We start from the raw sequence: 116,534 nt of genomic DNA on the forward strand, positions 1-116,534 counted from the left end.
AAAATATATTGTCAGTAAGAGTACTATGTGCCATGCTAGAATAGGACATAGATAAATTATTTTCAGTAAAATGTTATCATCAGTAATGGTGCTATATCATATAAATATGTTTATAATTTTAAACGGTCTCTTTCGTCTTTTAAGCACGCTGTAGATTTTAGATTACTATTTTCGCTTAATAGGCAAAACATACCAGTCAGTTGCATACTATCACGGTCATCGCAGAATCTCATATTTGGCGGGATTTGTCCGAGGGTTCAATAGTGATTTGATAATTATGATGATCGTAGAAAAGCGTTTTTTAAGAAATACTGTTGTTTCGGAATGGTCTATTTTGTTCTGTTAATCAAGATAGATTTTATTAAGCCACGATGTCGTAGTTTTTTTCAGTCTGTTTATGTAGTTTAAACGACCGGAATCCCGCCTAAGTACGAGCCTACAAGCGGTTTGAACGCACAGCAATAGTTCTTTTTCCTTCAAGTGACATTCACTTATTTATGCATTTACGGAAAATATTATTAACTGATAACAGGATTATAACCGTATAGCCTATAGCTGAAAACGCATACATATTGAATGACTGGTGCCTCAGCGTCAGTGTCAAGTTAAATAATGATTATACAAAAGAGTTAATCACTAAGTGGGTAAGTGTGTGTTAGTGCTTTCATCCGAACTGTATCTTTACCATGTAGAAAGTATCACCATGAAGCCCTTAGCGCATAAAACACTGATTTGTACGTCAAATGTCAAGGACACAATACAAGTTAAATATCAAAATGAGTATTGTTGATGGAACTTATTTTGACTGAACTTAGTCATGTATACTATGATTTTCAACAAAACGTAAGTACATCAATCCATCCTGAGCAAACATTGTCCTGGCTGTATCGATCATACATAGTAGGATTTTCAAAACGGTTTCACAATTATAAGGCGACGTAGCACACACATCGTCCAGGTCTTAAGATAACACTGAGAGGTCAACAGTTGAAATAGTTTTTAAATTTTCCAAGTTGATCGTTACAAAATTATATAACATACTAAATATAAATATTTTTCGTCTTACTGTTGAACTCCATGTAAGTCTGTGTTGCAATAACATAGAAAACATTCTGACTGTGTCTGAGGCTCATTTATCGGGCTTTACATGTCGCAACTTGGCGTCTATGATTGCCGTTGTTGAGTTTATAAAGGTCAGCCCGCACCATATAGAGGCTGCAATATGGCTTGACTCCCTCACAGCCACAAGTGTGACTGAAACATATTTTTGAGGCCAAGGGGTGGGTTAATCCCATTTGTTTGTGGGAAATTCGCCAAATGAGTAACCACGGGCTCTACGATGAATGAAACATGTGGTCCCACAGCTCTGAATTTTGGATATGTTTTTTTTTCATTGGTCTTGACTTGTTGTAATTTAAAAATTGGATAGCATGCGTGTCTTAAAAATCTAAAAGCTAGAGTACGGTAACTTTGATATTTTTAAAGGATGAGTAAGACTCGCGGACAGTTCCTAGGCAAGAGAGTGTTCTGAGAACAGGACGTCTCGTCCAATGTGCATACATATATAATAATGTGAACTGACCTCTTTAATGTTGAATTCCCAGTTGCCTCACTTCTGTCTGAATTCTAAAACTTCTTCAATACCATAGAATACGTTGACATGTTTTAATGATTTATTTTTCTGATTGTTTTTTTTTTCAAATGTTCATCTACATATGTATGTTGTTTTTTTGTTTTGTTTTTTTGTTTTTCAAACGGCCCGCGTTCGATTGTTTTCCAATTAAGTATTCAAGTACGAGATAATTATCACCCATACTGGACTATCTAGACATAAACATGTCGCCCCTGGTCCAGTGTATGCTCTTTTTCACTGGATATAATTTATTTTCTCTATTTGAATATTTTTTATTGAATGAATTAGGCGTGGGTCAAAAACCTACAATGTACTTGGACCCGAAGCTTTATCAAAATAACACCATCACCTTGCATAGCATATACCATGTATCGTTTTGGACTTCTATTATTACAATGGTTGTGTACAATCTTTAAATGAGAAGAATTGAAAAATGGTTGAGCCTTTATAATTTATACATTTTTTTTCCCGATATTTTCTTCCTTTATTGGTTCGTTCGTTTGACGTTATGTTTTTGTGGTGACATGTATTTAATAGTTTATGGTTAGACCGATATGTAAAATCATACTCTAAAATACCTCATCCTTTCATGTAAAAAGGAAAACAGAAAAGAAAAAGAAAAGTTTTGTCATCACAACGTTGATAATACATCATCAAAATAATTGTAATAATAAGTTTGTTTACCGGGCTCGGTAATGTTAAAAGTTAATTATTATATCGTTCTTTATGCCATGCATAAGTCCATGAAGTCCTTTTCGTTTTATTCCATAATTTCATACAGTAAGATATATGTGAAACACTGAATATTCTATAAGCTGTTTGATTTAGAAAAAAATGGCATCTAGTACACTATATGAATTTATTATAGACTTAAGGACAATATACCTGCCAGTGAATGAAGCGGTTGTGTCTTACAGAAAGCTTCACGTTCTTACGTCAAGATATGCGAAATCAAAGATTGAAGTAAAAACATAAAAGTTGATGATATGCTTGTCACAAGATTTTCAGGACATCCGTACTGAAGGACCAATGCAAATATGTATGTCCCAAAATATAGGGGAATAAAAATCACACTATTGGCGTTTCTCACTAATTTCTCATGTTTAAAGCAAGGTCAAAGTCTAATATGTTATAGAAGTGTGAATTGTTTTAAAATTTCAACCGATAATCTCTGCTCAGTGTAAGTCGTATGGTTAAGAACGTATAAAGATTATTAATAAAATTCAAACAAATGTTAATATTCCGTAAAATTATGTTAGTGTTATTGTTCCGTTCTTCCCTCTAATTTGTTGCCGGAAAAATGGCCTATGTAAGCTTCATGTAAATAACGATATGATCTTAAGCGATCCTTCCTGAAGAAGTAATAAAAATCAATGTATATTGTATGTCGCTTAAACGTATTTTAAATGAGAGCTCTTTTCCATGTAAATTAAATAAGGATTTCGTTTAAACCTTGATAATTATAAAACATACGTTTTTATTTCCGTCTCAGATTATTTATTCAACGTATTGATTCAGATATATCATTGGTGTATAATTGAGGAAAAAGTCATGTTAAGAAACACGAAGAAACCTTACATAAACACAACTGTTCATTTACTGCTAGGATGTGTTTGCAAAGTGTTTGTTATGGGTTAATTAGTCTTTAAATCATGCAGTAAATGCCTTTCAATAATATAACAGTGATACACCTCTTCGTCAGTCAAAATAAAACAAAATCTTATGTCAAATAGTCAATAGGTTTGTCAAGCATTGTGTTCTGTGTGTACCGAGGACTTTTCTAAAATTGTGATAAATCTTTTTCCGTTACAGGGATTTCAATAAAAAACATAGTCGAATCAATTTCAATTTAGGCCTCATTATCCCGTATAAAATTCCGCTCCTGTGACCTCATTCCTTTCGGTTTTTTATACTTCAATGGTTGTCTCGACTTTTATGGTGTAACCATAACCTTGTTTAAGTGAAAACGTCAACCCCCAGTTATTTGGTGTCCAAAAGTCCCCAGCGGATTTATGTGGCCCCTTGTTATTCGAATACAAAAAAATAACCAATTTTAAAGGTTTTACTGACTAAGATTTTTTTTCGGGAACAATATAATCCCACAAATAAGTAAAATGAGTTGAAACTAAACTAGGTGTCGTGCAACCAATGAACACATTCTTAATATCTGAACAATTAATATTTGCAGTCGGACTCCTCTGGGAGAGACATCGTGAAACGAATGAGTTTGTCTGTGAAACTGAAGTTCGATTTGTAATTGAAATAATTTCTATAAATTGATGGGAAAACTATATAAGAACCATTTTTGAATAAATTAAAATGTTCCTTAGATTTATTTTGATACATATTTAAATGAATCTTTGAATCTCAAACGTAATGTTCAAAATATCTTATATTTGTTATATATCGTCTACCCCCATTTACATGTGTTATGCCAATGTTTAAAATACAACAACAATGTTTAATACACCACGGTTTAATTTTCGGATTCTACTTAATTAATGTCTGGAGCCGTATAATAATTAAGTATGTAAACCCCTTCTAAGGGGCGTAGGTTAGAAATGGGAAAGAGGGGCAACCTATCACCTTTATTAACCACAAAGAGATCGACACAAGGAAAAAGTTGTTCGACCGCATACACGATGGAATCAAGAAAAAAACGGTTAGTGGCAATATCAATTTGATATTCAATCTAGGGAAGGTTCGTGTGTCGCTTTGTTTAAATGGGGTATAGATACGCGGAAAGATGATGTACAGACAGTCTTGACCTCGCGCCAGGACCTACCGCCTGGGGCGAGTGTTGTACCTTCTTATCTTATATTGTGCATTTTCTCGCCTGCTGTAACCGCTTTTATACCGTATCAAATATTCAAGTATAATTGTCAAGTGCACCTTTAAATCTATTTTGGAGAGATTAACTGCACTAAATTTATTAAAACAAATCATATTTCTTAGTGTAATTTTAATGTATGGTTTCTGGTGGTTGTTTCTCAAGTGAAATAATACGTTACTGATTTGATTTGCAATCATTATTTTCTTGGAAAAAAGCCTAACATAATTAATTCGAATGGTTAACAGAATCAAACAGATACGAGTGAAACTTAATCAAAATGAATATGTACATATATTCATAGCAATTTAAGCTTTTCAAATTGAAAACATAATAAATTTACAATGTATATAGATTTCTATTTGTTATTTAAAGTAAAGGAACAGTGGGTTTGCAACGACACGTCTGTTTAAGTCTGAGAAGAAAACGTATGAAATCACAAACGACATTACACCAGAGACATATATAAAATCCAATCGCCAATTCTTCCTCCAAGTATAGGGCCGTCGATGTCTGCCCCTCCATCAGACAATCTCGTTTTGGCATTGGCATAACAGGATGAGGACATTATACACAACAATTTCAACTTTCTTATAAAACTATTACTTAAATGAGTCATCCATGCTGCATTTTGCATATAGTCATAATAACTTGTAATTTTATACCCGTTTCATAATTAGTGATGTTCTTCCAGCTCACGAAAATGAAATAGGCTAGCTGCTTACTACGCTTTTGGATATCAGGGCACGTTTTTGGCATACATAATCCCGCCGGAGGATGTATTCCGACAACCATCGCATTGCTAACTGGTATCGCCATATATAGGGAGAAAATACCGAAATACACGGTTAATAGCTTGTCAACGTTTTTCGGGTGGTTCCGTGGTCTTGTGTCACACTAGTCAATCCAGGGACAGCAGTTTCGATTCCCAACGGCAACATTAATATACTAATCATTTTCCGGGATGGACGTTAATCAGGGTCCCGTGTGACAGTGCAAACTTTGCGGCACGTCAAAGAATTGGATTGGCTCAAACCAGGGTTTTATTGTGTCTGTGCACCATTCTCGAAATATTTTAGATAACTAACACTCTTACCAGAGCACTCGTCGAATGGGCAAGGCCCGAGTGCGAGTGTAAAGAAGCTTACACTCCAACGGGTAGGTTGAAGCAATTAAGCAACCCCGTCATAATTGCAAACAATGCTGCTTTTTTACAAGAGTAATGCAATGATGAAAACGGCAATAGAGCATGTCATTGGACAAACAGCATGTATGTGGTTTAATAATAATGGCATAGATTTTGTTGTTATTGTTTATTAAGGTTCATAAAACTTTGTCTTAGTGTGAGAGTAAAATCACAACCTAGCCCGACTTTGAATTAAAATTAGCTTCAAATATTGTCATGAACACAGCAAACAAAATGCAAGAAATAATAATTTGACAATATATTGAAAGGATTGAAGAGATGGCTATATAAATCATGGTTACCGAACTGGCATGTTAACGTTGTCAGTAGGACTGAAGTATTAGGTTAACCGATATTTACCGCTTTAATTCGAACAGGGTCTGTCGCGAGCCATTGAGACCACTCTACCGACTGAGTTAAGTAGTCATTACATTATATATTATATTGAACCATTTGGCGACATATACAGTACAACCTTTAGGGTACTTCTCCCAAAGGTTGTACTTTTTCATGAACATCCGGCGCTTTACCTTTAGGCGACAGTCAAAAATTGTATATTCTCGATGGCTAGTATTTTTGGAAAAAAAAACATCAGTAAAAATGCTTTACTACATTTATTTATGCATATTTTATGAAGGAATATGCAAAGGATATATTATTATAGGATATATAGCATGTAATGATAATGTCTTCCAAAGGTTGTTCAAATAGGCAAAATATCCCAAAGGTTGGATTTGTATATATATATATATATATATATATATATATATATATATATATATATATATATATATATATATATATATATATATATATATATATATATATTAGGGATGCAAACGAATAGCAATATTGATATTCGTATATTCGGTAATTCTTTCGATCGAATATTCGAATATTCGAATACCAAAATGATCCTTTAAGAATTGTAGTAAACTAATATTCACTAACGCAATAGCCAGGGCCCTGTTACCCTTCTTTGTCGTATTCGGTACACGCGACGGACACTTAATGTTCCACAAATTAGCATCTGATTTTCCCCATTTTCAGAATATATCCAAAGAAAAAGCGATATATTTTAAACAAAAAAAGAACTATATCAATTCCTCTGCGTTCACTTTTGTATACAATGAAAAAAAGATCGGGGAATAGATACGCGGAAAGATGATGTACAGACAGTCTTGACCTCGCGCCAGGACCTACCGCCTGGGGCGAGTGTTGTACCTTCTTATCTTATATTGTGCATTTTCTTGCCTGCTGTTACCGCTTTTATACCGTATCAAATATTCAAGTATAATTGCCAAGTGCACCTTTAAATCTATTTTGGAGAGATTAACTGCACTAAATTTATTAAAACAAATCATATTTCTTAGTGTAATTTTAATGTATGGTTTCTGGTGGTTGTTTCTCAAGTGAAATAATACGTTACTGATTTGATTTGCAATCATTATTTTCTTGGAAAAAAGCCTAACATAATTAATTCGAATCAAACAGAATCAAACAGATACGAGTGAAACTTAATCAAAATGAATATGTACATATATTCATAGCAATTAAGCTTTTCAAATTGAAAACATAATAAATTTACAATGTATATAGATTTCTATTTGTTATTTAAAGTAAAGGAACAGTGGGTTTGCAACGACACGTCTGTTTAAGTCTGAGAAGAAAACGTATGAAATCACAAACGACATTACACCAGAGACATATATAAAATCCAATCGCCAATTCTTCCTCCAAGTATAGGGCCGTCGATGTCTGCCCCTCCATCAGACAATCTCGTTTTGGCATTGGCATAACAGGATGAGGACATTATACACAACAATTTCAACTTATAAAACTATTACTTAAATGAGTCATCCATGCTGCATTTTGCATATAGTCATAATAACTTGTAATTTTATACCCGTTTCATAATTAGTGATGTTCTTCCAGCTCACGAAAATGAAATAGGCTAGCTGCTTACTAAGCTTTTGGATATCAGGGCACGTTTTGGGCATACATAATCCCGCCGGAGGATGTATTCCGACAACCATCGCATTGCTAACTGGTATCGCCATATATAGGGAGAAAATACCGAAATACACGGTTAATAGCTTGTCAACGTTTTTCGGGTGGTTCCGTGGTCTTGTGTCACACTAGTCAATCCAGTGACAGCAGTTTCGATTCCCAAAGGCAACATTAATACACTAATCATTTTCCGGGATGGACGTTAATCTGGGTCCCGTGTGACAGTGCAAACTTTGCGGCACGTCAAAGAATTGGATTGGCTCAAACCAGGGTTTTATTGTGTCTGTGCACCATTCTCGAAATATTTTAGATAACTAACACTCTTACCAGAGCACTCGTCGAATGGCAAGGCCCGAGTGCGAGTGTAAAGAAGCTTACACTCCAACGGGTAGTTGAAGCAATTAAGCAACCCCGTCATAATTGCAAACAATGCTGCCTTTTTACAAGAGTAATGCAATGATGAAAACGGCAATAGAGCATGTCATTGGACAAACAGCATGTATGTGGTTTAATAATAATGGCATAGATTTTGTTGTTATTGTTTATTAAGGTTCATAAAACTTTGTCTTAGTGTGAGAGTAAAATCACAACCTAGCCCGACTTTGAATTAAAATTAGCTTCAAATATTGTCATGAACACAGCAAACAAAATGCAAGAAATAATAATTTGACAATATATTGAAAGGATTGAAGAGATGGCTATATAAATCATGGTTACCGAACTGGCATGTTAACGTTGTCAGTAGGACTGAAGTATTAGGTTAACCGATATTTACCGCTTTAATTCGAACAGGGTCTGTCGCGAGCCATTGAGACCACTCTCCCGACTGAGTTAAGTAGTTATTACATTATATATTATATTGAACCATTTGGCGACATATACAGTACAACCTTTAGGGTACTTCTCCCAAAGGTTGTACTTTTTCATGAACATCCGGCGCTTTACCTTAAGGCGACAGTCAAAAATTGTATATTCTCGATGGCTAGTATTTTTGAAAAAAAAAACATCAGTAAAAATGCTTTACTACATTTATTTATGGATATTTTATGAAGGAATATGCAAAGAATATATTATTATAGGATATATAGCATGTAATGATAATGTCTTCCAAAGGTTGTTCAAATAGGCAAAATATCACAAAGGTTGGATTTGTATATATATATATATATATATATATATATATATATATATATATATATATATATATATATATATATATATATATATATATATATATATTAGGGATGCAAACGAATAGCAATATTGATATTCGTATATTCGGTAATTCTTTCGATCGAATATTCGAATATTCGAATACCAAAATGATCCTTTAAGAATTGTAGTAAACTAATATTCACTAACGCAATAGCCAGGGCCCTGTTACCCTTCTTTGTCGTATTCGGTACACGCGACGGACACTTAATGTTCCACAAATTAGCATCTGATTTTCCCCATTTTCAGAATATATCCAAAGAAAAAGCGATATATTTTAAACAAAAAAAGAACTATACCAATTCCTCTGCGTTCACTTTTGTATACAATGAAAAAAAGATCGGGGAATTTCATTTTTTTCCGGTTAAATGACGATATGCGCCAACGTGGTAGTTGCAGCCTCGTTCTGGGATTGATGTTTACGAAATATATTTATAGAAAACGACACCAACAATGGCCAAACGTCGATTTTGACTGATGTATTGTACAACAATTCAGGACATATATCCTTAAACGTTAAACCATACAATTACTTGTCAACGCAAGAGCGTTGTATCGAAACATGGAAAACAGTTTAAAGCACATAACTAGCACATGTCCTTCGAATCATCAAGGAGATTTGCGCAATATCGCCAAGCTTGTTAAGCAGAGAAGATAACACATTGGTATAAAGGCCGATCTTAAATGTGCCCAAAAAATTGGAATGTGTTTGATGTCACTTGTATAACAGCCAGTAAATGCAAAATTACGGGGACTGTTTATAGTTTCCGACGATATATCCGATATGGCGCGTGTATAGTGTCATCAAGTTCACACCTCTGGCATTACAGGTCCATCGTTGTAAAAACAAGACAGACGAAGATGACAGTTGTAGGCAAAAAGTTAATTAATTTATTAATTTAACAAAAACATCGAATATTCGAATACCGATTTTGACATTCGAATACCAAACGTTCGATCGAATATTCGAATATTCGTTTGCATCCCTAATATATATATATATATATATATATATATATATATATATATATATATATATATATATATATATATATATATATATATATATATACACAAATATACGTCTTTTCAATGCCTCATTCATTTTATGCACCAGTCAATTGTAACCACGCCCCCCCCAGGTCCGGGGAATTGTGGGGACTTTGACTTTCGGTCTAGCCAACCCCGGGTAAAATCCCCGCACTGCAGGGACGAACTGATGGTAAAATCCCCGCTAAATGACCCCGCAACCCAGGGAGCCTAGGTCAGGCCCGCTATATTTTGCACGAAGACAAAACCACTACATTCACCAGGCACTGCGGGGCCATCTGAAAGGTAAACACACGGCCCATTTCACCGGCTATCCCCGGTATACCCCCGACCTGTGGGAGGCCATTATTACAATTGACTGGTGCATTGTACAAAATTGAACCGCACGAGGCCATTTCTTCAAAGCGTTTCTAACAATGCTAGTTGAATAATCAGGACAAAAAGGCGCCAACTCTGGATAAAGCGAAAACACACTGATAAGACAGTTAGCTTTTCACATTGTTAAAGATATTTATTTTGAAAAAGACGTACATTTGTGAAACCATACTAAAGACGCCATAGTTTTTTTTTTTCATTTTTGATTTACTTAACCGTTAAACATGCGTTATAACTGTCTAAGTGTTGGCGCGAAATGTCTCTATGCTAACAAGCGCGCATGCGTGATTCTCTGAAAACACACCTGTTATATGCTTAACAACTGATAATAAACTTTGGCCGTCGTTTTCATGCGAAACCTTTTAAAATATTAGCGGAGGCATGGACGTAAACACCACTATTGCTTTAGCTTCTTCAGTTAACCACAATGAAAGTACTCCCCTTTAATGTTTTTATTCCCCACCCACATCGTATTGGAACTTGAAAAGACAGGTCAATATATTTGAAGAAAAAAACAACAACATATAATGCACCAGTCAATTGTAACCACGCCCCCACCCCAGGTCCGGGGGTATACCGGGGATAGCCGGGGAAATGGGTCATGTTTTTATCTTTCAGGTGGCCCCGCAGTGCCGGGTGAGTGCGGTGGAATGGGTCCCGGGGTGCGGGGGCATTTGGCGGGGATTTTAATTTTACCATCTGTTCGTCCCCGCAGGGCTGGGATTTTAGCCGGGGTTGGCTGGACCGAAAGTCAAAGTCCCCGCTATTCCACGGACCTGGGGGGGGGCGTGGTTACAATTGACTGGTGCATAAACATTCTTTGCATTTAATGTATTTAAATACAAAAGAGCTGCAACTAATATATTGTGTATGACCTTTATCTCTCCAAACAGGATCACAATAATGACCCCATATTTCATCAATATATACATGTATGTACAACATACGTCGACACAGGTCAAACAGTGTGTGTAGACCACGTGATAAATTACATCATAATTAAATGCCTCGTCGGAAAGCAACATTTTGCTCAAAATGAAGACTTGAAACAAAGATATCTTTCCATTTTCTAACCATTTTAAATGTAACAAAGGGAAGCAAATGCCGCTTAAAGGGTCCTGACTTCGTTTAATTACCGAAGTTTGATTGGGTGATTAGTTTCCTCAAACACTTCGAATAACCTGTTTCAAAATAGTTTTGACAGTGCTCCATTTGGCGGCGGTTGTTTGTCGAAGTGATTTAAGAAACTAAACTTTCAATCAAGCTCTGGTTTAAAACCGAAGGCGGGGCTTTGTTAGCGGCGTAGACTGCGCAATGTTTCATTTCAGATGGTGAAGAAATAGTAAAGTTATCTTTGTTTAAAGGGATTGTGTCACAGACTGGCACCAAAAAAGTTTTTTTTTTCTGTAACGAATTTCTGGACAATTATCTAAATTGTGTCGGAGACCGGGTTCGAACCCGCGTCGCCAAAATTGTAGTACAGCGTCTTACTCACTGCGTTACAAAGGCTTATTCTAATAGGGTGACATAATCAAGCTATACACCTACCTCGGTATTATCGCGTGATAACACCGACTAGCCAATCTCGCATAAGGAATGAATTCTACCTGGTAGACATACCCAGTACTCTTTTTTAATTGAAAAATACGAAATAACTGTTAAACTTAAATAAATTGTAAACTATGTGGTACTTCAGTTAGTGAGTTTCAATGGATTGTACACATCGATGCCAAGTTCATGTCAGTTTTCGCCAATTTTCTTTTTTTTTCGCTCTTTTATCATACATGAGACAGCCCCTTCATTCAAAGCAAACTATTGGCTTATGATGAAGCATTTATAACGCCTTTTATATTACGTGGTATAAACACATTGTCAAATACAGGACAATATGATAAGATTACAGTCGCTTCCATACATTTGTTTTGTTATTGCCTGTAGAGATGCAAACTAATGTATATTTATCTTGCGGTAATATGCTTATCTTTTAAAAAAAAAAAAAAAAGACGAACCATAGGTAAAGGAATACGGACGCCAGGGTCGTGATTGAAGTGGTCTTTGATGTCGCTGACTAACGAATGGGGAAAGGTAGTTGTTTCGGAGGTCAAAACTGCACCTATGCATGGTAGTACTTCACCCGCACGTACACATAAGCCCTTTGTTTGTTTACCATGGCACGAGTAATTAACTCATTTATAATACAGTGATGCAAGCCAATGTACGAGTGTTCAAATTAAGTATTTATTATAAGAGTATATATCTAAGAATCATCACTGACAACCATTGTAGTTGTATTTTGTTTTGTTACACGTTGTCAAATGTTTCAGGTCATGGCTATATAATGCTTTTTTTTATATTTCAACTTAAAGTGACTCTTATTCAAAATCAATACATACACATGTAAAACAAACATACATTTTGATTGTTTAACCTTTAACTACTTACAAAATAATGCATTCATGGAAATTATTAATTACTGATACTAAGATTGTAACCGTGTATGTAATATCAGAAAGCGCAAAAATACTAAATGATGGTTAATGCTAAAAGATATACTGTGGTCTACTATAGTCTCATAAGGTATAAGTGACGTGTTTAATGTTTATTTCTTCCAAATCAAACTCGAAATCCTTCATTAGAACCATTGTTTTCGACATTTATTCATCCCTTTTGGAATATTATGGAGTAAGAATGCATCTTTAATTAACGGTATAACTTCATGCGCACATCCACATTTTAGGTTTTTGATTTCTAACAACGCTATGTGTAACGAACTGAATTATACACTATTATGCAAACTAATACACACTTGACATGTAGCTCATGGTATTTAACATGTATTACAAAAAAATATTTGAAAAACCTGTCATCTCTTTCAGGAGATATTGTCCTGACACCTTAGATTTGGAAAGTGTAAGTTGAAAGGGACCACAACTCTGTCAAATGCAGGTGGTTTGTACCCTACAACCCCTGTACCAATAGTTCATAGTGTTCAACTGTGCATTAAAATATCATTTAATTCCGTTAACCTCATGGAGTTATTGTCCAGACACCGTTACTTTTTTTGGAAAATTCTTAGTTGAAAAGGGACCAAAACTCTGTCGATAAATAGTGGTTTGTAGCCTAGATGAACTTGGCCTATATTACATGCTGCTAAACGTGTATAAAATCATTTAAACATTTTAACCTTTCTATGAGTGACTGTTCGGACACCGTATTTTTGGCAAAATCTTAGTTGATAAGGGACCAAAACTCTCTCAAAACATGGTGGGTTGTAACCAACATCAAACTTGACTTACATAATGGTGTTTATCATTCGTACATAAAGATATTAAAATCCGTCAACCCTTTCGTCTGGACACCGTGTTTTTTTGGTAAACTCTGTCAAAAATCAGTTGGTTGTAATCAAAGTCGTCCTGTAATCCGTCAATTCGTTCATGGGTTATTATCAGGACAATTGTTTTGAGCAAGAATGTGCACCAAGAATTGTTTAAATCATTTTTCATAGGTTATTGTACGGCCACCATTTTATGGCAAATTTTAATTTGAAAAGAGGCCAAAATAGTCGTTTGTAATCAAAGTCGAAACTACCTTAACATTATGGTATTACGCATGTGTCCCAAAATTTATTTAAATATGCCAACCCTTTTATGAGTCATGGTCCGTACACTAATACTCATTCTGAGTTTCAACTGTTTTTCCATTTCTAGTAACAGTGACGTTGACCTTGACCCTAGAGGCCCCAAATGCAACCACGTGAAAGTCACCAATAAACTCTTCCTAACATACCACGTTTGGTCACAACATGTCAACATTAACTAAAGGTATTTAGTTTCAGCCGGGTTTTTTTCTTCTACTTTTTTAAGTAATTCTGACCTTGCCCTTGATCCTAGAGGCGCAAAACCCAATCCTATGAAACATCTCCATAAACTCTTCCTGACGTACCACGTTTATTCACAATATGTCAACCCTGACTATTCAGTTATTCAGTACCAACCGTTTTTTTTTTTCTATTTTTAGTAACAGTGATCTCCAAACGCAGTTCCATAAAATTTTCCTTTATACCAAGTATTGGCGCAATATGTCAAACCTAACTTTCTATTGTTAGTAACGGTGACCTTAAAGCTGACCCCAGGGGTCTCAAACTCAATCCCATGAAAGATTACCATAAACTCTTCCTATACACTAAGTTGAAAATGTCAAATCCAAGTAAAATTATTTGATACCACAGGTTGGTTTGACGTCATCTGCCAAAGCTGTATTTGTGTTATGAAAACATGAAATGATCATCAATGCTACGAAGGTGTCATAAGTTTCACATTAATTTGATACATTTTATATTTTTAAACAGATAATTATAAAAAGCTATTTCAATCCTTTTCTTCTTCATGTTTTCTTGTTGAGTATTGACAGTTCACATGTGCTAGTCAAATCATTCAGATGCTTGCATCTATCTGATTATGTATTATTATACTTAAATCAGACCGCTTATGTTTCATGTGTCAAACAGATTTGGTGATTGATATTAAAACATTATAACATAAATAAAACTAGTCCCTGAACGCACATTAGGATACGAAAAAGGTATCATATTTAGCAAGAAAAGATGAAAAACTGTTGTTGTTTTTTTATTTTATTTTTTTTGGCATATTTGAACCGACCCTAAAGCTTTTTGAACCGTCCATTTCTGCCAGACGCTAGTTCTAATGAACGCCCAGAATCACTTCGTCACCGCCTTAGCCCTTATTCGGAGCACCTCGGCCATTTTTATCGAAAACAACCTCGGATGTATGCCGGTACACAGGCATCTGAATCATTGTTTGTCACTAAAATGTTGTTTAAAGCCATTTTGGGTACATACAATGAGATAAACAACACATCTGAAGATATTTAGTGTCTTTGATATACAAAAAAGAAACAAGGTATGTAACTAAAACTTACCCGATTTCACGGTAGAGTCAAGTTTTATGCAAATTTCTCAACCAACATATAAACAATCCATTTTTAAATAAGTGACATGGAAAGAAGAGTCAGTTACCTTTAAAATGGTGTGCGATATGTTAGTATAACTATATTGTCTTTAGCCAAACAAGCATAATTCAATGTCCAATTCTCGTGTTTTTCTTTAGTCGGAAAGAGTACAGCAAATTCAAATCTTCAATTTTCCCCGTGTAAACAGTACTAATCACAGACCTATTGAAGTTATTTTATGTTTCAATGTACAGATAAATTAATTCCATTCCTTAATATCACAATAAGACTAACACCACAGTTTAAGAAATAATTTTCTTTCATGCTTTACGATGAAATATGGGGTTTTAACAGTGGAATAACAACAGTGAAAATATCAATTTGATATTTTCACTGCAAAATAAGGAGTGAAAATATCATATTTTCAGAACTACTTTTAAAATCCTTTGTTGTTACATGTACTTGCCTTGGTCAAAACAGAACACTGGACTTCAGTAAATTATGTCAAAAAATGTTTAAAAAAATAAAGAAATATTTTATAAATTTAAATAAATATATAATTGGAAATTAACAACTTACCGTTTATTACCGGTTATCCCGTTTATCAAACATTTTACTGATCTTTGAAGCTGAATGTTCGAACATTTGCTTTCATTCCAAACAAATTACAGACAAAAACAACTGTTCGAACATAAATAAAATTTTATAGCATCGTTCAAATGTATTTTGAACTGTTAACCGTTGTAGTACGTAAAATGAGCTTCCTGGAGAATTCACACAACAATTTACAGATAGATCCGATATTTTTACCCCACCCACATCCCAAAATGTGTCAACAAACTAGCGTGGCATTTACTCTTCTGGAAAACAAACATTTTAAAGCGAAACAGACTGGTCTCTGACAGTAAGATGACTGTATATTAACTTACTATAAAAACACGCGTATATGCAGTCTCAAACTAAGAAGAATGGTTAAAATCCAATGAGTATCCACATTTGTTTTGCTAACACATTTGACCTTCCAAATTTTCATTCTATAAATAGCGGCGTAGTAATTTGGTTAAAATAAAAAGTGTTTTCATTATTTTTTGGAACATTTGTGCACAAATAATACTTCATTTTTTACTGTTCATAAAGCTTTGCAATAAAAAAAACGAGCGAATATTAAGCTATAAGAATGAATAGCAGAGAACTATTTCTCAGCAAACCGAAAGTAAAAAAGTTGACAGCTATAATTACGCATGAGGGGCGCCCCGCGGGTAGCGGCGTAAAGCCCACCCTTTTTAAAAAAGGGGGTAATTCAGAAATAAATAAAAAAACAAATAAAACTCCGAAAATAAGCATAAAAGAAACAGAATTTTTTTTTTTTTTCAGTGTAAGATCGTATTTAATTTCACTCGTGATCATAAAAAAACTACATTTTCACTCGTGGCTTCGCCACTCGTGAAAATATGTTTTTTCTATGACACTCGTGAAATAAAATACGATCTTACACTGAAATAAACAAATATCCTCTATGTATCAGTCTTCAAATTAAATCCACTTTAAAATTTTGTTTGAGGTGGACATTTTCCTGACAGCGCTCAGATGTTTCTGATCAACCTCCAAAGAAGAGTATTCGACCCATCCAAGCTTGTGTGGCTCACATTCAAGCCGGTACAAAGATGTTAAATGTACATGTCAATGACATCATCTGGGCGCTTGTCGGTAAAATGGCCAGCTGCCTGCGAAATTTAAAGAGGATTTAGTTTAAGACTGATACAGTTGTTTCTAACATTGTGATGTTAGGGTTTTCGTGATATTATGGAATAGAAATAATTTAACTGTACACTGAAGCATAAAATAACTTCAATAGGTCTGTGTTTAGTACTGTTTACACGGGGAAAATTGAAGATTTGAATTTGCTGTACTCTTTCCGACTAAAGAAAAACACGAGAATTGGACATTGAATTGTGCTTGTTTATCTAAAGACAATATAGTTATACCAACATATCGCACACCATTTTAAAAATAATTGACTCTTCTTTCCATGTCACTTATTTAAAAATGGATTGTTTATAAGTTGGTTGAGAAATTTGCATAAAACTGGACTCTACCGTGAAATCGGGTAAGTTTTAGTTACATACCTTGTTTCTTTTTTGTATATCAAAGACACTAAATATCTTCAGATGTGTTGTTCATCTCATTGTATGTACCCAAAATGGTTTTAAACAACATTTTAGTGACAAACAATGATTCAGATGCCTGTGTGCCGGTACATCTGTTGAAGTAGTTCGTAAATTTTTGAATTATATAATCTATGAAATGTAGTGTTTTAGAATTGTATTTATTGATCTAAGTTCAAATTGATTGCCAGTGAAGTGTATTATTGCAAACATAATTAAGATTTCCAAGAGTAAAGTCATAAAGTTTAACTGCTAAATAAAATTACTACGCGATCTACATGCAGCGTACCTCTTTTTGGGTATGTAAACCGTCCAAAAACATTCGAGCTTGTTTTCAATAAAAATGGCCGAGGAGTTCCGAATAATGAACACCCTGAATCACTTCGTCACCGCCTTAGCCGTATCTTTGATTTGGTTAAAACGGTTGTCCCGAAACAGTCGTAAATTGATCGTACGAGTAGTAACGGTTCTACCTTATATTAATTTGTCTTCATACCAAAACAAACAGATATATAAATATCATAATTTTAGCACTTATCTATACCTCCGAGTGTGCAACATAACACATTGTAACGTTTACAAGGACAAAGTTATGAAGATAGGCATGATGGTCATAGTAAAAAAAACATTTTGAACAGAAATTAAAAATTTGAATGAATGCAAAGTTCTGGTATTTCGAAATCATGGTTATTCTGTTAATAAAATCCATTTTGTTAACATTCCGCCATTCACCCATATTAGTTACATCCCTCACCATATGATGAGAAGTTCCTTTTTTCTTTTCCTTTAAAAAGAATAATAAATCTCACCTCTATTTATGGGAATACCCTGTGCTGCAAAATGTGTAATCTAATTGTGGAGCATCAAACAAACACACCGTAAGTCTTTTTTCTTTAAGAATAAATATGAAATACCTTGGACCTTTAAACCTACCAGTACACGGTTTATGTGGAAATACATACAAGTATATAAGTGTAAGCGATGCTTGAAAACATCAAAATACAAAAATAACCATGTCATAAACTTATTTTGTCTTACTTCAAAGCAAACATAATGAAGCATTGCAAAGAAATATTGTTTAAATAAATTCAGTACATACCGTGGATTGCTTAAATAGCAACCAAAAAGTTGATGTAAATAATATAGTTATATTCTGCTGCCATGATTCACAATAGTCCACTATGGTGCGAGTGTGTTAATAAAAACACAATCCACACCGTTAACCACTTGATAACTGACGTTGAAGTTAATGTCCAATGTTCAGACTCCCACCTTTGAAAATTGCAATGATAGTAAAGTTTGTATGATGTGTCCTTTATCATTGGATACACTCCTAACAAGTGCAACTGTCAATCTCAAACCTTACATATTTTTGGACACATATTTCCCACCAAAACACAGACAATGTTTACATGCATGTGATATATTTATAAACACCTGGCATATTTCAGTGTGTGTATGACAATATTTTGATTTGAAAAAGACTTTAAACAAAAACTTTCTTCGCTATTTCTTCACCATTTTAAATGAAACATAGTGCAGTCTACGCCGCTTACGGAGCCCCACCTTCGGTCTTTTACCAGAGTTTGATTGAGAGTTTAGTTTCTTAAAACACCTCGACAAACCTTTTCACAATACGGCCGTCTGACGGAGCACTGTCAAAACATTATTTTGGAAACAGGTTTGTCGAAGTGTTTGATGAAACTAATGATCTTATCAAATTTCGGTAGTAAAACAAATGCGGGGCTCTTTAAGCGGCATAGACTGCCCTTTGTTTTATTTAAAATGGTGTTGTAAAAGAAAAGTTATCTTTGATTTAAGTCTTCATTTTAAGCAAAATGTTGCCTTCCGACGTAGCATTTATGACATATTTTATCACTTGGTATACAGACACTGATATTTTCTCAGACTCATAGGCAAGCGCATTGCTTTAATTGAATGCATGCTTCCTCTGTGATGTGATTATGGCGACTTCGATTCATATTATGTAAGATAATATTTATACTGACCATAATCACTTCATTGAGCTGCATTTGACAAGTGGAGGGGAAAAGCGCGTGCTAAGTTTGCAGACGACATCTCGCGAGAATGTGTGTGAAAACACGGGATTCAATATGTCTGCGCCCATGATCCATGGTTGACAGGTGATTGCATTACAATTTGGCCTTCATTATAACGAAACTTTAAATTCAAAGCGAGCTCTCCGCATGTTCTTAATATACTCTTAAGTTTGCTGTCCATATGTTGAACGAAACTGTATTTTTTCGCTTGAAACAAAACTTCTATATTTAATAATGATGACCTTGGCCTTTAACGAGAAGGAGCCCGAAGCAATCCCATGCGAGCTCCCCACATGTTATATATATATAATATATAGCAAGTTTGGTGTCGATGTGATTAACAAAACTTAAGTTATTAACTGGAAACGATTTTTTTCTATATTTAGTAACAGTGACCTTGACCTTTGACAAAACGGAGCTCGAAACCATATCAATCCACCGAGGCTGGTCCCCATATGATGAGCAAGTCTGTAGTTATTTCCTTGAAACGAAATTTCATATTTAGTAATGGTGACCTTGACATTTGACGGAACGGACCCGAAAGAAATTCCAGCCTAGCACTCTACTTGTTCTTACTTTACAAGAGGTTTGGTGGCCATATGGTGAAAGAAACTGTAGTTATTCCCCGGAAACAAATTTTCTATATTTTGTATCGGTGACCTTCACCTCTAATAGAACGGGCCAAAAAGCAATCCATAGCGAGCTCTTCACATGTTCTCACTACGCAGTAAACACCAAGTTTAGTGTCCATATGATGACCAAAACTCAAATTAATCGCCGGAAACCAAATTTCTATTTTTAGTAATGGTGACCTTGACCTTTGACGAAAGACCCAAAAGCAATCCCAAGCCATTTCCCTTCAAATTCTTTCTATGTTAAGTTTGGTGATCAGTTGATGAACAGGATCAAATTAATTGCCGGAAACCAAAATTTTGTATTTGGTTACAGTGGCATTGACCTTTGACGGAACAGACGCAAAAGCAATCTAACAAGCTCTCCACATGTTCTTACTATACAGCAACGCTGGTGTGCACACCAACTTTTTAGTAATGGTGACCTTGACCTTTGAGTGAACGGTCCCAAAAGCAAACCCAAGCAAGCTCTCCACATGTTCTTACTTTGTAACAACTTTGGTGTCAATATTTAGAACGGAGCGTAAGTTATTCGCTGGAAAGCCTCAGTTTGAAGACGGATCAACCCCCGACCTACCACAAGCACTATTCCAACAACCCCGTTTTCTTTGAAAATTTGGTAAAATTGTTAAGGATGAAAGGATAGGCAATGGATCGCATTTCTGCATTCCTCTCCCTAAATAAATGCAGATCAATAGAGCTATTCTTTTAAGGGATTCATAATTCTACACTAGATCAGGTATACTGTTTTTATTCAGATAAGAAAATGTACAGAATAATCATAAGCAATATGAAAAGGGGATTTGTATGTACAAAGTATCCTTGGGATTAAATATATAGTCACTCTCTAAGTACATCATATTTCAAACGGTTATCATTAGTTCTGGCAAACGATCATGAAAACCATAAATATTAAAATTTATTTGCCTAAAATTGGTACATTTATACGTGTTATTTGTTAAAGAAACGTTTTATAAAAAAAATACCATTTAACTGTTGGGCTTTATGAAAATTGAGAAATTTGTTCAAGAAACACAATCTCTAATTATCCATCACGCTTGAAGAATTTTGTGAAAATCAAATCAACATGAATTCCTCAGGCAGACAATAATAAACATGGAAACTTTCTTGAGAATATATGTATAAATAACACAAGTTCATTTTTGCCTAACCCAAAAAAAAATTGAGAACAAAATTTAACAAGCTCTGGGTTTTTTTTAAATTCATGAATTATTGGCTGATTACGATGACATTCTTAAAAGGGAGATGAATATTCTACTCTATATATTAAATGATGTACATTATACATATCACTCAAGTGATAACAATTTTTAACACATACACATCAAACTAATAAATGATGAAAACAAGCTAGTACAATCTGTGAATATTTTTGTAACTTTTTTTGCTAAGCAATCTTTTTGCAGGCCAATGTCAAAAATATTTTGACAAAACATTAACAGTACAAAAAAATGATGTGAATGAATTGAAGCAAAGCTTAATGTTAATTTGCATTCAACTTCAAGCGGTGTTTACATTGAACTTATATAACCCATGTATCAGGTGTCTGTCTGGCTTAATGTAATTACAAACATTCAACAAATATCGAGTGTCAACTAAACATCCTCAGACAAAGAACGAAAAAAGTAAATAAATACTCGAAAAACTGTAATTTCTTGTTGAACATTGAGGATCTTAGTTAAACCAATATTTGGTAACAGTATCATCTTATTGAAATATATTGAAAAAAAAATCATTTGAACTTCAACATGGGTTACAAGCTACAATTTAATTAAATCTTTAAATTCACCGCAAATACATGTTTTTTGAAACACAAATGATGTCCCAATCATGAAATATCATTTTCATATATATGTAATACATAGCTAGTGTAATAACTTTTGATGATATATGTATGTCATAACTGAATAGCTGTGAAAAAATTGCGCGATAAAGCGACATTTGATATAAACAGATCTAAACAGATTATCACATTTATTGTCATTCAGTAAGAAATTAATTACACTTAGTCTTGCTTTCGAAAAATTCTTAATAAATTCCATATTGTATGACCGACTGATTCATGTAACATTCTATATATATCAAAAAGATGATTTAATGTTAGGAACTAATACAGAAATTCTTTTGCAAATTTTATGCACTTAGCTTGCCTAGGCAACATTTATTTCAATGATATAATTTGTTAAAATGATGAATGAATAATATCAAATACACATTGACATGTACATTTAATAACATGGCGTTTATATTCCATGAATAAACTGAACAATTCAAATGTTACCTTTTAGAGTGATTCAGATCAAACTCACATACAAATGTATGAGGAAGCAAAACCCATACAACACTCAGACAAATGTATGAGGAAGCAGAAATCGTACAACACATACAAATGTATGAGAAAGCACAACTCATACAATTTACATGCAAATGTATGAGGAAGCAAAACTCATACAACACACATACAAATGTATGAAGAAGCACCAATTGTACAACCAAATACAAATGTATGAGGAAGCACAAATCATACAACACAACATACAAATGTATGAGGAAGCACAAATCATACAACCAAATACAAATGTATGAGGAGGCACAACTCATACAACCAAATACAAATGTATGAGGAAGCACAAATCATACAACACACATACAAATGTATGAGGAAGCACAACTCATACAACACACATACAAATGTATGAGGAAGCACAACTTATACAGCCCATGTACACCTGTATGAGGAAGCACAACTCATACAACCAAATACAAATTTATGAGGAAGCACACATCATATATAATATTAATGCTTAAAGAAAATGTTCTAATAAAATAATACTTATATACAGCGTGCTAAGACATTTATACAATAAATTTACATTCATACAAATAATCTGCATGATTTAATATTTAATCACTATGGTAACAAAAAAAACATAAACATGTAATTATACACTGACTACACCAGGGTCAGAAATAATAAACAAGAGCACCGCGGAGTGGGTGCCAACGCTCGTCTGATGAAATTCCAAGTCGAAAAGGGGGGATAACTCAATATTAATTAAAGGCAAAATTATATGACCTGCTATAAACATGCATAGTGTTAATAGGAACACGTGTAGCAAGTTTAATGTGAAAATGTTGAACGGTTTTTGAGTTATGAGGTAAGGTTAAAGTTTTTGGACGACGACGACGACGCAGACGCAGACGCAGACGACGCCGACGACGCCAAGGCTATCACAATAACTCGACTTTTTTTCTTCGAAAAACAGACGAGCTAAAAATGCAGTACGGAAACAGTATACAAACACAAACCCAATGATTTTTTAAAATTTAGATGATTCAGTCATTTTCATGCAATTTCTATGAACGATTATTCATTGTTATAGGTATTTCTTACTTAAAAACATAAAAGGAAAATTGTACTTTATTCTTACATAGTGTTTTAATAAAGAAACGAACATTAAAGTAAATGTAGCTTTAATAGCCTAATTTTATTACAATGTTAAGTACTTTCTTGACTATAATATCATGTACATATTTAGATTACTATTTTAAGGCCAAACTCTAAGCCTTTATCTCAAGTCTTTTTAATCTGTATTATGTTCTTTTAATCAGTTCCATTTACAATTTTAAATATATTCGATTATAATCTCATGTGAAAAAGCAGATCAAATTCTGTTTAAGAATGTGTAAGGCAGGATTTAATTAAGGCAATTAAAATAACAATATAATCCACAAGAGACTGTGAAAAATATTTATTTATAGGACTAACATAAGCCATACATTGTAGTGGTTCAGGTTGCGAGAACATACAATTATAATTTTTTTTATAAGGTCCTTGAAAATGATAATAATTGTCCGACTCTTAAGTCACTTATAAATGTAATCCAATTTTTATTGATGGCAACATAAACAATACTGATGAAAGCGGAAAATTATTATTGAACAATAAAAAACAATTACAAATGTAACATGAACATTATACAATCAGCTGCTTACAAAGTACTTCAGAGCTTCCGATTAATCATAATTATTTAATGTTAGATTAGCTTTACTTATCTGGAGATCAATGAATAGATTATAATACTTTGAATAATTCGAATTCCAGATAGTTATAATTTAAATGTACAATGATGGATAGCTTTATGTATACTCCGTTAAAGTCTTATTCTTTAGAATTTTTGAGTTTTATATGATGATGATTTGAATTATAAAAGGTTAATGTATATTTTACATAAATTCTCATTCATGAATCCGGCAAAAATGATTAAAGAGTGGAAATCAAGCAGAGCCAGTAGTGAAGAACATTCTTACGGAAGTCCTTAATGGTGATTCCCCTATCAACAACTTCAAAGATAATACTCAAGCCAGTGTCCTTACAAACCATGCTTCTGGGTTATATCAATGAAAATGAACATATTTGTAAGTTTGAAATGATAAAAAAAAGTTTCTATAAGTATAATGTTTTTTTTTTTTATCTCCATCAAATGTTGTCACATATATCAACATGTAACACACCACAAAGACTCAACATAAAAACTAAATAACCTCAAACGTAAGTCCCATAACAAATAATCCAGTTTTGCACTGACTTCCAAAACTGTCAAAATAAGTTACTTAGTTTGAAAGTTAGTACGACAAGAACGAGACGAAAATGCAGCCAAGAAAAAGGATAGACATTATATGCAGTAGATGGTCTAGCAGAAGCAGTTAATTATAGAAGTCTGCATCGTTTCTTCTTCTGGGGCTCTGGCGGTTCCAACGCGGCTAGGATAGCTTCATCAAACACGTTCTTAAGTCCTTTCTGTAAGTCAGAAAAATAATATAACATGCATGAAGAATAGTGGAGGATATTATACATTACGAGAGACATTCATTTTTCTCTGCATTCCGGATTCTTCACTCAACGTTTTTCCCCTGTGAATACGTAATTGATCAACTTGTTTTTAAAAAATGTGTTTACAAAAGTATGCTTGCGACCCCTCCGTATTTTGTTATGGAGCAATGCTTCTAAATATGTGATTCCTAGCATCACAGTCAAGCAAATTTGAAAATAAAAATTTACCGTAAGATAAGATAAAGTTTTTAATTGGAAACAGAACATAACATTCTGATGCCAGCCATCCTTCCTCAATTAATATCCATACATTTTAAAAAAGCATCAACACCAGGCTCCAATTTCGTGAAATATCTGAAATTCTTAAAAAAGGATTAAGTTAAGCTTACGATGTTTGTTAGTTGTTTGCGTATACCTTATGTAATGTATACTTTTGAAGGTAATAATGCAATGTTTACGCCAAAAAAAACTTTCCTTAATGATTATTACGGTAAATGTATTATTCGGTAAACTCAAAATTAAGTAAGAAATTTTGCATAATGAAATAAGCTACTTAAGAGTGTTACATTTAAGAACTTTCGACAAATTAAGCCCAGATGAGCTTGTACCAAGAATGGTAATCCAGTTGTATTGTAAAGTTCACAAGTGGCCCTATTCAATATTTGTTTCAATAATAAATTAAAATTATCTGAAGCTATTTACCAGAACATGTTTATTATTTTGCTGTTTATATTTAAAAACTGAACTTAAGCCAAGAGTTAAGTTAAAAAGACAGTTAAGGAAGCACTTTTAAGTTTTCAATTGGGACTTTCCAACATATTTAAAAAAATTCAAGTAACAACAACAATTCTTTATTGAGACAGCGCCGACATTATAAGTGTAGTAATATTATCATTTTTTTCTAGATCAATTCAGGTTTCAGAGCCAAATAAATTTAGAAAACAGAATAAGTATATTTCAAGCATCTACTTCCAGAATTAAACGGAAAGAAAAGAAGACATATTAACATGACCAAACCAAAGTAGAGTATTTCAGAGCAAAAGACATGGCTTGTTACATTCCATGTTAAGAAATTAATAACATTAACTGATCGATTATATCTTATTGTATATTTTAAGCATGGTTATGTGCACTGTATTGACATATCTACCATTAGGGCTGTAACGATTCATCGGTGCATCGTGAAATCGTGATTCATCGGTGCATCGTGAAATCGCGATTCAATACCCGACGATATACTGTATCGTATCGCATTGTAAAAAATCGTGTGTATTGCCTATCGTTAGATTCGTTACCTTGACTTAAGATATGTATGCTTAAAACACTTTCCAAACATCTTTGCACGGTCCGGTCAATTTGTTAACTTTCATTATTTTTAAATGTCGAAACAGCGAAAGCCACTTCAGCCGCATTTTCGCAAACAGCAGGTAGAGCTAGCAAAATACGTTACAACTAGTTATCTTACTTATCAACACCGTGTTTATTTTTCAAACTAAAATAAAACATGAAAATCAAATTATTAAAAAAAATTCAATTTAATTTTCTTTTTTAAATTTCATTAACAAAAGTCCAACATGAAAAAAAATCTATATAAGCGTATCGTGATATATCATGAATCGCGTACTCCGTATCTTGATACGTATCGTATCGTGAGTTGAGTGACGATACACAGCCCTATCTACCATACACCTGTTGAACATCAGGCCCAAATTTCTCGAACGTTCTCAAGCCTCATATTTATAACAGGAATAGCTCAAAAAAGGGCTTTTACATTATTTTATCACAATATCTATCACGATTTATCTATTTGATTGGTAAAAATATGATAAATCTATTGTACTACATTAGTAATAAGATGTTGAATTTGATAGACCATACAATTATTCTATAAAAAAAAGGTGGTTATAATGATTATTAATGACTCAATCTCAGGTCATTCATACATATAAACCTACTTTATTGATTAAGCAATTAAGTAACATTTTCTCCATTCTTATAAAAGTACAAAAATATTTCATGCCAATTTAAATTTTAATACATCAATCTAAGACTTTGTGCCATGGGCTGAGTGTAATACAGACAGAACTCCATATAAAAAGAAAAGTTACATCTGTTTAGCTCTAAGCCTTTGAAGTACACATATATTTATATATATAAAGCCTGCCTTAAAATTAACAAACATATACAGTCAATGTTCCCAAAACATTTGCCACCAAAGTTTACCCGAATTGAAACATGGCACAAAATGTCCCCACTCATTTGCCAGCATTCCCCACCCAAATTAAAGCATGGCACAAAATTTCTTCTTTTCTTTCTCCGGGGGTTCCAAGGCAGCCAGGATTGCCTCGTCAAAGACATTCTTCAGACCTTTCTACATGTAAAAACCAAACAAACATTCTAAATATAACTGAGCAAATTAACAAGAGCACCACCGATGGATGCAAACGCTTGTCTATTTTTCTTATTTGGTCAGTCTTTGGTCAAGGAGCATAAGCCGACAATTAACAAAAAAATCTTTTCCCACATATTAAGGTCTGGGTAGGTTACAATTTAGGTGGGTATTTCAAGTAATTCCCCACCCTCTTTATCCCATAATAAAAAAGGAAAAACAGAAAACATGACCATTGGAGCGGATAAACAAAATTGAGGATGCAGCCTTTTATTTGTGGGCCAACCCAATACAAGCTATTGTGACATCACTCAAGAAATATTAAGCCAGTTATTTAGATTAATGAGAAATGCACAAGTTAAAGTCTTTTTTTAAATAATTCCAAGTTTAAATTTCCTTGCTTTTCCATCAAGTCATTGAGAAAAACAACAGACAGCCATATAAATGAGGGAATATCAAACAAGCTGTTTATATATTTCAAGAGTATGAAACAGGAATATTTACTTTAAATTTTTAATCGCCTTTAATTAAGCAGTATTATGAAAACAGTTGAAAGTTGATTTGAATAACTCTGGTGGCTGTTCCCGGGGTAGAAACCACTAGAACCCTTTGATGTAACGTAAAAGCACAATCTCTTTGTTTAAAAGTTAAAATTAACAATTCCTGTTAGGGTTTTAGCCAGGTTATAAAAGTACAGGTGTTGCAGAAATGGGACAGGGTACTGACAGACAAAAGGGCACATTGCATTTGGTAATGAACAATTAAAACATTATGATTTTCATAGAAAATGTTAGAAATGATGCTAATTTGCAGTAATATTAGGTGTCATCTACCAAATATTTAATGTTTGTTTGAATTCATAATCATATTTCAAGTATTAATCAAACCAAAAGAAATGTATCATTATCTATTTAAAGCATTTCATTCTTTAAAGGCAGGAGGGTTTCCATTTTGGTCTCAATGAGGGCAGAACGGTGATTCAAAAAGAGGACAGGGTGCAGCAACCTCCCATAGCTCTATGGCTAAAACTGTACTCATATATCACTAGAGTATAACAACATCACCGTACAGCATTTAAGCCACATAATGCCTCAAAACAAAAAGCATTCCTACCATTCATCGTTAAACATTAACCCCAGTAATAAAACGTGCCGTCATACTAAGGTTGTACCTCATGACTAAGATATGTTATAAAATTATATGTTATCGTAATTTCTTGACGAGCCAATATATTGACGAATGCAAAGAAAAAAAATACAAACCTGTGTTAGAGCAGAGCACTCAACATATTTCACCGCCCGAAGTTCTCGTGCGAGCCTCTCTCCCTGGTCTCCAGAGACGGGCTTCTGTCGATTCTTTGCCAACTTCTCTATCGTTGATGCGTCGTCTCGCAAGTCAATCTGTGTTCCGACTAGCAAGAATGGTGTCTTTTGACAGTGATGGGTGATCTCTGGGACCCACTGAAAAATGTTAAGAATGTTAAACATTGCCTCTCAGATGAACAAGCCTGAATTTTTACTATTGCTTGGCATCAACTCTTTGAACAAACCCTGCAATATAAAATTAAAAATTTGAGCAAGTCTGTAAGACATTTTACCAGTTTAGGACTTGAGGACTTGTGTTTATTTCTACCATTGTCCATAGCTACGAAAAATTATGCAATTGAATTTTTTTATTGGTAAATCTAAATCAATGTCAATGTACTTTCAGTGTTATTTTTTTTCACTCGGTGGAACTCGGCCAAATTTCCTTCCAGAAAAAGAATATATTTCCCCCCTACCCACATCAAAAGATCCCCTTTAATAAAAAAATAAAATTAATAAATATATATATATATATATAATAAATAGGAGGAACCCCTAAACAATAAGCAAACGTAACAATTACGTGCCTTTCATGAATTTGTCAATTGGTTTGTTGAATAAAAATTTAAAAACAAGTTGAACATTAAATGAATCATGTCATAGTATTTTCCTCCTTTTTTCCCAAATAGAAGCTATTTTCCCATATCAAAAAGCCCTGTCAACTTAAAAGTGGTAAAAAAACACTGACACTTAAGCTCCGGCAACTCTCGATCGAATACAACACTATCTTCATTAAAAAGTAATGCAGACATGGATCCTATATTTTCTTAATTAAAAGGCAATATACATGTATTGCTCTAAAATCTCTAAAATTAGATTTAAAACTTAAGTTGTTAATGCTTAATTAACTTAATTTAATACTTTGGAAAAAGAGCAAGTAACTCTTTGAAAATGCGAGCCCTGCAAGTAGGTTGGATGGTTGAGTATGGTTGTATAAAGTCTCAATGCAACACATCATGTAGTTGCTGAGAAGTTGCGACGTGTCTAAGTCTAATAATAAAGGGAAATTACTTGCAAATTGTATGCAAATGCAAAATAGAGTTATCTTACTTGATTAATGAAGTAGGTTGGATAGTTGGGAACACATGCAGTGATTTTTTTCACTTTTTTTGTGAAACAGACCATGCCTTTTCTTTTGTGAAATTTTAGCGCGTTAAAGTTCAAAATTGTGAAAAATTAACAAAACATTAAAATCTTAATTCTGAAATACAATAGTGTTATACTCAAACATACAGCCTTATTTAGTGTAAGTATTAACATTAGAAGGATAAAAGACGACAATGAAACTTTGATAGTTGCATATTTATTAAATGCAAAGAGTTACAGGTAACAGCATTGTAGATTTTTGATTTTCAACTTCCTATTCCTGTATCTTTTGAAACTGTCAACAAGACGTTCTAAGGTTTCGTCATCTAGATCATGTTGAATGTGAGTTACACACATGATATGAGGAACACGAAAGTGAATTGATGACAGATTGAGAATCACCACGGTCATTTGTAAATGCCATCTGTTAAAAGGCGGAAAATATTGTTGGTGTACTGGCAGCTTGAATCTTTTTTTATTCTTTCTAATAATACTTGGCATTTCTTGACATTTTGCCGATAAATATCAATTTGTTTACAAATTTTGCTATGTCATTTTGCTCCGCGTGACCGAGCGCTTTACTTACTTGATCGGGTATCGATAAAAGCCGTCATACGTTATTCTATATGTATTGCCGATCGGTAAATATTTTGACTAAAATCTTCAAGGTTTTACACAACTTTTATGAGTTTGTATGCTGATTTAATAGAAGAACACTTTGTTCACAAGTAGCTCTTGGGAATTGTGAATTTTTCTTCATATTTTTGTGAATTTTTAGCGTTTTTGGCGATTGTGAATAGGCCGATATTCGGCGTCAAATTGTTAGTAAAAAATCACTGACATGTCTCAATAGTGATTTAGCTAACGCGGAATGGAAGGCCTTGCCCTTATTTGACTTATTTAGATTTTAAATGTTACTTGGTTTTAAAATGTCAGCATATTAAACAAGAGGGCCATGATGGCCCTAAATCGCTCACTTGAGTAAAAGAGTTTAACCTTTGTTATTAATATAGCTTGTTTCTCAAAGAATATTGAACAAGAGCTGTCAAAGTATGTGACAAATGCCCCCCAATGTGACATTGATCTATGAACAAGTACATAAAAAGTTGATCTTGCCTTTATGTGTCAAATACATATTGCAAGTTATATTAAATTGCCTCTGAGCATAGAAAAAACCCCAATCATACTAAACAGCCAACACTCTTTATGTCCTGATATTCAGCATTCCATTGTGAATAAACACTTAGTGTATCTTTCACCTTAGAGGTAGGGACATGGGTCTTGCACACGACACGTTGTCTTGGTATGTCGAAAACATATGGCAAGTCATTTTAAAATCTGTCCATATAAGAGTAAGTCACAGCGCGGACACGACAGCCTATATTTTCCTTCAGGTTGCCATGGCAACCAGAGTTCTGCATGGATTTAATTTTTTTGAACAATTTTGAAAAAGCACCAACCAAGGATCATTCCTATGAAGTTTCATCAAAATTGTCCAAGCGGTTTAGGAGAAGAAGATGATTGTAACCAATTGTTGACACTTTTCCTTTAGGTTGCCATGTCAACCAGAGTTCTACATGGAATTAATTTCTTTGAACAATTTTGAAAAAGCACCAACCAAGGATCATTCCTATGAAGTTTCATCAAAATTGTCAAAGCGGTTTAGGAGAAGAAGATGATTATAACCAATTGTTGACATTTTCCTTTAGGTTGCCATGGCAACCGGGCCAAACAAAATTATGTGAACAAATTTAAGAGGGGTCCATGCAAGGACACTTCAAACCAAATTTGCTGAAGATCTATCAAGGGGTTCATGCGAAGAAAATGTTAAGTTTTTTTTACTAATTTTAGCTCTGGTGGCCCTTAAAAGGGGCCAAACAAAATAATTTGAAAAGACCTGACAGAGGCCCATGCTAGGATGCTTCAGACTTGAAGATCCATCAAGCAGTTAATAAGATCAAGTTGTTTAAAGGTTTTTCTATTTTTTGCTCTGGTGACCCCTAAAAGGGGCCAAACAAAACCATTTGAACAAAGTTGAGAGAGGACCCTGTAAGGATGCTACATATCAAGTATGGAGTCATTCTGACCTTTACTTTCATGGGAAAAGATGTTTAAGTGACAAGACAATGTAAAAACAAATGACCCCTGAGCAAGGCCAATTTGACCCCGGGACAATAATTTGAATACCTTTGGTGTAGGTCCACTAGGTAACACTATATACCAAATATGAAAGCTCTAGGTCTTATATTTTGGAGAAGAGGATTTTTAAAGTTTTATTATATAAGACTATATAAAAATATTGAAAACCTAAGCCTATGAACACGGGGCGTGGCCAATTTTGACCCCAGGGCTAAAGTTTGAACAATCTTAATAGTGGTCCGATAAACAATGCTTCATACCAAATATCTAAGGCCTTCGCCTTTTGGTTTCGGAGAAGAAGATTTTATAAGTTTTCATCATATACATATATAAGGAAACCCATGACCGCCCGGGTGGGGCCATTTTTTGACCCCAGGGCCAAAGATTGAACAATATTGGTACAAGTCAACTAGATGATATATCATGCCAAATATCTAAGCTCTTGTCACTACTTGATTTTACGTGTGTATCTATATATGTATAATTGTTATTATGAAATTATTATATTGAAAACTGGTATGTGTACTAAATATGTTATCCAGTTTAAATTAAGACGTTACTTGTCTTTGTGAGTTCGGAGAAGATTTTTTAAGTTTTCACTATAACACATATAGAGAAAACCCATCAGCCCCGGGGTGTGGCCAATTTTGACCCCAGGGCCATAATTTGAACAAACTTTGTAGAGGTCCACTAGACGATGAATCATGCCAAATATCTAAGCTCTAAGCCACGTAAGTTTAGAGAAGATGATTTTTGAAGTTTTCACTATAAACATATAGAGAAAACCCATGACCCCCAGGAGGGGTGGGGCCAATTTTGACCCCAAGGCCATACTTTGAACAATCTTTGTAGAGGTCCACTAGACGATGAATCATGCCAAATATCTAAGATCTAGTCCAAGTAAGTTAAGAGGAGAAGATTTTTGAAGTTCTAACTATAAACATATAGAGAATACCCTAACCCCCCGGGGCGGGGCCAATTTTGACCCCAAGGCCATAATTTGAACAATCTTTGTAGAGGTCCACTAGACGATGAATCAAGCCAAATATCTAAGCTCTAAGCAACGTAAGTTCAGAGGAGATTTTTGATTTTTTTTAATATAAACATATAGAGAAAACCCATGACCACCCAGGGGCGGGGCCAATTTTGACCCCAGGGCCATAATTTGAACAATCTTTGTAGAGGTCCACTTGACGATGAATCATGCCAAATATCTAAGCTCTAGTCCAAGTAAGTTAAGAGGAGAAGATTTTTGAAGTTTTAACTATAAACATATCAAGTATACCCATGACCCCCCGGGGCGGGGCCAATTTTGACCCCAAGGCCATAATTTGAACAATCTTTGTAGAGGTCCACTTGACGATGAATCATGCCAAATATCTAAGCTCTAGTCCAAGTAAGTTCAAAGGAGAAGATTTTTGAAGTTTTCACTATAAACATATAGAGAAAACCCATGACCCCCCGGGGCCATAATTTGAACAATCTTGGTAGAGGACCATTTGGTGATCCTACCTACCATATATCAACGGCCTAAGCCTTGTGGTTTGGGAGAAGAAGATTTTTAAAGTTTTTCCTTTCCATTGCCATGGCAACCAGAGTTCTGCATGGAATTCAATTCTTTGAACAATTTTCAAAGGGGACCACCCAAGGAACATTCCTGTGAAGTTTGGATGAAATTGGCTAAGCGGTTTATGAGGAGATGTCGTTTAAAGTAAAAGTTTACGGACGGACGACGGACGGACGGACGCCGGACAAATTGTGATCACAAAAGCTCACCTTGTCACTATGTGACAGGTGAGCTAAAAATATTAAACAAATGAAGAGTAAATAACAGCAAATCTGAATGTGACATTCGTACCCTATCCTGATCGTACCAAAATAAGATTCGCTCCCCACTCCCTGCACTTAAATGTTTTAACAGCTCATTTATAACTTAAGGTCATTCTGATTGTCTCAAATGTCTTTTGTTTTGTTTTCATTTTAGATGCTTTTTGGAGATAGTGCACATTTTTTTCACTTTTGAGAAAGCACCCTGCCCCTTTTCAGGCCCACGCTGCCCTTTTTCATTTCTGGTTAAAACACTTCTCAAGTTTCAATGAAAAACATGTTATATTTGATTAGATATTGATTTAAATATCATTTTTAACTTTTAAGCAAAACTTACATCAGAACGTCTAAGTTGAATAAAGGGCCATGTTTTGAATTTTATGTATGTTACTTAGTAGTTTAAATACGCTGGATGGTTGAGTACCATTGTATAAAGTTTCAAAGCAATACATCAAGTAGTTGCTGAGATATTAACATATGTGTCCATATATGCAAAACCTTATAGATTATATATGACGCTATGGTGAATTGTATGGCTCTCCTTATTCCTCTAACAGTTGAGCTAAAAAATGCATCTAGTTCGGTAAAATTCCACAAAACATATTCTAACAATTCATTTTAATTCAAGACTTATTGAAAATGTGGCCAAAAAAGTAACATTGACACCAGGCTTTGGTATTTTGTACTCTTTAATCTTTAAAAGTAAAACCAAAAATTATCAAGATATCTGTACTTTTGCAAATTTTATTCTGGAAGTTTCAGCCTATTTTTAGGGAGAAATATACTTGAAAACTTTCTTAAATGGAAACCCTGACTGCATAATAATAATTAATAATTATTGTTACTGCAGTTTTATATCAATTGTATTCTGCCAAAAAAATCTTCTTTTTCAGTATTCAAAATTAGACTATGAATGAACAAGCCCATATTCTTGGCATCATTTTTTTTAACGAGCCCTGCTATATAAAACTTGAGCAAGCCCAGAAAACATTTTAATAGTGCAGGGCTTGGTTTAATTTTGACCACTGATCATTTCTATCAGGGCGCATGAGAGATTTTGATTACCTTTTCTTTAACATTTTCAAATGATGAAGGGGAGACGACTGAGAAACAGACTAGGAAAACATCTGTTTGTGGATAGCTGAGCGGCCGAAGTCTGTCGTAATCTTCCTGTCCGGCTGTGTCGAACAGTCCGAGTGTGTACGGCTCTCCGCCAATCATCACTGTCACAGCATAGTTGTCAAACACCTATGGCGGGAAAACAAAGTAAATACAATAAATTCATTTTAATATACATACAATTACAAAATAGTTTATACCACATGTTATTCCATCCCCGGCACCCCAGCGTATCATAACCTGTATGATACGCTGGGCAAATTGGCTAGCGAAATTGTGTAAATCTTGAATATTCATAAGCATTTTCAGACCAATGAAATAGCCAATAATAAAAAAATAGCCAATAATAAAAAGGAAAGAATCTCCTTTGTGAAGAGCTATCGGCATATTTCACAAAATCCTGCCTATTATAGAAACGATTTGTAAGCCATGATCTCACTGGATTGTTTCGAACCAAGATAACATCCGTAACTTCTGGGCCATTTCCGCACCGCATGACGCGTGTCTCATGTGACCAATCAAGCGTCTGGATTGCACCTTATTAATTATTCATGAGTACGAGATTTTTACAGCTGATTTACCCAGGGTATTGTATAGGTTATGATACGCTCGGGTGCCAAGGATGATATTATACTTCATGCCAAATTTAGCATTCGAAATAAAAAACAAACATTATTTACCAAAATATAAATCAAGCAAACAAAAAAGATGTTCTAGAACATCAATGACCTGAGTCAAGAAATATATTGTTTACAGGAATGAGTTCAATTTTCATAATAATAAATAATAATTGCGATAGCCAATCATGCATCAGAAAAATCCAATATGGCTACGCCCATGTAAACTTATGTGGAAATTTCTTGACAGTGTTACGAAGCTTGCAAGGCCAAATAACAAAAGCATTTTGAAGAATATGAAAAAAATAAACGGCCAATGTTAAATACTCGCTTAAATGGGGGAACTAACGCCCATGGCCGTCCAATACGATCATGGTTTGGTTAGTTTTGAGTACGTCTGCCGGTTTTGCAAAATATTTTTGTCATTTCTTTGAATTGTATAAACTTAACAGTACTGTATTTTCTCGACTATAAGACGGGGAAATTGGGTCCCGATTTTTACCCCCAAAGTTTTATTTATATAAGCGAGTCGATAAAATATTAAAAAAAGATTCAAGTCAAAATCAGTTAAATTTTACATAGGGTATTCCTCTATCCAGTCTATCGTCTGCTGATATAAGTATGGGGCAATTAAGTAAACAACAACACGAAATCTCTTCACCGCGCTCTGACGTCACACAGTGTACCGTTATATCTGCATTTTTTCTCATGGCGCGTGTCAGTATAATTAGTTTGACAGATATATCATATCAATAAATTGGAATCTTGATATGATGTAGGTACCTAACTGTCAATTTGATTAAGCAAACAAATGACAATGCGAATATGAATCCTTTATGTTCGTCGCCAATCAAGGGACAATATTGCCTAAAGCAATATTGCTAAACAAACACCTATTCATGCCTCGGCTTTTCGCAGTTATGTTATTGAAGCCATTTATTTTGCCGAAGAACTTCATTGGTGTCTTCAATAAAAAAATAAACTAAAACAAACATATGTTGTTATTGATTAATTATTACAATTTCGATAAGTAACGACCTGTCCTGCAAACTTATGTACTCATTTTTAACCTACCTCCAAATAGAGAGCTCACAGTTGACCACCATTTTCTTTGAGTAAAATAAAAACAGTTACCGCGAAAGTCGATAATTGTCCGTTGAGCTTGAACATTTTTACACATTAGGAAGAATTTTAGCATTTTAGATTTGCTTAAAAATTGACCCCGTCTTATAAGCGAGTCGAAACAAAAAGCACCAGATTTCATGGGCAAAGTTAGGGGGCCGTCTTATAAGCGAATCGCCTTATAGTCGAGAAAATACGGTACTAAAACCTGAAACTAGTGATACACACAAAAGGTCCCTTGCTATTCCAAAAGGTAAAGAAAAGCTTTTTAAAAATTGTGAGGCAGCAAACATTTGAGAACCTTAACAAAGCTGCATATGACAACTTATTTGTAATGTTTTGAACCTGTCATTCCCTTGAATAAACAAAGGGTGAGTCTGTGATTTTAATTGGACGTAAAAAATGTGTAAACAAAATGTTGGGCTCGTGGGTTTGATGTTGGGCTCGTTAATTGAAAAAGCTACGACCCAGCTGGCTAGTGGTCCAGAAAAGTTAAGTTATATCTCTGGTTAGGAGAATTAATAAGATTTTTTTTCTGCGAATGGAGGAGTTAGCTGAACTTTTACTATAGTCTAGTCTGTGATTTGTTATTATCACAAATTGCTTAAATTCACTTTAGATCCATCTTTCATCTGACAGCATGCATGCACAGCTCAGCTTTTTATTTCAATTGAATTGAGTTACACAATTTACTTACTGTAGGCACATATTCTGAGGGGAATTTGTTTGTTGTATAAGAGATGAGCAGGCAGGTTTTACCCACAGCTCCATCACCGACCACCACACACTTGATTGTCTGCATTCTGTATTATTGGCAGCTTCTGTAATTGTTAAAAAAATATTGAAATTTCAATAGCATTGCTACAATGGGGGACGCAGGCCTCGATACTGGCAAACCATACTTCAATAATGTTTCTAATGGCAGTATACGGATGTTTAATAACTTATCTGACAAATGCTTAAGCTGAGGCTTAATTAGACATAGGCCAATGTTGTATGATTGAAGTTTGCCAATTGTAATGGAAACCAAGACACCTTGTATTGTGAAAGTATACAGAAGATACAGCCCATGCCTGCAATTGCCAAAATTGGAGGACTGTCCAGCCCAGATTGTTTGACATTAAGGATGACATCTGACTATTTGATGCCGCCTTAATCTGCGGACCAGGACATGTTCCCAGATAGACAAAAATTTAAGTATGGTCTGCTTATATCAAACTTTCTGTATTGTATCATCTACCAATCTGGGCTGTTTAGTCTTTTAAACTGGTTCATATTGGGAATGGGCTGTATCCTTCTTTATCTTCTGTTCACTTGACACAATCACTTTAAATGTTTACCAGATTTGACAAAGACAGTTATGATTACTATTACTATTAGCAGTGGTCGAAATTAGCACAAGCCCGCAAGCCCTGCTCTGGTAAAATGTCTTCCGGGTTTGCTCAAATTCTGAATTTTATATAGCAGGGCTTGTTCATAAATATGATTCCATGCAATAAAATAAGAGTTCAGACTTGTTCATCCAAAAGTCTAAGTTCGATGACTGCATTAGTAGTAAACAATAATATTTTGAGTTCCAAATCACATCAAGCCTTGATTATAAAGTAATCCTGGTAGGAAAAGTGTGTAGGTGTTGGGCTCAAACCCACGACCGCTGAAACACTGCACTTTAATCACTTGAGCTGACCGGGTTGCTGGTTCTTACCCACACACTAGTCCACCTAAATGGCCGTCAACGAGTCTTTTGACGATTTTTTTTAATATGGCAGACTCGTGACGTCCACCATCCCAGCAAAAAGTAGCAAGCGGTCCTTGCGCAGAGAATCCTCGCGGCCACAATTTTGAAATTATCTCCGTTATAAATTCAAATTTATACAAAAATATTATTGCCTACTATTAAACACATATTAAGTTATGTCAGTATGCCAAAAAACATGTTAAGTTATCATAAAACACTTACAAGTGTCGACTGTTTATCAAGTATCCCGATATCGGTAAATCTGGGACAAATCTGACTGGTTGTGTACATGTATAACGGTATTTGTGACCCATAATATATTAATGTGAAAATAACAACTCTAATGATAAATTTAATCCAGTTCAGATCACAGTCGGATAAAAATTGAACAACTTTGTCATTATTTTTCAACATCAATGCATATTATTTCAGTATATCATTTCGCCCGTTGTTAAATGGTAGAGAGTTGTAGCGTAACAGGGATACATAAGAAATGTCAAAATAATAAAAAAAGTATCCCTGATCGCTCATTATTGTAGCTAACCCACACACACTACACTCCTCCACCATTAACCCTTTAAAGGCAGACAGCGGCATTCCTTCCAATTTTCCGCTGCCAATACTTAAGTTAACCTGTGTCGTGCTCGAACCCATGACTGTCAAAACACTAGCATGGCACTCTTACCAACTTAGCTAACCAGGCACCTGGTTCTTAACAACACACACTTTAATTAAAGGTGTGTCTACTGACAACAATAGACAATACAAACAAGTTCAACTGTTAGCAGAATATGTTTATAAATTTGAAGAGTAACAAGAACAAGTAATTAAATTTCATACGCTCCGAGTGTATAAATCTCCCAACAAATTAGTATACATTTTCATCACTTAACTGCAAGAAACAGCTGGAAAATCATGCAAAATTTTAAACCGGAAGAGAAAACTTATCCGCCATTTTAGTAAGTTGGCAAGATGAAAAACTTAATTTTACCGGTTGGTACGTAACCATTAATCAAGGCCAGGTGGGTACCTTTTGTTTGAGACTAATGGATGCCGTTTTAAATCAAATATACGTTTAAAATTCACCTCAAAATCATATAATTCACAACTTTACTATCCGAGTAACAGGATTTCTCATCAGTACTTCCGGATGTATCAAAGCGCATGCGTCCGATTTTTAACACAGAAATATTATTTTTAGATTTCTATTTTTAGAAGCACTTCTCTGCAGAGTCATAGTTAAAATGAATTCTTTTTTTTTAAGATGACAATTTATATATACCTACCCGAATATTTCTAAATATAGAAAGGGAATAAACTTTACTTATATTTAATAATTGCATTATTATTTATTATGCTTACTAACAATCATAAAACATATTTATAAAATATGTACATGGCATTCTATATCTAGTATAATATGAATTTCAATTTGTTTTGACTCTGCAGAAAAGTCTACACATATCCATATTTTAAACTTTAGATCTGCAGCTGTTATGTAGCTGTCCCTCCCGCTTCCGAAAAAATGGTCTCTAAACGTGATTGTAGAGGTTTAAACACCATCATCAGGGGCGGCCCAAGGATTCGACGTCAGAGGGGGCGTAACTTAGGGGCGTTCCCTTTTGCCTTTCGCCCTCCCTCAGAAACGAAATTTATTTGGTTTAAAGTGTTGGCAGGGGGTGAGGAAGACCCCCCCCCCCCAATCCGCTAGTGATTATGCCACTGAACAACATTACCACCTATATCGCAAATTTTATGGAGTGGTACTAGCCCAGTTCTCCAGTTCGATCAAAGTCACGGCGCGCAACCAATATCTCATACCCATGGGGGAGGGGGGGAAAATTCATCTACTCACGGGCCGGCGACTGGCGGGGGTGTCCTCCGTTTACGTTTTGATGCTGATGGTGGTGAAGTTGTGTGTGGGGTGGGGTAAGAGGGGGAAAGGTTGGGAGAACGAAATAGAGCTGGTCTTTCGGTCGTTAAATATTACCGTTTACCTTTCCTGTTTCTAGAAAGTTAAATAATCTCCCAACGGGTAAATGAAGGGTTTTTAACACATGTGTTTTTATCAACATGACGATTACGTGAACTTTTACATGTAGCTACACGACGGTGTACGTGAACTTATACCTGTAGCTACACGCCGTGTACGTGAACTTATACCTGTAGCTACACGCCGTGTATGTGTACTTATACCTGTAGCTACACGCCGTGTACGTGAACTTATACCTGTAGCTACACGCCGTGTATGTGTACTTATACCTGTAGCTACACGCCGTGCACGTGAACTTATACCTGTAGCTACACGCCGTGTACGTAACCTTATACCTTTAGCTACACGCCGTGTACGTGAACTTATACCTGTAGCTACACGCCGTGTACGTAACCTTATACCTGTAGCTACACGCCGTGTACGTGTACTTATACCTGTAGCTACACGCCGTGTACGTGTACTTATACCTGTAGTCACACGCCGTGTACGTAAACTTATACACGTAGCTACAAGCAGTGTACGTGTACTTATACATGTAGCTACATGCAGTGTACGTGTACTTATACATGTAGCTACACGCAGTACACTAGTGTACGTGAACTTATACATGTAGCTACTAGCCGTGTACGTGAACTTATACCTGTAGCTACTAGCCGTGTACGTGAACTTATACCTGTAGCTACACGCCCTGTACGTGAACTTATACCTAGCTGTAGCTACAGGACGTGGACGTGAACTTATAACTGCAGCTACACGACGTGTACGTGAACTTATACCTGTATGAATAAGCTACAGGACGTTGACGTGAACTTATACCTGTAGCTACACGAAGTTTGAACTTGAATACGTAGCTAAATCATAACAAGGGATCATATATATGGCATAATACGTGCTTCCGCAAGGTCATATTGGAGAGTATTCGCTCTGTAACATCTATGACTATATCATTATTTATTTATTTATTTTAATACTTCTAAAATTACATGCTTGCTATGAGGCTATTAGCTGAAAAGTCAATTATATTTGGATGCGGTGCAAATTTAGCTATGCGTGGTCGACAGGTTTACCTTTAAATGACAATAAACATTACGCGCTCTAATCGAGTTTTATAAGGTAAGTAACTCCGGTATATATCAGGTATGATACAATTTTGAGTTTTGTCCCCTTACTCAATGTCTTCGATATCGTGATCCGATATAAATAGCCAATTGACCTGTACAAAGTAGGACGTCTTAAGTACATGCTCAGGGGCGTAGCCTGCGTTACGCATTTACGCATGTGCGTAACATCGATTTGAAATATAAACAAATAAATATGGCCAAAAATGGCATCAAAGTCGAAGGCTAAGCTAAAAACTGATATCAGAATGAAAGGAAGATCGGCAAAAGTAAGCGTTGCTTCTCTGTGCTAGATAGCTTACTGAACCTAAATCAATCACTTGATAACTACAAAGTCGGCGGCCTCGAACCTATAGATCTCTCCAAATACACGTCAGAGCTTAACACGGTAGTTCCATTTTCCTTTTCCCCCTGGCTACAGGGATATTCCCTCTCCAACACCCGCCCCCGTTCGTGCGTAACATTCACTATAGCGTGGCTACGCCCCTGATGCTAATTGTGAAATACTTCCTAGTTATTTCATCAACGTTTCGAAGGTAATAAACACAACAAGCACGTTTTTATTAATCATTTCGCACAGTCACGTTCTAATTAATCAGATAAATGGGGATTATTTTAACAAGCAATGGAAAATATATATTGGGAATCCAGTAAAATATTTCTACATCAGTATGATATATACATTAAGCGTCTGTATTATTTCAAATCAACTAGATGCTACTGTAAAGTAGGATTTTAATCATATATTTTCTGGAATAATAATAATAATAATAATAATAATAATAATAATAATAATAATAATAATAATTATATAATAATAATAATAATAATAATAATAATAATAATAATAATAATAATAATAATATAATAATAATAATAATAATAATAATAATAATAATAATAATTATTATTATTATTATTATTATTATTATTATTTAATAATAATAATACAAATAATACAAATAATAATAAGAATAATAATAATAAGAAGAAGAAGAAGAAGTAGTTATAATAAAACGTACCGGTTTCGCCTCATTTCTTATGTAGTTATATTTTGATATTTAGAAAAACAATTGCTCATGTCTAATTTTACAGCTGTTTTCTTTCAGCTCAACGATGCAGTACAAACGGCAGAATTCCAAAATAAACGTTTACGTTACAATGGATGAACAGCATACGCAGGTTGTTCCGTCAGTGGTACCCACCGTTGTTAGCGGATTATTTGATATTTCAGAGTCAGATGAAAACAGTGACTATTCAACGTCAGATAATGTTGGACATTGCAGCACAATTAACGCAACTGACATTAGATCTGATGCAAGTTCTGTGAACAGTGACGGAAAATACTTAAATTCTAATGGTGCATGTGGATATACAAATACAAGTTATAACTCTGACGTCATTTTGTCAGATTCGAACAGTGAGGACGCTGATGACGTCTCGCGACGCCAGCTTCAAGAAAACGGATTGACGCCGTTTATTAAAGAGGAACTGAAATATTCCATTCAGACAAAACGGTTAAAAGAGGGAAAGCAGGAATTGAAAGTGACATTTAGTCCCCCACCGGAAGATGTGGTATGCATTTGTGTCATTCGGAACACCTCAGCAATTTTCCATCGAAAACAACCTCGGATGTATATGACCGCCTTATTATGTCAGAATTCTCTGTATTAAACTACGCTGATGTAGATCGCGTAGTGAGTTCACTACAGCAGTTAAACCGGATGATTTTACTATGGGGAATTTTAATTATTTATGCAATAGTACACTTCACTGACAATCGATTTGAACTTAGTGAACATAAAATACAAGTTAAAACGCTAAATTCTGAAGGCTGTAGGCGGATGTGTATTCATAGTATAACATTCCGTTATAGACGGAAGTACGTTCATAGAACGTTGATGTATTTGTTCGGTAATATGCAAATAATCAAAGCCCGGGCTCCGTGTGGATTGAGAATTTACTGTATATAAAGACCAGTGGACCCCTTTATGGTCAAGTAGGCTTTTCCCTGAATGGATCTGTTGCGTCTTTGACGTCGCACGTTACAATTAACTCAAATTATAACTTGAACTTTTACGAACTACTTCTAATGCTGTACCGGCATACATCAGAGGTTGTTTTCAATGGGAAATAACCGAGGATTTCCGAATAGTATTTCTGTCAAATGGAGCAAAATTAATTAACCACCATTAATTCATTATTTGCGATTCAGATATTGTACATAGTCTATAATTAGACGTTATGTTTTGGAATCATTTTTTCTTTGAGAATTTTGCAATATCAACAATCTTTATAAATAAACCCAAAACACACACATCAACTGTCGACTTACAAACAGATTTGACCTATATTATACAATTCATCTATACATAATTATGACAACAAATACAAAACGAAAAATTCGATATTTCCCATTTTCTAGTCTTAATATGTGAATTCCGTATGTCAGTCGTTTCCGGATTGGTATTTTTTCAATATTTTTACGAGTGTTTCTCGTAGAAACGTGAAAAATCATAAAGTATTTGAAATCAAGTTAAAATGGTTCGACATGTTAAAACATATATTAAAATGTAAAATAAGTTCGTCAGAATTATAAGCAAAATGTAAACCATTTGAACTCCTATCTTTCATAGAGGAAGCGGAAAATTCGATGTTAACTTCTTATACGACAAATAACATTTAATGTCTATCCAATACAAATGCATCCTCTTTAACTAACCCGGATGTTGTTACAGCTTACACCAGAAGAGGAAGAGCGTGTGGTAAAACGGCGCGTGCAGAATAGAATGGCCGCGCGCCGCTTCCGGGACAAACAGAAAGACAGAGCCCACACTTTACAAAAGGTAAATTTGATAAACAATCAATAAATTTTGTTTTTTTTCTAATTAATTATTAATATACATTTTGGTATTACCGGTACTTACAATAAAACATTGACTTTATAAAAGAATGTTCATTTATTTTCGCATTTCATCTGCTTTGACTGTAGCGTTATTGACCTCGAAGTACTGCTTCTTAAAAACCGTAGGGCTAAATTAATGTGTTGGATTTTTATGCGACACATAAAATACCCATTGCATAATAATATACATGAATTTGTATTTGTATTCGCATTATATCTTATGAAATCATTTCCATGTTTTCAGGAGTGTCATAGACTAGAAAGCATTCAGACAGATTTGAGGTACGAACTGTCGCAGGTACGAAAGGAAAGGGACGAATTCCGCCAGGCGCTTGATCAACACATGGCCGTCTGCCCGCTACAGTTTCCCGCGCATTTCTATGCGTCAACTTCGAACTCTTGACAACATGTGAACACTGTCAACTATTTTTAGAAACAGATGTCAACATTTTACCTCGAAGCAGCTGATGACAGCAACACGTCATCACGGTTTTCCCTGAAATTGCATTTATGGCGTTATAAAAAAATCTTATTTTCGATGTCCCGACATACCTACCATAATTTCTTTTGCCAGTCATCTGCTTTTTACCTATTTTTCTCATCTTTTGAGACACGTCGGTATTCAGGAAATTCGTGTAGACAAAATGGCGACGGTTTCAGTCAGTGAGAAAAGGATATTCAAACACACTCTACTTCAAATGAATACTGAACATATATATATTTATATCCCGACGACCTATCTTACCTGTATATTATGGTTGTGAAATAAGTAAACAAACATTTATAAACGTTTCGAAACTGAAATATACAGAATGTCTTATAATGTTGACCTGCCCAGCCTTTTAGTGATTACATGATGAATGAATTAGTCATTAACTTAGTCAAATTTATTTCCAAATTAACATATAAAATCAAATTACTATGTATTGTTAAGAAAAGAAACGGCATGTTGAGAATGTTGAAATATATATTCGCCATATCATTTGTTAGTACACATGTACTAGTATTTAAAATCGGCATCATTTCTACTTTGTTAACGCACAGATATGTTCGCCATATCATTTGAAAGTATTTAAAACTGGCATTATTTCTACTTTGTTAACGCAAAATTATACAAACGCGCTTATTTATGTATTTGTTGTTACACTTTTTCAAAATAAAATAAAAAATACACACCATAAAGTGTTATTTTTTATATAAACGACCAACATTTGCTTACTGATATTTTAAAGCTGCACTCTCACAGATTGAACGTTTTGACAACTTTTTGATTTTTTTTCTTGGAACGAGGCAATTCTTGTGACAATGCATGGAAACCAGTTATATATGACTGCTGGCGAAAAAATAGATCGCAGATTTTTATATTTAAGGTCAAAAATTGATGTTTTGTGCATTTTTTTTTAAACCACCATTAAACATTAGTTTTCGAACGGAAATATGAAAATCTGCTATCTGGTCTTTTGTCAGCAGTCTAATATAACTGGTTTGCTGATATTTACGCGAAACAATTGCTCATTCCAAGACAAAAAATAACAAAAAAGATGCCAAAACGGTCAATCTGTGAGTGTGCAGCTTTAAGTCCTATTTTCACTTTGTTTGGGTGGAATATTTTGCTCATTTATGAGAACAGCTGTATTAAATTCTGCACGAGCGGAGGATTTAATACATGTTGTGTTCTTGTGGGAGTGAGTTGTTTAAATTAATTCATTTTACAACGAATTTGAAACAAGTTATTACAACGTTATATTAATCACTCTTGTGCGAGAGTGTGGTCTTGTTATGTGTGAGAAACCGGAGATCCGGAGGAAATTTGTCTAACAAGGGTGACCACAAACCAAACTCACATGCGCCCATGCTGGCAATCGAACCAGGATTGCTTACGTGAGAAGCGAGTGTGCTAACTACATCACTAACCGGACAACCTAGCTAACCTAGACCTCCATTATTACATGTTACCTGTAGCTGCACGCCGTGTACGTGAACTTATACCTGTAGCTACACGCCGTGTCACTGACGTGAAATTATACCTGTAGCCACACGCCGTGAACGTGAAATTATACCTGTAGCTACACGCCGTGTACGTGAACTTATACCTGTAGCTACACGCCGTGTCACTGACGTGAAATTATACCTGCCACACGCCGTGAACGTGAACTTATACCTGTAGTTACACGCCTTGTCACTGACGTGAAATTATACCTGTAGCTACACGCCGTGTAACTGACGTGAAATTATGCCTGTAGCTACACGCCGTGTCACTGACGTGAAATTATGCCTGTAGCTACACGCCGTGTCACTGACGTGAAATTATACCTGTAGCTACACGCCGTGTCACTGACGTGAAATTATGCCTGTAGCTACACGCCTTGTCACTGACGTGAAATTATACCTGTAGCTACACGCCTTGTCACTGACATGAAATTATACCTGTAGCTACACGCCTTGTCACTGACGTGAAAATATACCTGTAGCTACACGCCGTGTCACTGACGTGAACTTATACCTGTAGCTACACGCCGTGTACATGAACTTATACCTGTAGCTTCACGCCGTGTACGTGAAATAATACCTGTAGCTACACGACGTGTACTTGAAATAATACCCGTGAAGGTACATGACGTGTACGTGAACTTATACCTGTAGCTACACGTCTTGTACGTTAACTTATGCCTTTAGGTGCACGCCATGTACGTGAACTTATACTAATAGTTTCACTACGTATACGTGAATTTATACCTGTAGGTACACGACATATACGTGTACTTATACCAGTAGTAACACGCCGAGTCATGACGTGAACTTATACCTGTAGGTACACCACATACACGTGAACTTATACGTATGTAGCTACAGGAACTTGAATGTGAAGCTAAAACATAAAAAGGCATCAAGAGGAGTACAGTACATGACATAAATCGTGCCTGCGCAAGCTCATAACGAAAACTATTGGCCCTTATCGCCCATGTTTGATTCAGACGCTACTATTTCATATTCAAGGTTAGTAACTCCGGTATGTATCAGGTATGATACAATTTTGATTTTGTCCCCTAGGCCATTGAACATCGTGATCTGATATAAATGGCACCTGTAAAAAGTAGGACGTTTCAAGTAATTGTGAAATAGGTCCTCGTTATTTCATCAACGTTAATACAAAGGTATTAAACAGGCTTAGAAGCATGTTCAAATTAATCACATAATTAAGTTAATCTCATAGTCACGTTCTCATTAATCAAATGAATGGGGATCATTTTACCAAGCATATGATGAAATATAAATTGGGAACCCAGTAAAATAGTTTTACATCAGTCATATATATATATATATATGACTGATGTAAAACTATTTTATATATATGAGTGTGCTTTTCTAAACAACTAGATGCTACTGTTAAGTAGGATTTCTCATATAGGTTCTGAAATATTCTATAATAATAATAATAATAATAATAATAATAATAATATTAATAATTTTTATTATAATAAAACGTTCCGGTTGCCACTCATTTCTGTTATGTTATGAAGAACGACTGCATGTGTTCTAACTATTTATTATTGATACATATGATATTGGTGAGCATGGTACAGCTCTGACTGCTAGAGATAAACTGACCGCCTGTGTTGGCTGGCTGGCCTTATCATACAAGGTGAACTATAAATAGCGGGAGGAATTAATTCATTGCCGTATAATGTTACATCTCCCTTCTTTACAAACAAAAGATATTATCAATAAATATAAATGTGATTTGATATCAAATTATTTATATTTATTTATAGAGGAAAAGGAGAAGGAGTTATTCAATGTTAGGGTTATAATAGCAGGATTTGAATTTCATCGGAAATTTATTAAAGGTTGTCAGACTAATTTAAACATTAAACAACTAATTTAGATAAGTGATTCAATCAGTTTACAAGCGAAATGAACATCACATGGATTCAATTACTTTTGGTTTTACGGCCCTTCCTGACCTGGTCACGTACAGATTGTGATTGATACATGGAGAGGAAGTACTGCCAATTAGAGGGCTTTCCGAATCTTTGATGTCAGACTGGGTAGGTGTTTGACCTAAAGGCATTTCCTGTATTTCTGGCTCTGCAAATTGACCATGGCAGGGCTCATTGGTCTTTAATAGATCCCGCCTATTTCGTGTGTACATAGACCCATCTGGGCACTGAACAGTGTATGATCTTTCATTAAACTTGTCAACTACAGTGGCTGGTCTCCAAGTTTTATTTAATTGTTGTATCATTGTATTTTCTCCATATGTTAAGGGCTCTAGTGACCTTGCTTGTCTGTCATAATATTTCTTCCCCTTCTGTTTGCTACCTTGAATACCCTGCCTGACTAAATTAGGAGATATCACCTTGGGCATCAGATTTTCCTTAGATGTTGGGAGGATAGAGCGCAATTGTCTGCCCATGTTTAACTGCGCAGGGGAATACCCTGACTCAAGAGGGGTGGTCCGGTATTCTAATATGCCAATAAAAGGATCACGCCCAGCGTCCTTAGCCTTTGTAAGGAGTTTCTTACAAACTGACACATATTTCTCAGCTAGACCGTTTGATTGACTGTGATAGGGACTAATTGTCTGGTGATTGAAATCCCATTCTTTTGCAAAATCAGCGAACTCCTGAGAGATATAACAGGGACCACCATCAGATATAACCTTCTCACTAATTCCCCATCTGGCCATTATGCCTTTCATTCTGTTTATGACCGTGGTGCTTTTCATATTGGGCAATTCCTTGACCTCAAAATACCTGCTATAGTAATCCACTATCAGAAGATAGTTCCTGTTTTCCCAGGTGAATAGATCAGTGCCTATAATTTGCCATGGATAATCAGGAATCTCAAGGGGAATTAATGGCTCTTTTGGGTTTGAGTTTCTGTGTTTTATACATGTGTTGCATTTTAACACGAGATTGGTAATATCAGCCGATATTCCTGGCCAAAACATAACATCCCGGGCCCTTCTGAGACATTTCTCAACTCCCATGTGACCTGTGTGAATGAGTTCAAGCATCTGAGACTGCATTGATTTGGGGATGATTATTTTATTTCCTTTCATGACTAACCCATCAATAGAAGTTAACTCATCACGGAAATTCCAGAAGGGCAGGGCAATATCTGGGACGGACACATTTTTCTAGAGGTTGGCCAACCTTGAAGTATAGTCTGTTTCAACAATACTAAAGTCTCATCTTGACTTGTTTTGTCCTTCAATTCATTCAATTTTCTGTCAGATACAGGTAAATGAGACATAACCATATGTACCTGCATGTCCATGCCTTGTGACAATTCAGGGAACGTTTCATTTAGAAAGTTCCTGCTCAGTGTGTCTGCAACTGGTACTTGTTTGGATGGATAATGTTTGATGTCAAGATCATATTTCTGTAGCTGTAGTAGCATACGCTGCAATCGTGCAGGAGCTGTGTTTATTGATTTTTTGAAAATAGAAACTAACGGCAAATGATCAGTTTGCACGTTGACTTTGTGACCATAAACAAAATGGTGGACCCGCTTGCAGCCGAACAAAATAGCAAACATATCCTTCTCAATTTGTGCGTAATTGACCTCAGTTTGTGTGAGTGATTTTGATGCATATGCAAGTGGCTTCCCGTCTTGCATTATTGTTGCTCCGAGACCAAACTTGGAGGCATCAACTTGAAATGTTAATGGCTTGCTTTTGTCATAAAAGGATAAAACCTGATTCGGGTCTGTGATGATTTGTTTCATTTTGTCAAATGCATCACTTTGTGCAGTTTCCCAACAGAATTTAACTTCTTTAGACAGTAATTGTCTCAGAGGGGCTATTACATCTGCCAAGTTTGGGGCAAATCTAGACAGATAGTTTATCATACCTAATATGGTTTCAAGTTCTGATTTATTTTTGGGTGGCTTCATTTTCTGTATAGCCTCTGTCTTTGAGGTTGATTATTTCAAACCATCTGATGTGAGATGTGATGTGAGGTGACCAAAGTAGTCTACTTCTGATACCCCGACCTCGAGTTTGGTTTCGTTAAAACGAATTCCTTCATCATGAGACCTCTTTAGGACTGCTCTAAGATTGGAGTCATGTTCTTCTCTAGATGACCCATACACTAGTATGTCATCCACGATGACAGCTACGCCACTTAGACCTTCAAGACAAGCATCAATCTTTTGCACAAAAAGATCACCGCTTGACTTCAGACCAAAGGGAACTCGGACATATCGGTACCTTCCATATAAGGTGTTAAAACATGTAAGGAACGATGACTCTCTCTCAAGTTTCAATGCCCAATAACCACTCCTAGCATCAAGCTTTGTGAAGTACTTTGCGCCTGAAAGCTGAGGCAATATATCATCCAGAGTTCTTAAAGGGTAATGTGGACGTTGAATGGCCTTATTCAAGTCACGCGGATCCAGACATATACGAATTTTGCCATTGGCTTTTTCGGCAACGACCATTGAACTAACCCAGTCAGTGGGTTCATTGACCTTTTCGATGACACCTAATGACTCCATGCGGAGTAACTCATCCTTGACTTTTTCTTGTAATGCTATAGGGACCTTTCTTGAGGGATGCACCACAGGCTGGACAGTGGGATCAATGTGAATCTTACATTCACCGGCTAGCAGACCAATGCCATCAAACACTTCCTTGTATTTCTTTAATACAATGTCCTTAGTGAGGGGGTTGTCCTGGGAATCTGACATAACTGTGTATGTGAGATTTATGAGTTCAAAGTCAAGGGATGATTGGAGACTTAGCAAAGGACTTCAATGTGTGTCAACTACATGAAAGTGTCAATCACTAAATCCTTGAAATCATGAGTACAAGAATTGTCATTGTCAATAACTTCATTTACACTTCTACACACTGATGCAAAATGGTTCCATTTTTGACATTTGTGACATTGTTTTCCCTTTGCGGGACACTGGTGTTATTGTTGGTGTTTCCGCCCACAATTTTGGCAAGTCCGGGTAACGTCTTCTCCCAAAGTGACGCGCTGTTGTCTTCTCTGCTCCCACTGGCCTGAGGAATTGTGACCAGGCTGGCCTGAGGTGTTATGACCAGTAACCCTTTTTGAACGAACCACATTAACGGCTGCTCCTTGCGATGGTGCCTGCATTTCGCGCAGTTGTGCTTGAGCATATTCAAAGCTTAGACATATTTGAATAGCCTAGCTCAAGGTCAAATTTTCTCCCATATTAATGAGTTTTTCTCGGATTTTTTGTGATACTACTCCAAACACAATCCTTTCCCTGATCATGTCTTCACTGTCCTTATAATTGCAATCCTTCACCATTACTCTCAATTTGGTCAAGAATTCTTCGAAAGAAAGTTCTCCCTGTGTCATATTGTTGAAACGATACCGTGCAAAAACGGGGTTGATCGTCGGCTGTAGGTGTTTTGTAATCGCTTCACAAATTGCTGACAAATGTTCTCTGTCGGACGCTGACAGTTCTAGTGTTTTGTACATGTCCCGACCCTTTTCACCCATCCAAAGTTGCAAATAGGTGATGTGTACATCCTCATCCTTCCCTTTAAGTGGACCCTTAAATATAAGCTCACAGTGCTCTGTGAACTTCTTCTAAGCTTCCGGAAGATTTGAGCTATTCCAATCCATGCACGGTGTTGGAACACCACTTAAAGTCATTCTCACAGTGAACAGTTTATTAAATGCTTAATCTATTAATTAACGATCCAATAATCCACATTTAATACTATATGAGCGATGAGTTCTTTTCTGACACCATGTTATGTTATGAAGAACGACTTCATGTGTTCTAACTATTTATTATTGATACATATGATATTGGTGAGCATGGTACAGCTCTGACCGCCTGTGTTGGCTGGCTGGCCTTATCTTACAAGGTGAACTATAAATAGCGGGAGGAATTAATTCATTGCCGTATAATGTTACAATTTCTTACAGTTATATTTTGATATTTAGAAAAACAATTGCTTATGTCTAATTTTACAGCTTTTCTTTCAGCTCAACGATGCAGTACAAACAGCAGATTTCCAAAATAAACGTTTACGTTACAATGGAAGAACAGCAAACGCAGGTTGTTCCGTCAGTGGTACCCACCGTTGTTAGTGGATTATTTGATAATTCGGAGTCAGATGAAAATACTGATTATTCAACGTCAGATAATGTTGGACATAGCAGCACAATAAACGCAATTGACATCAGATCTGACGAAAGTTCTGTGAAAAGTGACGGAAAATACTTCAATTATAATGGTGCATGTGGATATACAAATACAAGTTATACTTCTGACGTCATTTTGTCAGATTCGAACAGTGAGGACGTTGATGACGTCTCGCGACGCCAGCTTCAAGAAAACGAATTGACGAGGTTTATAAAAGAGGAACTGAAATATTCCATTCAGACAAAACGGCTAAAGGAAGGAAAGCAGGAATTGAAAGTGGAATTTAGCCCTCCACCGGAAGATGTGGTATGCATTTGTGTCTTTCGGAACACCTCAGCAATTTTCCATCGAAAACAACCTCGGATGTATATGGCCGCTTTATAATGTCAGAATTCTTTACATTTAACTATATACGCTGGAGTTGTTCGCGTAGTTATTTCACGGTTGAAGTTAATCCGAAGGACTTTACTATGGGGAATTTTAATTATGTAGGCAATTATACACTTCACTGACAATCAATCTAAACTTAGTAAAACAAAATGCACGTTAAAACAGGTTACTCTTAATTTAAACTATTATTTAAAAATATACTACTTATAATGCTACATATACCGGTATACATCCGAGGTTGTTTTCAATGGGAAATAGCAGAGGAGTTCCGAGTGGTATTTCTGTCAAATTGAGCAAAATTAATTGACCACCATGAGTTCATTTTTTTGCGATTCAGATATTGTACATAGTCTCTAATCTATTTTTTCTTTGAGAATTTTGCAATATCAACAATCTTTATTTAAAAAAACCCAAAACGCACCACATCAACTGTCGACTTACGAACAGTTTTGACCTATATTGTACAATTCATCTATACATAATTATGACAACAAATACAAAACGAAAAATTCGATTTTTCCCATTTTCTAGTCTTAATATGTGAATTCCGTATGTCAGTCGTTTCCGGATTGGTATTTTTTTCAATATTTTAACAAGGGTTCCGCGTAGAAACGTGGAAAATCATAAAGTATTTGAAATCAAGTTGAAATGCTTCGACTTCTTTAAACAAACATTAAAATGTAAAATAAGTTCTTCAGATTTATAAGCAAAATGTAAACAATTTGAACTACTATCTTTCATAGAGTAAGCGGAAATTTCGATGTAAACTTGTAATAGGATTAAAAAAGTTTAATTTATACCCAATACAAATGCATTCTCTTTAACTAACCCGGATGTTGTTACAGCTTACACCGGAAGAGGAAGAGCGTGTGGTAAAACGGCGCGTGCAGAATAGAATGGCCGCACGCCGCTTCAGGGACAAACAGAAAGACAGAGCCCACACTTTGCAGAAGGTAAATTTGATAAACAATAAATTATTAATTTTTTTTCTAATTATTTATAAACATACATTTTGGTATTACCGGTACTTACAATAAAATATTGACTTTATAAAAGAATGTTAATTTATTTTCGCATTACATCTGCTTTGACTGTAGCGTATTGACCTGGAAGTACTGCTACTTCAAAACCGTAGGGCTAAAAGTGTTTGCTTTTTAAGCGGTAGAAAAGCCTTAACATTAAACATATTTTAAATAGCAACATAAATCAACATGTCAATGAGCTGGTTTGGAACAAGAACCTTTTCATGCCTAGTTTTCGATATTATCGGAATGCTTCCAGGAAAATAGGACTGGGGTTTGTATTTGTTGAAAATCACGTTGAAGCGTTCATTCAGGGAAAACCCTTATCAATCCTTAATTTAAATAGTGCTCAAATATCAAAGGTTTGTCGTCAGTGTGTGTGTATACCACGCGATAAACGTCATAGATGCTACGTCGGAAGGCAAAAATTTGCTTAAAATGAAGACTTGAATCTAAGATAACTTTTCATTTACGACACCATTTTAAATGAAACAAAGGGCAGTCTATGCCGCTTAAAGAGGCCCGCATTTGTTTTATTTCCGAAATTTGATGAGGTCATTAGTTTCATCAAACACTTCGACAAACCTGTTTCCAAAATAATGTTTTGACAGTGCTTTGTCAGACAGCCGTATTGTGAAAAGGTTTGTCGAAGTGTTTTAAGAAACTAAACTCGCAATCAAACTCTGGTAAAAGACCGAAGGCGAGGCCACGTAAGCGGCGTAGACTGCGCTATGTTTCATTTAAAATGGTGAAGAAATAGTAAAGTTTTCATTGTTTAAAGTAGTTTTCCAAATCAAATTATTGCCTTCCGACGTAGCATTTATGACACAATTTATCACGTGGTATACACACACTGGTCGTGTCGATAAAGTTTCTATTGTCTGCTTATCACGACAAGGCATGCTAATGGGAGTAACTTTATGATTATTCATTCTGTTGCTTGTTAATTGTGTCCAAAATCAGTTTATAGTTTACGTTATAGCGTCCGAAAAATGGAACGATTAAAAAAAAGATTAAAAATAGATATGTATGTATTTGTTTTATCAAAATACATGTTAACATGTAATCACAAACATACAGTAGTTTGTATGTCCATGAAGTAATTGATACTAATTATAACAATGTACACATAAAATACCCATTGCATAATAATACACATTAATTTGTATTCGCCTTATATCTTAATTTGTTTGCAGGAGTGTCATCGGCAAGAAAGCATTCAGACGATGTTGAGGTACGAACTGGCGCAGGTTCGAAAGGAAAGAGACGAATTCCGCCAGGCGCTTGATCAACACATGGCCGTCTGCCCGCTACAGTTTCCCGCGCGTTTCTATGCTTCATCTTCGAACTCTTGACAACATGTGAACACTGTCAACTATTTTTAGAAACAGATGTCAACATTTTACCTCGAAGCAGCTAATGACAGCAACACGTCATCACGGTTTTCCCTGAAATTGCATTTATGGCGTTACAAAAAATTCTTGTTTTCGATGTCCCGACATACCGACCATAATTTCTTTTGCTAGTCACCTGTGTTTTACCTTTTTTCTCCTCTATTGAGACACTAGTATTCAGGAAAGACGCGTAGACAAAATGGCGACGGTTTTCAGTGAGAAAAGGATATTCAGACACACTCTACTTCAAATGAATAAAACAAAAATAGTTAAGGAAAGAAACGGCATGGTGAGAATGTTGAAATATATATTCGCCATATCATTTGATAATATTTAAAATCGGCATTATTTCTTCTTTGTAAATGCACAGATAGATTCGCCATATCATTTGTTAATATTTAAAATCGGCATTATTTCTACTTTGTTAATGCACAGATATTTTCGCCATATCATTTGTTAATATTTAAAATCGGCATTATTTCTACTTTGTTAATGCAAAGATATATTCGCCATATCATTTGTTAATATTTAAAATCGGCATTATTTCTACATTGATAATGCACAGATATATTCGCCATATCATTTGTTAATATTTAAAATCGGCATTATTTCTACTTTGTTAACGCACAGATGTATTCGCCATATCATTTGTTAATATTTAAAATCGGCATTATTTCTACTTTGATAATGCACAGATATATTCGCCATATCATTTGTTAATATTTAAATCGGCATTATTTCTACTTTGTTAATGCACAGATATATTCGCCATATCATTTGTTAATATTTAAAATCGGCATTATTTCTACTTTGTTAACGCACATATATATACATGCGCGCTTATTAATTTATTGTTGCTCTTTTTCAAAATAAAAGTGTTATTTTTTATATAAACGATCAACATTTGCTATCTGATATTTTAAGTCCTATTTCCACTTTGTTTGGGTGGAATATTTTGCTCATTTATGAGTACAGCTGAATTAAATGCTGCACGAGCGGAGGATTTAATACATGTTGTGTTCTTGTGGGAGTGAGTTGTTTAAATTTACTTATTTTACAACGAATTTGAAACAAGTTATTACAACGTTATATTAATCACTCTTGTGCGAGAGTGTGGTCTTGTGCTGTGTGGGAAACCGGAGTAACGGAGGAAACCCATTTGTCTAACTAAGGTGACCACAAACCAAACTCACATGCGCCCATGCTGGCAATCGAACAAGGATTGCTAACGTGAGAAGCGAGTGTGCTAACTACATCACTAACCGGACAACCTAGCTAACCTAGACCTCCATTGTAGTGCCAATTTGTTGAAAATAGATGTAAACCATGAGTAATAATGTTTTGTTGTTTTACCTATTAAGCGGTTTTATATACGTGTACAAAATAAAAAAAAAAATGTACATTTCCATGCGAAGTGATCAGTTAAACGCGTGCCGTGCTTAAAAACAACCGACTAAAAAGCTTGTATCAAAAATGTCTAACTAGACAAATAATCTATATGTTTGATTGTTTTTAAATTGACTAAAATGCGTCATCCGCCTCTTTCTCGGGGATTAACCTCAATATCAAACCTATTTGAATAACTTCAGTAATAATCTTAGTTATATGAAATAATGAACAATGTCACAACGACGGATCTATGTAGTCGGCCATGTTTTCGTTTCAAGTTACCCGCTTACGAATGAAATAGTTTCATCAATTAAGTAGTACGGGATGCAACTATTGATGGAACACATATATAGAAGAAATCGACTTATTTCCCTTTGATACACTTCCCCATCGACAGCTACGGGCCTGCATATATTTGATACATTATTTTGTTTTTATAATTATTGTCATTTGTTTGTCTTATCGGAAAATCAGATATGTAATATCCGTTCAAATACGTTTAATACGTCAAAAATACGTTTGTTGGAACCACAGACGTGGTTTATAGGTCCGTGTTGGAATCTAGTTGTCGCTTGTAAATTGTCTATGTATTAATAATTATTACATAACAGCTATAAATAACTTATTTCACAATCATCCGCTGGGTACATTTAAATTCTATTTAAATAGATTGTGAAATAAGTTCGCTTCATTTCATCAACGTTAATGGTACGTAGCGTTTTACAAATGTAAAGATGGTTAAATAATTCACTAAATTATCAAAAAATACAAATTACTGACACATAACACGCTGGGGTTACTAATTCAATAAATACTGGATATCCCATGTTTATAAACCGATACACATGATTAATTAGAACGAGATACAGATGTCTGTTATGTTATAACGAGAACACACAAATATATGTACACATATGATTTTATTTTATAATTATAATAATAATAATAATAATAATTTATAAAAATAGCAAATGAAATAGATAGGTGTACGTCTTATTTTTGAAAAATCTACATTTTCAAAGAAGGCGCATTTCGTTTGAACGAATTTCTGATTTTTCCAGGTCAACAATGCAATATAAACGGCAGAATTCAAAAATAAACGTTTACGTTACTATGGAGGACAATAAACACGCGCAAGTTGTTCCGTCAGTGGTACCAACCGTTGTTAGCTGCTTATTTGACAATTATGATGGATTTATTGACTATTCAACGAAAGTGAATGTTGGACATTGTAGCACAATAAACGCAAGTGACATTAGATCTGATGTAAGGTCTGTGAAAAGTGTCGGGAAATACTCACATTTAGATTCTATTGGCGCATATGGATATACAAATTCAAGTTTTTCCTCTGACATCATTGTGTCAGATTCCGACAGTGATGACGTAAATGACGTCTCGCGACGCCAGCTTCTAGAAAACGGGTTGACGCCGTTTATAAAAGAGGAACTGAAATATTCTGATAGTAACTTAATAATAACATTACATTCTCTTTGAATTAGATTCGTATCGAATGTCAGTTTTTGTACCTCTCATTTTGTACTTAAAAATCACTGCACGATCTATTGATAAGAAAACAATTATATAATATACATATATATATATATATATATATATATATATATATATATATATATATATATATATATATATATATATATATATATATATATATATATATATATATATATATATAATTGTTTAATTAAATGTGGTATGTCTATTTTCGGAGTAAGAGTGCATCTTTAATGTTACACTTAGATTATAACATTATTTTTTAGCCAATGATATTGCCTATCATTATCGTACTCGAGAGCGATGATGCTATGCATACATCATAGATTTTTCATTGTCTTACTTCTGATGAATGGGAATGATTGTCTATCGGCCTCCCAATAAGTTTCACGCAAAATTGATAAGACATGTAAAATGTGCACGTGTACTATCACAATACAACCGTTTTGACAACTTATGGTTGATCTGGAAAAACCTGTACAATATTTTTTGCCCTGGAATGAGATAGTTTTGCTTTTGCTTTAATGTCTGGAAAGCAGTGATGCAAAATTGCTGACAAAAGATTAGATTGCAGTTTTTTCATATTATTGTTCGAAAAATGATATTTTATGGCTTATGGCTTAAAGCATTACTAACGCTTTATGAAAAGTACGTTTTCAGCAGTTTTCCAAACAATTGAGAAGTGTTCTAATGTGGGTTATACTATATGACTGAATTGAAGACATTCATACCAAAATCCGCTGATTCTGAGAATAAATCTAAAAAAAAAAGTCAAAACTGTTAATCTGTGAGAGTGCTGCTTTAATTAACAGACAAAATAACAATTGACTTTAAAAACGGTACCAAATATATTATTTAGGCCCCATCAATAAGTCATAAACCTTGTCACAAATGGGACCGAACAAAATAATTCCAACGTCAATTTTTTTGAAACATATAATATCACAACTTTATGTCATTTTGTATGTATATTTACTGAAAATATATTGTGCCATAAGTTTACATCAGAATGTTGGGACACTGGAAACAATTTGCTGTGTAACGCTCGAATGCAAAATCAAGGACAGTCATGAAAACGTGTTTCTGTTATCAGCTGCTTTGAGGTAAACTGTTGAAATCACGATAGTTTAGTCTGTTTCTAAAAATAGTTGACGTCATAATTTGGTTCTCCGCCTGCTGAACACACGTTTTAATCTAAGTCAGTTGGAATATAATACAAGAAAGGCGCGCTCGCTTCGCTAGCTCAACATTTCATAAGATCATCATAAGATATTGCACAATATATTCTAACTATTACTTAAACACCAAGCGCATGTATTATTTTAAGTCTTTCACAGACAACGTCTTACCTACGAAATAAACGCTCCGTATAATGGACGTTTATATAGTGATTGGAACCATTTCACAATCGATTTAAATTGCCAAATGCATGTCCATGTATTTTACTATTAATATTACTATCGATTTAAATAGTTACCTATCAGTTGTGAAATGCAGGTAGTGTAATAACCTTTAATAGACATCATAACGAGACAACTCGTTTTAAGCATACGTAATGCCCGTTGGAGTTAGAAACCTTGGATAGTTAGCGGCAGTAAGCGGTATTTGTGGACCTTTATCAAGAGTTTTCGGGACTCAAAATGGTGGTACGCCGTATTCGTGGACCTTTTCAAGAGTTTTCGGGACTCAAAATGGTGGTATGCCGTATTCGTGGGCCTTTTTCAAGAGTTTTCGGGACTCAAAATGGTGGTATGCCATATTCGTGGGCCTTTATCAAGAGTTTTCGGGACTCAAAATGGTGGTACGCCGTATTTGTGGACCTTTTCAAGAGTTTTCGGGACTCTAAATGGTGGTACGCCGTATTTGTGGACCTTTTCAAGAGTTTTCGGGACTCTAAATGGTGGTACGCGGTATTCGTGGGCCTCTTCAAAAGTTTTCGGGACTCAAAAGGGTTGTATGCTGTACACATAACTGATTCACAGACTTAAAATCGTAGAATAGTATTTGTCACACAGAACACAGAATGAAAATGAAGGACGGTGCACAAAACGCAACTACTTAAAATACGCGGACTCAAAATCGTTAATAATGAATTTGTTTCACAGAATTAAGGAAGAAAATGAAGGTCGGTTAAAAAAAAACGGAAACGGACGTTACACCCTCAACAATCGGAAACCATTGACTTTTGGTGGTCAGTGGGCTTGTCCCCTGTAGAAATCGATATATTGCGAAGACGTACCAACTAAACGGTTTATGATGATTTCCTGCTTTTAAAATCACCAAGGGTAATTTTGATCTATTTAATTGTATGTATGTACATTGTTGAATGTTTGAAGTGAAACAATTTTATGTTCTGTTCTGTTCCTGCTTTAAAATAGGTCATTACCGTATGGGTTCTGTAAGGGCTTACTATACGAATAAGCTCCTAACCCTATTTGTCAGTTGAACTCATAGACCCTATATCTTGGTGCGATCAAGAAAACTAGGTCTGTACGTGATAGTCGAATAGTTGGAACGCAACACAAGTTTAGCTGTTTTGAACGTAATTATAGTGTTTAGGGCTGGGGTCCTGGGTGGTTGGGGGGTGATATCGGTCCTCAGCCTCTTTTTAGATCGGGGTGGGTAGAGGTATGATAATGTTATCACATACCTCAACCACTCCCATAAATAACATGAACATGAATTATATTACATTTCTGGACCACTGACCCCGTTGTACTCGAGCGCTCGTGTGGCATTTTAATACTACTGTTTTAATAAATAAGCAAAATATTCTGCCAAAATGCAAGTGAAGTCAGGAGTTCATAGATGAAGCATAACGTTTATTTCTTCATATAGAAAATAACACTTTGTTGTTTTTGGTGCTGTATTTTGAACAAATGTAACAATAAATAGATAATAAATAAATACATAAATAAATAAGCGCGCATGTATAATTGTGCGTTTACAAATTTGTAATTATGCTGATTTTAGTTAAATACTGACAAATGATATGGCGAATTTATATTTCAACAATCTCAGCTTGACGTTTCTTTCCTTAACAATACATATTAGTAGGGATGCAAACGAATATTCGAATATTCGATCAAAAGAATGGTATTCGAACATTAAAATCGGTATTCGAATATTCGTTTATTTTTTACTTTTTTTCTAAATTTTGTTCCATCTTGAACATTTATTGAACATTTATATTTAAAGATTAAAACGCTCTAATTTACCCTCGTTTCGTCAATACACCCACGCATGTCACCAATTATCGAGGCGCGAGCATCTAGACAATACACAGTGGCGCGTCAAGTGTCAATTAAGGCCCATCATCATGGCGAAATAAACAAATAATTTTACGTGTGCCGTCCCCTGCCAATTAGCGGCAATGCAATAAATAAAGTTGAGAGGGGATTGGAACCTATTTTAAACGATGCCAATTAAGGGTTCGTCATGTCAGCAATAACACAAAATATTTCTTTTGTATGTCAATTAAACTGAGCAATGTAGCTAAAATCGCACTGAATATAATGCGTCATTTGATAATGTTAATACATGTAATTACATACAGTAAATCGAAATTGATCGTGTGGTTAATAAAAAGCTGAGTACGTCAAAATGATAAAACCTCCTGCATTACCGAACAGTTTCAAATTTTGACCCCAAAGATTTCATGACGAAATTACTCTTTCGATGTCGTGTCTTCATGAAGCTTGCAATCCTTAAAAGAGGCCAAAAACACACTACTTTTTTTTTCGTTTTTTTTTTTTTTTTTTTTTTTGCTGCATTCCGGTGACCAAATGTCCTTTTCACACTGACAACCGTGGGAACATATATTGGGGTTTCCTCCTCGAATATATACTTTAAAACGTATTCCTTTTCACAACTGTTTTGTGGGAAAACACTTTTGTTTTGTTATGAATGCAATTCCAGAAAACTCCATTAAAACGTGTTCCTGTTATCAGCTCCTATGAGGTAAAATGTTGACATCACGAAAGTTTAGTCTGTTTCTAAAAATAGTTGACAGTGTTCACATGTTGTCAAGAATTCGAAGTTGACGCATGGAAATGCGCGGGAAACTGTAGCGGGCAGACGGCCATGTGTTGATCAAGCGTCTGGCGGAGTTCGTCCCTTTCCTTTCGTACCTGCGCCAGTTCGTACCTTAACTCCGTCTGAATGCTTTGTAGGCGATGACACTCCTAAAACACATGAAAATGATAACGATGTAAGGTTTATACATAAACATATTGATGTGTATATATATTTTTATATAATGGACATTTAATGTCTAAAATGTTACAATAATAAAATAAATCACCAACATATCCTTGATTTTATGTGATTAATCTTGTTAAAACAAATAAATATTTTTTATTTACTTTTTTTACTTATAAATATTTAGTTCCATTTTAAGGACGGAACGAGATATACAAAAACTGTTGACACAATTAACAAGCAATCGATAAAAACATAATGCAATATTATCAAGTTTCTCTCATTAACACGCTTTTGCTGATAGGCAGACAATGACAAATAAATGGACACACCACACCTTTGATTTAATTTACTGTTTTGTTTTGTATTTCCTAATGTGAACAATTCGCTTCAACGAGATTTTCAAAAAATACAACATGCCTTCATGGTTTTCTTTTGAAAGCATTCCAAAATATCGAAAAAATGAATGTGTTTTTTTTCAAAATCTGGTTAATTGTCCTGTAAAGATACTATTCAATTTAGATAATGTTGCTGCTTGAATATCTGTGTTGTTAAAGCTCTTCTGCTGCATCAAACACAAAGCTCTTCTGCTGCATCAAACACAAAGCTCCTCTACTGCATCAAACACACACATTTAACCCTGTGATCGTAAGTTTAAAAAGCAATATCACGAAACAAAATTAAAAGTATTTTACAAAGCCAAGATTGTTGCAAGTAATACCAAATAGATATTAATACTATTGTTTAATTTTTTTTCAAATTTACCTTCTGCAAAGTGTGGGCTCTGTCTTTTTGTTTGTCCCGGAAGCGGCGCGCGGCCATTCTATTCTGCACGCGCCGTTTTTCCACACGCTCTTCCTCTTCCGGTGTAAGCTGTAACAAAATCCGGGTTAATTTAAGAGAAGGCATTTTATTGGGGAATAAATTTAATCCTTTAAGATGTTTATGTCCAATTTGCCGCTTCCTCCATTAAAGATACTTCAAATTGTTTACACATTAGCTTATTAATACCAAACAACATGACAAATCGATCAATATTATTACCATCCTAACTTGATTCCAAATACGTTTTGAGCGTCTTCGCTTCCAAGAACCCTTGCAAAAAGATTGATAAAATTCCCAACCGGAAACTTCTGTCAAACGGTATTTAAAATAGAACATGGGAAATAGCGAACTTTCTTTATGTATTGTTTGTCACACGTATAAATGAGAATGTACACTATTAGTCAAACTAGTTGTACGTCAAGAGATTTTGTTTTGTTTTTGATTGTCAAAGATTTTTGATATGTTGAAACAATAATTGAATCGCAAATTATTAATTAATGGTTGCGGTAAATTTTGCTTAAAATAACGTTGAATTACGTACCACATCTTCCGGTGGAGGGCTAAATTCCACTTTCAATTCCTGCTTTCCCTCTTTTAACCGTTTTGTCTGAATGGAATATTTCAGTTCCTCTTTTATAAACGGCGTCAACCCGTTTTCTAGAAGCTGGCGTCGCGAGACGTCATTTACGTCATCACTGTCGGAATCTGACACAATGATGTCAGAGGAAAAACTTGAATTTGTATATCCATATGCGCCAATAGAATCTAAATGTGAGTATTTCCCGACACTTTTCACAGACCTTACATCAGATCTAATGTCACTTGCGTTTATTGTGCTACAATGTCCAACATTCACTTTCGTTGAATAGTCAATAAATCCATCATAATTGTCAAATAAGCAGCTAACAACGGTTGGTACCACTGACGGAACAACTTGCGCGTGTTTATTGTCCTCCATAGTAACGTAAACGTTTATTTTTGAATTCTGCCGTTTATATTGCATTGTTGACCTGGAAAAATCAGAAATTCGTTCAAACGAAATGCGCCTTCTTTGAAAATGTAGATTTTTCAAAAATAAGACGTACACCTATCTATTTCATTTGCTATTTTTATAAATTATTATTATTATTATTATTATTATTATTATAATTATAAAATAAAATCATATGTGTACATATATTTGTGTGTTCTCGTTATAACATAACAGACATCTGTATCTCGTTCTAATTAATCATGTGTATCGGTTTATAAACATGGGATATCCAGTATTTATTGAATTAGTAACCCCAGCGTGTTATGTGTCAGTAATTTGTATTTTTTGATAATTTAGTGAATTATTTAACCATCTTTACAATTGTAAAACGCTACGTACCATTAACGTTGATGAAATGAAGCGAACTTATTTCACAATCTATTTAAATAGAATTTAAATGTACCCAGCGGATGATTGTGAAATAAGTTATTTATAGCTGTTATGTAATAATTATTGATACATAGCCAATTTACAAGCGACAACTAGATTCCAACACGGACCTATAAACCACGTCTGTGGTTCCAACAAACGTATTTTTGACGTATTAAACGTATTTGAACGGATATTACATATCTGATTTTCCGATAAGACAAACAAATGACAATAATTATAAAAACAAAATAATGTATCAAATATATGCAGGCCCGTAGCTGTCGATGGGGAAGTGTATCAAAGGGAAATAAGTCGATTTCTTCTATATATGTGTTCCATCAATAGTTGCATCCCGTACTACTTAATTGATGAAACTATTTCATTCGTAAGCGGGTAACTTGAAACGAAAACATGGCCGACTACATAGATCCGTCGTTGTGACATTGTTCATTATTTCATATAACTAAGATTATTACTGAAGTTATTCAAATAGGTTTGATATTGAGGTTAATCCCCGAGAAAGAGGCGGATGACGCATTTTAGTCAATTTAAAAACAATCAAACATATAGATTATTTGTCTAGTTAGACATTTTTGATACAAGCTTTTTAGTCGGTTGTTTTTAAGCACGGCACGCGTTTAACTGATCACTTCGCATGGAAATGTACATTTTTTTTTTATTTTGTACACGTATATAAAACCGCTTAATAGGTAAAACAACAAAACATTATTACTCATTGTTTACATCTAGTTTCAACAAATTGGCACTACAATGGAGGTCTAGGTTAGCTAGGTTGTCCGGTTAGTGATGTAGTTAGCACACTCGCTTCTCACGTTAGCAATCCTTGTTCGATTGCCAGCATGGGCGCATGTGAGTTTGGTTTGTGGTCACCTTAGTTAGACAAATGGGTTTCCTCCGTTACTCCGGTTTCCCACACAGCACAAGACCACACTCTCGCACAAGAGTGATTAATATAACGTTGTAATAACTTGTTTCAAATTCGTTGTAAAATAAGTAAATTTAAACAACTCACTCCCACAAGAACACAACATGTATTAAATCCTCCGCTCGTGCAGCATTTAATTCAGCTGTACTCATAAATGAGCAAAATATTCCACCCAAACAAAGTGGAAATAGGACTTAAAATATCAGATAGCAAATGTTGATCGTTTATATAAAAAATAACACTTTTATTTTGAAAAAGAGCAACAATAAATTAATAAGCGCGCATGTATATATATGTGCGTTAACAAAGTAGAAATAATGCCGATTTTAAATATTAACAAATGATATGGCGAATATATCTGTGCATTAACAAAGTAGAAATAATGCCGATTTAAATATTAACAAATGATATGGCGAATATATCTGTGCATTATCAAAGTAGAAATAATGCCGATTTTAAATATTAACAAATGATATGGCGAATATATCTGTGCGTTAACAAAGTAGAAATAATGCCGATTTTAAATATTAACAAATGATATGGCGAATATATCTGTGCATTATCAAAGTAGAAATAATGCCGATTTTAAATATTAACAAATGATATGGCGAATATATCTTTGCATTAACAAAGTAGAAATAATGCCGATTTTAAATATTAACAAATGATATGGCGAAAATATCTGTGCATTAACAAAGTAGAAATAATGCCGATTTTAAATATTAACAAATGATATGGCGAATCTATCTGTGCATTTACAAAGAAGAAATAATGCCGATTTTAAATATTATCAAATGATATGGCGAATATATATTTCAACATTCTCACCATGCCGTTTCTTTCCTTAACAAGACATAGTTATTTGATTCAATATGTAAATTTGGAAATAAATTTGACTAAGTTAATTACTAAATGAATTTCTCATGTATTCACAAAAAATGATAAATGCTCCTGTATATTTTAGTTTCAAAACGTTTCAAAATGTTGATTTCCTATTTCACAACCATAACATATAGGTAAGGTAGGTCGTCGGAATATAAATAACTATTTTTGTTTTATTCATTTGAAGTAGAGTGTGTCTGAATATCCTTTTCTCACTGAAAACCGTCGCCATTTTGTCTACGCGTCTTTCCTGAATACTAGTGTCTCAATAGAGGAGAAAAAAGGTAAAACACAGGTGACTAGCAAAAGAAATTATGGTCGGTATGTCGGGACATCGAAAACAAGAATTTTTTGTAACGCCATAAATGCAATTTCAGGGAAAACCGTGATGACGTGTTGCTGTCATTAGATGCTTCGAGGTAAAATGTTGACATCTGTTTCTAAAAATAGTTGACAGTGTTCACATGTTGTCAAGAGTTCGAAGTTGAAGCATAGAAACGCACGGGAAACTATAGCGGGCAGACGGCCATGTGTTGATCAAGCGCCTGGGGGAATTCGTCCCTTTCCTTTCGAACCTGCGCCAGTTCGTACCTCAACATCGTCTGAATGCTTTCTTGCCGATGACACTCCTGCAAACAAATTAAGATATAAGGCGAATACAAATTAATGTGTATTATTATGCAATGGGTATTTTATGTGTACATTGTTATAATTAGTATCAATTACTTCATTGACATACAATCTACTGTATGTTCGTGATTACATGTTAAAATGTATTTTGATAAAACAAATACATACATATCTATTTTTAATCTTTTTTTAATCGTTCCATTTTTCGGACGCTATAACGTAAACTATAAACTGATTTTGGTCACAATTAACAAGCAACAGAATGAATAATCATAAAGTTACTCCCATTAGCATGCCTTGTCGTGATAAGCAGACAATAGAAACTTTATCGACACGACCAGTGTGTGTATACCACGTGATAAATTGTGTCATAAATGCTACGTCGGAAGGCAATTATTTGATTTGGAAAACTACTTTAAACAATGAAAACTTCACTATTTCTTCACCATTTTAAATGAAACATAGCGCAGTCTACGCCGCTTACGTGGCCTCGCCTTCGGTCTTTTACCAGAGTTTGATTGCGAGTTTAGTTTCTTAAAACACTTCGACAAACCTTTTCACAATACGGCTGTCTGACAAAGCACTGTCAAAACATTATTTTGGAAACAGGTTTGTCGAAGTGTTTGATGAAACTAATGACCTCATCAAAATTTCGGAAATAAAACAAATGCGGGCCTCTTTAAGCGGCATAGACTGCCCTTTGTTTCATTTAAAATGGTGTCGTAAATGAAAAGTTATCTTAGATTCAAGTCTTCATTTTAAGCAAATTTTTGCCTTCCGACGTAGCATCTATGACGTTTATCGCGTGATATACACACACTGACGACAAACCTTTGATATTTGAGCACTATTTAAATTAAGGATTGATAAGGGTTTTCCCTGAATGAACGCTTCAACGTGATTTTCAACAAATACAAACACCAGTCCTATTTTCCTGGAAGCATTCCGATAATATCGAAAACTAGGCATGAAAAGGTTCTTGTTCCAAACCAGCTCATTGACATGTTGATTTATGTTGCTATTTAAAATATGTTTAATGTTAAGGCTTTTCTACCGCTTAAAAAGCAAACACTTTTAGCCCTACGGTTTTGAAGTAGCAGTACTTCCAGGTCAATACGCTACTGTCAAAGCAGATGGAATGCGAAAATAAATGAACATTCTTTTATAAAGTCAATATTTTATTGTAAGTACCGGTAATACCAAAATGTATGTTTATAAATAATTAGAAAAAAAAAATAATAATTTATTGTTCATCAAATTTACCTTCTGCAAAGTGTGGGCTCTGTCTTTCTATTTGTCCCTGAAGCGGCGTGCGGCCATTCTATTCTGCACGCGCCGTTTTACCACACGCTCTTCCTCTTCCGGTGTAAGCTGTAACAACATCCGGGTTAGTAAAAGAGAATGCATTTGTATTGGGTATAAATTAAACGTTTTTAATTCTATTACAAGTTTACATCGAAATTTCCGCTTACTCTATGAAAGATAGTAGTTCAAATTGTTTACATTTTGCTTATAAATCTGAAGAACTTATTTTACATTTTAATGTTTGTTTAAAGAAGTCGAAGCATTTCAACTTGATTTCAAATACTTTATGATTTTCCACGTTTCTACGCGGAACCCTTGTTAAAATATTGAAAAAATACCAATCCGGAAACGACTGACATACGGAATTCACATATTAAGACTAGAAAATGGGAAATATCGAATTTTTCGTTTTGTATTTGTTGTCATAATTATGTATAGATGAATTGTATAATATAGATCAAAACTGTTCGTAAGTCGACAGTTGATGTGTTGCGTTTTGGGGTTTTAAAATAAAGATTGTTGATACTGCAAAATTCTCAAAAAAAAATAGATTCCAAAACATAACGTCTAATTAGAGACTATGTAAAATATCTGAATCGCAAAAATATGAACTCATGGTGGTCAATTAATTTTGCTCCATTTGACAGAAATACCACTCGGAACTCCTCTGCTATTTCCCATTGAAAACAACCTCGGATGTATACCAGTATATGTAGCATTAGAAGTAGTATATTTTTATATTTTTAAATAATAGTTTTAATTAAGTGTAACCTGTTTTAACGTGCATTTTGTTTTACTAAGTTTAAATTGAATGTCAGTGAAGTGTATAATTGCATAAATAATTAAAATTCCCCATAGTAAAGTCCTTCGGATTAACTTCAACCGTGAAATCACTACGCGAACAACTCCAGCGTATATAGTTAAATGTAAAGAATTCTGACATTATAAAGCGGCCATATACATCCGAGGTTGTTTTCGACGGAAAATTGCTGAGGTGTTCCGAAAGACACAAATGCATACCACATCTTCCGGTGGAGAGCTAAATTCCACTTTCAATTCCTGCTTTCCTTCCTTTAGCCGTTTTGTCTGAATGGAATATTTCAGTTCCTCTTTTATTAACGGCGTCAATCCGTTTTCTTGAAGCTGGCGTCGCGAGACGTCATCAACGTCCTCACTGTTCGAATCTGACAAAATGACGTCAGAAGTATAACTTGTATTTGTATATCCACATGCACCGTTATAATTGAAGTATTTTCCGTCACTTTTCACAGAACTTTCGTCAGATCTGATGTCAATTGCGTTTATTGTGCTGCTATGTCCAACATTATCTGACGTTGAATAATCAGTATTTTCATCTGACTCCGAATTATCAAATAATCCACTAACAACGGTGGGTACCACTGACGGAACAACCTGCGTTTGCTGTTCTTCCATTGTAACGTAAACGTTTATTTTGGAATTCTGCTGTTTGTACTGCATCGTTGAGCTGTAAGAAAAGCTGTAAAATTAGACATAAGCAATTGTTTTTCTAAATATCAAAATATAACTGTAAGAAATTTTAACATTATACGGCAATGAATTAATTCCTCCCGCTATTTATAATTCACCTTGTATGATAAGGCCAGCCAGCCAACACAGGCGGTCAGTTTATCTCTAGCAGTCAGAGCTGTACCATGCTCACCAATATCATATGTATCAATAATAAATAGTTAGAACACATGCAGTCGTTCTTCATAACATAACATGGTGTCAGAAAAGAACTCATCGCTCATATAGTATTAAATGTGGAATATTGGATCGTTAATTAATAGATTAAGCATCTAATAAACTGTTCACTGTGAGAATGGAGTTAAGTGGTGTTCCAACACTGTGCATGGATTGGAATAGCTCAAATCTTCCGGAAGCTTGGAAGAAGTTCACAGAGCACTGTGAGCTTATATTTAAGGGTCCACTTAAAGGGAAGGATGAGGATGTACACATCACCTATTTGCAACTTTGGATGGGTGAAAAGGGTCGGGACATGTACAAAACACTAGAACTGTCAGCGTCCGACAGAGAACATTTGTCAGCAATTTGTGAAGCGATTACAAAACACTTACAGCCGACGATCAACCCCGTTTTTGCACGGTATCGTTTCAACAATATGACACAGGGAGAACTTTCTTTCGAAGAATTCTTGACCAAATTGAGAGTAATGGTGAAGGATTGCAATTATAAGGACAGTGAAGACATGATCAGGGATAGGATTGTGTTTGGAATAGTATCACAAAAAATCCGAGAAAAACTCATTAATATGGGAGAAAATTTGACCTTGAGCAAGGCTATTCAAATATGTCAAAGCTTTGAATATGCTCAAGCACAACTGCGCGAAATGCAGGCACCATCGCAAGGAGCAGCCGTTAATGTGGTTCGTTCAAGAAGGGTTACTGGTCATAACACCTCAGGCCAGCCTGGACACAATTCCTCAGGCCAGTGGGAGCAGAGAAGACAACAGCGCGTCACTTTGGGAGAAGACGTTACCCGGACTTGCCAAAATTGTGGGCGGAAACACCAACAACAACACCAGTGTCCCGCAAAGGGAAAACAATGTCACAAATGTCAAAAATGGAACCATTTTGCATCAGTGTGTAGAAGTGTTAATGAAGTTATTGACAATGACAATTCTTGTACTCATGATTTCAAGGATTTAGTGATTGACAATGTGGAGTCCACTGTTAGGAATGGGCAGGTGTTTGCAGAGTTCAAGGTAGGTCCTTCCAATTTGTCCGTACAGTTCAAGATTGATACTGGTAGCCAAGTGAATATATTGCCATACAAAACCTTTAGAGACATAGGCATAAAGTCAGTTCTAGAAGCTTCACATTCAAAGCTTTCAGCCTATGACGAAAGCACGTTAAATGTAAAGGGATGCATTACTTTAAGGTGTAATCATCCTGGAACTGGCCAAACAAAGGATGTTTACTTTCATGTAGTTGACACACATTCAAGTCCTTTGCTAAGTCTCTAATCATCCCTTGACTTTGAACTCATAAATCTCACATACACAGTTATGTCAGATTCCCAGGACAACCCCCTCACTAAGGACATGGTATTAAAGGAATACAAGGAAGTGTTTGATGGCATTGGTCTGCTAGCCGGTGAATGTAAGATTCACATTGATCCCACTGTCCAGCCTGTGGTGCATCCCCCAAGAAAGGTCCCTATAGCAGTACAAGAAAAAGTCAAGGATGAGTTACTCCGCATTGAGTCATTAGGTGTCATCGAAAAGGTCAATGAACCCACTGACTGGGTTAGTTCAATGGTCGTTGCCGAAAAAGCCAATGGCAAAATTCGTATATGTCTGGATCCGCGTGACTTGAATAAGGCCATTCAACGTCCACATTACCCTTTAAGAACTCTGGATGATATATTGCCTCAGCTTTCAGGCGCAAAGTACTTCACAAAGCTTGATGCTAGGAGTGGTTATTGGGCATTGAAACTTGAGAGAGAGTCATCGTTCCTTGCATGTTTTAACACCTTATATGGAAGGTACCGATATGTCCGAGTTCCCTTTGGTCTGAAGTCAAGCGGTGATCTTTTTGTGCAAAAGATTGATGCTTGTCTTGAAGGTCTAAGTGGCGTAGCTGTCATCGTGGATGACATACTAGTGTATGGGTCATCTAGAGAGGAACATGACTCCAATCTTAGAGCAGTCCTAAAGAGGTCTCATGATGAAGGAATTCGTTTTAACGAAACCAAACTCGAGGTCGGGGTATCAGAAGTAGACTACTTTGGTCACCTTCTCACATCAGATGGTTTGAAAAAATCAACCTCAAAGACAGAGGCTATACAGAAAATGAAGCCACCCAAAAATAAATCAGAACTTGAAACCGTATTAGGTATGATAAACTATCTGTCTAGATTTGCCCCAAACTTGGCAGATGTAACAGCCCCTCTGAGACAATTACTGTCTAAAGAAGTTGAATTCTGTTGGGAAACTGCACAAAGTGATGCATTTGACAAAATGAAACAAATCATCACAGACCCGAATCAGGTTTTATCCTATTATGACAAAAGCAAGCCATTAACATTTCAAGTTGATGCCTTCAAGTTTGGTCTCGGAGCAACAATAATGCAAGACGGGAAGCCACTTGCATATGCATCAAAATCACTCACACAAACTGAGGTCAATTACGCACAAATTGAGAAGGAAATGTTTGCTATTTTGTTCGGCTGCAAGCGGTTCCACCATTTTGTTTATGGTCACAAAGTCAACGTGCAAACTGATCATTTGCCGTTAGTTTCTATTTTCAAAAAATCAATAAACACAGCTCCTGCACGATTGCAGAGTATGCTACTACAGCTACAGAAATATGATCTTGTCATCAAACATTATCCATCCAAACAAGTACCAGTTGCAGACACACTGAGCAGGAACTTTCTAAATGAAACGTTCCCTGAATTGTCACAAGGCATGGACATGCAGGTACATATGGTTATCTCTCATTTACCTGTATCTGACAGAAAATTGAATGAATTGAAGGACAAAACAAGTCAAGATGAGACTTCAGTATTGTTGAAACAGACTATACTTCAAGGTTGGCCAACCTCTAGAAAAATGTGTCCGTCCCAGATATTGCCCTGCCCTTCTGGAATTTCCGTGATGAGTTAACTTCTATTGATGGGTTAGTCATGAAAGGAAATAAAATAATCATTCCCAAATCAATGCAGTCTCAGATGCTTGAACTCATTCACACAGGTTACATGGGAGTTGAGAAATGTCTCAGAAGGGCCCGGGTGTTATGTTTTGGCCAGGAATATCGGCTGATATTACCAATCTCGTGTTAAAATGCAACACATCTATAAAACACAGAAACTCAAACCCAAAAGAGCCATTAATTCCCCTTGAGATTCCTGATTATCCATGGCAAATTATAGGCACTGATCTATTCACCTGGGAAAACAGGAACTATCTTCTGATAGTGGATTACTATAGCAGGTATTTTGAGGTCAAGGAATTGCCCAATATGAAAAGCACCACGGTCATAAACAGAATGAAAGGCATAATGGCCAGATGGGGAATTAGTGAGAAGGTTATATCTGATGGTGGTCCCTGTTATATCTCTCAGGAGTTCGCTGATTTTGCAAAAGAATGGGATTTCAATCACCAGACAATTAGTCCCTATCACAGTCAATCAAACGGTCTAGCTGAGAAATATGTGTCAGTTTGTAAGAAACTCCTTACAAAGGCTAAGGACGCTGGGCGTGATCCTTTTATTGGCATATTAGAATACCGGACCACCCCTCTTGAGTCAGGGTATTCCCCTGCGCAGTTAAACATGGGCAGACAATTGCGCTCTATCCTCCCAACATCTAAGGAAAATCTGATGCCCAAGGTGATATCTCCTAATTTAGACAGGCAGGGTATTCAAGGTAGCAAACAGAAGGGGAAGAAATATTATGACAGACAAGCAAGGTCACTAGAGCCCTTAACATATGGAGAAAATACAATGATCCAACAATTAAATAAAACTTGGAGACCAGCCACTGTAGTTGACAAGTTAAATGAAAGATCATACACTGTTCAGTGCCCAGATGGGTCTATGTACACACGAAATAGGCGGGATCTATTAAAGACCAATGAGCCCTGCCATGGTCAATTTGCAGAGCCAGAAATACAGGAAATGCCTTTAGGTCAAACACCTACCCAGTCTGACATCAAAGATTCGGAAAGCCCTCTAATTGGCAGTACTTCCTCTCCATGTATCAATCACAATCTGTACGTGACCAGGTCAGGAAGAGCCGTAAAACCAAAAGTAATTGAATCCATGTGATGTTCATTTCGCTTGTAAACTGATTGAATCACTTATCTAAATTAGTTGTTTAATGTTTAAATTAGTCTGACAACCTTTAATAAATTTCCGATGAAATTCAAATCCTGCTATTATAACCCTAACATTGAATAACTCCTTCTCTTTTCCTCTATAAATAAATATAAATAATTTGATATCAAATCACATTTATATTTATTGATAATATCTTTTGTTTGTAAAGAAGGGAGATGTAACATTATACGGCAATGAATTAATTCCTCCCGCTATTTATAGTTCACCTTGTATGATAAGGCCAGCCAGCCAACACAGGCGGTCAGTTTATCTCTAGCAGTCAGAGCTGTACCATGCTCACCAATATCATATGTATCAATAATAAATAGTTAGAACACATGCAGTCGTTCTTCATAACATGAAATGAGTGGCAACCGGAACGTTTTATTATAATAAAAATTATTATTATTATTAATATTATTATTATTATTATTATTATAGAATATTTCAGAACCTATATGAGAAATGACTGATGTAAAACTATTTTACTGGGTTCCCAATTTATATTTCATCATATGCTTGGTAAAATGATCCCCATTCATTTTATTAATGAGAACGTGACTATGAGATTAACTTAATTATGTGATTAATTTGAACGTGCTTCTAAGACTGTTTATTATTCAAGCAGTGGCGCTAAAGGTGCACCCATCAGTTTCATAGTAAACATGGATTCGTCCAATTGAAGTATTTCTGATACAAACTCAATGCCGAAACATGAAATAGCGCACACATATTTAGTTCGCAATTCAATTGTTGCTGCACATTCGCTGACTAGGTGAACAATTTTGTCCGTGGTTTGGATATTACAGATTTGACAAAGTGTTAGAGAGTCAAGTCGACAGCTGCGACACCATTGTTTTGCAACCTCGTGCATAATGTTTCTCTGAGCAGCACGACAACACGTCCTGTACACAATTGACGGAGCGATAGTTGGTTGTAAAATTCTGAAGCGAGCAAAGTCAGAGTCTGTCATAATTCTGTATCTCCACATTTCAGTCTCGTATCTATACACTAATTGCTTGACAGTTCTTTTCCATACATACTTACTCGGCAATGTTGTCGGATCTACTAAAACATTGTTAATAACAGAATGGAGATCGTATTTACAGAGTGTGTTACAAATATCTGGAATAAAACCATACTTTATGGAAGTGTTACAAGATATGAATGACAAATATCTGCGTATAAAAATATTTCGACATGTACTTTTACAATCAAGGCTTAATATCTTGTGTAAAAACACAAGTTTCCTAATAATCACATCGCAGGTAAGCTTTTGCAGTCCAACCATTGCTTCACACATATCTGATCTTGTCGAAATATGAAAACCCTGTATTTTTTTAACAATGAAATGCTGAAATTTGTCAATAGTATACATGTTATGCGCAGTAAGGTTCCACCATAATTCGCAACCATAAAGAGCTATAGGCTTGATTATTTTCTTTTAAAGATCGGCGCTTACCAAAGGGTTCACTCCGAAAGGGTGGACACCCTGTGCAGCCATAGAAAAAAATGCATTTTTAGCCTTTTGCAGTCTTTCCTGAATTCTTAACGAAAACTTTAAATTCGAATCCTGTCTAATTCCTAAGTGGTTTACATTGTCTGCTTGATCTATACATATGTCTCCATAAAGGATTCCTACAACTGGTATCGTCCTTTTACTTGTAAAGGCCACAACGCTTGATTTGGCTACGCTTATATCCATTTTCCAGTCTTTGCAATAAAAGTACACAATGTCTATTAACTTCTGGAGGTAAAGGGGGGTAACTGCAATCAGTGCTATATCGTCTGCGAATGATGGGTTACCTGCCTTGACTGACATGACACTGCTTCCGTAGTTACTGTTCTCGAGTGTGACGAGTAGTTCATTGATGTATACTAAATAGAAAAAAGTTGACAAAACTCCTCCCTGCCGAACTGAGCGTTTAACGTTAATGGCCTTTGATGTACTCCCGTTTGTGCGAACTACGCATTTAAGACTGCTGTATGATTGTATTATTAAGCGCAAGAGTTTTCCACATATTCCCAACTGTCCAAGTTTGTAAAATAGACCACCGTGCCACACCGAATCGAACGCAGCTTTCTGGTCGAGACAAGCGGTGTATGCATTACTGCCACTCTCAATCTGTGTATAAACTGTTTCCTGGAGGTTGAATGCAGTTGTAATGCAGCTAAGTCCTTTCTGGAAGCCTTGTTGCTGTGCCGACGGGAATGGTAAATTAGAGGTGGTCACATGGTTGTTAATTCTTGTCAGCAGTATCCGTTCAAATATTTTACAGGTACACGGAAGTAACGAGACAGGTCTATAGCTGTTAGGATCGCTTTTAGTTTTACCCTTTCCTTTGTATATGGGAATAATTATGCTAGATTTCCATATATCTGGGACTTTCTCGTTACGTAACACAGAGTTAAAAAGCTTGATAAGCGCATCTCGAATAATCATGCCACCATGTATAATGTGTTCGTTGAGAACATTGTCTATTCCTGGCGATTTCTGTTTCTTAAGAGTATGTATAACGTGGTCTATTTCCTTGATTTCAATGTTTGCTAACAAGTTTGGGTTGTTTAAATTATCATTTGCGGCAAATATATTTACGCAGTTTAGTGTTTCAATATCGTTTGATGAAAGCGGGTATTCCTGATCAAATACACTTTTGAAGTAATCCTGGAAGCCGTCTACCACTTTATCGTCACTGTTCTTGGTGCCATCAATAATTAAATCACTGCAAATATCAGGACGCTTCCCACTTTTACGCTTTAGTGTTTTCCAAAATAACTTGTAGTCAAGTTCAGCGGTTTTGTTAAGCTCATCAAAGTAATTATTTTCGCTCTCATCTTGCTTTTTCCTTTGTATGTTTCGAAAGTTTGCTTTGGCCTGTTTGTACTGTCGGTATGACACATGGTCATTCCCCCTTGGGCGCCCTGCCGCCATCCACATTCTACGCAGGCGCCTCGCGATGGTATGTGCGACCTTAACCTCCTTGCACCAGTAGGGTTTAGCCCTCTTGTTAAACTTACTGACCGGCAAACGACGCGCAGCACTGTGAAGCGCTTCTGTGATCAGAGTGTTCAAAAAGTTCGGGTCGCATTTTTCACTTGCTGTTTCTAAAACACATTTAAGTTCACATTGTATAGAGTTTTGATAATTTCCAAACTGCTCGCTAGTACACTTGTGCCATGCAATGCATGGCCCCCTAATGTTTAATGTCTGCGTTTTAGGTTTAGCATGAAATGTCATGATAAGCGGAAGATGGTCTGACGTAAATATCTCTTCACGTTCAATTATCTTGAATGATTCTATATGATCTCTGAATGTTGGCTCGATAAATATATAATCCAATATAGATCTAGTTGGTACAAATGTATGAGAATTTTTCGGATTACAGGACAGTAAATTGTTTTTCCGGATGAAATGTGTGAGCTTTCGTGATTTCTGACTCCCTTTACCACCATCCTGAAGATCCTGGCCGTTGAAGTCCCCTGCGGCTATAACGCTCCCCATTTTGCCGTAGTGGCATATGAATGATTCTAAATCACTTAATACTGATTGGTAAAAATCTAAGTCGTTACACGCTGGTAGGTACGCACAGAATATATATAGAGGCGATGTGTTTAAACACTTCTATACCTATGATCCTATCACTAGAAATATTCTCAATCAACTCTATACAGTTAGCTAATGATTTTTTGTACATAATTGCTACGCCCGATTTATATAATATATAAATATATGCCAAGTTCTTAGATGTTGGCTGTTTAAGTAAGGTTTTCTTATACAATTAAAATAAAATACTTTGACTAGTTAAAGAATGATTAAGTGTCTGAGATTAAAATTCCTCTTAAAAAATGTAATATTACTGACTGTAAAACGGTATGACACTATATTTGACAAAACTTGTTCACTACTATGCAAGCTAAAAATCGAAATGAATCACAATTAATAAAATGTTCTAATTCTGCACACTTCATACCATCAATGAGATGTGATTTTACTTCAATTTCAAAAGTATTCTTATTTTTCAATTCTTTTAACTTTTGATGAAAACTGTTCAAGTGCTGGATTTCTTGATAAAAGCAAGTATTTAAACTTAAACTGTCAGTCTGTGGCACTTTAAAATTGCCAGCACTATGTATACTGTTGTAGAAATGTGCGGATGACACAACAGGTTGGCGACGTGATATATACGATACATGGTCAGTAGGTGACCCGACATGGGATATACGGGGCACAGGGAGCCATATTTGGGTTCGAGCGATAAGATTTCCTTTGATCCGTATTTCCAATATCGGGTCACCTACTAACCCCGTAACTTATAATATTCACATCGAAATTAATTTTCTACTAATTGAAATACATTCAAAATTAGAAAGTTTTATATCTACGGAAAAAGTGAGTGGCTAAAAAGCTTATTGTTTTGATCTCTTGACTTTTAATTCCCCGGGATTATAATAATTATGATTTCCGCCAATGTTGGTTGCAAATCCCGGATATGATTATAATTATGATCTCCTAGGGTTTTTAGTTTTTCTATTCTGATATGATCTCAGGAAAGGTGAACATCAAGAAAATTCAATCTGTTTCTGTGTTCACATGTTGTCAAGAGTTTCAGGTTGACGCATGGAAATAATGGAAAACTGTAGTGGGCAGATGGCCATGTGTTGATCAAACGCCTGGCGGAATTCGTCCCTTTCCTTTCGCGCCTGCGCCAGTTCGTACCTCAACTCCGTCTGAGTGCTTTGTAGTCGACTACACTCCTGAAAACATGGAAATGAGAACGATGCAAGGCGTATACATGTAAATGTTAATGTTTATTTATACGCTATGTACAATTAATGTCTTAAATCTTTCAATTATTATTAATTTAATCACCGACATATTTACCATGTATGTGTGGCACATAGGTGCCGCCTCATTTAAATAATTAAATTAGTAGGCGTGCCATTTTTCGCATTGTATCGAGTGTTACATAGATCCCACCACGTTCGTGATCATAAGTGCATTTTGTTAAAACATCGTGATTTGTTTTACAAATATTACAAACACCCCCTACTTCCTGTGGTTTTATTCTGAACGCATTCCAATAATACCAAATAGGCAAAAGATGCTTTAAAAAACGGTTCTTTGTCACATGAAGATACTTTTCTGCTTGAATAATGTTACTTCTTAAATTGCTTATTCTTTTCTTCCGCATAAAAATACACACATTTAGCCCTGCGGTCATAAGTTCAAGTAGCGTTTTCCTTGATGTTAATGACGCTACATTCAAAGCAGATGTAATAAGAAATAAAATTAACATTCTTTTATAAAAGCACTATTTTTGAAGCTATACCAAATATATGTTTAATCTAAAAATAATGAATTTTATGCTTTTCAAGTTTACCTTCTGCAAAGTGTGGTCTCTGTCTTTCTGTTTGTCCCGGAAGCGGCGCGCGGCCATTCTGTTCTGCACGCGCCGTTTTCCCCCACGCTCTTCCTCTTTCGGTGTAAGCTGTAACAACGTCCGGGTTAGTTAAAGAGAATGCATTTTTATTAGGTAGAAATGTAACGTTTTTTAGCCTTTACGAAGTTTACGTCGAATTGCGGCCTACTCTGTGAAAGTGTTCAAATTTAGCTTCTTAATTCCATGGCACACATTTTAGTTAAATGCATATATTAAAGCTGCACTCTCACAGATTGACCATTTTTACAACTTTTTTATTTTTTTGTCTTGGAAAGAGCAAAGATTTGCGTAAATATCTTCAAAACAATGATATAAGATTGCTGACAAAAATCAGGTCGTAGATTTTCATATTTCCGTTCGAAAATTAATGTTTTATGGCCTAAACCGTTACTAACGGATAAAGAAAAATGCATAAAACATCAATTTTTGAACTTAAATATAAAAATCTACGACCTGATTTTTGTCAGCAATCTTATTTGACTGGATTCAATGGATTTTCGCAAAAATTGGCTCGTTCCAAGACAGAAAAATAAATAAGTTGTCAAACGTTCCATCTGTGAGAGTGCAGCTTTAAAACGAATCGATGGATATGTTGACGTCACGCAATTAACTTTTTGTTTTCAATAAAAATGCGTTTTCTGTCTTTTGCATAAGTTTCAGGTAGGATATGTATAGCAAATAGTTGTGTTTAGCCTTTTTACACATTATTTCCCTTATACGTGCGCTTCTTGCTGTAATCTCCCTTTGTTTGACATTGCTACTGACCTAATATTTCGCATAAACAGAAAAACATGTAGGTCAAATTTCTAGCGGGAGTTTATTGACTTTAATCAAGGAATTTGGCTGAATTTATGGATAAAATGAAGGTAAGTGAATGTTTTCATATCTATACAACAGGGGAATTAACATTGTAAACCGACTTTGATACTGATAGTTTCTTATTGCTAAAATAGCAAAACAAATTTAAACCGGAAGTTTAAATGGTGGAAAATGTCAACTGTCAACACTGGTGTCCGATTTCTATTAGTTTAATCATGTAATAGACCGTCATAATTAATGAAGAAATCATGTAGCGCCAATAATCGTCAGCAAGTACCATCCCGTACGAGTTATTTGACCCTGATTTGGCTGATGAGCTTGAAATTGTTGACCAACTCTACTTTGGAAATGTTGACATTGTTGATCTTTCTGACACGGAAGTCGCAGGCAATGATTTTGTGTCCTACAATGCTGTCGACATTGAGGATGATAATGATTCTGATGATGACAATGCTGATGTGTGTAATCATCTGCAAAGTCCTTCTGCCGATGAGTGTGTTTTTGATGAGTTTGATAAATATGTCCGTGTGTGGCTGTTCCCGTCATAAAATTTCAAATGGTTGACTGTCAGCATAATTCAGAAACAACTTGTACAGTAGCGCAAAACATCAGAAGAAGTGCAGGGACAAGCTCCAACATGATTATTTTCTGTTCGGCAAAGTAGTTTGTAGAGACGCATGGCAATAAGAATAGGCAGCCAAAACATGCTTTAACAATAGAAGATATATACAAAATGTAAAACAAAAATTGATTTTGTACGGAAAGCATAATGGCGTACCACTACCTGGACGTCAGGCGAACTATCGCAAAGAAAAATATTTATTGTTGCCATCTGATAAAACAAAAGCTGATATTTATGATGAGTACAGCAAAGCAGCAGTTGAATCTGATAAGAGACAACTATCTTTGACAGAATTTAGGAAAATATGACAAGAACTGTGTCCCTACCTTCTGGTAATGAAGCCTGCCACAGATTTATGTGCTAAGTGCCGAAACATGTTTTTGAAATTTCAAAGGGAGGAAAATTAACTGAAGAGGAAAAGCAAGAAAATAAGAATCATACAATGCACATATAGAGAAAGTGAAATGTCAAAGGGACTATAACAGAAGTAATTGTGAAATGACAAAGGAGTTCTTTAATGGCCTTCCTTAAGATCACAAAGTAAGAGGTATTTTGCAGGGGTGTATAGAAACAACCTCAATACATGATAATGACCGAAAGCCAATATTTCTTTTAAAAATATGAGAAATTCACAATACTTGATTAATTTAGTATTAGTTTGTACTATAGGTCACTTACATTGTTATTTGTGTATATATATAATATCCTGTATAAGTGTGAAAAAATGTTAATTCATCAATATTGTGTTATATCTGTGTTTATAAATCTTCCAATATTTCAGGACAAGCAGAATCAGCAACTGGTGACACCATGGTGCATTACAGTTTTGATTATGCCCAGCAGGTGTTGTATCCGCACTATGCCCAACAGGTCGGAAAACTCTTCTTCAAAACACCTAGAAAATGTGGATGCTTTGGAGTCTGCTGTGAATCTTCAGGTGAGATATTTTTGTAATGTTTAACTCTGTAAATGGGCATTAGCTGCTGTTTTAATGCATTCAATTAAAAACTTTATGACATTTTTGCAGTAAAAACAGGAAAATGATGCAACAAATTTATATTGGTATAAAAAAATAAAATATAAATAATAAATTGAAAAAAAGTTAAACACCTTAAGTCCATTGTGCTACCATAATGTTAGGAAGGCAAATGATCGTATAACGTTTGATAAAAAATATAAGGTTACTTCTGGGTGAACATTTTCACTGAAATTTATCATATTAAAACAAGCAAAACATTCATTTTCTTTCAGTTGATGTTGCACAAGTGTAACTTGTTTAACCTAAGTTGTAAACAAAGCTCCCCATTGGTTAAACATATTTACTGTTACTTTATTTAGGAACTCAGATTTTGTATCTTCTGGATGAGTCTGTCGGGAAAAGTGTTGGCAAAGGGGCAAACAGTGTTGTATCCATGTTACATCATCATTTCACCCATCTGGCCTATGGGGAGAAGAGAGACAACTGCGTAGGGCAAAATAAAAACAATACCGTGATTGGGTAATTATTTATTTCATCTATTGTTTACAATATTTGATCATTGTTTTATCTCCATTATCATTTTTCTTAGTAAAGATATAACGATGATCAAGTATTGTCAAAAAGCCTGTCGGAGACTGCAGATAATCGACTGCATTATATCCGATTTGAATGTCTCCATGATAGTGTTGTTTTTTTATGTTGCATTTTTATGCTTTGAATATATTTTAAGAAAAGGACATTCTTGAACCAAGTTTTATATGCTGATAAATTTTACTTCTTTATTGATATATGGTTACAGTCCTTTAGGACTTAAATGGGAGTAACATATATATAATAAAGTATAAATTACTGATATATTTCAGATATGGTATGTGGAGGGTCATGAGAGGGCTGCACAAGGAGATAGAATTCAGCTTGATGGAGGCAGGCCACACCAAATTCAGTCCCGACTGGCACTTCGGCTTATGGAAGGTTATATGCCTTGCCTTTTTCAGTTTTTTTTCTGAGCACCTGATTAGTAATTCCGGATTCTTTGAAAATTTAATTACAATCATTATAAGTGAACACTCCCCAACATGCAATTTATTTAATTCTGGTTACATATAAATTACAACAAAACTTAGCAGAGCTTTTTAACAACAAAATTAAATGGTTTGTCATCAGCTTGTTTTTTGACAATAATTAACTGGTAACTAATTATGATAGACATATTTTAGGCTGTTTGGTTTAAACTTAATTATATACACAAGGAATGAATGCAAAATATAGACATAAATAATATATGCATATATAAAGGTTATAAGCATATATACAGTTTGAATTTATTTTTAAACCTACGTCTACTGTTTGCAGGTCAAATGGCGAGCATCGAATGGTGAAACATTGGAAGAAGTGGCGGACACTGTTCGAAAGTCATTTTGGGGTGGATACAATATTCCCCATCTTGTCAATGACCCAGCTAAGCCGGTGACCTTTTAAAATTGGACCTAATTCTTTAGGACTTTGTTCAAGCCTATTCCAGGGCTGACCAAATATCACCATTTTAGGTAAAAACACCTTCATGATCTTCAGCTTTGAAGATACAAAATCAGTTCCTGAGCTTAAAATGTTTTTGATCATTTAAGGTAATAGATGATAGAAAGTATTAGAAATTTATTTGGTTACAGTTTTTTTTAAATTGCTGTGTATTCATTATAAAAGCTACATGAATATTCATGTACCATTTATACAAACTGTGCATTTGTTCAAAATTACACTCATTACTATTTTGCGTATAAACTTGTTTTTCAGGATCACTAGTAGCCACCCAGGGACAGTGTTTGTGAGAGAATATGCTGACAATCAAGAGGTTGCCATAGAAATTACAAGACCACAAAGACAGCCTATCCCCAGCAGTGACATGCCGGAACGGATTGATATTCAGGAGCTTGATGCAAAAAGGTCTTGGTACCTGTTTGAGGAGATTGCTCCTCTTTGCAACAACAGCCCAGCATGTACCAAACCAACAGTTCCAAAACCATCCAGTGGTGTTAGGCTATAGTGTTGTGACATGTTTATACATTGATTGTAAATGTTGGACTTGTCAGATTATTGTTTAACAGTTAATTGAAGTTATAGTGACTATTTTATCTATATTTTTTATTTAAACTTCATAGATATTGTGATAGTCGTCAACTAATTATTTTAGTGAAATAAACGTGCTTCGCATTGAAGTAAAAGTTTGCCTTTTACCAAACTGATGCCCTTGTTCCGAACTTGAGAATTGATACGTTAAATAATAATTTTTATCACAAGTGCACATTTTGTTCATCATGTTTAAAATCTCCTTCATTTCTTTATTAACTAGAATATTATTGAGATGCTTGAAACACTTGTTACTTTAATGACATGCATTTTGCCCTATATATCTTAAATAATTAATGACTAGAAACTGATTTTTAATAGAAAACAACAACATTGTTTTCTTTCAATAAATTATTGTAAGAAAAAAAACATTGCCATAGCAACCATGCGTGTATTCCATTGCCACCAGAGGGTTACAATTGAAACATTTTAAGTTTAATATACTAACATATAGTTGCAGTAAAAGTTTGCCTTTCATCAAAATGTTAAATGATCAATTTCATTATAAGCACTTGTTTAAAGCTGCACTCTCACAGATTGAACGTTTTGACAACTTTTATTATTCTTTGTATATATATATAAAAACACGGGAAATACGGATTTTCGATGTGAATGTACTATACAAGTTAGAACTATTGTAAGCTGGTATTTATTGTGTTGTTTCGTAATATTTTTCAAATCCCTCAGGGAACAGAAGTTACTGAAACAATATTTAAATCAACAATAATGAATTAATGGTGGTGGTAAATTTTGCTTCAACTGACACACGAAAGTTTGTTGAAATACTCGTACATACCACATCTTCCGGTGGGTGACTAAATTGCACTTTCAATTCCTGCTTTCCCTCTTTTAACCGTTTTGTCTGAATGGAATATTTCAATTCCTCTTTTATAAACGGTGTCAACCCGTTTTCTAGAAGCTGGCGTCGCGAGACGTCATCAACGTCATCACTGTCGGAATCTGACACAACTACCTCAGAGGTATAACTTGTATTTGTATATCCACATGCACCATTAAAATTTAAATGTGAGTATTCCCCGACACTGTTCACTGTTGTGCTGATATGTCCAACATTATCTGACGTAAAATAGTCCGTGTTTTCATTTGACTCCGAATTGTCAAATAATCCGCTATCAACGGTTGGTACCACTGACGGAACAACCTGCGCGTCTTTATCTTCCTCCATGGTAGTTTAAACGTCTATTCTGGATATCTGACGTTTATACAGCGTCTTTCAGCTGGATCTAGGCTGTAAATATAAACATGAGAAATGTTCTTGCCGAATCATATTTTCGAAAGAAGAATATCAGACTGTATTTTTAAGAATTAAAGCGCGTCTTTGTTTCGAATCATCATCATTATTATTATTATTACCATTATTATTTATGTATTCCTTTTCTTATTTTTTTTTATTATCAAAATGTTCCCTCTATCGGCATTGAATTATTTGAACTGTTAATTTTAACGTGGATGGATGCCTTTTATACACGACGCGAAAGTGGTGGGATTCCACAGCGAATTCAATCAGACAATGTATAAGTTATACATATATGGTAGGATGAGTCAGTTAATTTGTTTGCTCCTATGAAAACTAGTTAAAGGTAATACATGGTTTATTAAAACATTTTTATTACGATTAAATGACTCAACCTACTTTTTAGTGTATTATTGTGTCCTAGTATACAATGATATATGAGCCGCATCGCGCGATTTTGGGCCTTCGGACATACTTATTACAAATGAAATAATCATTAATAAAAAATGCCAAAAATAATGATTTTTTCTATGTAAATCAATTTCTTCCTGCCTTCTTTCTTTTTAAGGTTTGTCATTGGTGCATCATTTTCTCGATAATTTATAACCATTGGTTAACTCATGTTTCCATAGCAACCATGGATTTTGTCCCGACATATTTTGACTGGATTGATATTCTGTGTTTTAAACGGCCAAATGTATTAAAAATACAAAAATGATTCATTATTTTTATCTTAATTTATGTTCCTTAAAGATTCTGTGATAAGAAAATAATTTAAATTATAAGCTAGTTGTAATATTGATACAATAATTTTGCACGTCATTTGAATAATGCACTTTCATTACGACGTCATTTGAATGACGTCAAATTTAGTATTCAAAATGGTCAATACATAATCTCACTTGTAAACACGTAACTTACGCAATTTAAGTGATATCATCATGAAAATTTCAGAATATTTTTCTGAAATTACTTGGTATTCAAATACCTTAAAACATTGTAATAGCAAAAATATGTCTGAAAGCCCGATATCGCGCGACGCGACTCAGTTATAATGTATTCATATGAAATGCTAAAAGATATACTGTGGTCTACTATAGTCTTATAAGGAAGAAATACCGTGTTTGATGCTTATTTCTTTCAAATTAAACTCGGTATCCTTCATAAGAACAATTGATTTCGACATTTATTCATCCGTTTAGAATATTAAGCTATATTATTAAATGTTTATTAAATGTTTATTCTTTTTAGATTAAACATATATGTGGTAAAGCTTTTAAAATTAGTGCTTTTATAAAATAATGTTAATTTTGTTTCGCATCACTTTTGCTTTGAAAGTAGCGTCATTAATGCACAAGTCAATTGTAACCACGCCCCCCCCCCCACAGGTCCGGGGGTATACAGGGGACAGCCGAGGAAATGGGCCGTGTTTTTACCTTTCAGGTGGCCCCGCAGTGCCGGGTGAATGCGGTGGTTTTGTCTTCGCACAAAATATAGCGGGGAGTGGGCCTAACCTAAGGTCTCTTGGGTGAGGGGGCATTTGGCAACAGTTTATATCCGCAGGGCGGAGATTTTAGGCGGGGTTGGCTGGACCGAAAGTCAAAGTCCCCGCAATTACCCGGATCGGGGGGGGGGCGTTGTTACAATTGACTGGTGCATAACCTCAAGGAAAACGCTACTTGAACTTATGACCGCAGGGCTAAATCTGTGTATTTTATGCGGAAGAAAAGACAAAAGCAATTTAAGTAGCAACATAATTCAAGCAGAAAAGTATCTTAACCATTTTTTTAAAGAACCATTTGCCTATTTGATTTTAATGGAATGCAATTAGAATAAAACCACAGTAAGTAGGAGAGGTGTTTGTACGAGTTGTAAAACAAATCACGTTTAAGAGAAATATATATACATGGAAAACCAAATCAATCCTTATTATCAATTTAAATAGTTCTCCACTCGTGCATATTTAGATATCATAGTGAGCTTAGCATGACACGCACTCACTATGATACCTAAATATGTTTTACAACTCGTACAAACACCTCTCCTATTTAAAGGCCCAAAATCGCGCGATGCGGCTCATATATCATTGTATACTAGGACACAATAATACACTAAAAAGTAGGTTGAGTCATTTAATCGTAATAAAAATGTTTTAATAAACCATGTATTACCTTTAACTAGTTTTCATAGGAGCAAACAAATTAACTGACTCATCCTACCATATATGTATAACTTATACATTGTCTGAATTCGCTGTGGAATCCCACCACTTTCGCGTCGTGTATAAAAGGCATCCATCCACGTTAAAATTAACAGTTCAAATAATTCAATGCCGATAGAGGGAACATTTTGATAATAAAAAAAAATAAGAAAAGGAATACATAAATAATAATGGTAATAATAATAATAATGATGATGATTCGAAACAAAGACGCGCTTTAATTCTTAAAAAATACAGTCTGATATTCTTCTTTCGAAAATATGATTCGGCAAGAACATTTCTCATGTTTATATTTACAGCCTAGATCCAGCTGAAAGACGCTGTATAAACGTCAGATATCCAGAATAGACGTTTAAACTACCATGGAGGAAGATAAAGACGCGCAGGTTGTTCCGTCAGTGGTACCAACCGTTGTTAGCGGATTATTTGACAATTCGGAGTCAGATGAAAACACGGACTATTTTACGTCAGATAATGTTGGACATATCAGCACAACAGTGAACAGTGTCGGGGAATACTCACATTTAAATTTTAATGGTGCATGTGGATATACAAATACAAGTTATACCTCTGACGTAGTTGTGTCAGATTCCGACAGTGATGACGTTGATGACGTCTCGCGACGCCAGCTTCTAGAAAACGGGTTGACACCGTTTATAAAAGAGGAATTGAAATATTCCATTCAGACAAAACGGTTAAAAGAGGGAAAGCAGGAATTGAAAGTGCAATTTAGTCACCCACCGGAAGATGTGGTATGTACGAGTATTTCAACAAACTTTCGTGTGTCAGTTGAAGCAAAATTTACCACCACCATTAATTCATTATTGTTGATTTAAATATTGTTTCAGTAACTTCTGTTCCCTGAGGGATTTGAAAAATATTACGAAACAACACAATAAATACCAGCTTACAATAGTTCTAACTTGTATAGTACATTCACATCGAAAATCCGTATTTCCCGTGTTTTTATATATATATACAAAGAATAATAAAAGTTGTCAAAACGTTCAATCTGTGAGAGTGCAGCTTTAAACAAGTACTTATAATGAAATTGATCATTTAACATTTTGATGAAAGGCAAACTTTTACTGCAACTATATGTTAGTATATTAAACTTAAAATGTTTCAATTGTAACCCTCTGGTGGCAATGGAATACAAGCATGGTTGCCATGGCAATGTTTTTTTTTCTTACAATAATTTATTGAAAGAAAACAATGTTGTTGTTTTCTATTAAAAATCAGTTTCTAGTCATTAATTATTTAAGATATATAGGGCAAAATGCATGTCATTAAAGTAACAAGTGTTTCAAGCATCTCAATAATATTCTAGTTAATAAAGAAATGAAGGAGATTTTAAACATGATGAACAAAATGTGCACTTGTGATAAAAATTATTATTTAACATATCAATTCTCAAGTTCGGAACAAGGGCATCAGTTTGGTAAAAGGCAAACTTTTACTACAATGCGAAGCACGTTTATTTCACTAAAATAATTAGTTGACGACTATCACAATATCTATGAAGTTTAAATAAAAAATATAGATAAAATAGTCACTACAACTTCAATTAACTGTTAAACAATAATCTGACAAGTCCAACATTTACAATCAATGTATAAACATGTCACAACACTATAGCCTAACACCACTGGATGGTTTTGGAACTGTTGGTTTGGTACATGCTGGGCTGTTGTTGCAAAGAGGAGCAATCTCCTCAAACAGGTACCAAGACCTTTTTGCATCAAGCTCCTGAATATCAATCCGTTCCGGCATGTCACTGCTGGGGATAGGCTGTCTTTGTGGTCTTGTAATTTCTATGGCAACCTCTTGATTGTCAGCATATTCTCTCACAAACACTGTCCCTGGGTGGCTACTAGTGATCCTGAAAAACAAGTTTATACGCAAAATAGTAATGAGTGTAATTTTGAACAAATGCACAGTTTGTATAAATGGTACATGAATATTCATGTAGCTTTTATAATGAATACACAGCAATTTAAAAAAAACTGTAACCAAATAAATTTCTAATACTTTCTATCATCTATTACCTTAAATGATCAAAAACATTTTAAGCTCAGGAACTGATTTTGTATCTTCAAAGCTGAAGATCATGAAGGTGTTTTTACCTAAAATGGTGATATTTGGTCAGCCCTGGAATAGGCTTGAACAAAGTCCTAAAGAATTAGGTCCAATTTTAAAAGGTCACCGGCTTAGCTGGGTCATTGACAAGATGGGGAATATTGTATCCACCCCAAAATGACTTTCGAACAGTGTCCGCCACTTCTTCCAATGTTTCACCATTCGATGCTCGCCATTTGACCTGCAAACAGTAGACGTAGGTTTAAAAATAAATTCAAACTGTATATATGCTTATAACCTTTATATATGCATATATTATTTATGTCTATATTTTGCATTCATTCCTTGTGTATATAATTAAGTTTAAACCAAACAGCCTAAAATATGTCTATCATAATTAGTTACCAGTTAATTATTGTCAAAAAACAAGCTGATGACAAACCATTTAATTTTGTTGTTAAAAAGCTCTGCTAAGTTTTGTTGTAATTTATATGTAACCAGAATTAAATAAATTGCATGTTGGGGAGTGTTCACTTATAATGATTGTAATTAAATTTTCAAAGAATCCGGAATTACTAATCAGGTGCTCAGAAAAAAAACTGAAAAAGGCAAGGCATATAACCTTCCATAAGCAGAAGTGCCAGTCGGGACTGAATTTGGTGTGGCCTGCCTCCATCAAGCTGAATTCTATCTCCTTGTGCAGCCCTCTCATGACCCTCCACATACCATATCTGAAATATATCAGTAATTTATACTTTATTATATATATGTAACTCCCATTTAAGTCCTAAAGGACTGTAACCATATATCAATAAAGAAGTAAAATTTATCAGCATATAAAACTTGGTTCAAGAATGTCCTTTTCTTAAAATATATTCAAAGCATAAAAATGCAACATAAAAAAACAACACTATCATGGAGACATTCAAATCAGATATAATGCAGTCGATTATCTGCAGTCTCCGACAGGCTTTTTGACAATACTTGATCATCGTTATATCTTTACTAAGAAAAATGATAATGGAGATAAAACAATGATCAAATATTGTAAACAATAGATGAAATAAATAATTACCCAATCACGGTATTGTTTTTATTTTGCACTACGCAGTTGTCTCTCTTCTCCCCATAGGCCAGATGGGTGAAATGATGATGTAACATGGATACAACACTGTTTGCCCCTTTGCCAACACTTTTCCCGACAGACTCATCCAGAAGATACAAAATCTGAGTTCCTAAATAAAGTAACAGTAAATATGTTTAACCAATGGGGAGCTTTGTTTACAACTTAGGTTAAACAAGTTACACTTGTGCAACATCAACTGAAAGAAAATGAATGTTTTGCTTGTTTTAATATGATAAATTTCAGTGAAAATGTTCACCCAGAAGTAACCTTATATTTTTTATCAAACGTTATACGATCATTTGCCTTCCTAGCATTATGGTAGCACAATGGACTTAAGGTGTTTAACTTTTTTTCAATTTATTATTTATATTTTATTTTTTTATACCAATATAAATTTGTTGCATCATTTTCCTGTTTTTACTGCAAAAATGTCATAAAGTTTTAAATTGAATGCATTAAAACAGCAGCTAATGCCCATTTACACAGTTAAACATTACAAAAATATCTCACCTGAAGATTCACAGCAGACTCCAAAGCATCCACATTTTCTAGGTGTTTTGAAGAAGAGTTTTCCGACCTGTTGGGCATAGTGCGGATACAACACCTGCTGGGAATAATCAAAACTGTAATGCACCATGGTGTCACCAGTTGCTGATTCTGCTTGTCCTGAAATATTGGAAGATTTATAAACACAGATATAACACAATATTGATGAATTAACATTTTTTCACACTTATACAGGATATTATATATATACACAAATAACAATGTAAGTGACCTATAGTACAAGCTAATACTAAATTAATCAAGTATTGTGAATTTCTCATATTTTTAAAAGAAATATTGGCTTTCGGTCATTATCATGTATTGAGGTTGTTTCTATACACCCCTGCAAAATACCTCTTACTTTGTGATCTTAAGGAAGGCCATTAAAGAACTCTTTTGTCATTTCACAATTACTTCTGTTATAGTCCCTTTGACATTTCACTTTCTCTATATGTGCATTGTATGATTCTTATTTTCTTGCTTTTCCTCTTCAGTTAATTTTCCTCCCTTTGAAATTTCAAAAACATGTTTCGGCACTTAGCACATAAATCTGTGGCAGGCTTCATTACCAGAAGGTAGGGACACAGTTCTTGTCATATTTTCCTAAATTCTGTCAAAGATAGTTGTCTCTTATCAGATTCAACTGCTGCTTTGCTGTACTCATCATAAATATCAGCTTTTGTTTTATCAGATGGCAACAATAAATATTTTTCTTTGCGATAGTTCGCCTGACGTCCAGGTAGTGGTACGCCATTATGCTTTCCGTACAAAATCAATTTTTGTTTTACATTTTGTATATCTTCTATTGTTAAAGCATGTTTTGGCTGCCTATTCTTATTGCCATGCGTCTCTACAAACTACTTTGCCGAACAGAAAATAATCATGTTGGAGCTTGTCCCTGCACTTCTTCTGATGTTTTGCACTACTGTACAAGTTGTTTCTGAATTATGCTGACAGTGAACCATTTGAAATTTTATGACGGGAACAGCCACACACGGACATATTTATCAAACTCATCAAAAACACACTCATCGGCAGAAGGACTTTGCAGATGATTACACACATCAGCATTGTCATCATCAGAATCATTATCATCCTCAATGTCGACAGCATTGTAGGACACAAAATCATTGCCTGCGACTTCCGTGTCAGAAAGATCAACAATGTCAACATTTCCAAAGTAGAGTTGGTCAACAATTTCAAGCTCATCAGCTAAATCAGGGTCAAATAACTCGTACGGGATGGTACTTGCTGACGATTATTGGCTACACATGATTTCTTCATTAATTATGAAGGTCTATTACATGATTAAACTAATAGAAATCGGACACCAGTGTTGACAGTTGACATTTTCCGCCATTTAAACTTCCGGTTTAAATTTGTTTTGCTATTTTAGCAATAAGAAACTATCAAAGTCGGTTTACAATGTTAATTCCCCTGTTGTATAGATATGAAAACATTCACTTACCTTCATTTTATCCATAAATTCAGCCAAATTCCTTGATTAAAGTCAATAAACTCCCGCTAGAAATTTGACCTACATGTTTATGCGAAATATTAGGGCAGTAGCAATGTCAAACAAGGGGAGATTACAGCAAGAAGCGCACGTATAAGGGAAATAATGTGTAAAAAGGCTAAACACAAATATTTGCTATACATATCCTACCTGAAACTTATGCAAAAGACAGAATACGCAATTTTATTGAAAAAAAAAGTTAATTGCGTGACGTCAACATATCCATCGATTCGTTTTAAAGCTGCACTCTCACAGATGGAACGTTTGACAACTTATTAATTTTTCTGTCTTGGAACGAGCCAATTTTTGCGAAAATCCATTGAATCCAGTCAAATAAGATTGCTGACAAAAAATTAGATCGCAGATTTTTATATTTAAGTTCAAAAATTGATGTTTTATGCATTTTTTTGGTTTAGGCCATAAAACATTAATTTTCGTTTAATTAAGCTACTTAATTGTATTTAGACAAACTACTGCTGGCGCCCCCTTTTTTCACACCTTCTGGTCATGTGACCTCTAATGGGTTTTTCTGGGAGCCAATTCCTCGCTCCATGCTAGTTATTACATGCGCGCTTATCAGACTGGACACTTGCCATATGTTTAAATTACCCTCCCACCCATTCCCAATTTATAGTTACAATCCTATTTCTTTTAGTTTTCTTCCCCTTATGGGTATGACGATTAGTTTATATTTTATCAACAGATGCAATTTTAATTATTGAGTGTTTATATGTTTGTTCATATTGTAATGCGCTTATCATATTATGTAATTGTTTGCCATATTATATTTTGCCTGTGCTTTATATATGTATTGTTCGCGCGCTTCTGTAGTTTGGAGCAATAGTTTAGTTCATGTAATAAAGCTCCCTTTAACCCCTTATGCAGTTGTTTGTTTAAGAACGGAAATATGAAAATCTACGACCTGATTTTTGTCAGCAATCTTATATCATTGTTTTGAAGATATTTACGCAAAACTTTGCTCTTTCCAAGACAAAAAAAAAGTTGTAAAAATGGTCAATCTGTGAGAGTGCAGCTTTAATATATGCATTCAACTAAAATGTGTGCCTTGGAATTAAGAAGCTAAATTTGAACGCTTTCACAGAGGAGGCCGCAATTCGACATAAAACTTCGTAAAGGCTAAAAAACGTTACATTTCTACCTATGCATTCTCTTTAACTAACCCGGACTTTGTTACAGCTTACACCGGAAGAGGAAGAGCGTGGGGGAAAACGGCGCGTGCAGAACAGAATGGCCGCGCGCCGCTTCCGGGACAAACAGAAAGACAGAGACCACAATTTGCAGAAGGTAAACATGAAAAGCATAAAATTCATTATTTTTAGATTAAACATATATTTGTTATAGCTTTCAAAAATAGTGCTTTTATAAAAGAATGATAATTTTATTTCGCATTACTTCTGCTTTGAATGTAGCGTCATTAACATCAAGGGAAACGCTACTTGAACTTATGACCGCAGGGCTAAATGTGTGTATTTTTATGCGGAAGAAAAGAATAAGCAATTTAAGAAGTAACATTATTCAAGCAGAAAAGTATCTTTATGTGACAAAGAACCGTTTTTATGCCCCCACAAAGTGGCGGCATATAGGGTTGCCCTTGTCCGTACGTACGTACGTCTGTCTGTCTGTCTGTCTGTACGTACGTACGTCCCGAAGATTGTTTCCGATCTAATTCTTGAAAACCGTTTGTCCAATCCTCACCAAACTTTAAACACATGTTTGTGACCATAATATCTTGATCAAGTTCGATAGTCATGGAAATCGCTTAATGTCATTTAGGAGTTACGGCCCTTTTTTGCCAAAAATACTTCAAAAATATGTTTCCGATCTAATTCTTGAAAACCGTTTGTCCAATCCTCACCAAACTTTAAACACATGTTTGTGACCATAATATCTTGATCAAGTTCGATAGTCATGGAAATCGCTTTAGTCATTTAGGAGTTACGGCCCTTTTTTGCCAATATACTTCAAAAATATATGTTTCCAATCTAATTCTTGAAAAGTATGTGCCCAATCCTCACCAAACTTTACATACATGATTGTGACCATAATATCTTGATCAAGTTCGATAGCCATGGAAATCGCTTTAATCATTTAGGAGTTAGGGCCCTTTATTTCCCAACAATACTTAAAATATATCATCTCGATGTAAATGAGATGTGGATCCAACAAGTTTTTTCCTGCCTGAATGGCGCCATATAACCTATACAGTCTTGCGATGCCGTAAAACCCAACTCAACTCAACTTATCCTATATGTGCAGATTATCCTGAATAATCATTATGGCTTATTTTCTGTGACAAAAAATCAAAGTGGGGGCATCCGTGTCCTATGGACACATTTCTAGTTTAAAGCATCTTTTGCCTATTTGGTATTATTTGAATGCGTTCAGAATAAAACCACAGGAAGTAGGGGGTGTTTGTAAAATTTGTAAAACAAATCACGATAAAAATAAATATTTTATCAATTCAAATATTTCTCTAAATAGAATGTGTGTCGTGCATATTCAGATTTCATAGAGAGCTTATCATGGCATGCATGTGTTTAATATGATAGTAACTTAATAATAACATTCCATTCTTTTTGTATTAGATTCTTGTATCCAATGTCAGTTTTTGTACATCTCATGATTTTGTACTTAAAATCACGAAAAGATCTATTCTTAGAAATATATATATATACATATATATGTTTTAACAAAATGCACTTATGATCACGAACGTGGTGGGATCTATGTAACACTCGATACAATGCGAAAAATGGCACGCCTACTAATTTAATTATTTAAATGAGGCGGCACCTATGTGCCACACATACATGGTAAATATGTCGGTGATTAAATTAATAATAATTGAAAGATTTAAGACATTAATTGTACATAGCGTATAAATAAACATTAACATTTACATGTATACGTCTTGCATCGTTCTCATTTCCATGTTTTCAGGAGTGTAGTCGACTACAAAGCACTCAGACGGAGTTGAGGTACGAACTGGCGCAGGCGCGAAAGGAAAGGGACGAATTCCGCCAGGCGTTTGATCAACACATGGCCATCTGCCCACTACAGTTTTCCATTATTTCCATGCGTCAACCTGAAACTCTTGACAACATGTGAACACAGAAACAGATTGAATTTTCTTGATGTTCACCTTTCCGGAGATCATATCAGAATAGGAAAACTAAAAACCCTAGGAGATCATAATTATAATCATATCCGGGATTTGCAACCAACATTGGCGGAAATCATAATTATTATAATCCCGGGGAATTAAATGTCAAGAGATCAAAACAATAAGCTTTTTAGCCACTCACTTTTTCCGTAGATATAAAACTTTCTAATTTTGAATGTATTTTAATTAGTAGAAAATTAATTTCGATTTGAATATTATAAGTTACGGGGTTAGTAGGTGACCCGATATTGGAAATACGGATCAAAGGAAATCTTATCGCTCGAACCCGAATATGGCTCCCTGTGCCCCGTATATCCCATGTCGGGTCACCTGCTGACCATGTATCGTATATATCACGTCGCAAACCTGTTGTGTCATCCGCACATTTCTACAACAGTATACATAGTGCTGGCAATTTTAAAGTGCCACAGACTGACAGTTTAAGTTTAAATACTTGCTTTTATCAAGAAATCCAGCACTTGAACAGTTTTCATCAAAAGTTAAAAGAATTGAAAAATAAGAATACTTTTGAAGTTGAAGTAAAATCACATCTCATTGATGGTATGAAGTGTGCAAAATTAGAACATTTTATTAATTGTGATTCATTTCGATTTTTAGCTTGCATAGTAGTGAACAATTTTTGTCAAATATAGTGTCATACCGTTTTACAGTCAGTAATGTTACATTTTTAAGAGGAATTTTAATCTCAGACACTTAATCATACTTTAACTAGTCAAAGTATTTTATTTTAATTGTATAAGAAAACCTTACTTAAACAGCCAACATCTAAGAACTTGGCATATATTTATATTTTTCATGAGGAACTCATTGAAAATAAGTTGAATAACTTTAATGGTTTATCCTGTGTAGTTACAGTTTTGAGTTTTTCAGTAACGTGTGTGTCCAAAATAGTTTTTAATGTTGTAATTTAGTATACATATCATCCCTAACTCTTTGTTAAACATTGTGTGATATAACTATATGTGATATTTGGTTTGTTAATATATGTATGACATAATTATATATGCGCGAATAAATCTATCTATCTAAATCTATCTATGTATTTGTCTGTCTATATATCCGTATATAATTTCTCGAACAATTCCGTGGATAATATTTGACCTAGTCCAGATTTATTTGACCTAGTCCGGAGTTATTTGAGCTAGTCCGGAGTTATTTGAGCTAGTGCGGAGTTATTTGAGCTAGTCCGGAGTTATTTGAGCTAGTGCGGAGTTGTTTGAGCTAGTCCGGAGTTATTTGAGCTAGTGCGGAGTTATTAGAGCTAGTCCGGAGTTATTTGAGCTAGTGCGGAGTTATTTGAGCTAGTCCGGAGTTATTTGAGCTAGTGCGGAGTTATTTGAGCTAGTCCGGAGTTATTCGAGCTAGTCCGAAGTTATTTGAGCTAGTCCGGAGTTATTCGAGCTAGTCCGGAGTTATTTGACCTAGTCCGGAGTTATTTGAGCTAGTCCGGAGTTATTTCACCTAGTCCGGAGCTATTTGAGCTAGTCCGAAGTTATTTGAGCTAGTCCGGAGTTATTTGAGCTAGTCCGGAGTTATTCGATCTAGTCCGGAGTTATTTATAATCCGCTCAGTTGTATTTTTCCCAGGATATTTTGTTGAGATCTAATTTTTCCCTTGCTTAACATAATCCCGGGTTTAATCTAGACTTAGACTTTTACCGGAAATGATGTAAGCGATAGTTTTGGAGACCTTTGGTACATGTGTTTTTCTTCACATCGGAGGTTTATTGGAAACGCCTTTTCGCCAATAAATGACGGAGAGGATTCAAAATCCGATAATGCCGTAAAATGACTAATTTGTTGAATACTCGGTAAAAAGAAGTGGTCAAAGTTTTGGTAAAACATTTTTCGTACTATATGGGGTAAAGTTTTGAACAAATGTAAAGTCATAATACATCGACTTAAAGGGATTCAGTTTATTTGGGTTAAATGCATTTAATGTGTATAACATTACTCAATAGTGGATCCAGTTTCGACATCTCTAGGCTAGGCAGTGAACGCATATTGAAATGAATAGTTAACTAAACTGACTATATATATACATGTATAAGGGTTTCAGTTTTGGTTAATTGCAACATATGGGCATTGAATTACTATATGGGATCTAGTTTTAGTTTTAGTTTTTTAGTTTTTTTTCTAGGCAGTGAAAGCAGGTGTTAATGTACTGTACAGTTGACTTAACTGACTAGAAGGGATTCAGTTTTGGTAAATTTAATTTTAATGGGATATGGGAATCCAGTTTGATATATTTAAGCTATGGACAATGTATCGAAACAAAAAAGTGAACAAAATAGAATCTAGTTTTGGTAAATTTACATATGTATTGTCATATTTTATCGGGCAGTTGACGTACGGTGATCTTATACCTGTAGTTACACGACGTGTAAACCTGCAGATATACTGCGTGTACGTAAACTGATACCTGTAGCTACACGCCGTGAACATGAACCTATACCTGTAGCTACACGTACGCGGTTTACGTGAACTTATACCTGTAGCTACACGCCTTAACGCGAACTTATTCCTATAGCTACACGCCGTGTACGTGAACTTATACCTGTAGCTACACGCTGTGTACGTGAACTTATACCTATAACTACACGCCGTGAACGTGAACCTATACCTGTAGCTACACGCGGTTTAAGTGAACTTATACCTGTAGCTACACGCCGTGCAGTAGCTACACGCCATGTAAGAGAACTTATTCCTGAAGCTACACGCCGTGTACGTGAACTTATACCTGTAGCTGAACGCCGTGTACGTCAACTTATACCTGTAGCTGAACGCCGTGTACGTGAACTTATACTAGTATCTACACGCCATGTAAGTGAACTTATTCCTGTAGCTACACGCCGTGTACGTGAACTCATAACTGTAGCTACACGACGTGTACGTGAACTGATGCCTGTAGCTACCCGCAATGTACGTGAACTTATACCTGTAGCTACACACGGTGTACGTGAACTTATACCTGTAGCTACACGCCGTTTACGTGAACATATACCTGTAGCTACACGCATTGTACGTGAACTTATACCTGAAGCTACACGCCGTGTGCGTGAACTGATACCTGTAGCTACACGCCGTATACGTGAACTTGAACCTGTTGCTACACGCCGTGTAAGTGAACTTATACCTGTAGCTGAACGCCGTGTACGTCAACTTATACCTTTAGCTACACGCCGTGTACGTGAACTTATACCAGTATCTACACGCCATGTAAGTGAACTTATTCCTGTAGCTACACGCCGTGTACGTGAACTCATAACTGTAGCTACACGACGTGTACGTGAACTGATGCATGTAGCTACCCGCAATGTACGTGAACTTATACCTGTAGCTACACACGGTGTACGTGAACTTATACCTGTAGCTACACGCCGTTTACGTGAACTTATACCTGTAGCTACACGCATTGTACGTGAACTTATACCTGAAGCTACACGCCGTGTACGTGAACTTATACCTGTAGCTACACTCCGTGTACGTGAACTTATACCTGTAGCTACACGCCGTGTACGTGAACTTGAACCTGTTGCTACACGCCGTGTAAGTGAACTTATACCTGTAGCTACACGCCGTGTCCGTGAACTTATACCTGTAGCTACACTCCGTGTACGTGAACTTATACCTGTAGCTACACGCCGTGTACGTGAACTTATACCTGTAGCTACACGCCGTGTACGTGAACTTATACCTGTAGCTACACTCCATGTACGTGAACTTATACCTGTAGCTACACGCCGTGTACGTGAACTTGAACCTGTTGCTACACGCCGAGTACGTGAACTTATACCTGTAGCTACACTCCGTGTACGTGAACTTATACCTGTAGCTACACGCCTTGACGTGAACTTATTCCTGTAGCTAAACGCCGTGTACGTGAACTTATACCTGTAGCTACAAGCCATATATGTGAACTTATTCCTGTAGCTACACGCCAAGTACGTGAACTTATACCTGTAGCTACACGCCTTGTACGTGAACTGATACCTGTATCTACACGCCGTTTACGTGAACTTATACCTGTAGCTACACGCCGTTTACGTGAACTTATACCTGTAGCTACACGCCGAGTAAGTGAACTTATTCCTGTAACTACACGCCAAGTAAGTGAACTTATACCTGTAGCTACACGCCAAGTAAGTGAACGTATTCCTGTAGCTACACGCCATGTAAGTGAACTTATTCCTGTAGCTTCACGCCTTGACGTGAACTTATTCAGGTAGCTACACGCCATGTAAGTGAACTGATACCTGTAGCTACACGCCTTGACATGAACTTATTCATGTAGCTACACGCCATGTAAGTGAACTTTTACCTGTAGCTACACGCCGTGTAAGTGAACGTATTCCTGTAGCTACACGCCATGTAAGTGAACTTATTCCTGTAGCTACACGCCTTGCCGTGAACTTATTTATGTAGCTACTCGCCGTGTCCGTGAACTTATACCTGTAGCTACACGTCGTTTACGTGAACTGATAACCTGTAGCTACACGCCTTGTACGTGAACTGATACCTGTAGCTACACGACGTGTACGTGAACTGATACCTGTAGCTACACGACGTGTACGTGAATTGATAACTGTAGCTTCACGACGTGTACGTGAACTGATACCTGTAGCTACACGCCTTGTACGTAAACTGATACCTGTAGCAGCTACACGCCGTTTACGTGAACTGATACCTGTAGCTACACGCCGTTTACGTGAACTGATACCTGTAGCTACACGCCGTTTACGTGAACTGATACCTGCAGCTACACGCCTTGTACGTGAACTGATACCTGTAGCTACACGCCTTGTACGTGAACTTATCAATGTAGCTACACGCATTGTACGTGAACTTATACCTGTAGCTACAGGAAGGTACGTGAACTTATACCTGTAGCTACACGCCGTTTACGTGAACTTATACCTGTAGCTACACGCCATGTACGTGAACTTATACCTGTAGCTACACGCATTGTACGTGAACTTATACCTGTAGCTACACGCCTTGTACGTGAACTTATACCTGTAGCTACACGCCTTGTACGTGAACTGATACCTGTAGCTACACGCCGTTTACGTGAACTTATACCTGTAGCTACACGCCGTTTACGTGAACTTATACCTGTAGCTAAACGCCATGTACGTGAACTTATACCTGTAGCTACACGCATTGTACGTGAACTTATACCTGTAGCTACACGCCTTGTACGTGAACTTATACCTGTAAACGTGTAGCTAATACATAAAAAGGGATGAAATACAGTACATGGCATAACTCGTGTCTCCAGTTCATAACAAAAATTATTGGCCGTTCAATCGTCCATGTTTTCGATTTTTCGTTTAGACAATATTATTTCATATTTAAGGTAAGTAACTCCGATATATATCAGGTATGATACTATTTTGAGTTTTGTCCCCTTACTCAATGTCATCGATATCGTGATCCGATATAAATAGCCAATTGACCTGTAAAAAGAAGGACGTTTCAAGTACATGTAATTGTGAAATAGGTCCTCGTTATTTCATCAACGTCTCGAAGGTAAATACACAGTCTAAGAAGCACGTTCTTATTCATCATATTAGTAAGTTAATCAGTAATTATAATATATTTTTTTAATAATAATAATACAAATTATAATAAGAATAAGAATAAGAAGAATTATAATAAAACGTACCGGTTGGGCCTCATTTCTTAAGTAGTTATATTTTGATATTTAGAAAAACAATTGCTCATGTCTAATTTTACAGCTGTTTTCTTTCAGCTCAATGATGCAGTACAAACGGCAGAATTCCAAAATAAACGTTTACGTTACAATGGAAGAACAGCATACGCAGGTTGTTCCGTCAGTGGTACCCACCGTTGTTAGCGGATTATTTGATATTTCAGAGTCAGATGAAAACAGTGACTATTCAACGTCAGATAATGTTGGACATTGCAGCACAATTAACGCAACTGACATTAGATCTGATGCAAGTTCTGTGAACAGTGACGGAAAATACTTAAATTCTAATGGTGCATGTGGATATACAAATACAAGTTATAACTCTGACGTCATTTTGTCAGATTCGAACAGTGAGGACGCTGATGACGTCTCGCGACGCCAGCTTCAAGAAAACGGATTGACGCCGTTTATTAAAGAGGAACTGAAATATTCAATTCAGACAAAACGGTTAAAAGAGGGAAAGCAGGAATTGAAAGTGACATTTAGTCCCCCACCGGAAGATGTGGTATGCATTTGTGTCATTCGGAACACCTCAGCAATTTTCCATCGAAAACAACCTCGGATGTATATGACCGCCTGATTATGTCAGAATTCTCTGTATTAAACTACGCTGATGTAGATCGCGTAGTGAGTTCACTACAGCAGTTAAACCGGATGATTTTACTATGGGGAATTTTAATTATTTATGCAATAGTACACTTCACTGACAATCGATTTGAACTTAGTGAACATAAAATACAAGTTAAAACGCTAAATTCTGAAGGCTGTAGGCGGATGTGTATTCATAGTATAACATTCCGTTATAGACGGAAGTACGTTCATAGAACGTTGATGTATTTGTTCGGTAATATGCAAATAATCAAAGCCCGGGCTCCGTGTGGATTGAGAATTTACTGTATATAAAGACCAGTGGACCGCTTTATGGTCAAGTAGGCTTTTCCCTGAATGGATTTGTTGCGTCTTTGACGTCGCACGTTACAATTAACTCAAATTATAACTTGAACTTTTACGAACTACTTCTAATGCTGTACCGGCATACATCAGAGGTTGTTTTCAATGGGAAATAACCGAGGATTTCCGAATAGTATTTCTGTCAAATGGAGCAAAATTAATTAACCACCATTAATTCATTATTTGCGATTCAGATATTGTACATAGTCTATAATTAGACGTTATGTTTTGGAATCATTTTTTCTTTGAGAATTTTGCAATATCAACAATCTTTATTAATAAACCCAAAACACACATCAACTGTCGACTTACGAACAGTTTTGACCTATATTATACAATTCATCTATACATAATTATGACAACAAATACAAAACGAAAAATTCGATATTTCCCATTTTCTAGTCTTAATATGTGAATTCCGTATGTCAGTCGTTTCCGGATTGGTATTTTTTGAATATTTTTACGAGTGTTTCTCGTAGAAACGTGGAAAATCATAAAGTATTTGAAATCAATTTAAAATGGTTCGACATGTTAAAACATATATTAAAATGTAAAATAAGTTCGTCAGAATTATAAGCAAAATGTAAACCATTTGAACTCCTATCTTTCATAGAGTAAGCGGAAAATTCGATGTTAACTTCTTATACGACAAATAACATTTAATGTCTATCCAATACAAATGCATCCTCTTTAACTAACCCGGATGCTGTTACAGCTTACACCAGAAGAGGAAGAGCGTGTGGTAAAACGGCGCGTGCAGAATAGAATGGCCGCGCGCCGCTTCAGGGACAAACAGAAAGACAGAGCCCACACATTACAAAAGGTAAATTTGATAAACAATCAATAAATTTTGTTTTTTTTCTAATTAATTATTAATATACATTTTGGTATTACCGGTACTTACAATAAAACATTGACTTTATAAAAGAATGTTCATTTATTTTCGCATTTCATCTGCTTTGACTGTAGCGTTATTGACCTCGAAGTACTGCTTCTTAAAAACCGTAGGGCTAAATTAATGTGTTGGATTTTTATGCGGTAAAAAAGCCTTAACATCAAACATATTTTAAATAGCAACATAAATCGACATGACAATGAACCAGTTTTGAACAAAAACCTTTTCTGTTTTCGATATTATCGGAATGCTTCCATGAAATAGGACTGGTGTTTGTATTTGTTGGAAATCACGTTGAAGCGAAATGTTCATTCATGGAAAACCCAAATCAATCCTTAATTTAAATAGTACTCAAATTCAAAGGTGTGTCGTGTCGATTAAGTTTCTATTGTCTGCTTATCAGAGCATGCATGTTACACGATGCATGTTAAGGCGTGCTCATAAAATGAGAGTAACTTTATTATTCATTCTGTTGCTTGTAAATTGTGTACGAATTTATAGTTCACCTTATCGTGTCCAAAAAATGGAACAAACTATTAATTGAACAAAGATTAGAATATATATATATGTATGAATGTATTTGTTTTATCACTTTAAATACATATAAAAATAAAATCACAGGCATACAGTAGGTTATGATATCACGTGACATGTCCATGAAGTAATTGATACTAATTATAACAATGTACACATAAAATACCCATTGCATAATAATATACATGGATTTGTATTTGTTTTCGCCTATATCTTATGAAATAATTTCCATGTTTTCAGGAGTGTCATAGACTAGAAAGCATTCAGACAGATTTGAGGTACGAACTGGCGCAGGTACGAAAAGAAAGGGACGAATTCCGCCAGGCGCTTGATAAACACATGGCCGTCTGCCCGCTACAGTTTCCCGCGCTTTTCTATGCTTCAACTTCGAACGCTTGACATGTGAACGCTGTCAACTATTATTAGAAACAGATGTCAACATTTTACCTCGAAGCAGCTGATGACAGGAACACGTCTTCACGGTTTTCCCTGAAATTGCATTCGGGAGTTACAAAAAAGATATTGTTTTCGATGTCCCGACATACACCAGTCATCTGCTTTTTACCTATTTTTCTCATCTTTTGAGATACGTCGGTATTCAGGAAATTCGTGTAGACAAAATGGCGACGGTTTCAGTCAGTGAAAAAAGGATATTCAAACACACTCTACTTCAAATGAATACTGAACATATATATATATTTATATCCCGACGACCTACCTTACCTGTGTATTATGGTTGTGAAATAAGTAAACAAACATTTATAAACGTTTCGAAACTGAAATATACAAAATGTTTTATAATGTTGACCTGCCCAGCCTTTTAGTGATTACATGATGAATGAATTAGTCATTAACTTAGTCAAATTTATTTCCAAATTAACATATAAAATCAAATTACTATGTATTGTTAAGAAAAGAAACGGCATGTTGAGAATGTTGAAATATATATTCGCCATATCATTTGTTAGTACACATGTATTTAAAATCGGCATCATTTCTACTTTGTTAACGCACAGATATGTTCGCCATATCATTTGAAAGTATTTAAAACTGGCATTATTTCTACTTTGTTAACGCAAAATTATACAAACGCGCTTATTTATGTATTTGTTGTTACACTTTTTCAAAATAAAATAAAAAAATACACACCATAAAGTGTTATTTTTTATATAAACGACCAACATTTGCTTACTGATATTTTAAAGCTGCACTCTCACAGATTGAACGTTTTGACAACTTTTTGATTTTTTTTCTTGGAACGAGGCAATTCTTGTGACAATGCATGGAAACCAGTTATATATGACTGCTGGCGAAAAAATAGATCGCAGATTTTTATATTTAAGGTCAAAAATTGATGTTTTGTGCATTTTTTTTTTAAACCACCATTAAACATTAGTTTTCGAACGGAAATATGAAAATCTGCTATCTGGTCTTTTGTCAGCAGTCTTATATCACTGGTTTGCTGATATTTACGCAAAAAATTGCTCATTCCAAGACAAAAAAATAAAAAAAGCTGTGAAAACTGTAAATCTGTGAGAGTGCAGCTTTAAGTCCTATTTTCACTTTGTTTGGGTGGAATATTTTGCTCATTTATGAGAACAGCTGTATTAAATTCTGCACGAGCGGAGGATTTAATACATGTTGTGTTCTTGTGGGAGTGAGTTGTTTAAATTAATTTATTTTACAACGAATTTGAAACAAGTTATTACAACGTTATATTGATCACTCTCGTGCGAGAGTGTGGTCTTGTTATGTGTGGGAAACCGGAGATCCGGAGGAAATTTGTCTAACAAGGGTGACCACAAACCAAACTCACATGCGCCCATGCTGGCAATCGAATCAGGATTGCTTACGTGAGAAGCGAGTGTGCTAACTACATCACTAACCGGACAACCTAGCTAACCTAGACCTCCATTATTACATGTTACCTGTAGCTACACGCCGTGTACGTGAACTTATACCTGTAGCTACACGCCGTGTCACTGACGTGAAATTATACCTGTAGCCACACGCCGTGAACGTGAAATTATACCTGTAGCTACACGCCGTGTACGTGAACTTATACCTGTAGCTACACGCCGTGTCACTGACGTGAAATTATACCTGTAGCTATACACGCTGTGAACGTGAAATTATACCTGTAGCTACACGCCGTGTCACTGACGTGAAATTATACCTGTAGCTACACGCCGTGTACGTGAACTTATACCTGTAGCTACACGCCGTGTCACTGACGTGAAATTATACCTGTAGCCACACGCCGTGAACGTGAACTTATACCTGTAGTTACACGCCTTGTCACTGACGTGAAATTATACCTGTAGCTACACGCCGTGTACGTGAACTTATACCTGTAGCTTCACGCCGTGTACGTGAAATAATACCTGTAGCTACACGACGTGTACTTGAAATAATACCCGTGAAGCTACATGACGTGTACGTGAACTTATACCTGTAGCTACACGTCTTGTACGTTAACTTATGCCTTTAGGTGCACGCCATGTACGTGAACTTATACTAATAGTTTCACTACGTATACGTGAATTTATACTTGTAGGTACACGACATATACGTGTACTTATACCAGTAGTAACACGCCGAGTCATGACGTGAACTTATACCTGTAGGTACACCACATACACGTGAACTTATACGTATGTAGCTACAGGAACTTGAATGTGAAGCTAAAACATAAAAAGGCATCAAGAGGAGTACAGTACATGACATAAATCGTGCCTGCGCAAGCTCATAACGAAAACTATTGGCCCTTATCGCCCATGTTTGATTCAGACGCTACTATTTCATATTCAAGGTTAGTAACTCCGGTATGTATCAGGTATGATACAATTTTGATTTTGTCCCCTAGGCCATTGAACATCGTGATCTGATATAAATGGCACCTGTAAAAAGTAGGACGTTTCAAGTAATTGTGAAATAGGTCCTCGTTATTTCATCAACGTTAATACAAAGGTATTAAACAGGCTTAGAAGCATGTTCAAATTAATCACATAATTAAGTTAATCTCATAGTCACGTTCTCATTAATCAAATGAATGGGGATCATTTTACCAAGCATATGATGAAATATAAATTGGGAACCCAGTAAAATAGTTTTACATCAGTCATATATATATATATATATATATGACTGATGTAAAACTATTTTATATATATGAGTGTGCTTTTCTAAACAACTAGATGCTACTGTTAAGTAGGATTTCTCATATAGGTTCTGAAATATTCTATAATAATAATAATAATAATAATAATAATAATAATAATAATAATAATAATAATAATAATATTAATAATTTTTATTATAATAAAACGTTCCGGTTGCCACTCATTTCTGTTATGTTATGAAGAACGACTGCATGTGTTCTAACTATTTATTATTGATACATATGATATTGGTGAGCATGGTACAGCTCTGACTGCTAGAGATAAACTGACCGCCTGTGTTGGCTGGCTGGCCTTATCATACAAGGTGAACTATAAATAGCGGGAGGAATTAATTCATTGCCGTATAATGTTACATCTCCCTTCTTTACAAACAAAAGATATTATCAATAAATATAAATGTGATTTGATATCAAATTATTTATATTTATTTATAGAGGAAAAAGAGAAGGAGTTATTCAATGTTAGGGTTATAATAGCAGGATTTGAATTTCATCTGAAATTTATTAAAGGTTGTCAGACTAATTTAAACATTAAACAACTAATTTAGATAAGTGATTCAATCAGTTTACAAGCGAAATAAACATCACATGGATTCAATTACTTTTGGTTTTACGGCCCTTCCTGACCTGGTCACGTACAGATTGTGATTGATACATGGAGAGGAAGTACTGCCAATTAGAGGGCTTTCCGAATCTTTGATGTCAGACTGGGTAGGTGTTTGACCTAAAGGCATTTCCTGTATTTCTGGCTCTACAAATTGACCATGGCAAGGCTCAATGGTCTTTAATAGATCCCGCCTATTTCGTGTGTACATAGACCCATCTGGGCACTGGACAGTGTATGATCTTTCATTTAACTTGTCAACTACAGTGGCTGGTCTCCAAGTTTTATTTAATTGTTGGATCATTGTATTTTCTCCATATGTTAAGGGCTCTAGTGACCTTGCTTGTCTGTCATAATATTTCTTCCCCTTCTGTTTGCTACCTTGAATACCCTGCCTGACTAAATTAGGAGATATCACCTTGGGCATCAGATTTTCCTTAGATGTTGGGAGGATAGAGCGCAATTGTCTGTCCATGTTTAACTGCACAGGGGAATACCCTGACTCAAGAGGGGTGGTCCGGTATTCTAATATGCCAATAAAAGGATCACGCCCAGCGTCCTTAGCCTTTGTAAGGAGTTTCTTACAAACTGACACATATTTCTCAGCTAGACCGTTTGATTGACTGTGATAGGGACTAATTGTCTGGTGATTGAAATCCCATTCTTTTGCAAAATCAGCGAACTCCTGAGAGATATAACAGGGACCACCATCAGATATAACCTTCTCACTAATTCCCCATCTGGCCATTATGCCTTTCATTCTGTTTATGACCGTGGTGCTTTTCATATTGGGCAATTCCTTGACCTCAAAATACCTGCTATAGTAATCCACTATCAGAAGATAGTTCCTGTTTTCCCAGGTGAATAGATCAGTGCCTATAATTTGCCATGGATAATCAGGAATCTCAAGGGGAATTAATGGCTCTTTTGGGTTTGAGTTTCTGTGTTTTATAGATGTGTTGCATTTTAACACGAGATTGGTAATATCAGCCGATATTCCTGGCCAAAACATAACACCCCGGGCCCTTCTGAGACATTTCTCAACTCCCATGTGACCTGTGTGAATGAGTTCAAGCATCTGAGACTGCATTGCTTTGGGGATGATTATTTTATTTCCTTTCATGACTAACCCATCAATAGAAGTTAACTCATCACGGAAATTCCAGAAGGGCAGGGCAATATCTGGGACGGACACATTTTTCTAGAGGTTGGCCAACCTTGAAGTATAGTCTGTTTCAACAATACTGAAGTCTCATCTTGACTTGTTTTGTCCTTCAATTCATTCAATTTTCTGTCAGATACAGGTAAATGAGAGATAACCATATGTACCTGCATGTCCATGCCTTGTGACAATTCAGGGAACGTTTCATTTAGAAAGTTCCTGCTCAGTGTGTCTGCAACTGGTACTTGTTTGGATGGATAATGTTTGATGTCAAGATCATATTTCTGTAGCTGTAGTAGCATACGCTGCAATCGTGCAGGAGCTGTGTTTATTGATTTTTTGAAAATAGAAACTAACGGCAAATGATCAGTTTGCACGTTGACTTGTGACCATAAACAAAATGGTGGAACCGCTTGCAGCCGAACAAAATAGCAAACATTTCCTTCTCAATTTGTGCGTAATTGACCTCAGTTTGTGTGAGTGATTTTGATGCATATGCAAGTGGCTTCCCGTCTTGCATTATTGTTGCTCCGAGACCAAACTTGAAGGCATCAACTTGAAATGTTAATGGCTTGCTTTTGTCATAATAGGATAAAACCTGATTCGGGTCTGTGATGATTTGTTTCATTTTGTCAAATGCATCACTTTGTGCAGTTTCCCAACAGAATTCAACTTCTTTAGACAGTAATTGTCTCAGAGGGCTGTTACATCTGCCAAGTTTGGGGCAAATCTAGACAGATAGTTTATCATACCTAATACGGTTTCAAGTTCTGATTTATTTTTGGGTGGCTTCATTTTCTGTATAGCCTCTGTCTTTGAGGTTGATTTTTTCAAACCATCTGATGTGAGAAGGTGACCAAAGTAGTCTACTTCTGATACCCCGACCTCGAGTTTGGTTTCGTTAAAACGAATTCCTTCATCATGAGACCTCTTTAGGACTGCTCTAAGATTGGATTCATGTTCCTCTCTAGATGACCCATACACTAGTATGTCATCCACGATGACAGCTACGCCACTTAGACCTTCAAGACAAGCATCAATCTTTTGCACAAAAAGATCACCGCTTGACTTCAGACCAAAGGGAACTCGGACATATCGGTACCTTCCATATAAGGTGTTAAAACATGCAAGGAACGATGACTCTCTCTCAAGTTTCAATGCCCAATAACCACTCCTAGCATCAAGCTTTGTGAAGTACTTTGCGCCTGAAAGCTGAGGCAATATATCATCCAGAGTTCTTAAAGGGTAATGTGGACGTTGAATGGCCTTATTCAAGTCACACGGATATATACGAATTTTGCCATTGGCTTTTTCGGCAACGACCATTGAACTAACCCAGTCAGTGGGTTCATTGACCTTTTCGATGACATCTAATGACTCAATGCGGAGTAACTCATCCTTGACTTTTTCTTGTAATGCTATAGGGACCTTTCTTAGGGGATGCACCACAGGCTGGACAGTGGGATCAATGTGAATCTTACATTCACCGGCTAGCAGACCAATGCCATCAAATACTTCCTTGTATTCCTTTAATACCATGTCCTTAGTGAGGGGGTTGTCCTGGGAATCTGACATAACTGTGTATGTGAGATTTATGAGTTCAAAGTCAAGGGATGATTACAGACTTAGCAAAGGACTTGAATGTGTGTCAACTACATGAAAGTAAACATCCTTTGTTTGGCCAGTTCCAGGATGATTACACCTTAAAGTAATGCATCCCTTTACATTTAACGTGCTTTCGTCATAGGCTGAAAGCTTTGAATGTGAAGCTTCTAGAACTGACTTTATGCCTATGTCTCTAAAGGTTTTGTATGGCAATATATTCACTTGGCTACCAGTATCAATCTTGAACTGTACGGACAAATTGGAAGGACCTACCTTGAACTCTGCAAACACCTGCCCATTCCTAACAGTGGACTCCACATTGTCAATCACTAAATCCTTGAAATCATGAGTACAAGAATTGTCATTGTCAATAACTTCATTTACACTTCTACACACTGATGCAAAATGGTTCCATTTTTGACATTTGTGACATTGTTTTCCCTTTGCGGGACACTGGTGTTGTTGTTGGTGTTTCCGCCCACAATTTTGGCAAGTCCGGGTAACGTCTTCTCCCAAAGTGACGCGCTGTTGTCTTCTCTGCTCCCACTGGCCTGAGGAATTGTGACCAGGCTGGCCTGAGGTGCTATGACCAGTAACCCTTCTTGAACGAACCACATTAACGGCTGCTCCTTGCGATGGTGCCTGCATTTCGCGCAGTTGTGCTTGAGCATATTCAAAGCTTAGACATATTTGAATAGCCTAGCTCAAGGTCAAATTTTCTCCCATATTAATGAGTTTTTCTCGGATTTTTTGTGATACTACTCCAAACACAATCCTATCCCTGATCATGTCTTCACTGTCCTTATAATTGCAATCCTTCACCATTACTCTCAATTTGGTCAAGAATTCTTCGAAAGAAAGTTCTCCCTGTGTCATATTGTTGAAACGATACCGTGCAAAAACGGGGTTGATCGTCGGCTGTAGGTGTTTTGTAATCGCTTCACAAATTGCTGACAAATGTTCTCTGTCGGACGCTGACAGTTCTAGTGTTTTGTACATGTCCCGACCCTTTTCACCCATCCAAAGTTGCAAATAGGTGATGTGTACATCCTCATCCTTCCCTTTAAGTGGACCCTTAAATATAAGCTCACAGTGCTCTGTGAACTTCTTCCAAGCTTCCGGAAGATTTGAGCTATTCCAATCCATGCACGGTGTTGGAACACCACTTAAAGTCATTCTCACAGTGAACAGTTTATTAGATGCTTAATCTATTAATTAACGATCCAATAATCCACATTTAATACTATATGAGCGATGAGTTCTTTTCTGACACCATGTTATGTTATGAAGAACGACTGCATGTGTTCTAACTATTTATTATTGATACATATGATATTGGTGAGCATGGTACAGCTCTGACCGCCTGTGTTGGCTGGCTGGCCTTATCTTACAAGGTGAACTATAAATAGCGGGAGGAATTAATTCATTGCCGTATAATGTTACAATTTCTTACAGTTATATTTTGATATTTAGAAAAACAATTGCTCATGTCTAATTTTACAGTTTTTCTTTCAGCTCAACGATGCAGTACAAACAGCAGATTTCCAAAATAAACGTTTACGTTACAATGGAAGAACAGCAAACGCAGGTTGTTTCGTCAGTGGTACCCACCGTTGTTAGTGGATTATTTGATAATTCGGAGTCAGATGAAAATACTGATTATTCAACGTCAGATAATGTTGGACATAGCAGCACAATAAACGCAATTGACATCAGATCTGACGAAAGTTCTGTGAAAACTGACGGAAAATACTTCAATTATAATGGTGCATGTGGATATACAAATACAAGTTATTCTTCTGACGTCATTTTGTCAGATTCGAACAGTGAGGACGTTGATGACGTCTCGCGACGCCAGCTTCAAGAAAACGAATTGACGTCGTTTATAAGGGGGAACTGAAATATTCAATTCAGACAAAACGGCTAAAGGAAGGAAAGCAGGAATTGAAAGTGGAATTTAGCCCTCCACCGGAAGATGTGGTATGCATTTGTGTCTTTCGGAACACCTCAGCAATTTTCCATCGAAAACAACCTCGGATGTATATGGCCGCTTTATAATGTCAGAATTCTTTACATTTAACTATATACGCTGGAGTTGTTCGCGTAGTGATTTCACGGTTGAAGTTAATCCGAAGGACTTTACTATGGGGAATTTTAATTATGTAGGCAATTATACACTTCACTGACAATCAATTTAAACTTAGTAAAACAAAATGCACGTTAAAACTGGTTACTCTTAATTTAAACTATTATTTAAAAATATACTACTTATAATGCTACATATACTGGTATACATCCGAGGTTGTTTTCAATGGGAAATAGCAGAGGAGTTCCGAGTGGTATTTCTGTCAAATTGAGCAAAATTAATTGACCACCATGAGTTCATATTTTTGCGATTCAGATATTGTACATAGTCTCTAATTAGACGTTATGTTTTGGAATCTATTTTTCTTTGAGAATTTTGCAATATCAACAATCTTTATTTAAAACCCCATAAACGCAACACATCAACTGTCGACTTACGAACAGTTTTGACCTATAATATACAATTCATCTATACATAATTATGACAACAAATACAAACGAAAAATTCGATATTTCCCATTTTCTAGTCTTAATATGTGAATTCCGTATGCCAATCGTTTCCGGATTGGTATTTTTTCAATATTTTAACGAGGGTTCCGCGTAGAAACGTGGAAAATCATAAAGTATTTGAAATCAAGTTGAAATGCTTCGACTTCTTTAAACAAACATTAAAATGTAAAATAAGTTCTTCAGATTTATAAGCAAAATGTAAACAATTTGAACTACTATCTTTCATAGAGTAAGCGGAAATTTCGATGTAAACTTGTAATAGGATTAAAAACGTTTAATTTATACCCAATACAAATGCATTCTCTTTAACTAACCCGGATGTTGTTACAGCTTACACCGGAAGAGGAAGAGCGTGTGGTAAAACGGCGCGTGCAGAATAGAATGGCCGCACGCCGCTTCAGGGACAAACAGAAAGACAGAGCCCACACTTTGCAGAAGGTAAATTTGATAAACAATAAATTATTAATTTTTTTTCTAATTATTTATAAACATACATTTTGGTATTACCGGTACTTACAATAAAATATTGACTTTATAAAAGAATGTTAATTTATTTTCGCATTACATCTGCTTTGACTGTAGCGTATTGACCTGGAAGTACTGCTACTTCAAAACCGTAGGGCTAAAAGTGTTTGCTTTTTAAGCGGTAGAAAAGCCTTAACATTAAACATATTTTAAATAGCAACATAAATCAACATGTCAATGAGCTGGTTTGGAACAAGAACCTTTTCATGCCTAGTTTTCGAAATTATCGGAATGCTTCCAGGAAAATAGGACTGGTGTTTGTATTTGTTGAAAATCACGTTGAAGCGTTCATTCAGGGAAAACCCTTATCAATCCTTAATTTAAATAGTGCTCAAATATCAAAGGTTTGTCGTCAGTGTGTGTGTATACCACGCGATAAACGTCATAGATGCTACGTCGGAAGGCAAAAATTTGCTTAAAATGAAGACTTGAATCTAAGATAACTTTTCATTTACGACACCATTTTAAATGAAACAAAGGGCAGTCTATGCCGCTTAAAGAGGCCCGCATTTGTTTTATTTCCGAAATTTGATGAGGTCATTAGTTTCATCAAACACTTCGACAAACCTGTTTCCAAAATAATGTTTTGACAGTGCTTTGTCAGACAGCCGTATTGTGAAAAGGTTTGTCGAAGTGTTTTAAGAAACTAAACTCGCAATCAAACTCTGGTAAAAGACCGAAGGCGAGGCCACGTAAGCGGCGTAGACTGCGCTATGTTTCATTTAAAATGGTGAAGAAATAGTAAAGTTTTCATTGTTTAAAGTAGTTTTCCAAATCAAATTATTGCCTTCCGACGTAGCATTTATGACACAATTTATCACGTGGTATACACACACTGGTCGTGTCGATAAAGTTTCTATTGTCTGCTTATCACGACAAGGCATGCTAATGGGAGTAACTTTATGATTATTCATTCTATTGCTTGTTAATTGTGTCCAAAATCAGTTTATAGTTTACGTTATAGCGTCCGAAAAATGGAACGATTAAAAAAAAGATTAAAAATAGATATGTATGTATTTGTTTTATCAAAATACATGTTAACATGTAATCACAAACATACAGTAGTTTGTATGTCCATGAAGTAATTGATACTAATTATAACAATGTACACATAAAATACCCATTGCATAATAATACACATTAATTTGTATTCGCCTTATATCTTAATTTGTTTGCAGGAGTGTCATCGGCAAGAAAGCATTCAGACGATGTTGAGGTACGAACTGGCGCAGGTTCGAAAGGAAAGAGACGAATTCCGCCAGGCGCTTGATCAACACATGGCCGTCTGCCCGCTACAGTTTCCCGCGCGTTTCTATGCTTCATCTTCGAACTCTTGACAACATGTGAACACTGTCAACTATTTTTAGAAACAGATGTCAACATTTTACCTCGAAGCAGCTAATGACAGCAACACGTCATCACGGTTTTCCCTGAAATTGCATTTATGGCGTTACAAAAAAAAAATCTTGTTTTCGATGTCCCGACATACCGACCATAATTTCTTTTGCTAGTCACCTGTGTTTTACCTTTTTTCTCCTCTATTGAGACACTAGTATTCAGGAAAGACGCGTAGACAAAATGGCGACGGTTTTCAGTGAGAAAAGGATATTCAGACACACTCTACTTCAAATGAATAAAAAATAGTTATTTATATTCCGACGACCTACCTTACCTATATATTATGGTTGTGAAATAGGAAACCAACATTTTGAAACGTTTTGAAACTAAAATGTACAGGAGCATTTATCATTTTTTTGTGAATACATGAGAAATTCATTTAGTTATTACTTAGTCAAATTTATTTCCAAATTTACATATTGAATCAAATTACTATGTCTTGTTAAGGAAAGAAACGGCATGGTGAGAATGTTGAAATATATATTCGCCATATCATTTGATAATATTTAAAATCGGCATTATTTCTTCTTTGTAAATGCACAGATAGATTCGCCATATCATTTGTTAATATTTAAAATCGGCATTATTTCTACTCTGTTAACGCACACATACATGCGCGCTTATTTATTTATTGTTACTCTTTTTCAAAAATAAAAAAAAAAAAACAAAAAAAACATAAAAGTGTTATTTTTTATATAAACGATCAACATTTGCTATCTGATATTTTAAGTCCTATTTTCACTTTGTTTGGGTGGAATATTTTGCTCATTTATGAGTACAGCTGTATTAAATGCTGCACGAGCGGAGGATTTAATACATGTTGTGTTCTTGTGGGAGTGAGTTGTTTAAATTTACTTATTTTACAACGAATTTGAAACAAGTTATTACAACGTTATATTAATCACTCTTGTGCGAGAGTGTGGTCTTGTGCTGTGTGGGAAACCGGAGTAACGGAGGAAACCCATTTGTCTAACTAAGGTGACCACAAATCAAACTCACATGCGCCCATGCTGGCAATCGAACAAGGATTGCTTACGTGAGAAGCGAGTGTGCTAACTACATCACTATCCGGACAAGCTAGCTAACCTTGACCTCCATTGTAATGCCAATTTGTTGAAAATAGATGTAAACAATGGGTAA

The 116,534-nt window shown here is 35.4% G+C and overlaps 9 protein-coding genes and 1 pseudogene across 12 annotated transcripts; 6 read left to right on the forward strand and 4 right to left on the reverse strand.

The window, feature by feature from the left end:
• Positions 1–20,856: 20,856 nt before the first annotated feature.
• On the reverse strand, positions 20,857–39,609 carry LOC128245466 (cdc42 homolog). 4 transcript variants are annotated; one of them, XM_052963641.1, is made up of 5 exons: positions 39,464–39,609; positions 37,337–37,460; positions 34,847–35,029; positions 28,628–28,825; positions 20,857–24,943 (listed from the first exon to the last, which is right to left on the reverse strand). In XM_052963641.1, the coding sequence occupies exons 2-5, from the start codon at positions 37,439–37,441 to the stop codon at positions 24,854–24,856; spliced, it is 576 nt and encodes a 191-aa protein (XP_052819601.1). In that variant the 5' UTR covers positions 37,442–37,460; positions 39,464–39,609; the 3' UTR covers positions 20,857–24,853. The 4 variants fall into 4 exon arrangements, with proteins under 4 accessions (XP_052819601.1, XP_052819599.1, XP_052819602.1 ...); XM_052963639.1 differs by having other exon boundaries at positions 20,857–27,347; XM_052963642.1 differs by having other exon boundaries at positions 20,857–27,347; positions 39,408–39,538.
• Positions 39,610–42,182: 2,573 nt separating this feature from the next.
• LOC128245465 (transcription factor kayak-like) lies at positions 42,183–45,558 on the forward strand. The gene is made up of 4 exons (XM_052963638.1): positions 42,183–42,215; positions 42,598–43,063; positions 44,227–44,334; positions 44,638–45,558. The coding sequence occupies exons 2-4, from the start codon at positions 42,605–42,607 to the stop codon at positions 44,794–44,796; spliced, it is 726 nt and encodes a 241-aa protein (XP_052819598.1). The 5' UTR covers positions 42,183–42,215; positions 42,598–42,604; the 3' UTR covers positions 44,797–45,558.
• Positions 45,559–48,315: 2,757 nt separating this feature from the next.
• Positions 48,316–51,089, reverse strand: LOC128245743 (uncharacterized protein K02A2.6-like). The gene is made up of 3 exons (XM_052963970.1): positions 50,336–51,089; positions 49,665–49,819; positions 48,316–49,419 (listed from the first exon to the last, which is right to left on the reverse strand). The coding sequence occupies exons 1-3, from the start codon at positions 51,087–51,089 to the stop codon at positions 48,316–48,318; spliced, it is 2,013 nt and encodes a 670-aa protein (XP_052819930.1).
• A 1,335-nt stretch (positions 51,090–52,424) lies between these two features.
• Positions 52,425–55,299, forward strand: LOC128245744 (activating transcription factor 3-like). Its single transcript, XM_052963972.1, has 3 exons — positions 52,425–52,838; positions 53,768–53,875; positions 55,141–55,299. The coding sequence occupies exons 1-3, from the start codon at positions 52,425–52,427 to the stop codon at positions 55,297–55,299; spliced, it is 681 nt and encodes a 226-aa protein (XP_052819932.1).
• A 5,869-nt stretch (positions 55,300–61,168) lies between these two features.
• LOC128245745 (uncharacterized) lies at positions 61,169–69,866 on the reverse strand (annotated as a pseudogene).
• A 10,656-nt stretch (positions 69,867–80,522) lies between these two features.
• Positions 80,523–84,481, forward strand: LOC128203463 (uncharacterized). Its single transcript, XM_052904889.1, has 6 exons — positions 80,523–80,603; positions 81,960–82,115; positions 82,517–82,676; positions 83,021–83,129; positions 83,511–83,704; positions 83,949–84,481. The coding sequence occupies exons 2-5, from the start codon at positions 81,989–81,991 to the stop codon at positions 83,634–83,636; spliced, it is 522 nt and encodes a 173-aa protein (XP_052760849.1). The 5' UTR covers positions 80,523–80,603; positions 81,960–81,988; the 3' UTR covers positions 83,637–83,704; positions 83,949–84,481.
• A 3,393-nt stretch (positions 84,482–87,874) lies between these two features.
• Positions 87,875–97,036, forward strand: LOC128245565 (uncharacterized). The gene is made up of 4 exons (XM_052963762.1): positions 87,875–87,930; positions 88,057–88,509; positions 94,222–94,329; positions 95,986–97,036. Exons 2-4 carry the CDS (start codon positions 88,120–88,122, stop codon positions 96,151–96,153), a joined length of 666 nt encoding a protein of 221 aa, XP_052819722.1. The 5' UTR covers positions 87,875–87,930; positions 88,057–88,119; the 3' UTR covers positions 96,154–97,036.
• LOC128245564 (uncharacterized) lies at positions 89,039–93,074 on the reverse strand. Its single transcript, XM_052963761.1, is given in 6 exon segments — positions 89,039–89,639; positions 89,884–90,077; positions 90,459–90,567; positions 90,912–91,071; positions 91,473–91,628; positions 92,977–93,074. Coding segments are annotated over 5 exon segments (840 nt in total). The 5' UTR covers positions 91,600–91,628; positions 92,977–93,074; the 3' UTR covers positions 89,039–89,389.
• Positions 97,037–101,780: 4,744 nt separating the features above from the next.
• On the forward strand, positions 101,781–105,458 carry LOC128245566 (transcription factor kayak-like). The gene is made up of 4 exons (XM_052963763.1): positions 101,781–101,803; positions 101,984–102,449; positions 103,611–103,718; positions 104,565–105,458. Exons 2-4 carry the CDS (start codon positions 101,988–101,990, stop codon positions 104,721–104,723), a joined length of 729 nt encoding a protein of 242 aa, XP_052819723.1. The 5' UTR covers positions 101,781–101,803; positions 101,984–101,987; the 3' UTR covers positions 104,724–105,458.
• Positions 105,459–112,443: 6,985 nt separating this feature from the next.
• On the forward strand, positions 112,444–115,333 carry LOC128245746 (basic leucine zipper transcriptional factor ATF-like 3). The gene is made up of 3 exons (XM_052963973.1): positions 112,444–112,608; positions 113,802–113,909; positions 115,175–115,333. Exons 1-3 carry the CDS (start codon positions 112,444–112,446, stop codon positions 115,331–115,333), a joined length of 432 nt encoding a protein of 143 aa, XP_052819933.1.
• Positions 115,334–116,534: the final 1,201 nt, after the last annotated feature.

This window comes from Mya arenaria, chromosome 9 (genome assembly GCF_026914265.1).
Source record: "Mya arenaria isolate MELC-2E11 chromosome 9, ASM2691426v1".
Classification (NCBI taxonomy): domain Eukaryota; kingdom Metazoa; phylum Mollusca; class Bivalvia; order Myida; family Myidae; genus Mya; species Mya arenaria.

Excerpts from the sequence above, each read along its gene's own strand:
- LOC128245465 (XM_052963638.1), top strand. The coding sequence starts at position 42,605 with ATGCAGTACAAACGGCAGAATTCCAAAATAAACGTTTACGTTACAATG. Across the intron at positions 43,064-44,226 it reads GTCCCCCACCGGAAGATGTG|CTTACACCAGAAGAGGAAGA; the intron begins GTATGCATTTGT and ends ATGTTGTTACAG. Across the intron at positions 44,335-44,637 it reads GAGCCCACACTTTACAAAAG|GAGTGTCATAGACTAGAAAG; the intron begins GTAAATTTGATA and ends CCATGTTTTCAG.
- LOC128245743 (XM_052963970.1), bottom strand. The coding sequence starts at position 51,089 with ATGTCAGATTCCCAGGACAACCCCCTCACTAAGGACATTGTATTAAAG. Across the intron at positions 49,820-50,335 it reads ATCACATCTCACATCAGATG|CTCCTGCACGATTGCAGCGT; the intron begins GTTTGAAATAAT and ends CAATAAACACAG. Across the intron at positions 49,420-49,664 it reads CACAAGGCATGGACATGCAG|TCTCAGATGCTTGAACTCAT; the intron begins GTACATATGGTT and ends AAATCAATGCAG.
- LOC128245466 (XM_052963641.1), bottom strand. The coding sequence starts at position 37,441 with ATGCAGACAATCAAGTGTGTGGTGGTCGGTGATGGAGCTGTGGGTAAA. Across the intron at positions 35,030-37,336 it reads CCTCAGAATATGTGCCTACA|GTGTTTGACAACTATGCTGT; the intron begins GTAAGTAAATTG and ends TTCCCGCCATAG. Across the intron at positions 24,944-28,627 it reads AGTGCTCTGCTCTAACACAG|AAAGGACTTAAGAACGTGTT; the intron begins GTTTGTATTTTT and ends TCTGACTTACAG.
- LOC128203463 (XM_052904889.1), top strand. The coding sequence starts at position 81,989 with ATGGTGCATTACAGTTTTGATTATGCCCAGCAGGTGTTGTATCCGCAC. Across the intron at positions 82,677-83,020 it reads AAAAACAATACCGTGATTGG|ATATGGTATGTGGAGGGTCA; the intron begins GTAATTATTTAT and ends GATATATTTCAG. Across the intron at positions 83,130-83,510 it reads GGCACTTCGGCTTATGGAAG|GTCAAATGGCGAGCATCGAA; the intron begins GTTATATGCCTT and ends TACTGTTTGCAG.
- LOC128245744 (XM_052963972.1), top strand. The coding sequence starts at position 52,425 with ATGGAAGAACAGCAAACGCAGGTTGTTCCGTCAGTGGTACCCACCGTT. Across the intron at positions 52,839-53,767 it reads GCCCTCCACCGGAAGATGTG|CTTACACCGGAAGAGGAAGA; the intron begins GTATGCATTTGT and ends ATGTTGTTACAG. Across the intron at positions 53,876-55,140 it reads GAGCCCACACTTTGCAGAAG|GAGTGTCATCGGCAAGAAAG; the intron begins GTAAATTTGATA and ends ATTTGTTTGCAG.
- LOC128245565 (XM_052963762.1), top strand. The coding sequence starts at position 88,120 with ATGGAGGAAGATAAAGACGCGCAGGTTGTTCCGTCAGTGGTACCAACC. Across the intron at positions 88,510-94,221 it reads GTCACCCACCGGAAGATGTG|CTTACACCGGAAGAGGAAGA; the intron begins GTATGTACGAGT and ends ACTTTGTTACAG. Across the intron at positions 94,330-95,985 it reads GAGACCACAATTTGCAGAAG|GAGTGTAGTCGACTACAAAG; the intron begins GTAAACATGAAA and ends CCATGTTTTCAG.
- LOC128245746 (XM_052963973.1), top strand. The coding sequence starts at position 112,444 with ATGGAAGAACAGCAAACGCAGGTTGTTTCGTCAGTGGTACCCACCGTT. Across the intron at positions 112,609-113,801 it reads TCAGATCTGACGAAAGTTCT|CTTACACCGGAAGAGGAAGA; the intron begins GTGAAAACTGAC and ends ATGTTGTTACAG. Across the intron at positions 113,910-115,174 it reads GAGCCCACACTTTGCAGAAG|GAGTGTCATCGGCAAGAAAG; the intron begins GTAAATTTGATA and ends ATTTGTTTGCAG.
- LOC128245566 (XM_052963763.1), top strand. The coding sequence starts at position 101,988 with ATGATGCAGTACAAACGGCAGAATTCCAAAATAAACGTTTACGTTACA. Across the intron at positions 102,450-103,610 it reads GTCCCCCACCGGAAGATGTG|CTTACACCAGAAGAGGAAGA; the intron begins GTATGCATTTGT and ends ATGCTGTTACAG. Across the intron at positions 103,719-104,564 it reads GAGCCCACACATTACAAAAG|GAGTGTCATAGACTAGAAAG; the intron begins GTAAATTTGATA and ends CCATGTTTTCAG.